The sequence below is a fragment of the Mauremys mutica genome, chromosome 12 (genome assembly GCF_020497125.1).
Source record: "Mauremys mutica isolate MM-2020 ecotype Southern chromosome 12, ASM2049712v1, whole genome shotgun sequence".
NCBI lineage: Eukaryota > Metazoa > Chordata > Testudines > Geoemydidae > Mauremys > Mauremys mutica.
In genome coordinates, this window is record NC_059083.1 from 70148165 (window position 1) to 70278358 (window position 130194).

The 130194-nt window shown below is 52.1% G+C and overlaps 2 protein-coding genes and 1 long non-coding RNA gene across 11 annotated transcripts; all 3 read left to right on the plus strand.

Annotated features, from left to right (window-relative positions):
* Window positions 1–439: 439 nt before the first annotated feature.
* Window positions 440–20811, plus strand: EPN3 (epsin 3). Of its 6 annotated transcripts, none has more exons than XM_044983061.1 (11): window positions 445–1082; window positions 1317–1378; window positions 6749–7457; window positions 8450–8568; window positions 13391–13474; window positions 13891–13998; window positions 14859–14943; window positions 15395–15709; window positions 17194–17304; window positions 18517–18747; window positions 19783–20811. In XM_044983061.1, exons 3-11 carry the CDS (start codon window positions 6869–6871, stop codon window positions 20097–20099), a joined length of 1959 nt encoding a protein of 652 aa, XP_044838996.1. In that variant the 5' UTR covers window positions 445–1082; window positions 1317–1378; window positions 6749–6868; the 3' UTR covers window positions 20100–20811. The 6 variants fall into 6 exon arrangements, with proteins under 6 accessions (XP_044839002.1, XP_044838996.1, XP_044838998.1 ...); XM_044983064.1 differs by having other exon boundaries at window positions 446–1082; window positions 13394–13474; XM_044983067.1 differs by lacking the exon at window positions 17194–17304 and having other exon boundaries at window positions 440–1082.
* Window positions 20812–30711: 9900 nt separating this feature from the next.
* On the plus strand, window positions 30712–64192 carry SPATA20 (spermatogenesis associated 20). 4 transcript variants are annotated; one of them, XM_044982206.1, is made up of 16 exons: window positions 30712–30861; window positions 33434–33571; window positions 34233–34297; window positions 35130–35284; window positions 35443–35586; window positions 36058–36259; window positions 36358–36488; window positions 36641–36745; window positions 39938–40012; window positions 40747–40959; window positions 41540–41732; window positions 43649–43817; window positions 46078–46286; window positions 47042–47241; window positions 51770–51850; window positions 63889–64192. In XM_044982206.1, the coding sequence occupies exons 1-16, from the start codon at window positions 30779–30781 to the stop codon at window positions 64057–64059; spliced, it is 2334 nt and encodes a 777-aa protein (XP_044838141.1). In that variant the 5' UTR covers window positions 30712–30778; the 3' UTR covers window positions 64060–64192. The 4 variants fall into 4 exon arrangements, with proteins under 4 accessions (XP_044838141.1, XP_044838143.1, XP_044838142.1 ...); XM_044982208.1 differs by lacking the exon at window positions 30712–30861 and adding an exon at window positions 33070–33192; XM_044982207.1 differs by lacking the exon at window positions 30712–30861 and adding an exon at window positions 33194–33231.
* A 3859-nt stretch (window positions 64193–68051) lies between these two features.
* On the plus strand, window positions 68052–119844 carry LOC123346294. Its single transcript, XR_006572966.1, has 4 exons — window positions 68052–68151; window positions 104554–104693; window positions 117466–117667; window positions 119628–119844. It is a non-coding gene; the product is annotated as an uncharacterized LOC123346294 (long non-coding RNA).
* The last annotated feature ends 10350 nt before the right edge of the window (window positions 119845–130194 follow it).

The window sequence follows — 130194 nt, forward strand, 5'->3', positions numbered from 1 at the left end:
AATTACTGATTACCCACAAGAATATCTCTGCACAGAAGAGGTATTCTTTATGAAGAAGATGTCAGGGATTTCTAATATTAAAAAAAAAAAAACCTGAAATCCTGTCAGTGATTAAAATAATAGGCCAAGGCTGGGGGAGAGTGTGGGTGGTGATATGACAGCAAGAGATCTGACTTATTCTTGAATGTCATTCAGTGCTTCACTCCCTGAGCCAGAGTCTGGTAGTTCTTCAGGGAAGGGCCACCACACTACAGCTGGAAGCCGAAAATCTCGCTCCCACAACCGAGGAGAGGCTGGGGGACACGCTGAGAGCGAAGAGCTGCTCCTTTGGGCGAAGCTGTTCCAAACTTAGAGCCTGTAGAATCTTAACAGATGCAACTGCAAAGGGGCCGGGATGATGCCATTGGGGGTGCATTGTGATCAGCCGGCAGAGTCCGGAGGAAGCTGCAGCTCTGGACTACAGTAGAAAAAAGTGACTGGCTGGAAGCCAAAAGGGACAGTGACTGAGCGTTTAAACATCCTCCACCCTCTGTACCCAGTCTGCATGTCTCAGCAAAGGGGTCCCTCCATCATTTCCCTCTTGCATACAGCGACTGAAGGGTTAAAGAGATCTGGGCCTCCTCTGCGAGCCCCCCAGGCTTCACAGGGGCATATCATTGCTGGGGCAATAAGAACTGGGAGCTTTTGTGACGTCTGTGGACCTGAAGGGGTTAATGAGAGCAGCCAATCCTGCCTGTGTCCTGCCAGAGCTGAGACAGACCTGCCCAGCCAGCTTAGCAACTTTCACACCGTGCGTGCAGTGCGCAAGGAGCAGAGCGATTTCTGACAGTCTCAGGGAATAACCACAGCGTAGCTCTCCCCATCCACCTCCGAGCACACGCTGCCTGGTCCCCGGGGGGAGCAGCGAGGAGGGGATCGAGCCCTTGCTGCATGGGCTGGATTTAGGAGCTCTGGGACTGAACCTGCACCAAGCCTGGACAGTCATCGGCAGGGCTGATCGGAGCCCCGTCTGCTGATCGCACTCTGCAGAGCGGGGGAGCTGCTCAGAGGCACAGTGACAAGAGAGGAAGCCAGTGCCAGAGGTAAGACTCCTTTCTCCCTGTGCATGGCTGAGCTGGGATGTCTGGGGACCATCGCCAGGGACAGGAGCTACCCTGGGAAGCAGGAAGGTGACTGGATAGCAGGGGAGGCAGGTTGGAGGAGGGTGGGGGTGGGGAGGAAGGTTCTGGACGCTGGAGTATCTCAGACTGCAGTGAAGCACATTTTGATTTTCATCACTAGTTTGGCAAAGCTGTAGGATTTTTTTTTCCCAACAGAGCTCGGGCAGCCCCCTGCAGGAAGGAAGTTTCTGAGATGAGGCTGCTTCAGGATGACTGAGGTAGGGCAAAGCCTCCCCTACTCCCCCCAACCTCCCCAGGGTACTGGATGGTGGCGACTGGGGGATGTTCACTCACTCGGGGTGCAGCGCCATATGGATAGAACAGCACAGGGGAGCCTTCCCAGGGTCAGGGGCTGGCTTGAAGTGTAGCCCCAGCTCCTAAACCCAACCCTTTCCCTTGGTGTCTCCTCCCCCACCCTCCCCGGTGTCGCACTGGTCATCTGAGCATTGTGGCCACTTCCACTCAGTACAACGGACTTCCCCGGGCTGGCTGGCCGACTTCAGCTCAGGCCTCCCCGTCCAGACACCTGCCCTGGGACGTCCCTTGGTCTCTTGAAGTGGTGGCGCCCCTCTGCCTGTGAAACACCCTCCACACAGGAGAAGGGCCTGGAGTTCCAGACATCTGGGAAGGGAAAAGAAGATCCCCGGGGATTATGTAATTCCCCCAAGCTATTGCAGATCTGAATGGAGGCATATGCAGCCGAGGGGGTAAGTGTGTGCTTTGCGTGTGCTTGCATGTAGTTACCTGAACATGTCAGGGTGGGCCCCTGTCTTTGATTTGATGCTGGGTAGGATTTTCCTTAGAACCTGAGTGTTTGGTTGGGCTCTTGGCAAGTTTCACCCTTGGTCTCACAGCCAGACTCCCTCCCTCCCTGTCTCTCGCTCTGTCTTTTCCTCCCTTTCTATCTTTGTCAGCTGTCAGAAGAGTCCAACCCCTTCCTAGTTCCTGTAACTTATCCCCCTCCCTCAGCACTGGGTACTTCCCTGTGAGCCTGGTGCCCAGTGAGGCGTACTGAGACGGGGCAGGCAATGGCCTTTTGGAACCTGGCTGCGGGTTTATTAGGAGCATCTCTGGCACAGGGGAAAGCAGCTACGGATGGGGCCTTTGCCGAAGGCTGACTCCTCGCACTGTTGTTCTGATGGCTGTTTGGATTTCACCTGCTTCTTCTCTTTGCTTTGGGCAACGTTCTCTCCAAGAGGGAGGGCCGTGCACATTGCTAAAGTTAACAAGGCTTTTCCCTTCTTTCTCTTCTCTTCCCCGTCTGTCTCTCCTTCTTCTCCCATCCTCATCTTGCTGACATCTTCCCTTTCCCTGTCTGTCACCCTGAGTCTTTCCCTCTGTTTCCTCATCTCTCTCACCTATCAGTCTGCTCCCCCCCCTCTACCCCAATCATTACTTGTCTCTCTTCCTCTCCCTTCCCTGCCTTTCTCTCCCTGTCTCCTCTTGCTCTGGTCTCTCTCTCGTTGCCTCCCGAGGCCCTTTCTTTTCCCCTTTGCTGGGATCACTAAAGCTCCCTGGTTGGTGGAGACCCTGCAATTTGGTTCAGTGCCGAGCCACTGTGTCCTTCTCCCCACCTGACTGCTTTTTGCTCAAGGTCACTGCAGTAATTCCATATGAGGCTGCCTGGTGCTGCCTTATCTACCACACGGTTTCTGTTTCACTCCCTTTATATTCCTGGGGATATTGTGTTCGATAAAACTCACTGCTTTTAACACCATTGGCAGGGCTCCAGGCACAAACACTCTGCCTCCTCCATGCTGCCACCCATGTCCAACTTTTATTTTTTCTCCTTCTTTCGTTCCTGTGTCTCTGGACATCATAAAAACTGAAAACTTTCTGGGAAGTTTTGCAAGCAGGTGAATAATTGCATGGACAGCTCACATTGCCGGCTGGAGACAATCCTGGTGCCAGTTGGCACATTGGGAATGTCCGGATCTGGGGCTTCTACTGAAGAGGGAACCTGCTGGGAGCTAGAAGGGAATGTCCCAAGCTGAGGCTTTGATACAAGGGAGAATTTAATCAGCAAAAGCCTAGTGTTCGCCAGCAGGGAAGGTGGAACTTCGTCAATAACCTTGTTGCAGTCAGAAGGGAAAATGCTGATCTTGATCCTGAAGGACTTAACTTGATCAGCTCAGTTGTTTTTAAGCAGTAAGGAGTGAATGTCTCCCCCCCACACCCCCGTCGGGTACTGCTGTCTCTGGTTGCAGTCATTTTACTGGCATTTAGCCGCACTAAGATCTAAAGACAGTAAGCGGGTTGAGCTGGGCTGCACTGTGAAAGGAAATCAATACAGGGAAATGTCTTGAAAGAAACTTCTTTAGTCCCATAGCCATCTCTGCGGATTCCTCTCTCTCTCTGCCTCAGTGAGTGTGATGCCTACACTGGCTGGGGGTGGGGTGGGTGGGTGGCCTGTTCTTCATCGATGGCCATGGGGTTAACCAGGCCATACCTAGGCAGAGGCAGGGCCTGTTCATCTGAGGTGTTCTGTAAGCAATTCTAGGACATGACTGGTTTAATGGAAGGTGGTGGGAGATGCGTGCTCTTCGTGGGTGTGATCACGTGAAGCTATTTTCAGCCCCGTCTCCATCATGGAGAAAATGAGGTTCCCTAATGGAGGTTATAGCTGAGTCACTCAGGAAGGGTAAGGATGAAAACAAGATGTAGCAACTGAATTCCAGGGAGCGGTCACCTCCCCACAGTTGCCTCTCAAGCCAGGAGGTGAGGACTGAAACCACTGTGTCGCTGCACTCTTGGGAGCGCAGGGTCAGGGACAAAGCCAGTCAGAGTGTGGAACTGGGAGAGGATCGCCAGCACAGGTCAGACTTGTGCCTCCTCCTTGGGGCAGTGCTGTGCGGTGATCTCCAAGCGTACGTTAGCTGGAGCACAAGAAGGGAAGCAGGGAAGTGAAGGGGCTGGGCTTAGAAAGCCAAGGTTGGCCTTGAGCACAAGCAATCCAAGAGGTCATTGGGGTAGCTCTGCAACTCATGGTTTGCCCTTCTCCCGAGGAAGGAGGAAACAACTCACAGGATCCTTACGCTCCCTCCATCACCAGAGAACTGGAGTGGGGGAAACTCCTGCCCTGATTGTTCCCCTCCCTTTAACCCGCAGGTTAAAACATCAGTGCCCTGTCCACACTGCAGCCGTCATCGTCACTACCGTTGGTGGAGAGTCATGGGTCCCAATTTCCTTTCTGTTGACACATCTTTGAAAACCTCATTGTAACATGCATCGTCTTTTCATCGCAACTGGGCTGAGGGTTACTTTCTACACATGCAAATCCTGTCCCTGGGACTCTGGAGGATGGCTTAGCTGCTCTGCACCGCTGTGTGTGTGTGTGTGGGGCTGGGGGAGGTGTGCGTGTGAGAGAGAGAGATACTTTGTGCTCATTTGAAAGAAAATTCAAAGTAAAATGTTCTCATCTTTCCGCACCCACCACCTCCACCCTCTATCAAATTAATTTCTCCCTCCACCCGCCTCTCTCCTGCTACCTCTGCTTGGATATAACATTAGCAGTCAGGTGGGCTGCAGCGTGGCAGGAACATGACAGAGACCCCGCACGGGGAATGCACTTGTTTAAAAAAGATCTTGTAGCGAGTGTCGTGCTCTTGAAAGGTGCTGCAGGCTTCTGTTCTATCTGCAGGACAGGCACAGTGGCAGCAGGAGGCCAGGTGGTCTGGTGGGCTGAGCCCAAGGCCAGCGCCAGAGCCTTGTGTGTTCTCATCTTGATCTGCCGCGTTGGCTTGCGGGGTGTCACTTGACCTCTGTGTCTCACTCATCCCTTCTGTCAACGGAGGAGGATCGCAGCCCTTCCCTGCTGCAGCCAGGACTAATTGAGTTAATGTGTGTGAAGTGCTCGAGGTTATTGTTACAGGAGAGGCAAGAGTAGTGCACATTTCCTGTACCAAATGACCCGAGCCTGTCTGGGAGAAGCCACCAGGGCAGCTGGACAGTAACCCAGTCTCCATGACCCAATCTGCATTCAGCTTCTCCGCTGAAACTGATAACAGTGGGGTCAGTTAGCACCGGGTGAGATGTGGACACCCAGGAACTGGACTGAAACCACCACACTTGTTTCTGATACACCACTAAATACTAAGTCCAGGCTTTATCTTCCTGTGCTTCAGGCAACAGGGGCTCTGTGAAATGCCTGTTCTCAGACCCTGAGGGGGAGCATTGCTTGGGGTATCCCACCTTCAGATTTACTGGCCCCCATCAGTGTCCATTCCAAGAATAAGGGGTTACCTCAATAATGCCGTGAGAGAAACTAGGAAAGAGAGGAAGAGGTGTGGTGACCCTGCCGGTCATTTCTCTACAGAGATGCAGGATGGAGATACACCCTGAACAAAATTCCTGCATCACACTGTAACTGAACCCAAAGTCTGGGGTGAAACCCTGGCTCTATTGAAGGCAATAGCAAAGCTCCTGTTGACTTCAGTGGAGCCATGATTTGGCCTCTGGTGCATAAAGAGTCTCTGAAAATCTCAGCATTCTCAAACCTCAACATTCTCAGGATCAGTTTGGCTTGCCTAAGCACTCCAGAGTTTGGGATGCTTACCCAAAATGGCTGGGTGCACGGAACTGGGTCAGAAATCTTGTCATCTCTAGCACCTTTGTTTCTGATAGGAAATATCATGAGAATAGGCTCTCTTGTGCATTGCAGCACCTGCTTCTCTTGCTGGGATCCAGAACCAGCTTACAAGCTCAGAGAATGGTCAGTTTGAGTGTGGGGGTAGAGGTTTGTTGGGGGGAAAGTTTCTTATTTTAGCCAAACTGATGCACTAATCCTCAGCCTTGAGCCAATTGTTCTCTAACAGGAGAAGGCCGTGGATAATTTCCAGGAGAAGACTCACAGTTCGACAAGTGACTGGGAAAACAACAGCAGGGGATTCCATATTTATTGCCTCTCAAAGAAGCTCATTTGCTGAGTTTACTTGTAAAAAGGTGGCTGGGATCTTAGTCACACTTGTTTTCTTTTCCTTCTGTGACATCAGCACCAGTATAAAAATCCCTGTTGACTAAAGGCAGATGCATCTGGAACTTAGTTAACAATTCTGATGATGCATAGAATCGACAGAATGGAATCCATTTCCCTCTCCCATAGTGTGTTTCCATTGAGAAAACAGTATACACCTATTTTTGCCACTATGTGAGGCTCAGTACATAGAGGAAGCAGATCTTTGGGGGAATAAGGTGCCATTTTTAGACAGCTACTTTTAGGAGCAGAACCACACGGTAAAATCTGATCCAACTATTTCTGTAGAATACAAGAGGAGATATCTGGAGAAACTATAAGGACTGACTATTTATTTTCTATATGATTTTTCCTTTGGATTCATCTCGATCAAATAAAAATTTAACTTGTTTGCCTTTAGCTGCAGTAAGTAGCAAGGTTAAGTCACAAAATACAAGGATGTTTGAAATAGAACTATTATAATTTTTCATGTTACATTTACTATGTCTTGATGATATGCATTAAAGGTGAAAATTACTGCAGGTGCTGCCAGAGAGCAACAGAAGTGCTTTGGGAATGCAAACTGGGTCCCTTTTTCACTGGTGATTGTATTTAACACTTTCTGTCTGTTTTCCAGATCAGCGTAAAACCTAGTGAGCTAGAGCTCTTTCACTGGTGAAGCTGGAACGGTGACTTTCCCACTGGGTCCCAGACTGTTTGTTTATTCCTCAGTTCTTCATTGCCCATTGTGGACTTTATGCAAGGTTCAGCCATGACTACCTCTGCCTTGCGCCGGCAGGTAAAAAACATTGTGCACAATTATTCGGAGGCAGAGATCAAGGTGCGTGAGGCGACCTCCAATGACTCCTGGGGTCCACCCAGCTCCCTGATGTCTGAGATTGCAGATCTGACCTTCAACACAGTGGCTTTCGCAGAGATCATGGGGATGATCTGGAGGCGGCTGAACGACAGTGGCAAGAATTGGCGCCATGTGTACAAGGCACTGACCCTGCTGGACTACCTCATCAAAACCGGATCGGAGAAGGTGGCCCATCAGTGCCGGGAGAACCTTTACACCATTCAGACTCTGAAAGACTTCCAGTACACAGACCGCGACGGCAAGGACCAAGGCATAAATGTGCGGGAGAAAGTCAAGCAGGTCACGGGTCTGCTGAAGGATGAGGAGAAGCTGAAGCAGGAAAGGGCTCATGCCCTGAAAACCAAAGAGCGCATGTCCACTGAGGGCACAGGCATCAGCAGCAGCCAGCAGCTCTCTTATGGCAGGCGGACATCGCAGTATGGAGAAGACTATGGCAGGCCGAGGGGGTCTCCATCATCATTTAATTGTAAGTGCTGCAGTGCTACAGACCGTGCGTGGTATGGAGAGCGTGGGTGTTTCTGACCCAAGGGAAGTGGATCACTGGGTGTCTGAAGTTCAGAAGGAACATTTTGGGTATTGCTCTTATCTATCTTGGCAGCCCTGTCCAGAACATTGTCTTTTAGGGCAGTGGCTCAAAACCCATATCAGTTACTTTCTAGCCACATCGCCAATAGTCTCCACTGTGAGGCAGACAGTTTTCTTTCTGTTTTAATATCATGGGGTAGGTGACCTTTGGTCTTCCTCTGGGCCACCCTCACGTGCAGCTGGCATTCTGGAGAGTAAAAGCTAAGGCTGTGACTCTACATCTCACAGTCTGAATTTCTCCCTGTCTTCAAGGCATTATTAATTAATGGGTAAACAAGGCACTCAGGACACAGAAGTGAAGGAAGCACCACACAGATGCAATCTTGAACACCGGGAGCTTGTTTAGGAGGTTGCAACTCTAAAATGTTTCTCTAGCTGCTGCTTCTTTTAATATTAGCCTCAACTACTTTCCGATAGTTTCCTATCCTCCCACCAAGCTGCCTGATTTGGTGGAGTCCCCCTGCCATTGTGTAGAGATTCTTGTGCTAGCAGGGTCCCTGCCGACAAACACAATTTTATTCCTAGCACACTGAGGGGTAATTGTTCCACTTGCATTCTGACCCCAATCCCCACTCTTCTCCTTAGTCAGGCCTGTGGTCGAACTCCAGCTCTTTAAAGGCAGACTGTCTCTCTGAGTGCTCTGTGATGTCCATGACATTAGGAGCAGCTTCCCAAGCATTTAGGGCAGTTGCTAAGTATGAAGGTCCTGTAGCTTGAGCTGGGTGGTGGGAATGAGGGGAGAGCAGAGAAGCCCGTCGAGGCGGGGAAGGTGGGTGATCATTGTGGACTGACGCCTGGAAACATCCCAACTCCAGAGATTCCGTTTTTCTTCCTCCTCCTTCAATCTGAACTCTTCCTCTTTTTTTATCTCAGCCTCTTCCTCGTCCCCTCAGCACACCTCAGACCTGGAACAGGCAAGACCCCAGACGACTGGAGAGGAGGAGCTGCAGTTACAGCTTGCACTAGCCATGAGTCGAGAGGAGGCTGAGAAGGTAATGTTTGCAGCCGCCTCCTGTGGGGGGAGGTGATTGCCTGCAATGTCACATGGCCCATCCAGGACTGCTGTGAGCAAATATTTCCAGCGGCTGGAGATGGGACGCATGCAGGGGAGGGCTCTGGGTCACTACAGAGAATTCTTTCTCAGGGATCTGGCTGATGGATCTTACTCACATGCTCAGGGTCTAACTGATTGCCTTATTTGGGGTCAGGATGGAATTTTCCCCCAGGTCAGAGTGGCAGAGACCCTGAATATTTTTTCCCTTCCTCTGCAGTGTGGGGCAAGGGTCACTTGCTGGTTTGAACTGGAGTAAATGTAACTGTATGAGACTGTAACTTAAAGTCTTTAAATCAAGTTTTGAGGACATCAGTAGCTCTGCCAGAGGTTATGGGTCTATTATAGGAATGGGTGGGTGAGGACCTGTGGCCTGCAATGTGCAGGACAGACTACATGAGCATGATGGTCCTTTCTGGCCTTAAAGTCTATGAGTCTATGGGATCGTGGTAGTAAGGCATGAGAGAGAGATTTCTAGGCTCTGTCAACCCCCATGCTAGTGTGCACAGTATTGTTTTCTCACTGGCTGCTCCATGCAGACACAGCACGTCAGCATCTCGTGGCATGATGAGGATTTATTGCACAGTTGTTGCCCATTTCATATCCTGTGCATACAAGTGAGACTATGACTTGGTGCGTGCACTGTACCAGTACATCTTAAATCAATTCCAAACGGTCTCAGAAAGATAGATGTGGTGCATCTAAATCCTTTCTTCTGTGTGGTTGCCTTGAAGATGAATGGTTCTTTTCCATGTGCCATCAGGTGGTTTCAAAGAAGGTAAATAGAGTCCAGTCTGGAGATGTGGAATCAGGACTCCCTACAGTTCATATATAATCCAGCTGCTCTAAATACATTGGGCGAAATTCTGATGATATTGAAGTTAATGGAGGTTTTGCCATTGACTTCAATGGGGCCCAGATTTCACCCATTGTCTTTCATGTATAAATTACGCTGATTCTATTACTTTAACCATGAAGGTTTTATGCTGATGTGCCCAGAATGATTCTGTTATTTCCTTGACAGATACCAGGGAGAACCTGTGTCCCCCGGGGAGAATGGGTTCTGTACCAGGAATTGCAAACATCCTGGAGAACTGGTCCGTGTACTTGTGACTTTAGCTGTGATTTGAATGCGGTTGTGCTAGTGTGTGTGCATCGGATCACTAAGTTCATTTCACATGACTGTGTTTAATTAAGTCACTCTGGATCATTTGAAATGAGGCTAGACAAAGGTCTGGAAGACATCGTAGAAAGCAAGTCTGCCTTGGCCAGGGGGAGTGGAGGGGAGGGTAGACAAGATAACTTAATGGGTCTTTCCCATCTCGCTGTTATATTCATCGTTTTAGAGTCAGCCCCAAAATCCCAGCCTAGAGCCTGTGTCCTTCATGTACTTTCCCCAGCTCTCTTATCAGCTGACCTGCTTCCCCCTTTCCAGGCAGAGACTGTTTGTTTACACACACACAGTTTGAGATTAACACCAACTGGCACTGCCTCTCTCTACCGATACTGATGATATTTGAGGAGGACAAAGCCACTGAGGGACACCACCACCCTTTGGGTGACACCTCTAGGGTCAGGACTTTCCTGCCTCACTGTAGTCTATATTTAAATGAAGCTTGGACCAAAATGTCTCTCAAACGCCTTCTCCTGGCTTAGCCTCTGGTGGTTGAGGTTGTCCCTGTGCCAGGATTGGCTCTAGGCCTTAGCATTCCTCTTTGTTCTGCAGCCACAAACAGGCCTGGTCTACACTGTGGGGGATCGATCTAAGATATGCAACTTCAGCTACGAGAATAGCGTAGCTGAAGTCGACGTATCCTCGATCTAATTAAAATTATGTACTTCGCATCCTCGCAGTGCTGGATCGACGGCCACAGCTCCCCCATCGACTTTGCTTCTGCCACTCGCACTGCTGGAGTTCAGCAGTCGACGGGAGAGCGAGCGGGGATCGATTTATCATATCTACACTACACGCAATAAATTGATCCCCGATAGATTGATCGCTACCCGCTGATCCGGCAGGTAGTGTAGACGTACCCACAGTTGCTGGGGGCCTGGCTAGTTATAGGATTGCTACCTACAAGGCCACCATCCCTGTTTCTGAGCAAAATAGTCACCATTTCCCACCCTTCCTTTCCTGGAAGCGCTTCGATGGACTCCAAAGAACTCGTGTCCCTATTTTTGTCCCAGAAATGTGGCTCTTTGTAGCTTCCCAGACCTTATCAGGGAAGCTGCTGTGGTTAGTGCTGAAGGAACGTTCTAGTCAAAGAGAAGCCCATTAGAGCCACCCATCTAGGCAGGCCAGGCACAACCGGGGAATGGGGGAGGCAAAGGGGACATTTCTCCCCCCCCCCCCCCGCCCAACAGTCTTCAAGGGGCCCCACATAATGGTCAGAAAGGCCAAAATATGTACAAATATGTACAAAGTTATCCAATGTTAAACAATGGAACAGCAGCAGACTGGTGAGTCTTCACCTTTTCACAGGTAACCGTTGACACATCAGCCAAGTTTTCCTTTTTAAACTCTTAAAACCCAAGAGTTTCCAGGGGTCTAACTAGCCCTCGGACTCCTGGAAGGTTATTTTGTTTCTAAAATAGTGACCTCCCAGAGTCCCAAACTACTTGCCCCACACTCCAAGTAATGGGACTCTAGAGCCACCCCCTGTGTCTAGGTCACACTGCTTCATGCAGAATAGCCCTCTTCCACTGTTCCTGGCTCCTCTAGCACTCCTGGGTTCTCACAGACCATCAGGCCTTGCTGAAGGATCCTGTAGGGATGTGAATTGTTGCGGCTGGTCGTTGTGGTCCCATCTGCATGTTTGACCTTTTAGTGGAGAAGGGCCCAAACTGTACATCCACCAAATCGACATTGTCAGCATGAAGGGACATGGTCAAAATGCAGCCTGGTCCTGCTCCCACTGATCCGTGGTATAATGGGGCCCGCAATGTGGTAGCGTTTTACACTGAAGACAAGATCTGAATATTTTCCAACATGCGATGTAGCAGTATTCACTGGGCTGTTTGTGTGCCTGTTGGATGAAGTTGGCACCCCTGCTGGTCCAGCAGTGAGTGATGAGATGGAAGGAGGGACGGAGTTTGTTGTAGCACATAAATCTGTTTAGTTTTATCATTGGGTGAGAGAAGAAACATGGTCCATAGTCGACTGGGAGTAAGGTCTTGGGTTGTCCTATGGGCTGTACCACTAATACGCTATAAAAGGGTGGCCAAACTGTGGCTCATGAGCCACATGCTGCTCTTTTACCGTCAAAGTGCCATTCGCGGAGCCCCCCCATGTCCCTCCCCCCATTCTCCGCCTACCAGACTGAGGAAGAGGGGGAAGCTCAGGACGTCTGTCTGCAGCAGGGTGGTGGGATAGGGGCTTCTGCCCAGTGGGGAGGCGGGGCTCAGGGCTTCAGCCCTGCGGGGCGCACCTGCCAGGGCTCAGGACTTCAGCAGGAGTGGGACTGAAGCCCCGAGCCCCGTCAGGAACCTACCGCAGGGCTGAAGCCTGGAGCCTTGGCAGGTGTGCCCTGGCTCTCGAACTTCTGAAGATGGTTGTATGCGGCTCAGGGGATCGGTAAATTTGGCCACCCCTGCACTATAAGATCTTTGCTTAACCTATCTGTACTTCAGTTTTCCCATCTGAAAAGTGGGGATAATGCTGTCATCACAAGGGGGTTGAGGATTAACGGGTAACACCTGTAGAGCTCTCTGATTCTCAGAAACAGCTATAGCAATGCTAGGAGCTGGTGTTATTCTTTATCAGTGTTATTAATGGAAGATCTGCTAATGATGTTCCCATGGAGATAAAAGAGCAGAAACATCCACTGAACTCCTGAGCAGTTTGCAAAGTGTTTAGCTTTTGCAAAGGCTGCCCTTGATATGCTCTGACCTCAGCAAGGGGAAGAAGTGTCACTGGGAAGCTGTACGGTTAGAGGCCTGACAAGCCAGGCAGCTAAAAGTCTAAACAAAAGTTATAACCACAAACACAATGCAAGATAGAATCTTATAGGGCACAGATGAGCCTGAAGTGGCAAGGTGTTTGTATGTCAAATAATAGCGGATACACAACATCTTACATTAATATACCACCTTTCATCCTGAAGGATCCCACAGTGCTTTACAAGGCAATGTCACTGAAGTGCAGCCACCTCTGAGGTGGAGTGCAGCAGCCAGCTTATGGCACCACAGTGGGAGGACTTAAGAAAAGTGCTATGGGATCTTTTATGTTCACGTAGTACAGATGGGATGTTGGTGTTAGGGCCTCACCTCAAAGTCTTTGCATAAGAAGCTACATATATATATCTAAAAAATGTGACGGGCGAAGTCAACTGTGCCAGGATTCAAACCTGTGGTTTCAAGGTGGTGGTGTTTCAACCCAGAAGCTTCTAAACCAGCCCCTCCAGCAATGGATTGACAGGCAGAGTGCTAGAAAAGTGGATGAACAGACAAACAAAACAGTGGGTGGGTGAATGGCTGGATGGAAAAGGAAAGAGAGACCGATTGATGAGTATATGGGGGAAAGATCAGACGGATTGGTGCATGGATGATGGATGGATGAAAGAATAGACATTAAGATCGGTGGTTGACTAAATGGAAGAAAGAGTAGCAACAGATGAATGGATAAATGGCTGAATAAAAAGACTTACTGTATAACAGGCAAGGGATTGAAAGAAAGATGGTTACAAGGAAAGGGATAATTTGGTAGCAAATACAGAGACCTAGGGTCAAAGAAGCAATTTCATTCAGTTCTCCTTCATTGGCAGCAGCCGCTTCCTCCAGTCACCAGCACAGATGAAGAATTGCAATTGCAGATAGCGCTCAGCCTGAGCAAAAAGGAGCATGAGAAGGTACCCCACACCCAGCAGATGAAAGGGCACTTTCCTCTTCTTGGATTCTAACTTCATGAGTTTCTAAACGGACCTTTGGAGTATTAAACATTGTGCAACTTTCTGCCTTGCTTGGTGTCTTCCAGGGAAGTGGTGTACCCCAGTCCTTCTGCTTCTGGTGCTTGCTTGGCTGTAAACTTACTTTCACTGCTCTTAAAGCTGTTTGCTGCACATTCCTAACAGTGGATTTCTCATGAAATGTGCAAATACATCAGTAAAATAAAACAAGGCTGCTGCTGGCTAATGCATTACAGTTTTGGGCACAGCAACCCCTGCCCTTGGTCTCTCTGCAGAGAGTCAGTGCACATCGGTGATCATTTATCCTGTGTCTTTACTGTTCACATCCCAGACATATGCACTGTCCATTTTGACTGCAGGAAGTGAGGGCATGCCAAGGAGAGAACTCACTGCTACAGAGAGCACTGGAAGAGACCCACATGGGTATCGAGGAGGAGGAAGAAGAGGATAAGTTGAAGAAGAGTCAGGTGAAAAGCTTTAGTTGGTGGTCTGGATGGCTGGGGAGATATATAATGGGGTACAGAACATTCCATCTCTTGATCTCTGGTTCAAATCTATCCTAGACTGGTAGTGAGCAAAGGGATTATTACTTGATGGCTGTTCAGTGGTGTATGTGACTTGATCTGGTGAACTCAGTGTAATTCTTCATGTCTGCATGATTTAAAAAAAAAAAGACTCTCCATAACAGTTCACACCTCATTAGCAGCCTAACCAGGGAAACTGAATTACCCCGGATTGTCTCTCCAGGATGGGCTTGAACGGCTGGGAGACACTTGCCCTGTTTCTGCTCTGCTGTATTTGTTTTGTGCATAAGTAGAAGAGTTCAGCTGGCCTTGCTGTCCCCCTGGCTTTGTGCATGAGCACTGCATTCACTTAAAGCTTTAGCTGGAATAGATTTTAAATGACATATTTCTTGACTACAGAGAGAAGCCAGATCAGACCATTCCTGCCCAGTTCTAAGATCTAAGGTTAGGTTGCTTCTCTGCAGGAAGTACAGACGCCCCCCGTGTTACACAAACCCGACTTACACAAATCCGCACTTATGGAAAAAGTTCCGTAAGCTAGAAATAGGGGTTTTTTGTTGGTTTGTTTTTTATTTTTTGCGTAATGGTCGGGTATACGTTTCCGACTTATGCAAAATTCGAGTTACGTGAGGGTTCTGGAATGGAATGCTTGCATAAGCGGGGAGCATCTGTATAGGGTGATGTCTGGGGTGACCTCGGAAAAACCCCTCTAGTAGCCCCTTTCACTCCAGGAGCAATATCGGACGAGGCCTTGCAGGTATCCCTGATCCTTAACTTGTTTCTTTTTCTCCTTACAATTCTAGTCCTCTATTGCGGAGCTGGCAGACATTTTTGGACCAGTGCCAGTAACTTCAACCCATGTTTCAGCTGACCCATGGGATATTCCAGGTGGGGGCAACTCTCAATCTGCTGATGCTTGGGAGAATGGCAGAACCTTCTCCCCTCCAGCTCTGTCCTTGTCCAATTCTGGGGAGCCTAACAGTAAGAATCTTTGCTTGTGTTCTCTCCGTCTGCCCTTTCCCCTTATCCTCTGCTCACTCACTGCATTCTCATAGCAGCTTTTAACCACACCCGGGCTATTGAACAGAAACGAGAAATGAAGGAAGAAGGGTGACAAATGGTAAACATGGGCAGATTACTAAATGTGTCCTGCCTTCTGGCCTCATTTTGCTTTATGCGTTTCTTTCCCGATTACCTGCTCTTTTCTTTTCTTTCTTTCTCCTGCTCCTCTCTAACCTGTTTGCCCCTTTGCCCCACCCCTGGCTGTGTTTCAGTTCTCTCTGCACTGCCTTTGAATGGTTCCCTGCCTGGGTTCCACAACTTCCTGTGTGTCTTTCAGGTCTAAAGTCCAATGTGGAACCAGCAGGAGCCTCTTGGGTCCCCTCTGCAGACCCCTGGGCTCCAATCCCTGCTGCTTCCGGGGATCCTCTAAACCAGATGGCAGCATCGGTCAACCAGACCTCCACAGGGCCTTGGGATCTTCCTCCCATAGTCTCCTCCTCCTCCTCTGACCCTTGGGAGAAGACCCCCCTCTCTTCAAGTCTGTCATCAGCAGATGCCTGGGTAAAGGCATCCCCACCTTCTAAAGCTTCTGCTGATGCTACATCTGCTGCTGATCCTTGGGGAGGTGTCGTTGACAATCCTCCCAGGGCAGGTAAGAGAAGCTCTTTTTTTTTTTTTGTCAGTTTCCATTGCTGCTTGAAGCTCGGGATTATTCTTCCTGACGTCCTCATGATACTTACCATCACATCCCTTCTTTTGGGATCCAGTTTCCTCTGATCCTCTAAAAAATCTCAGGCAATACCTGCGTCTTGTCTTTCCTTACCAGGGAATGTCTTTGATGGTCCACTTTGCCAGCTCCACTCTGATCCCCTCTCCCGAGGAGGAGATTGTAGCAGATTTTTTGCCTAAATCTTGAGCACACTGGGAGACCTCGACCCACTCTTAGCCATGACTATACACAAAAGAGAGTTGTAGTGAAAACGGTATAGCCCCCTGGGAGAAGAATAACAAAACCACAGATCAGGTCTGTCCAGTGTATGGTGAAAGCCCTTGCAACGCCCAAAGGGGAAACCCCCAGGAGGACAGTAGTGTGTGATGGAGGAATTTACATTAGTCCCACTGGGGGGAAAAAAAGCTACAAGAGTTGGACTACACAGTGTGATACCAGTGCTGGTAAGGCCCACATGGGGGAAACAGAGCCACAATGTGTAGAAGCACAAATTTGCAGACAAAGAATACTTGAGGGAACAAATTTCTTAGGGCTAGACTCTGATCTGAGTTACAGTGGTGCAAACTTGCAGTAACTCGGCTGAAATCAGAGGAGGAATGGATATTTAAAAGAAGCCAGATTCTGATCTTACTTACATTCATAGTGAAATGTCTCTGAATTTAAATGCATGTGAATGAAATCAGAGTCTGGCCCCTAGTGAATAACTTTTCCTTGCCTTAGTTACTAATTAATTATTGTTATTTATGTATTATTTGTATTGCCATTGTGCCTTGGAGCTACGGTACCAGGCCCCCCCCGTGCGAGGTGCTGTACAAAAACAACAAAAGATGGCCCCTGCCCAACTGAGCTCAGAGTTTAAGTATTTCTCAACAATGATTCTTTCCTTTAGAGAAAGGAATTCAGGTCACTGGCACTTCTTTGGGTTGCTAGCTTTTCTCGGTCTGTGCAGGCCTTAGGATAGAGCTGAAGGGTGCCGGGTTTCTGGAGTCATGGGGCGTGCCTGTCCCTGCAGGTCTGGGATTGGTCTGAACGCACCTTCCTGTTGCCCTCTGAGGCACTAACAGTCGGGGAAGCCTGCCGGGGTGCAGAGGATGGCATGCATGAAGCGGGCCCTCCCTTGCGTGCTTAGTTTCTCTGTCTCGTCCACTGGCATTGGTTGGTCAGTGGGTCACTGATTTGGACTCGGTGGCTCATTCATACAGGTAGCTTCAGGACTCACTGACCTATTTCATTCCTTTCTCCCTCTCTCTGGTGTTCTATGTTCTCCTTAACCCCTAACTCCCCATCTCTGCTTGTCTTGCCTCGTTTTTGTCCCTTTTAAAAATTGATTCCCTCTGTCCTTCCTCTGTTGTTTTCCTTCCCCTCGCTTCCCTTCTGGGTCTGTCTGTCTCCTTTCTTCCTCTCAGCTTCAGGTGATGTCACTTTTGACTTGTTTGCAAAACCGCCACAGCCGACAGAGCAGCTGGAACATGAGAGCTCACAGGCCCCATCCTCTGTCAAGCCTAACAGCCCCGTTGGTAAGAGAGTCTGAACAGATCAAGGGTGCTGGGGCCGGAAGGGTAAATAGTATCAGAGGGGTAGCCGTGTTAGTCTGGTTCTGTAGAAGCAGCAAAGAATCCTGTGGCACCTTATAGACTAACAGACGTTTTTCAGCATGAGCTTTCATGGGTGAATACCCACTTCTTCGGATGCAAGAAGAAGTGGGTATTCACCCACGAAAGCTCATGCTGCAAAACGTCTGTTAGTCTATAAGGTGCCACAGGATTCTTTGCTGCTTCAAGGGTAAATAGGGCATTGTGGAACAGGGGGGAAGTCGATGGGTGTGTCTGCAAGTGAGGGTGAGAGCTTCCTTGGGGCTCTGTGGGAGGGTGTATTTGTTTCATATTGTGGCATGCATCTGCGTGATTATAACTCACCATGGCATATGGCTACTGGCCCCAAAGTCTCTCACTGTCATAGCGTCGTACAATTTCATCTCTGTGTTAGACATCTGACGAAAGGGTTAACTATCCTAAAGTGTTTGCATATGGGCGAAGATGGAGTCCATGCAAGCTACTGTTTTTCCATTAGCTAGAAATACTTGGGAACAGCTGGGGCAAACTTCCATTGACATTTGTCTTCTGAGTCTGGCAACAATGCATGCTGCGACCTGCTGCTGAGCAGACAGAGGACGCAGCTTCTCGAAGCGGAGACTGCTACTTCTGAGCTAGACTCCCTGCAACAACTTTCAGTTTTAAGGAGAGTTTGTCCCAGACAGGGGCAGCTCTAGACATTTTGCCGCCCCAAGCACGGAGGGTCTGCTGGTCCCACGGCTTCGGCGGACCTCCTGCAGGCGTGCTTGCGGGAGGTCCGCTGAAGCCGCGGGACCAGCGGACCCTCCGCAGGCAAGCCACCAAAGGCACCTGCCTGCCGCCCTAGCGGCGACCGGCAGAGCGCCCCCCGCAGCTTGCCGCCCCAGGCACGCGCTTGGAGCGCTGGTGCCTGGAGCCGCCCCTGGTCCCAGATCAGAGAAGCGTTTGTGAAGGCAATCCAAGCATGTGCTTTGTGATTCTTCAAGACACAACAGTCAGCAGAGAGAGGCAACGTCACTTGGCTTATGGGGCATTCAGCCTGCAGGATGCACTGTTCTGCTTCTCTCTCATGTGACAGTCCACACTTCTGCTTGTTGTTCTCTTGACATTTATTATCCCATCTTTGTTATGCTATTAAGTCTCTGCTGTTTGTTCTAGATTTGGACCTGTTTGGCGACCCGATTCCCAGCACCAAGCAGAATGGAGTTAAGAACACAGATGTTTTTGATCTTGCGGGCTTAGGCGACTCTCTTACTGACTCCAACAAAGAGAGGAAAGATTGTAAAACTCCAGAGTCCTTTCTTGGCCCAACTGCCTCCTCCTTGGTGAATTTGGACTCCTTGGTAGTTGCCCCCGCAACCCTGAAGACTCATAATCCATTTTTGTCAGGTAGGTCATGGGGCACTGAAGGATGTTGTGCAGTTTCAGAGGGTATGTCTATGCTGCAGCGTAAGCCTAGGGTTCAAACTCAGGCTCAAGCCTAATCCCCATTCTGTCTACACACAAATTGCACTAACCCAGGGTCCCAGGACCCCACAGGGGTGAAGGGTCCGAGCCTGAGTCAACCCAGGACCCAGGGTTCAAGCCCTGTTGCTTTGCAGTGTAAATGCAGCCCCACTGAACTTGTGCTCTGGGAATCTGCAAAAAGTATCCCACAGCCCCATGGGCCAGCTTTCTTTGTCCAAGTTTGGTGGACAGTCAGATTTTCCCACACTGCACCACGAACAAAAGGCTAGAGCAGCCACATATTGGGAGGGTGCTAGGAAGTCTGAGATATGGGTGGTTGAACTTGGGCCTGCATAATGCAGTGTGGATGCCGGAGCCCCAGGTTCAGTAATTCCTGACATGGGGTTATAAATGAGTGTAGATGCTCAAGCCCTAAGTTAACAAACCCAGGGTCTATTAACTTGAGTTCTACTAACCCCAGGCTTATGTTGCAGTGTAGATGTACCCTGAGGCTCTTGGTGGGCTATGTAAGGATGACAGGTGGGACCTTCGGGTGGCTCATGAGCTGATGTGAATCAGAAGGCCACAAAAGGATGGTGTGCGGACCCATGGGAATGTTTTCACAATGACTTGGTTTAACATGCAGCACCTACAGTGACTGAGCTCTGCCCTTAGTGTCATAGTGAAAAACAAAACCACACTGAAGTTCTGATCCTGGCCAGGAAACAGAGGTCAGCCTGAAACTCATGACAGAGGCTTTGGTTTGAACTTAACTTCTCAAGCTATTTTTTTCAGTCTTCTGTCTGAATTTCTGGGGTTGAGTCAAAGCCTGAATGTTCCTGAATCATCAGTTTAGCAGTTGAATTTAATAGCAATATGTTTTGAGGCCAGTGACTAGCCTTGACCTTTAACCCTAGCCCCTAACTTCCTGTCTAGTAGACTGTATCCCTGATGATGCTGTGTACTTTCTCCTGACAGGTCTCAGTGCACCTTCTCCCACAAACCCATTCAGCACCAATGACCAGATCAAACCAACACTCAATCAGATGAGGACCAGCTCCCCAGTGCCAGGCATGGCCATGGGGATGACCATGAACTCCATGACCTACAGTGCTTCACTCCCTCTTCCGCTCAGCAGTGTCCCAATGACCCTCCCCGTCTCCATGAGTGCCTTCCCGCAGGCCGGAGCAGGGCCGTTTCCACAGCTACCCAGTAACCTGCCTCAGCCTTTGTTGCCACTGACTGGCTCTGCTCTTCCCCCTGCCTCACAGGGGGTGATGAACCCTTTCCTCTGAAGTCTCTGGATCTGTGTTACGTGTAGTCTTTCTTGTCCCGCGCCCAGCTATTATGGAAATCTTTGCATGTTCTCATGCAAAGGCCTTGTGGGCACAAGTTCATTAGTTGTGATGGAGGAAACCATTCACCCGAAACTCCTAACCCAACACCTGCCCAGGTCACAGAGACACAGTTAGCATGAATCTCCTTGCTTGAAGTGCTATAGAAGTACCTGCTCCAGTATGGTGGGTAAAGGATGGCTAGATCTGCCTCTGCCGGCAATAAGGACACTCTTGTCATCAGCTGGCATTCCCATGATCTGCAGAGTAGATGGAGGGTCCCTAAGAAAGGGCTTTAATTATCTAGGGCCCTCCATTCTCCGGCACGGTATGCTGTTACATAGAGAGCCCAGTAGGAAGCATCTTAACAGACGTTTTCGAGTCACCATAGATCTCTTAGAGATCATCGTGGGCCTGTCAGTGGGATAGAGGAATCCTTCTGTAATCTGCATGGAAGGTGCAATCACTTGCTGAGACTTGCAGCCCCAACGCTTGCTGGAGGTCAGGATGTTCCCAGGCACAGGAGGAGTACTCCTTAGAATCCCTTTCCTCTGCCAAGTATCAGAGGGGTAGCCCCGTTAGTCTGTATCCACAAAAGCAACGAGGAGTCCGGTGGCACCTTAAAGACTAACAGATTTATTTGGGCAAAAAAACCACTTCTTCAGATGCATGGAGTGAAAATTACAGATACAGGCATAAATATACTGACACATGAAGAGAAGGGAGTTACCTTACAAGTGGAGAACCAGTGTTGACTCACTCTCACAGACCTTGAGAGGTAGGCCAGCCCTTGCTTACAGACAGCCTCCCGACCTGAAACAAATACTCACCAGCAACTACGCACCACAGAAACACTAACTCAGGAACCAATCCCTGGAACAAACACCAGTGCCTACTCTGTCCCTATATCTACTCTAGCGACACCATCAGAGGACCCAACCACATGAGCCACATCATCAGGGGCTCATTCACCTGCACATCTACTAATGTGATATATGCCAGCACTGCCCCTCTGCCATGTACATTGCCCAGACTGGACAGTCTTTACGTAAAAGAATAAATGGACATAAATCAGCAATCAGGAATGGTAACATACAAAAGCCAGTAGGAGAACACTTCAATTTCCCTGGACATTCTAGAACAGATTGAAAAGTAGCCATCCTTCAACGAAAAAACTTCATAAAGAGAACCTGCAGAGCTACAATTCTTTTGCAAACTTAACACCATTAATTTGGGCTAGAATAGGGACATTGTAGTGGCTGGCTCATTACAAAAGCAATTTTCCCTCTCTTGGTATTGACACATTCATCAATTATTGGGAGTGGCCCATATCCACCCTGATTGAATTGGCCTTGTCAACACTGGTTCTCCTCTTGTGAGGTAACTCCCTTCTCTTCATGTGTCAGTATATTTCTGCCTGCATCTGTAATTTTCACTCCATGCATCTGAAGAAGTTTTTTTACCCCCAAAAGCTTATGCCCAGATAAATCTGTTAGTCTTTAAGTTGCCACTAGACTCCTCGTTGTTTCCTCTGCTATTCACCTGTATGTTTTTCCCCATGGACCTAGGGACGATTGAACTCTGATCCCAAGAATCCTCTTCCTCTCCTGCTGTCACCCATATGTTCCTCTGTTTGGATGCTAATGTTTGGGACCCTCTTCTCTGCCTGCCTTATCCAGATGTCTTCCTCCCCCACATCTGGGTGTCACTCTTGGGAACCCTGTTTCTCTGCTGCTGTCACCTGGATGTTACTCTGCTTGGGTGCTGGTCTTTGGAAACCTTTTCTGCTGATGCCGTCATCTGTACTGTTCTCCAGCGGGTGCTGACCTCTGGAATGCTGATCCTTTGTGGATGTTCCCCATGTGTTCATTGGCCTTGGTGCAGATCCTCACAGCCTGACCCCATCTCCCTTAAACTCAGCAAGAGACAAAATCCTTCTGAGACAACCCACACTGGCCTGGATAGCTTCAGCTACTGGATCCCAGTTCAGCCAGTCAAAGCCAGGACTGCTGTGCTGGGTGGGAAATACAGTGGAATGGGGGAGGAGGGGCTAATGACCTGGGATTGTAGGGTGGGGACAGGGTGAGGTTAATATCCAGCTGTGTCGTTACTTTGAGGACTCCATGCCAACTCCCTTAGACCCCGGTGCAGAGGGAGGGGATGACTCTGAGGCACTAACACAGCAGAGGGAGGGGTGACCGGACAAGGAAGGGGGAGTTGCCATGCAATTGTTAGCTCTTTAGTGCATACGGTTAACACTTCTCTAAAGCGGCAGCAGTAGCAGCACAGTAATGGAGACTTCGTGGCTATAACCGAACTTAGGAAAACATGAACTGACTATAAAACAATAAAACATTCTAGTGTATTTCGCTGTGGGGCTTCTGACTTCCAAGAAAATTGGTCTGGGCTTTACCCTTTATTTCCCTTCCTAAGTTTGAAGAAGGCTTTGCTTCCCCCTTTTGTGTCTTTTACTGTCTGCCCGTCACAGCAATGCCTGGCCTCTGGATCCAGACCCATCCCTATCTTGATAGCTGCCCTATCTCTGGCATTCACACTTGCCTTGCACCTTGGGTCATCATTTACACCATTGCCAAGTGGGTTTACAATGCTGCCATTCTGATTTGCCAGCATTTCTCACCCACTTCATGCTAGTGTAAATGCCACACGAAGGGCAGGGCAGTGGGGAATCAGGCCCGTTGACACTATGGTGATGGGAGCCATGCATGTGCCTGGATGGATTTATAAAGCATCTGTCACTGAGATGTTGGTTTCCTCCCAGAACTCCTGCATCTTGCTCCCCATATCTGGGATGAGAGTCTCTGCTGTGCCTCCAGGAGGCTTTCAGCCACTTTTGCACCCTCCCCATTCTGACCTGCTACAAGGGACAAAATGGTCCTTGGTGTAAATTAGAGCAGTTGGGGTTCCACCTTGGGCAGCCTCTGGGCTGCTGCAACCTAGACTCCCTGGTGCAATGAGCAACACCCCATGTTCCTGGGATATCCCCTGCACCAGGCCTGGGAAGGGAACCAGCGCGTAGAGATGCTTACAGTGGCTGTACCAGGGACATTTCTCCCCAGCCATTTGCAGGGCTGTTTCTGGCTCATGCATAGCAGTGCAGAGGCACATAGAGTCTGGAGCAGGGAGGAGAATCTCACTGCTGATCTTTTCTTTTACCAGAGCTGTGGGCTTTCTACTCCCCATTCCTGAGAAATGCCCTTCTGCTTCTCCCCTCCAGTTGTGAACATCCTCCTCCCACCCTGGAGCTCTCTCCAGCACGGCATTACTCCCAGTCTGCCTGACCTCTCAGCAGTGCTCAGCTGCTGCTTGCACCCCCCTGGAATCTTTTGCTAGGCCTTCTCGGTGAGTCTGAGAAGTTCCAGTGTCAAAGCAAAGGAGACTGCCTCTTTAAAAGAATGAGCCAGGGACTTGCTGCCTTGAGCTCTGAAGGACAAGAATTGTTTCTGACTGAGCCAGGCCTCTGCGAGGTCCTTACGAGGAGCATCCTGCTCACTGCTGGCCTGCAGATCCTCTGCTCGTGGAGCAGACAGGGGATTTCAGATCTGGCTTCGCTCGGGGTGTATTTCTGCCATTCGCTGTCTTGCCGAGCTACGTTCCCTTGGCAGCTCTTTGGAGATGGTTTGTTGTTTGCCTGCATGGGGGACGTGGGCATGTCAACTCCATCTATTCCGATGGAACAATAAACATGGCTAACAGCTGTCAGCTCACAGGCAGTCTCAGCTACAGCCGTCTGACCAGGCGGCCTTTACATTGAGCCAGAGAGGCCACCATGTACGGCCTGGAAGCAGGCCCAGACTGGGCTCCCCCATCTCGAAGGCAGTGATAGCGCGCGAGAGGGGCAAAAGCGACTGGGTAGCATGAGGGGCTGTTTAATGTCATCTAGATGGAAAGCACAATATTCCTTCCAAGACGAAATCAGATCCCACTTGTGTGTGTGACATTTCATGGGGTCCCCAGGCCCGAGTCACCTTGTCACCCCCTGCCTCCAGCTAGAGGGAATCCGCTCCCTAAGCCTGTCAGCCCCTCGACCACTCTCCTCCGGGTTACGCCAGCCGTGAGTTCGCCTTGCAGGTTAACAATACCTGCAGCCCAGTCCCTGAGATAGCTAGTCCCTACCACTGGCTACTCACAGAAATCCCACATCCCCTGCCCCAAAGGAGCAGTGTCTCTCAGTGAGCCAGTTTTACCTTACCACCCCCCACCCCCAACACACAGCCCTTGTAATAAAACAAAAGAAGGTTGATTTGCGGAAGGATAGCGATTCTCCTAGAAACAAGTGTGACGGATGGAAACAAATGGTTACAATACAAAACAAAATCACCGAACGCAAACTGGGTCTACACTTACTAACAGTTACCTTTCCTAGCTCATACATTAGGCTTTCCCCTCAAAGTTCAGGCTGTTGCAGGGCTGGCTAGCTGGCTTCCCGGGAACTAGTATCCAATCCAGCACGCTGCCCCCCACTCCCAATGTCTGCTCAGTGAATGGATCCAGAGGCCTTTCCCCACCCTGTGTTATACTGATACAGTCTTTTGTCTTTTTCCAGAGCCAGGCTGATCCCCCATCTGTTGTAATGTTCCTTTTTTTACCTCCAAGCGATTTTCATTGTTTGCGGTTGTCTCTGATGGTTTTTTATTGAAAGTCTTAGGGTGGAACAAGACTAGACAATTGAGCCTGGTATTACATCAGTGGCTAACCAGGGCAGGGAGACAACTCCCTCCTGCTTGAATGGGCTACCACTGAGATCCATTATCCCCTGGTGATCAACTTTTACTTCCAGTCCATAAAGCAGACGTTCAATATAGTTACCTTATAGGGTTGCCAACTTTCTAATTGCACAAAACCGAACCCCCTTGCCCTGCCCCACCCCTTCTCTGAGGCCCTGCCCCCACTCACTCCATCCCCCCTCCCTCCATCGCTCACTCTTCCCCACCCTCATTCACTTTCACTGGGCTTGGGCAGTGGGTTGGGGGGTGGAAGGGGCTGAGGGGTCCAGCTGGGGGTGCAGGCTCTGGGTGGGGCCAGAAATGAGGGGTTCAGGATGCAGGAGGGGGCTCTGGGCTGGGGTAGGAGGTTGGGGTGTAGGAGGGGGTGAGGGCTCTGACTGGGCGTGTGGGCTCTGGGGTGGGGCTGGGCCGGAGATGAGGGGTTTGGAATGCGGGAGGGGGGCTGCGGGCTGAGGGGAGGGCAGGGGTTTGGGGGTGCAGGAGGGGGTGCAGGCTCCGGGGTGGAGCTGGGGATGAGGGGTTTGGAGTGCAGGAGAGGGGCTCAGGACTAAGGCAGGGGGTTGGGGTGCAGGAGGGGGTGCTGGCTCTGGGGTGGGGCTGGGGATGAGAGGTTTGGAGTGTAGGAGGGGGCTCAGTGCTGGGACAGGGATTTGGGGTGCAGGAGGAGGTATGGGGTGCGGGCTCTGGGAGGGCATTAGGGTGCAGGAGGGACTCGAGCTGGAGCAGGGGATTGGGGTGCAGGATGGGTCTCCAACCTGGGGCATGGGGTTGGAGTATGGGAGGAGGTTCGGGGTTCAGGCTTCAGTCAGGCGGCGCTTACCTCAGGCAGTTCCTGGTTGGCGGCGCAGCGAGGCTAAGGCAGGCTCCCTGCCTGCCCTGGGTCTGCACGGCTCTTGGAAGCGGCCAGCATGTCCAGGTCCTAGGCACAGGGGTGGCCAGGGGGCTCCGCGCAAAGGCTTCTTCTAGGGCAGATTTGAACCAACACAGACCCTGACCTCCCTTGTTACCCAAGGCTGGAATGGGCCCTCCATGGCAGGGGGGCAGAGCACAGCAAGCGGTGGTGGACTGCTAACCATGAATGAACACAGATCCTGAAGTCTCCTCTCTTAAGGGGTCAAGATGGAGGGGTGAGGGGGAAAGCTGACATGGCTTCAGAGAAAAGAAGTCAGTGCAACAAGTTGTTATAGCTGATCTTTTAGTAACAATCAAGCCAAGACATAAAGCAAAAAAAAAAAAAAGCCATCCCGTGGGGAAGAAGTGAATGTCATATATTCTTCCAGCTCTCAAAGGGGCCTGCCTTTGCAGTCCTGAAATCTGCTTTGCATGTGGATCTTTTTTGCTGCAAAAGCTTTTCCTGTACGTTACATAACACCCCTCCCTCCCCACTTCAAAAGGCACAGCAGGAACAAAACAGAAACAATCTACCTGGGTTTAGCAGGTAATCAATTTAGTCAGGCTTCCTGTGCTCCGGGCCCTGCAGCTACATCGTACCTGTCAGACTCCAAGCATTTGGAAATTCAAATCAGCTCACCAAGGCGCTGACGCTGGGGTTTGGGGGAATGATCACTCATCTGGCAATTACCAAGCAACGCTGCTTGTTTCATACCTTCATGACAACAAATATTTAAGACCATCTTCTCTTCACATCCTGCAGCAAACAAACATGGACTCGGCGGGGGGGAGGGAAGCCAATCCATCGCAGCACTGAATCAACCCCCTTAGCAAAAATGTGCTTTGCCTCCCACAGTATCATTAATAAACGCCAGTAAAAGGACAGCATTGTGCTTTCGCAGGCGTCTTTTTTCTCCTCACCGCTGCACAAATAGGAAATCGATGCTCAAGAGCTAACAAGGCAGGGGGAGGTTAATGTGGCCCAGTCCTTCTCTTTGGTGTGAGTGGGCAAGGGGGTGTGCAGGTGTGCAGGTTACCCAGTGGCACGTAAAAGCAGATCAATGCCGAGCAGTTAATTGAATAGTAAGGCAGCTGCAGAAAGAGCCTGGAGTGGAGCAACCTCCTTGGTTCAGAAAAGCTGATACTGGCCAGGGAAAAAAGGCACAACAAACCCATCAAGCCTTGTTATTTTTCTAGGCGTGATGACAAGCGAGTGCTGGGCCTCCGTCCAGCGTGGAACTACAAATGACGAGGAACCAGCCACACGCAACTGGCATGTGATGTGATGTAGGGTGTGAAATGCTCTATACTGCTGCACTCCAGTTTCTGGCAGATTGTCCTCTCTCACGTCCTGGATGAATTTTATTAATATATCCTCATTTTTTCTCTGGGTGAAACACCAAATTATTGTAACTGAGGAGTAAGTGCAAATGGTTGGGAGCTGTTCTGCATGTGCATAATTCATGTTGCAGTCCATTATGAGCATCCAGAGGAGGCAAATACATATCTTGGGCCGTACTGTGAACTCATAGACAAGAACATAGTTCTCCATTGGTTTCCCAAAAGACCTTGGATTCCAGGGCATCCTGATCTGGATACCAAACCTAAGAGGGACTAGGTCAGACTGTTCATTGCTCCCTGGCCTTCAGGACAATGAAGGACTCATAAATAATAATACTTAGTATTTATTGAGTGGTTTTTCATCCATAGATCTCAAAGCACTGCACAAAGGTGGGTCACCATCATGATCCCCATTTTATAAATGAATCAGAGAAGTTAAGGGCCAGCTGTTTAAAGCTATTTAGGCACCTAAAGAGGCAGCTAGGCACCTTATGGGATTTTCAAAGGCACCTACATGCCTGACTCCCACTGATATCAAGTTATCTTGAGTTATCAACGCTCAGGTTACTTCTGTCGAGTTAGCTGAACTTGAGCGAGAGCAGCCATGCTACGACGGGGGATGGATCACTTGATTATCTGTTCTGTTCATTCCCTCTGAAGCACCTGGCACTACAGAAGACAGGATATTGGGCTAGATGGACCTTTGGTCTGACCCAGTATAACCATTCTTATTTCTTTTGAATTAACACTATGTCCCTGCTGGCGCTGCACTCGCTTATGTGAGTCATTAAGACTTCTGGGGTCATAGCCCACAGTTCTTTGGCCTGCAGAAAGCGGAGCCACTCTGTGGCTTCTTTCCCAGTGAACTGTGGGAGAAGTCATCTGTCCTCTCTGCGTACGGGGTGGGGTGGGGGTGGGAATTGTGGGAAGGCATTGGAGGACTAGTGGCACTTTAATGGAGCTAGTCAGCAACCACCCTAGAATGGTTGTGTTAGCGCTGACACGTAGGTGCTGGCTCCAGCTTTAGCCTATACCCGCGATGGGCCCATCCAACTTAGCTCAAATGCAGTGGTACCATTGCCTCAAGGGCTTCTGTGTGTTAAAGTGACGCAAATTAGGGGGCAACACTTGAGTTATAACAGGAGTTAACTTTGGAGTGAAGACAAGCTTGTGAGGGCTGTCCCATACCTCCAGTTGTGATGGCCTAGTCACGTTACTGGCACTACTGCACATGGGTGAGGGATTTGTGTGTGACTGGGAGTTGAGTTAACAGGAACAATCAAGCTACACCATGGGGTGATGCTGTAGTAGCACCAAGGCTTAAGGTCCTTTTGAAAATCCCCACTTCAGTTGTCTAAAACTAGAATCTGCTGCTCCACCAAGGAAGGAAACAGCAAAGGCAGAAGGGCTCACACAAGAGATCCATTAGAGTTCGCTGCCCACAGGAAAAGTAAAGAAATTACATAGACAAGGGCTACTCTGTTCTCTTCAGTCAAAATGTACCGTGTGGGTGAATATAAACTGATAGGGGCCGAATATTCACTCTGAAAGGAAACATCCTACGACACTGCAGCCTCCAGGACAAATGTATCCCTGGTGTTTAGCTCCATTGAGTTAATGGTTGTTCTCCATCTGATCAGACTACACTGGAGTTACACAAAGGATGAAATTGGCCTCCGTTGCTTATGGTAGATGATAAAACCACTTAGCCTTCTGCAGAAGGTTTCAGTCACTGGAATGCCACAGATCAAGAACAGGCTATTTTGAAGTGATCTGGCACAGACAGATCCTGATGATTTCAGAGTCACTAAGGAGGAGCAGGGGGAGTCGCCTACAGTCATTCTGACACGTTGGCCTAACCTGATCAAGCCGTGTTGAAGGATCAGTGGTGTTTTATGCGGCTTGTGCAGGAATGGGGAAATTGGCTCCACTCACATATGGGCAGGCAGCCATCTACACTGGGGGAGAGGGGGGGTAGCAGATGGTGGTGGTGGCAGCTCTTTTTGGCTACAACCACCAGCATAAGGGCACAGAGGCACTAGGGACTTGGGGAAGGATAGAGGAAAAGGGAAAAAAATCCTATTGGGGGATAATGTGGCCTTTTTTTCACCAGGAAAAAAGGTGTGTACTTACCTCGTGCTGGCTCACAAGAGGTAACTAACACGAGGTAAAATCCTAGGAAGACAAGGCAGTTGTAGTGTTAACACCATGTTAACACCAGTGATAAACCCATGCTCCCCCAGTGTTTACTTTGAGTTGCTAACATGTGAAAACTACACACTGCCTTGTCTTCTCTAGGTTTTCACCTGATGTTAGTTACTCCATGTTAGCTAGCATGTGATTAGGACACACCTTTTCCCCCACTCAGGTGAGGAGAGGTGGTGGCTAGAATAGACATTGTGGACTATCACCAACTCTCATGATTTTTATCATCTCATGATATTTGGCATTTTTCTGAAAGCCCCAGCTCCTGGAGTCACATGAATCTCAGCTTTCATTCTTAAAAAATGGATGCTTCTCTCTCTCATGGATACAGAGAAAAACTGGAAAATGTGACACCCCTCCTTAAAGGTTCAAAGCCCAGAAGGCGAATAAAGAGCCCCCAGTTTTATTATTGTTTTTAATCTCCTGGTTTGGGGAGCTCTGACTCATGCTTTTTGAATGCCTGGTGTTGGCAATACTGGCAGGGACTTTGACTGTGTGCAGTGCAGGATGATCACCGTTCCCTTATTTGATGCCTAATGTCCCAAGAGCGGTATCCAGTGTAGGCTTTGCTGTGCCCTGTATTCCAGCAGGGATGACCTAAGAATGGCAATTTATCTAGTGACCCATCACCTGTCACCCAGTCCCAGCTTGTAGCAGTCAGAGGTTTAGGGACACCCAGAGCATGGGGTTGTATCACTTTGACTATCAGCCTATGATGGACTTAACCTTCATGGACTTATCTAATTCTTTTTTGAACCCAAATATACTTTTGTCTTCACAACATCCCCTGGCAATGAGTTCCACAGGTTGACTTTGTGTTGCATGAAGTACTTCCTTTTGTTTGTTTTAAACCTGGTGCCTATTAATTTCACTGAGAGACCAGTTTCAGAGACAGGGGTGTTGGCATGTAGTCCTGTAACGGGGGATCTGACTCTTCCCGGGAGCAAAGGCGGGGGCCCTGGCCCAACCTGAATACAGGACTGCAAAGAGGGGCACAAATCCCAAAGCCTAGCAGGGTCTTGTGGGATTCAGGCCTGCAGCGGCCTCGGCCCAGGACTCAGACCCAGAGCCAGGGTTAGCCCCGTCCTGGGGACTCAGAAACAGTCACCCCCAGAGCCTGAGCCAGGGTCACCCCTGTCCTGGGGACTCAGCCCCAGTCACCCCCCAAGCCTGAGTCAGGGTCACCCCTGTCCTGGGGACTCAGCCCCAGTCACCCCCCAAGCCTGAGCCAGCGTCACCCCCGTCCTGGGGACTCAGAGCCAGGGCCACCCCCGGAGCGCGGGCAGGCGGAAGCCTTAGCCACGCCTCGGCTCCTCCTCCCCGGCGCAGCGCGCCTGTCCCGCCCCGTGGGCCCGGGGCTGTCCGGCCGCTCCTCTTGCTGGGCAGCCGCTGCCGCCCCCTGCCGGCCTCCCCTGCTCCCCGCAGCCCGAGCCCGGGAGTGGGTCGCTGGCGGCGGCCATGATCTCCGCCCCACTCCTCCGCCGCTGCTGCTGCCTGCTGTCCCGCCGGGCCGGGCCGAACCGAGCCGCCTGGACTCGCAGGTACCGGGGCCGAGCCCAGGGAACAGCCCGGTCGGAGCCGGTCCGGGAACCGGAGACACCGCTGACATGTCACAGCCCCACAGGAGCCCCGAGGGGAGCAGCCCTCCCGGGACTGAGCCAAGGGAAGGGGGTGGTTCTGTCAGCCCCAGGGGGATCCCCCAGGATTGGGGGAGGGAGGCTGCTCTGTCTGACCCTCATGGGATCCGCCCCCCGGTCTGGCGCTGTCCCAAGGGGGCGTGTGGTTCTCTGGCCCAGTGAGATGCCCTGGCTTGTCTTTGATCCAGCCCCGAAGAAAGGCGGGGAGAAGGTGTGGCTCTGTGTTTTGGTGGGTTGCTGCTGCTACTGACACTTGGCTGGTTCTGTCTGACCCACTCTCTGTCCAGGATACTGAGCCCAGGGAGATGTTGTCTGCCCCAGGCGGAGGAGCCCCTTGTCTGTTATTGGTATTGATCCATTGGGGGAAGTCATCTGTCCAGCCCGGCAGCCTCCTCTGTCTGTCCCTGACGCTGACAGTTTATGATCTCTTTGCTCCCCCTAGTCTGGCCCAGAGAGAATTTCTGCCACACCCAAGAGTGTTGTCCTGTCTGCTGCTGCTATTATGAGGCATGATTTGTATTCTGAATCTGGCAGCCCCTAGGAGGCCTGTCGTGTAAACGCTACACGTTAAGTGCATGACAAGAGACAACTGGGGGATTCAACAAACGGAATGGGTGGAGGTTATACAAGGTTCCTTATCTGTCCTACTGCCAGTCAAGAAAAATCACCAGCCCCAGTATAGCCCTATTCCCCTTGGCCACCCCTAGGACTGAGACGTTCCCTTCATCGCAGTATGAGAGTAAGTGTTCTCTACAGCTAGATCTGACCCAATATTGCTCCTGGGGGTGATGTGTTTGTTCAGCCTGCCACTGATCCCTGTTCAGATTGGTAATGACCAGGGAGAGATCAGCTGCCTGTCCCTGAATCTGAGCCCCATTCCTCCCTGTTAGGATGTTCGATGCCGTGCTGATGCCTGTACATCTGTCTGCTGCAGCATTGATTTTTTGTGGGTTGCAGTCTTTGGAGCTGATCCCAGAAGCTGTGTAATGTCAGGATCACTCCATACTAATCTCCCGGATAAGGGTCTACTCTACCTGTTTGTCTTCTCTTGGCCCAAGCTTTGTAGTCAACCTTCCCCTTCATTCCCTTCGCTCGCTCTTGTCTTTGCTCTGTCTCCCACATCCCCCCCCCCCTCCACCTGGAACCCCCTTCTGGACCTGCTCCACCCTGTCTCCATCCTCTCCTCCTCCTTCATGTCCCATTTTAGGAGTTACTCCATTCACAAGGCCCACCAGGTCCTTGGTCTCCTCCAAAATGATGGCAAGTGAGTGAGAAAAGATGAGCCCCACAAAAAGTGTGGGACCCAAGAGACAAGGTGACCCCACCCGGCTCACTGAATTACTTGTGTATGTTACTTCCTATCCTTTGTTGGCTTCAAGCCTATTTAGGTTGGGAACTCGGAGGAGAGACCTTGTCTCTGGATCAGTGTGAGGAACATCTGGCATGTTTTGGAGCTGTGTAAATGTAAAGTCTCTGTTGCTGGTCTCCTTGTGAAGTGAGTCAAGGCTGTGGCTGTGAGGCCTTTTAAGGTCTGTGGGTACAGTTAGGAGGTAAAAGGAGAGTTATTTTTTGGGGGGAGGGGTTCAGCACAGAGGATCCTGAGGGCTGAGTTTCCTTGGGGTGCTAGGAGGTTGTGTGTGTGGTCGGTCCAGGTTGGGACACTGGCTGGAGACTTTGGAGACCTGGGTTCAGTTGCCTACCCCCCCGTGTGTAACTTGGGGTGAGTCACTTTGCCTTTCTGTGCCTTGGTTCCCCAGCTGGAAGAGTGGGGAAGATAACTGTTCCCTACCTCGCAGGGGTGTTGTGAGGCACTCACATACTGTGGGAATGAGTACAGGTACCTGCGGCAGAATGAGGTGGCAGTTCTGAGCGTTATATAGGTGGATGGTCTGTGTTGGACTGAAAGGGAAGCGTTTTGGAGTGTGCTCAAAGGAGCAGCATACCTGTCGGGCTGGGGGCTGCAGGGAGAAGAGCCGGGTGTATGCTGAGCAGGTAGCCTTCTGGGGTATGGCTAAGGAGGTGGTGTTTGGCTGGAGGGAGAGGACACAGCCCTCCCCTGCTGCAGCTGTGCACTTAGGCTGTAGGAGCCGCTCTCAGCTGGGCTATGACACAGCTCCCGCATCACAATGGCAGCATTAACACTCCTTCCCCTGCCCACTGGGGGCGTGCTTGAGCTAGCTTTGTGCTGGCGGGGCCTAAGTCACCTCCACCCAGACCCCTGAGGTAACCCAAGAGGTTAGTGGCACAGCTCATGATTCCAGCCTTGGGTTTGCGGTGAGGAACCGGCAGCATTCCCAGATACAGACTGACCACGCTGCCGCAGCCAGCCCACCGGGGATCACTCCGGGCGGGTACAGGGACCTCAAGAAGCCTGGGCCACATGCTGATCCAGTCCTTAGCAGTTCTTGGGACTTTGGTGTCTTACTCGACTTCAGGGATGAGTGATGCTAACAAACCTTTGTGTTCCTTGTCACAGGACTGTGTTTCTGAGAGGGGGCCCGGCCATGGCCACAGGAGGGAAAAGCAGCCGACCTAGCATCCATCGTTACACCAACCGTCTGATTAACGAGAAGTCTCCCTACCTCCTCCAGCATGCCCACAATCCGGTGGACTGGTGAGAGAGAGCCTTCCCCTCTTCCCTTTCATTTTTACCAACAGTGACGCTGGGTAGGGTCCATGGGATCTGGGATGGGCGGCAGCACAGTTTAGATCAGTGGTGGGCACCGTATGGCCTGCGAGCCACAGGTTGCCCACCACTGGCTTAAATGTATAGCCAGCAGGGCCGGCTCCAGGGGTTTTGCCGCCCCAAGCAGCCAAAAAAAAAAAAAAAAAAGCCGCGATCGCGATCTGCGGCAATTCAGCAGGAGGTCCTTCGCTCCGAGCGGGAGTGAGGGACCCTCCGCCGAATCCCTGAAAGTGCCGCCCCACTCCCGAGTTGCCGCCCCAAGCACCTGCTTGATAAGCTGATAGCCAGAGTTTTCTATTAGGGACTTCTTTGTGTGTGTGTGTGGGGGGGGGGATCACCCTGATGCTATGGGGTTGTGTGTGTCACCCTGAGGCTATGGAGTTCTTCCCTTCGTGTCGTGTTTGCTCAGATTTGTGGGGCAGGAGGTGACCATGTGTTACAGGCCAGAGCCCTGAATAGGACTTGATTGTCCACAACGAGCACACTGATTGCCTCCCATCTTATAACAGGTCCTCAGCCAGTGTAAAATACATCATTATAAAACCCAGCAGCCCTCATGGCAGAAGCCCCTTTCTTTCTTTCCTCCCAGGTACCCATGGGGCCAGGAAGCCTTTGATAAAGCAAAGAAAGAAAACAAGCTGATATTTCTGTCAGGTAACCCAAGAGCAAATGCACTGAGCTTTCCCATGCATGGTTATGTAAATTACACCCTAGGCCAAGCCGGTGTGTGAATGGCATGGAGATTCTTTGAGACGATTGCCTGATAACCTTGTACTACTTATCAGCATGAGAGGATCAGATAGTTTTAGGGTTTGTCTACACAGAGGTTATTCCAGAATAAGATAGGATCTGAATTTAAATAACTATAGCTGTTCCTGAATACCATTTTGTGTGGACACTCTTAATCCAGAACAAGAGTGCTGTTTTCAGGTTTTGCTTAATCCACCTCCAAAATGGATTAAGCATGATCAATTCTGGTTAATTCCCACATATAGACTAGTCCTTAAATGGACACTAGTTTAAGTTGGGCAAAACTATGCTCTGAAGAGTCCCTAGCCACTGTTTGCCAGAAGCTGGGAATGGGCGACAGGGGACGGATCGCTTGATGATTCCCTGTTCTGTTCATTCCCTCTGAAGCACCAGGCGTTGGCCACTGTCGGAAGATGGGATACCTAAGCAAGATGGACCTTTGATGTGATCCATTATGGCCATTCTTATGTTATTATCCAGTAGGCTCCTTCTTGTTTACAAGAGTCTATGGGGCAAAATCATAGGGGTTAGAGATGGAAATGACACAGTGACCTAACCTGCATTCCCCAATGCAGACTCATTCCCTGCAGTTTACTCTGCAATCCGATTTGTAACTGTCCCATTCAATGGGGATCCCCTTGGGAGAGTATTCCACAGTGAATAGATTTCATCAGTAGGACATTTGTCCCAGTATTCAGCTTGGAACCTTTCTTTAATTGACAGTGTTTGTTTTCAGTCGGCTATTCCACCTGCCACTGGTGCCACGTGATGGAGCAGGAGTCCTTCAAGAACAAAGAGATCGGCAAGATTCTGAACGACAACTTTGTGTGCATAAAAGTGGATCGTGAAGAGAGGCCAGATGTGGATAAAGTTTACATGACCTTTGTGCAGGTGAGGAGGTGGGTCTGACGTGGGACAATGACAAGAAAGGGGAAATGCATGACAAGAGGTGTGGAGAGAACCTCTCCACCATCCCTGGGTTAGACACACACATTATGATACCAAGGGATGGCCGAGAGATGATCACTTATCCATGGTTTTTCTTGTAGGCTACCAGCAGTGGAGGGGGCTGGCCAATGAGTGTGTGGCTGACGCCTGACCTCAAACCCTTCATAGGTGGGACGTATTTCCCTCCTGAAGACGGAATTTACCAAGTCGGCTTTCGAACAGTGCTGCTCCGAATTGCCGATCAGGTATACATTTTTGCTGCCTGAGATTTTGTGGTAGGTTTTTGGGTCCTCATCAGAAAAATACAGCACAGAAACCTGGGACAGGGAAGTGGACTAGCCTTTGCTATTAGCACTTATTGTTTGATTTGGAGGGTTGATGGGGAAAATTGGATTTGGAGTTGGGATAGTGGGGACGTGTGTTTGGGGGACAAGCGAACTGGATGTGGGGAAAAGAGAGTGGCCAGTTAGTGAGAAAAAACACCGGCTGATGGACTCTGCATAGGGGAGAGGCACAGAGCTCTGGATGGGTTAGAGATTGATTAGAATTTATCTGGGGAGAGGAATCATTGGGTGCTGGACCAAAGAACTGGACTGGGGCCTGAAGACAGAATCTGGATTTGACTAACACAGGGAACCTCATCAAGAGGGGCAAAGGCCATGAACAGCTGATGGGGCAAGACTGACCTTCCGGCTCTTTCATGGTCTCCTTCCTAGTGGAAGCGGAACAAAAATGCCCTTTTGGAGAATAGCCAGAGGATTATGTCAGCGCTGCTGGCCAGGGCTGAGATCGGCATCAAAGGGGAAGATTCCCCCCCACCTTTTCCAGAGGTGATGGCCAGGTGTTTCCAGCAGCTGTCTGAATCATATGATGAGGAATACGGCGGCTTTTCAGAGTTTCCAAAGTTCCCCACGCCAGGTCAGTCCATTGACTCCTAGCTGAGCCATCGCAGCAGAAGGGAGCAGCGCGGGGCATGGAACTGACCTCAGGTGCGCGGCTTTGTTATTGTATTGCAGTCAATTTAAATTTCCTGTTCACATACTGGGCCCTACACCGGGCATCCCCTGACGGTGCACGGGCCTTGCAGATGGCGCTGCACACTCTCAAGATGATGGCCTATGGTGGGATTCATGATCACATTGGTCAGGTAAGGGGGGCTGGGTGTTAGATGGCCTGGAGCGATGGCTCGTGGGGGCATCTTGCTTGGGTAGCATGAAAGAAAACCCTGGCGGTATAATCGCATTGCTGACCAGGGGTGTGCTGGGCCCTGGTGCACGTGTACTGTTTCTGTCTCTGCAGGGATTCCACCGCTACTCCACCGACCAGAGATGGCACGTTCCTCACTTTGAGAAGATGCTGTATGATCAGGGGCAGCTAGCCGTGGCCTATGCCAGGGCGTTTCAGGTAGGCCCACTATAACTCTTAGCTCTAATGATAACTTAAAGCTCTGAATCAAGACTCAGAAGAATTGGCCCCTGAGCAGGGGCGGCTCTAGAAATTCCGCCGCCCCAAGCAGGGCGGCGCACCGCGCCGCTCGCGCCGCCCTTCCCCGGTCTCGCCCTGAGCAGAGGTCTGATCTCAGCAAGAAGCAGCTCATTTCGGACAGTCTAGACTGGAGAGTGTGCTTGCTGTGGGGAGGACTGGAAAACTTGCCAGCTGTCCTCTGGTGCCAAGAGAGAGACAGATACCATACGCATGGGTAGCCTCAGCCCGGTTCCATGTCCTGTCCCAAGACTCCTGCTCAGGTGAGGGGAGGCTGGGATGGAAAGGGGCTGTTGACAGGCTTGTCCCTGACAAAATGTCGGTGGTGATGGGGAGCAGCAGCAGTGCAGCGGGGAATCCCTGGTGAGAGGCTCCCCTGGCACTAGCCGGCTGTTTGGTTCCACAGGAGCGTGAGGAGAGCTGATAGGAGCGCCTAGGGCGGCAATGAGAGCACATTGCTGAGCAGATGGATTCACATGGCATTATCCGGGGCTGGGGATTTCCACAGGGGAAGGAGAACAAGAGCTGGCTTGCCAGAGCAAAGCCTGGTGACACGGGCTGCCTGAGGCAGAGGGAATTCCAACCAAGCCAGCAGGCAACGTCTTCCTGGCATCTTGGGACACACCCACCACCTTCCCCCTCCTGGCAGGCTCTGCCAACATCCTCTTCCCTGGCCCCATTCGCTGTCTCCCCACTGAGATCCCAGGCTTAGCCCCTGAGCTACCTAACCCTACCTGGTTAGAGTAACGCTGTGACTTTGTGAATGCCGCACTCAGGGGCCTCTGAGAGCTTTACAAAGCGGGGGAGGAGGGGGTGAGGAAGTAACACTGCCCCCATTTTACAGCTGGGGTAGCTAAGGCACAACAAGGTGAAGTGACTTGGCCAAGGTCACACATCAAGTCAGTGACAGAGCCAGGACTAGCCCCCAGACCTCTACCCCCAGGACAACTGGCTCCAGTGAAAAACTCCACCCGACCCTCTGGCGGTCCCTGTCCGTAGCACTGAGGGGAAGTTTGTCTGAGCTTTGTGCCGGCCAGGCACAGAAGCTGCTGCACAAGCACTGGCAGGATGAGAGGGAGCTCTGGGCCAGGCCGTTGACAGGCGCCGAAGGCAGTTGGGTGCCAGTTCATTTCAGTGATATTTGGGATCCCTGCTCCTTGTGGCTCTGGAGAATCCCAGCATGTTGCAGAGCAAGAGCAGCACTTGTGTCAAATTGGCAGCTAGTCGGCGTCCCGTCCCCAGCACTGGTACAGCACCGGCAAGGGCAGCGCATCCCTCCCCCGTGCAGCCCTGCCAACGTGCCCCAGCCCTCACCGGACACTGTCAGCAACGGGCATTGTTGTGATGGCAACATTGATCCACTAGCATCTCACCCAGGAACCGCGGACTCGTTCCCCACAGACCGCTGAGCGGAGAGCAGACGGGAAGAACTGGGTCCTCCCAGCCAGCCTGAGCCCTTCGCCTGTCCTCAGCCCTTTCCCACCGAAGACAAGCCGAGGGAATCTGGCAGCAGCTTCAGATACAGAAGCTCTGAATACAGAATACTTCAGATACAGAAGCTGCTCACTCTGAGACCCGACGGGGTTTCTTAGGGTGCCTCCCTACTCCACTCCTGTGTGTCAGGGTCCCTCCACCCTCCCCACATGTCTCAACAGTGTTTGAGAGTTAATCGGTCCCCTCTGAACTCCCGTTAGCGAACGCCTTCGGAAACGCTCACTTAGACGCTCCACCAGTGTGTGTCTCAGGGCACAATCACGGGTTGTTGATGCATGCTGGGGGAGTGTGTAGATCAGGATGTACACAGCTGTTAGCCACCTCAGGTTAACCGGCAATCAGTGAACTGGAGTTACAGCAGGGCCACAACCTCTAGTTTAGACATACGTGGGTGTCTCAGCATCTCCGCTCCGGTGTGTCAAGTTCCTCGCACCAGCCCCCCAGTGGCTCTCTGTCCCATCTCAACACTCTTTCCTTGGTCTTAACCCTTTCTCTGCCAGGCTCAGGCTCTTCCTTCTCTCTGCTGACAGGTTGGGGAGGGGAGCGTGTGGGAGAGGTGTGAACCCCTGGTCTCAGAGAGCCGGAGAACTGTACAGGGGTTGGCAGGGGGCAGAGAGCTGCAGCTGGGATGGGGAACTTCATGTTTGGGATGTGACCTAGGAAGGACCCCCTTGTGCTCCAACTCCTCTGCCAGGAGCACGGGGCAGGAAAGTCTCAGGACCATCGGAGTCATGCATTTGGGCTGCGGGCATGAAGGATGCCCCTGCATTCCTCATGCCCCCAACCTGCCTGGAGTGAGGAGCCCAGAGGAAGGTGCTGGCGTTAGCTTGGCTTCACGAGCTGCCTGCAGGTTGAGGCTCCTCTCCCCGTTACGCAGAGGGGGAAAAGGAAAGCTATCGAACCTGTGAGCCATCAGCCAAAAGCACGGCACAGGTGGGAAGATCCCTCAGCTGAGCATCCGTGTGGGACAGGGCAGAGGGTGGACACAGACCCCACTGGGAGCTCGGCTCCCCCGGCACGGGGATCCTGCTTCCCAGAGCAGCGGGTGTGAATCAGCAAGAGAGAGGCTGTGCGTGGCCACACCAGAGCAATACCGGGACTAAGTGTAGGGCCCAAGTATGATGGATCTGAGGACCCTTGTCACCTGTCGCCTGCAATGGAGGCAAATGAAATTACTGGCCCATCTGTTGTCTTGAGATCATCCCAGGAAATTCAGCTTGTCTGAAGCCGGGGACTCTGGCCATGCTCTGCCAGTCTCTGGCCAGACGGGATTCCTGCCTCACCCTGCTAGCCTCCAAAGGGTTTTGCTGCCAAGGTTTCAAACACAAGCAAGAGTGGAGCTTTGGGTGGGACGTTCTGAGCTTGACTTTGTGTAAGTGTCCAAAGGACGTCTGCTCTCAGCAACCCTGGTGTAGATCTGGGGAAACTCACAGACACCAGCAGATTTCCCTGGTGTGACGGCGACCCTCCAATCCAGTCCTGGGCGTGCAATCCTTGAACCAACAGATCTGCTGTTTCCTGCGTGAGCCTTTAAATCAGGAGCCCCTGCTCGATCTTGTTAGCGTCGCTGTTTCTCCCTTTGTTATCACTGGAATGGAATCCTCGTTGTGTCTTTAACAGATTTCTGGCGATGACTTCTTTGCAGATGTTGCTGCGGACGTTCTGCTCTATGTCTCCCGAGATCTGAGTGACAGGGTAAGTCAGCACCTTTGCACGGGTGCGGGAATCACTTGCCTCATTGCTGCCTTCACATCCGGCAGCTCCCGTGCTTCGCCAGCGATCAAAGTCACTGGCACGAGGGCAACCCGCTCCTCCACTCCCGGTGCCCAGGCTCCTTCGTGCCTGTGTATCCCCACCTCTGCTGGCTGCAACAGACTGGTCTATGCCAGTTCTGTCTCCTTCTGTCTTGTCCCCTGCAGCGCTTCCAGCTGTCTGGGACAGAGACAGGTCTATGCCTGACCTATGTAGGTGTTTCCATGATCCTCACGACTGTCCTACCTGAGCGCCTCACAATCAGTAATGGATTTTAGCCTCACAACACCCTGGTAGGGAAGGAAGTGCCATCCCCATTTTATGGAGGGGGAACGGAGGCACGGGGAGATTTAGGGATTTGCCCAAGGTCAGACAAGAAGCTGAGACACGAACAGAACCCAGATCTCTTGCATCCCCAGACCATACTGATATATCAGTACGCTGCACCTGGAGTATCCCCCTCTGCCCTGTTCCCTGCAGCGCCTTCTGCTGGCTGGGGTGGAAATTTCTCTATGTCTGATGTATCCCCCTCTGCCCTGTTCCCTGCAGCGCCACCCGTTGGCCGGGGTGATCCGTTACAGAGGCTTGATCGTACATCGCTAATGCATGTGTGGTGAGGGGGTGGCAGCTCTTACCAGCCGGCGTGTCTGTGTTAATGGTGCTGCTGGTCGTTTCAGGCTGGAGGATTCTACAGCGCAGAGGACGCAGACTCCTACCCGACAGCCAAGTCCAAAGAGAAGCGGGAGGGGGCGTTCTGCGTGTGGACGGCGGAGGAAATACGGCGCCTCCTTCCAGAGCCTGTGGAGGGGGCCTCAGAGAGGAAGACTGTGGCAGATGTGTTCATGCATCACTATGGGGTGAAGGAAGGTGGGAACGTGAGCCCAGCGAAGGTGAGCTGGGAGAGGGGGCCTCAGGCTATGGGGAGGGAAATGGAGGAGGGGAGGGGACACAGGAGACACTGGCCTCTGAACTGTGCGGACAGGCGTAGTGAAGGGAGAAGGATTCCAAAGTAACTGTATTGGCAGGGGGATTCTGCGAAGGTGTATGGAGATATCGGCAGTTAGCCAGACTGGGAGGGGATGATACGTGGCAACTGGGGGTACTGGGAGGAAGTGACTCTAGCAGCTGGGGATACTGGGAAGACACCATGTGGAAATATTGGCTGTTAGTCACACTGATAGCTGTGGTTATTGGGAGGAAGCCGCACTGGCGGCAGGGGATACTGGGGGAGGAGTGGTGCTGGCTGCTGGGGCCTGGGGAGGGAGGTACTGCTAGCTAGGGGTCCCTGGGGAGAGGCACCCTGGGGGTAGGACACAGTCACCTACTTGAGTTTGTGATGGGAGGCCGTCCTGGCTGTTCCTCCGTGTGAGAGGAAGTTTCCTGGAGAGGACGAGTGTAGGCCTGGCCAGTGGTGCAGCCTCATCTGGTTCCTGAGGTGAGAGGTGTGATGCTGCTGGCTCCTCGTTTCAGGACCCACACAAGGAGCTGAGGGGGCAGAACGTGCTGATTGTGCAGTATTCCCTGGAGCTGACGGCAGCCAGGTTCGGGCTGGGCCTGGAACAGCTCAAGACGACGCTGGCGAAGAGCAGAGAGCGTCTCTGCGAAGCCCGGGGTCACCGACCGCGCCCGCATCTGGACACCAAGATGCTGGCGTCCTGGAACGGTGAGAAGGGTCCCTCGGGCTCAGGGGAATCGCTGGGCATGAAAGGTGCGCACGACTCGCGGGGAGTCACGTGCAGCCAGTGCTGGGCTCGCGTCCCCAAATGCTCTGGCTACAGAAGCAGCCAAGAGGCCTTGTCTGAATCTCTGGAGCGTAACCACAGTCCAGGGCTGGATTACAGAATCTGGGGTCCTAGGCCCACCCCATGACATGGGACCTCCCTTGCCCCCCACTGCACTGGGGCACTGCCCCCACGACATGGCTCCATGCTTCACTCGGAGGGCTTGGGCAAGCTTACACCTCTCCGAGCTGTTGTTTCAGGCTGGGTGCAGACTCAGGCAAGCGTCAGCCACACTTGGGTCACATGGTCAAGCTTTTCTCCACAACCCTAAGGGCTAGGAGCTTACTTTTTTTTTTTTAAAATGAAAGCTGAGATTTGGCTGTTATCACGTGACTCCAGGAGCAGGGGCCTTGTGCTCTAACCCTGCGCTGCCATAGTCTCATCTGCCCAGGAGCGGGCAGCCCATCCAGACACTGAGATCAGCTGAGAGAGTGGTTTGAGGGAGGGCTCTTTGAATGAATTATCCCAGACACCAGGACAGCTCTGCCTCCTGGCCTGCCAGTCCCTGCAGGGGATGGTCCGGGGGCCTGCAGAGCCTTCCAGTGTGGGGGTGGGGAGGTATGTCAGGCTGCTGGGGCATCCTGGGCGCACACAGGTGACGGGCGATTGCTCGAGGGGTCCCTGCCTTGGTTACTTCACAGCCGAGAGCCGGCCCTGCCAAGACGTCCTGGGCTGGGCGCTCAGCAGCAGGGCGGCTCCATTCCAGGCAGGGCTACGGCTGGCCGGCCCTTTGTTCCCTTTCCTTCCCTCTAGCCCCCAGCCCGCCTTCCCAGCCCCTTGCATCCCCTCCCTGACTGTCCATGGCTTCCCCTCCACCCACCCCTCAGGCCCCTTCTCCTGCTGACGGTTCCTGCTGGGCTCTGCTCTCCGTCTGTTGGACTGTGACCTTCCTTCACCTCCGGGGCATCTCCAGCACCCTGGGTCAAGCTGAGAGGCCCCCCGGGAGCATGGGCAAGGTGCAGCCTCCCTCCTGGGAAGGCATCTGGCAGGACAGTGCCCCGCCTCTCCTGCAAGTCTGATGCAGGCATCGGCTTTGTTCCCAGGTGCTGCGGAGATACTCCCTCTCTGAGGCTCTCCGCCTCCCGGCCCTGGGTGTTTCTCTGCCAGTGGCAGGGTTATAACGGAGCAAACCCAGGGAGGGGGCACTCAGGACTGCTTGCCAAGACACTTCTCCCATTTGCCAGCAGGGGGCAGCAGAACCTTTCTCTGGTTTTCAGGGCAGCCGTTGTAGAGGCTCCTTAACGCATGTAAACTGTCAAAAGTGTCTGTGTGGCGCAGTGGGGCTGAGATGTCACGGGTTCAAGTCCCAGGCTAGGATCAGAGCCCATGGCCAGCACTGAGTGCTGGCTGGCATGGGGGTGGAGGGGCCAGGTGTCTGTGTATCGCTGGTACAAGCCCAGGGGTCCCATGGTAGGTAATAACCTCTGTCCTGACCGGCGTTCCCTCCCAATGAATCAGGCTGCGTGTGAGCTCTCCTGGAGTCAGAGGGCTGCTGTGCTTGTCTGTCGTGACCGCACGGCCTGGCTGGGGTACTGCAGGTGGGAGAGACTCCATATTCCACCAAAGGGGCATTTTGGAGCTTTTTTCCTGTCAGGTGCCACTCTGGTGAGACGTGATGTTCTCAGTGGCTTACGCTGGTTGTCAGGGGCTGTGGTCTGTCCTGCTTTCAGCCTAGCTTCGACCTCAGCAAAGCGAAGCGCCAGGCGGGCTCTTTAAACAAAGGAGTGGAGCTGGCTGGTCAGTAAACGGTCCTCGTTGCAGCCTGAGTGAGGCTCTGTTCTCTCTCTGACCCGTGCAGGCCTGATGATCTCGGGCTTCGCTCAGAGCGGGGCGATCCTCGGCAAGGAGGAGTACGTCAGCCGGGCCGGGCGGGCAGCTGACTTCCTGCGAGGCCACCTGTTCGATGTCAGCAGCGGCAGGCTGCTGCGGAGCTGCTACCGGGGCAAAGGCAGCTCGGTGGAGCAGAGGTGAGTGCGGGAGAAGTCGCTCAGCACGGCATTGGGTGGGAGGGGGTAACGGCACAGAACTAAGGAGGCCGATTGTCTGTCCAATCAGTCTGTCTGTCTCTTTAATTTGCCTCATCTGTTCTGCTGCATTTCAAAGGTGGCCATTGCTGTGCTGTCTGGGCTCCGGTTTCTATGAGGAGCAGGTTTTCTGCGTCCCTTTGAGTGTCCTCCACCCCGTTGACAGCCCCCAGCCTTCCCCTTGGGAGCCCTCATGCTGCCCAGCCTGCTGGCTGCCAAAGGGGTCGCCGTGACTACACGCCTCGTGGACTGCACTCACTGCCCTTCTGGCGCTCCCGCCCCGCTGCCAGGCTGGAGAGGGAGAGGCTGACGTTGGCTGGTGCTGCAGGACGTTGCCACTGGTCTAGCGGACTGGCCGGTCGGCTTCAGCCTTGGAACGAGAGAGCAGGGGAGAGACTGAGAAGCAGGGTCCCAGCCAGGCCACGCTGGCGTGGCAAGTCCAGACAACTCTGCACAGCTGGAGGGACCCTCTGTCCGGAGGTCTGTCTGGACCATTGTCCGTATGGCCATGCAGCCCTCTGCCTGTGGGTCCGTTCAGCTCTCAGTCCGCCTGCCCCCTCGGGGCTGGGCTTCTGCTCAGAGGGGCGGATGCTGCTACAGCCTGGGGCGGGTCTGTTTCCCGTGTCTGTGTTTGAGGTTAGCGTAATTCAGCTCAGGGTGGATGGGCTCCCAAGAGAGCTCAGAGGAATTAAGGTCAAATCCTCTCCTGGCTCTTTCTTATCTTTACCATTTGAAGACACCTTCTTCCCCTGCTGCCTGCAGAATGACAGCTGGGGCTGAGCACGGTAATCGAGATTGGACAGGATCGGTAACAAAGCTCCATTTATCAAGGGCCAGTGCTAGCTGCTCCCCAGAGGGAAACACTCAAAGGCCCTGCTCCAAACAGCTTCTGCTAAGCCCCCCCTACCCCGCTAGCCTCCCGCGCCGTGTGCCGTGCCTTTGACTACGTCTCCCTCTAGTGGCTGGCCCCTCTCAGCCTCCCACTGGTGGCGAAAGGTTCCAGTTTAGCTTATGCAGGAGGGGCGCGTGCTTTTGTGACAGACCATCCCATTGGCGACCCCTGCTGGCATCTAGGAGGCCTTGGTGTGTTTGTTACACCCCCCCCAACACATGGTGTAGACATACAGAGAGTGTAGGCAGGGGCAGGCCCAGACGTGAACACACACACACACACACGTGTGCCCATGCCTACGAGCACACCCACACACATCAGTGCATATGGTGCACACGCGTGCAAGGACCATGCACATCAGATACAGCTGCACAGACCCTCACGATGCACACGCAGGCCCCCTTGGAGTCCAGGCACAAGGGAGCTGCTGCACGCTCGGAGCTGCACAGCACCCCAGCGATGGGCACTTTCTTAATATTTGCCAGCAGCGCCGATGAAACAATGGGACAACTGTGACAACAGACGCCAGTAGCTCCACAATCTGGATGAACCCCCTTACCCCCCGCCCCTTCACTTCTTCCTTCCCTGCCACTGCGCTCTCCTGGGCAAACACAAATTAGGCGTGTGTCAACAGGGATGAAGACAGTTTGAATGGAAGGTTATTTGCCTGGCTAACGACTGGCTGCAGCGTGGGACAGGCTGCACATGTCTTTGTGGACCCTGTTGTTTGCCTGGCAGGGCTCCGGGCTTGGGGGCGGTTTGGAGTGCGAATGTGAGGCCAGAGAGATGGGTCCCTAACTGTGTTCCGTTCACCCTCCCCAGCACTGGGGCATCTGTTTTGGGAGACAGGGTCTGATCCTCAGCGGTGCTGAGCACCCTCCTTTCTCACTGAGTTCAGTGGGAATTGAGGGGCTCTGACCTGGTGAAGGCAGAGGATCCGGCCCTTTGTATCTGTTTCCATATCCGGGTTGGTACTTTACTAGTCATGTGGGAGATGGCTGGGGGCCATGTGCCGGCAAGAGGGTATCAGGTTACAAATAACGGGCCAGATCCAGCTGGTGTAAACTGGCTTAGCTCCAGTAAAGTCAGTCTGCACTAGCTGAGGATCTGGCCCAATATCCTTCAGGTCATAAGCTGACCACAGGCTGGGCTCAGGAAGACCCCCCCACTGCATGGGGCAGTGTTCCCCAGCGACGAGCCCCACGGGAGGAGGGGTCATCTGCCTTCCAGTATTTACAGGGACCACAGACCCATTCCGGTGTGGTGGATCTCACGTTTTTCTGTCCCTCCCTTCCCTGACTGTCTTTGCAGCGCTGTTCCCATTCAGGGCTTCCTGGAGGATTATGTCTTTGTGATCCAGGCGCTCTTTGACCTTTACGAGGCCTCGCTGAACCAGGGCTGGCTGGAGTGGGCCGTGCAGCTCCAGCGCAAACAAGACGAGCTCTTCTGGGACGCCAAAGGCTTTGCGTATTTCTCCAGCGAGGCCGGGGACTCCTCTCTGCTCCTCCGCTTGAAGGATGGTAAGTGCCCCGTGGAGCCGGGCTGGGCCCCCAGACTCAAGTTGAGAACGAGGAAGTCATGAGAACTCATCATAAGGTCATGCTGGGCACAGTGGTGTTTATGTGTAGGACCTACAAGAAGCTGGGCTGTCGTTTTCTTTAGTTGTAGTCGTCGTTTCATCAAGAAGCGGAGAGTGGGATACCCCAAAAGCAGCAGAGTGCCACCTCAGCAGTGCTTTGTCTGGTGGTGCCGGGCATTGGCTCACAATGGGGAGCTGATATGCAGAGCGTCGCGCTAGTCATTGCTTGGTTGCAGAGGTCCTTGCAGGCTAGCATGGGAATTCTCTATAGCTTTCCCAGCCTAGACAGTGACCGTCCCAGGAGCCTGGGTCTCCAGCGTGGCAGTGCAGGCCACTTCCCTGCTGCCGTGAGTTGCTGGGGGCCTTGGTAATGTCTTTTAACAAACAGCCCGGGTTTGACCTCTCCAGGGTGAAGTTGAAACAGGGCCCAGGGAAAGATTTCCCAGCCCCTGGATCTTTCATGCTTTGTCTGTGGCCTAGGTCTCAAGGCAGCAGCCTTCGCAGACATCTGCCCTGGGTGCATCTCAGAGCAGCAGCCCTGGAGAGGCTGAGCGGTGCCCGGCCCTGACACCCAGCACGCTGACAGGCTCCTTTGGCAACGTCCTGCTGGCATGCCAGGCAGCCGTATCCCCATGGCGAGTGCTGCGCCCGGGGGGCACTGGGTGGCTTGGCTGACAGGCTCTTGTCTCCCTGTAGATCAAGATGGCGTGGAGCCCAGCGCCAACTCCGTGGCCGTTGCTAACCTGCTCAGGGCAGCCTGTTACTCTGGCAATATGGAGTGGGTGGAGAAAGCTGGGCAGATCCTGGCTGCCTTCTCGGAGAGGCTGCTGAAGATCCCTGTGGCCCTGCCAGAGATGGCCCGAGCCACTGTGGCCTTTCACCGCACTCTCAAACAGGTAGGGAGTTTGGCCAGTGGATCTGTGTGGTCAGAGACTCACCTGCTGCTCCCCCGGCACATCCTGCTCGGTCCTAGCGTAGAGACCCCTCCCTCATATGTTGGGGGCGCCGGCGGATCTGAGAGAGGGGATGGCGGGTGTCTGTGCGAGTTTGCTCTTGCCCATAGGCACATGTCCTTGTGTCTGGGTGTGCATCTGGATTTGTGTGTGTGTGTATGCACGGTTGTGTGTATTTGTGCATATGTGTGCGCTTGGGTATCCATGGGCCTGTGTGTTTGGGCACGAACGCCTGCACATGTGTGCCTCTGTATCTGGTGGTTTTGCGGTGTGCGTTTGTGCATGTGCATGCCCGAGTGTTCCTGTGCACGTGTGTGTATTTGGGAGGGGAGATGCCGGAACGGAGATAGCCCTCTTTGGAGCGCTGTCCCAGTCCTGGTGTATGGCAGAGTCAGATGAAAGCGCTCCGGGTGGGTGGTGAGAACATGCCTGTCATCCTTGTCCTTAACCGGCTTTAGGATCGAATGCAGGTCATGGGCAGATCAGGGGCAGCGTCCCTCCCTCCTGCTTTCCCTTGCTTTAATTGTGTCTCTGTGCTGCTGAGTTGCTTTGTTCCACGCCAGCTCTTACAAGGGAGAATCCCGCAGTGCTGGGAAGTGACAGCACAAGGCAGAGGGGCTGAGCTCTGCCCGGACTTGGCTTGTGAAGGGCTGGCTGTGTGTCTGGGCCCATTGTTCCTGCCCTCTTCCAGGCGATTTCTGGGCACTGCTGCCCTGTGGAGTGGTTAGGATTCGGGAGGATGGCTGGGTTTGAAGCCCCGCTAGAGGAGTATTACCCATGCACTGTGCCGTCTGTCTGCAGATTCCAGAGCACCATACAAGCAGTTGTGAAATCCCACTGCTCCCACGCAAGGGACCACCATCCCCAGTCCACAGCAGGGGAACATTGAGTCCCAGAGTGGTGAAGTCACCACAAACCAGGAATCCTACCCTCTAAACACGAGCCAGGCTTCCTCTCTTCAGTTATGCAGCCTACGTACCGAGCCCCTCTGTGCAGACGGGTCCTTAGGCATCCCTCTCCACTCTGTCAGATCGCCACGGGTGAGGGAGGGCAGCGTCTGAATGGCTGGGGGCTTGTGCGAGAAGCTGTGCAGGCTTAGTCTGAATTGCTGGTGCCCTTCTTGCGCTGGGCCGGCTGGGTGGCGAGGCGGCCACTCCCCGGCGGAGGCACGTTGGTTTGTGGCTGGTGGCATGTGCCCTGGGGAAGGGATGGGGTTCTCTGCCTGGCAGCTCCTGTGGGGATATTAGGGTGTATAGGGCTGTAGGACATACCCTTGCATCCCGCAGAGAGCCCCCGGGGAGGGAGGGGAGAGAGAGCAGTGCCCTTCGGAGCCCCTAGCTGGCTGGAGCGTGTGTGCAGCCACTGGCCACGGCTTCCCCATTCGGGAACAGCTGGTGGCAATTCTGCTGTGTGTATCCCCAGGAGTCGGATTAGGCTGGTACCGTAAGTGACTGACATGGGGTGACTCTGAAATCGCCCCGTGACCATTCCATGAACTCCTGTGCTTCTCCACCTGTTTCTGGTTGGTTTGGTCCTTTGCAGGCTTTCTACTCTCTGCCTGCGGGCAGACTAGATGGGTGAGAGGGGTGGGGTGAGGCGGAGATGAATGAATCACAAGGATGAGCGAGCCCATAGCACGGGGATCCCAAAATGCTGCTTACCGCAGGGGAAGGAAAGGGTCATTTCCCCATCACTGACATGCAGCCACCTCTGGGGTACCACACGACAGCAGGGAGACAGCACTCAGCAGCACTACAAAGCAGTTTGGGACAGGAAGTGAAGAACAATTGAAACAGCATGAATCCAGTCACCGACTTAGATGCCTTCCTCTCGCCACAGTTCCTTGTGGCCCTCTGCTTTCTGATACGTAGGCCTCACCTAGACCTGCCCCTTGCCATGGCCAGTCTGATACCCCTTGGTCTCTGATACCCCCTTCCTGCCCTTCCCCTCCCCGGTCTGCCTCTCCCCTGGTTTCTGTCATACCCCCTGCCCGCCCCTCCCCTCCCCGGTCTGCCTCTCCCCCGGTTCTGTCATACCCCCGTCCCGCCCCTCCCCTCCCCTGGTCTGCCTCTCCCCCTGGTTCTGTCATACCCCCGTCCCGCCCCTCCCCGGTCTGCCTCTCCCCTGGTTCTGTCATACCCCCTGCCCACCACTCCCCTCCCCTGGTCTCTCTGATACCCTGCCCTCCCCTCACCCGTCCTCTCCCTGAGATCTCTGACAAGGGGCAGGGCAGACAGGTGGGCTAGCTAGGAAGCAGAAGACCCTGTGGTGGTGCTGAGGGCTGGGTGAGGGCTGAGCATTGCTATCCAGGACGTTCCTTCCAAAGGGCAGAGCAGGCTGCTGAGCTCTGATATGCTCGTGTCATGCCCCAGGTTAGTGTGCAGGAGACTCCTCCTTGCTGAGCAGGCTGAAAGCAGAGAGCGCATGCCTGTGTACACGGGCATCAAGTCAGTCTTGGCTGACCCCAGCCCCAGTCTGTCTGCCACCCCTGCTTGGCTCGTTTGTAATGCTTAGAAGAACCTGGGGCTGCTAATTCACTGTAGGGAGAGAGCCTTCTCCCGCAGCCGCAGGGTGGGAGCAGGGGGAGCCGGCGCTCGTGGGTCCACACTGACCCGGCAGCAAGCACACAGGAGAGGCGAGCAAAAGGCAGAGTCACTCGCTCCAGGGTATCCTGCCTTTCTTAATGACAGTGCCTTGGATTCCTGCCTGCTCTGTGCAGATGTAGTTCAATGCCCAGCCTTGGGCTACTTCCCCCAGTCAGCCTGTTCTTACTGGTTCCCTACCACAGCCCGCTCGCAGAGCTGGTTTAAGGCCCTTCAGGGCAGGAGCGGGGTTACTGCCCCACTACAGGCAGATGAAATTCAGTGTTGATAAATGCAGAGTAATGCACTTTGGAAAACATAATCCCAACTATCCATAGAAAATGATGGGGTCTAAATTAGCTGTTGCCACTCACAAAAGAGATCTTGGAGTCATTGTGGATAGTTCTCCGAAAACATCCACTCAGCGGGCAGGGCCGTCAGAAAAGCAAACAGAATGTTGGGAATCATTAGGACAGGGATAAATAATAAGACAGAAGATATCATGTTGCCTCTGTATAAATCCATGGTACGCCCACATCTTGAATATTGCATGCAGGTGTGGTTGCCCCATCTCAAAAAAGATATATTGGAATTGGAAAAGGTTCAGAAAAGGGCAACAAAAATGATTAGGGATATGGAACAGCTTCCATGTGAGGAGAGATTAATAAGTGGGATTTTTCAGCTTGGAAAAAGAGACAACTAAAGGGGATATGATAAAGGTCTTTAAAATCATGACTGGTGTGGAGAAAGTAAATAAGGAAGTGTTGTTTACTCCTTCTCATAACACAAGAACAAGGGGCCATCAAAAGAAGTTAATAGGCAGCAGGTTTAAAACAAACAAAAGGAAGTATTTCTTCACACAATGCACAGTCAACCGGTGGAACTCCTTGCCAGAGGATGTTGTGAAGGCAAAGACACTAACAGAGTTCAAAAAAGAACAAGATAAATTCATGGAGGATAGGTCCATCAATGGCTATTAGCCAGGATGGGCAGGGATGGTGTCCCTAGCGTCTGTTTGCCAGAACCTGGGAATGGGCGACAGGGGATGGATCACTTGATGATTACCTGTTCTGTTCATTTCCCTTGGAGCACCTGGCATTGGCCACTGTTGGTAGACAGGATACTGGGTTAGATGGACTTTTGGTCTGACCCAGTATGGCTGTTCTTATGTTATTTTCTCCCATCTCCATCTGGCCTGCACACCCTACCCCACCTTACGGTGTGATCCTGCCTGGCTAAGCCAAGCCAATGCTAGCATGTGGGAACCCAAGGTTCAGCTTTGAGCAGGGGGTTGGACTAGATGACCTCCTGAGGTCCCTTCCAACCCTGAGATTCTATGATTCTGTGTTGATGATTCAGTAGTGGATGCCGTCCCCTTGAGTCAATACTGAACCAGTGTCCCCACAGCCCCAGGCTAAGAGGCTCTTTGCTACTGAGGGTGCTGTCTGTCAGGTGAGACGTACAATGGGAGCCCTGATCTCTTGTGCTCAGTGATGCCCCCAGGGCTCTTTGTGGGTGGTGGCTCCAGTTTCCTGGCCAGATTCTATCTTGGAATTATATTCTGTGACCCAGATTCCTCCTGCAGGTTCAGTTGAACGAGATGTTTTTCGTGGCTGGCCCGAAATGTTTGCGGTAGCCTTGCTGAGTGATGTTAAACAGCTGCTTCGGTCCGCCCCCAAAGTGGCTGCATTTCAGTGGTGGGGGAAGCGATCCCTGAATAGTTTGTCTGTTGGTTCCTAGGCGAAGCGCTTTGGGATCCTGTGAGTGAGAGGGAAGAGCCAGTGGAGCAGATCTGCAGCTGGTGTAAACAGACTTGGGGAGCCAGCCTGACGTGGGTGGGCTTAACAGTCTGGTTCCATTTACCTTGGCATTCCTTTCTCTGCGGACAGGTTGTTATCTGCGGCGCCCCAGAAGGAGAAGATACTAAAGATCTGCTCCGCTGTGTCCACTCCGTCTTCGCTCCAAACAAGGTACCCTCTCCACAACCTGCCAGACAGCCTCCGGGCACACAGGCTGGTTCTGCTTCCCGCCTCTCTTCACACCTGGTGCTGGCTCTCTGCAGCCTGCTGGATTCCTGATGCTCTTTCTCCCCCACCCACTCTTCTCCCCCCTCCATCCCTGCCTCTCTTTTAAAGGGGTGCCCTACTTTCCCCACACTCCCTCCAGCTGCTGTGCCTTGTTTATCAGCTTGGGAGGCAGGGACCATGAATACCACTCCCCGGGCGCCTCTCCTGACACAGAGAAATGGCCGCAGAGGCTCTTTCTGTCAGCCCGTTCCCGGGAAATGAATTGTTACAATGCAGCGTGTGTGTTTACACGGGGCTCCCAGAGAGAGACACTTGTTCCAGGGCGGACGTACCCGGCCCGGCTGTCAGCACTGAATTGCACATGTATCTAGGTTACTGAACTCAGCAACACAACTTCGGCCTGGAAATGCAACATCTTCGCTCCCAGCCCAACGCCCTCAACTGGAACCCTGCAAACTCCCCCAGAAGCTCCTCTGATCCCTCAGTTCCTGTGCCAGGAACCCCCCTTTCCCCCGAGCCTAATGTCCTCTTCCAGCCATTCGAATCCCCAAACCTCCCTTAGATCCTCCCTCAGCCCCAGCCCCTGAGACCAAGATCCATGCATCCACTCTAAGGTCCAGGCATTCCCATGAGCCCAGTGCTGCCCCCGTTTTCCTCGCCCCCAAGTGCCCTGTGCTGTCCATGCTATGGGCTGAGGGCAGTCAGCTCTGCGCGGAGCAGTTGCCTTGGGCAGGGGGTTTGTCATTCACTCACATGTTGGCTGCAATCCCTTTAGATGTTAAACAAGCCCCTGGCGCGCGGCTGTTCCTTGCAGTTAGCAGTGACTGTATTTTAAGGCATTCCCCTGTGGAGGGTGAGCACGAGGTGTAACATCTTCCCATCGTTCACCTCCTGTTCTGCTCTCCCAGTGGAACGGAATTGATCCGTCACTCCTGATTAGGGCTGTGTGGCTCTGTCGGCCCCGGCGTGGCTGGGAAGGAGCACTGAGCACCCCGGCTGGGGGCTGGAGGAGCCGCAGCGTTGCTGCCTGGGGATGGGAGTGGAGCTGTCGGATTGCTATGGAAGAGGCAGAAATCCCTCCGAACAGCATGACAGCTGGACCCCGTGGCAGCTGTCACATTCAGCTGGCAGTGTCTCTGCCCCTTTGATTGACAGCTTGCTTACTTGGTAACATGTCAAGCTGAACGAAACAGGGCAGAAGAGAAGGGACGGGGTCAGTGCCAAAGGAGAAGAAAGTTTGTAGCTGTGAACAGCTGGACTGGGTTCATCTCTGACAGCAGCAGTTCAGAGCCCTAATGCCAGGAGTCACACGCCCTGCCGCACGCCGGAGCGCTAGTGCCAGGAGTCGCATGCCCAGCCACACGCCAGAGCACTAGTGCCAGGAGTCGCATGCCCAGCCACACGCCGGAGCACTAGTGCCAGGAGTCACACGCCCTGCTGCACGCCGGAGCACTAGTGCCAGGAGTCACACGCCCTGCTGCACGCCGGAGCACTAGTGCCAGGAGTCACACGCCCAACTGCACGCCAGAGCACTAGTGCCAGGAGTCACACGCCCAGCCGCACACTGGAGCACTAGTGCCAGGAGTCACACGCCCAGCCGCACACCGGAACACTACTGCCAGGAGTCACACGCTGGAGCACTAGTGCCAGGAGTCACACGCCCATCTGGATTCCAGAATGCTAGTGCCAGGAGTCGCATGCCCGGCCACATGCCGAAGTGCTAGTGCCAGGAGTCGCACACCAGAGCAGTAGTGCCAGGAGTTGCACGCCCAGCCCCACGCCGGTGCACTAGTGCCAGGTGTTGCACATCCAGTTGCATGCCTGAGCAGGAGTCACACGCCCAGCCGCACGCCAGAGCGTGCACAGGAGCACAGGAAGTGGGGAGGTGTAATGAAGGGAACGTGGCTCCTGGTTGCCCAGAGCCTGTTCTCCTGCTGGCTCCAGCATCTCTCTGGTGTTGGCTTCATGACAGGCTGTCTTGTCCCATGGCTCCAGTGTGCCCTGGGCCAGTCCTTGTTCTGCTTGCGGGGTCTCTTTCCGTTCCAGCTTTATTCCTCCCCCTCTCCCTTGGAAGGATTAAAGCCAGTGACCCACTTTGCCGGAATTGAACGTACTGTGTTGGCAGCGGGAGGCTGAGTCCTCTGGTGCCACTGTTAATAAATTACTCCCTGTTCAACAGCTGTGCCAGCCTTTGTTCTCTGCAACCTGAGCAGGTTCTGCAAGGGAGACTCGGACGACAAACCGACCGGGGAGCGCGAGCAAATCAAATGGCAAGGAAATTCACTTCCTTTCTAGCTGTTTAATTCAATTGCCTCCAACTGCAGCATGGAGCTTTGGAAGCCAAAGCCCAGCTGTTCAAGACATTCACTCCAGCACTGCGGAGATAGGTGAGGGAATATCTCTTGCTCCTCTTGGTACAGGGCGATGGAAGCTCCCTAAAAGTGGGAGGCCACCTGTGCCTGAACTATGGCCCCACCTGCCCTACCCCTGGCCCCAAGGCCCTGCCCCATGCCACCCCTTCCCTCTGAGGCCCAGCCTCCACGCCGCCCCTGCTCCCATGCCGCCTCTTCCCCCCAAGTCCCTGGCCCCCGCTCGCTCCTCTCCACCCGTTCCAGTGCCCCTGCCTCTGGGTTTGCCTTCCCCACAGTACCAGGCAGGAAAGAGCAGGAGGAACATTGGTCCCTTGAATGGGTTTCACGTCAGAGCCTGGACTTGTGGAGATAGTTAACATACCAAAGTGCGGGCTCCTTGGCAACCGCCCAAGCATTCCATGTTTGGCCTAGTCACTGGGGTTGTCAAAGGATTGTGGGCTGTGACCTCAAAGGATTGTGGGATTGGGAGCAGGGTAAGAAACCACAGCTGGTTTTTGGTTGATGAGTGGAGGAAGGTTGAGAATTTTTTGCCCAATTGTTTGTCGGCCACAACTATTAGTGCATGAAGAACCCAGCAGCCATCTCTGTTTTTAGGAGATTGGTTAGCAGAACCAGAGCAGGTGCCCTCCCCTGATCCTTTAACAACAGCTGTTGCTCTTGTGCTCCTGTTGATCTCCTGGGGCCTTCCCTTTTCCTGCCTTATAGAAAGGAGCCTGAGCAGGGTTGGATTTGGGTTATCCTCTTCGTGGTTCCATCCGACTCCGGTCCTGCCGATGGATATTGAATTAAACTACACGCTAGTGTTCTGTTGCATGGTTCCCATTTGGGTCCTAGTGACAATTGTGGCACTAAAAGGCTCCTTCCCTATCCCTCTAAATAAATGTTGCCTCTGACATGATGTGTTATTTCCCTGTTGTTGCATCACATCCCAGTCTCTAGAATCACTTTGCAGAATGCAGGAAGAAATAACTTGCTTTGGAGTCTTTCCATGTGTCTATAAAAGATTCCAGTAAAAAGAGCAGAGAAGCCCTGGAGACTGACTGACTGATAAACCGGAGATAAGGACAGCCTCAGCAGAGAGGGCTGTGCTTTGAAATGAACTTTCAGTGCTTTTTAGAACAGCAAGGTATGAGTTGCTAGTTCCTGAGCACAGCCAGTGAAGAGAACAATGGCATTGCTGAGATGCAAGCAGAGGAATGGGCAGCAGCCTTGTGTCACTCAGGATATAAACAGTGACATGTAGGAGAACACACAGGAAATGACAACAGCCTGTTGAACAGGAAGTGAACTGTGACATCATCAGGATGGGGTGCTGACTTGTCGATCACATCATTCGTAGCACTATGCAGAGGACGGAAACTCTTTCAGGAGGATTACAAGATTTTGAAATTTGGTTTAAGTTCTACTCAGAACAAAATGCAAAAATTTCAGAATTCTCCATGAAGAAAAGCTTCATTTCAGATCAGTCGAAACGTTTTGTTTCTATTTCTATTTGAATTTCATAATCTCTAATAAAATTAAAAATCAAAAAATTTTGAAGCAAAAAGTTATTCCTGGGTGGGTAAACAAAACTTTTTGTTTTGAGAACACTGAAACAGGATTCTTTGGTGTTGGCGGAACTTTTTTTCCCAGATTCTCCACAATGAAATTTCTATGAAATCAACATGATTTTGTGAAGTGTTTTGATTTTGATGGAACTTCATTTTCCAATGGAAAATGGTTCTGTCCAAGGTCTTCTGACTGCCAAGACTGGAACAGGATTCAAAAAAGAACTAGATAAGTTCATGGAGGATAGGTCCATCAATGGCTGTTAGCCAGCAAGGGCAGAGATGGTGTCCCTAGCGCAGGGGTCCCCAATGTGGTGCCCGTGGGCGCCATGGCACCCGCTGGGGCATCTATGTGCACCCGCCTACTGGCCGCCGGATAAGCAGACGCCAAAATGCCGCCGAGAAGCGGCAACGTCAAGAAGGGCTGCCGCCAAAATGCCGCCTCTTGATGACGCTGCTTTTTGGCGGCATTTCGGTGGCGACACTTCTCTGCGGCATTTAGGTGGCTGCTTGTCTGGCGGCCACAGTCCTCGGTCCGGCGCCCACCACACGGAAAAGGTTGGGGACCACTGCCCTAGCCTCTGTTTGCCAGAAGCTGGGAATGGGCGACAGGGGATGGATCACTTGATGATTCCCTGTTCTGTTCATTCCTCCTGAAGCACCTGGCATTGGCCACTGTCGGAAGACAGGATACTGGGCTAGATGGACCTTGGGTCTGACCCAGTCTGGCTATTTCTATTAGTTGGGGATGCAAGAGTGGCTCTTGTCAGTTTTCCATAGGCATGGGCCTAAACCAGAACCCTGGATTCCAACCTGCCTGAAGCTTGGGAAAATTTGGATCAGAACATCTCAAGTTACACAGACCAGGGTCCATGAAGGACTCTCCCAGTGCTGGTGTCTTCAGCAAGCAAGGTACCATGCCCTGCTCAGCCTATCTATAATGGACAGGATGTCAGAGGCCTGCACCCATCCTAGGTTGAAAGATCCTGTCTCGTCCACATGTAATTGACGCTGGCAAGGAGACAGAGCTGCTGCTGAACACAAGCACCTCCTGGATTGTCGTTGTAGGGCTTACCTGGTGCCATGCTGCCCCCTCACATTTTGGTAAAACGGGGCTGAAAGCAGAAGAATCGGAGCTGAAGTCTCTTGTGACTTGCTAGCTCGGGGCCGTGGCCAGAGCAGGAGCCAGGCACAGCGTCTCTTCTGCCACTGGAGGGAGAGAGGCAGCTCTGTCCTTGCTGCAGCTGAGAGGTTAAGTGCCGAGGAAACTCCAGGCAGGAGCCTGAAGAAAGATGCCTCCATGCTGCTGGGTCCCATGGATGTGACAGGGTTTGCTGCTGCTGGGGCTTTTGACACACTGTGCTGCTGAAAGGTGCCAGACTGTCAGCCCTAGGGCTGGCGTCCTCTGTGCCCAGAATCGAAGTGCAGGCAGCAGCATTCCAAGCTCCCCCATGCCATCCTGCCCATGTGCCTCTGGTGTGACCTGCAGAAACCCACCTCTGAGGACAAGAGAAATGCTGCTAACTCAGTCTCCATGGCCCCTGTGAGTCCCGGGTCACCACAGAAACTGGACTGAGATCATCAACTCATTTCCCAGCCACTTCCAGCCGGGGCTGGGTTCAGCAGAATGACTTGGCAGTGAAAGGCTCTGAGAGGTTTAATGATGGGATGTTACGCTGGCTGCAGGTTTCAGACTCAAGGGGCCTCTCTCTCCCCTGCCCACTGGAGGGGGACAGAGCGCCAGGTTACACTTGCACCTCAGGCCGTCTCTGGCCCCCATGCAAACGCTACCAAGGGGTGCAGTCCGTGCCCACTTCGCACCAGTGTCCGTGCCTGCCCAAGTGCAGGGCAAGGAGAACCAGCCCCAGGAGAGTTCCTGCAGGGAGGATTGAGCTAGTCCAGGGTACAGGCTTGCCGTGAAGTGGGAGCAGAGTCCCAGATTCATCCAGGGAGTGGGCTGGAGGGCTCCATTCTCCCCAGGGCAAGCAGGGAGCGTGAGCCCCGTGGAACCCCACTGGGGAGCATGGTCGAGTATGGGGAGGGCAAATCCAGAAGGGCTGGAACTGGGGCACCGCTGGCTGGGGGATTTCAGCGGGGCTTCTCCCTGGGATCCCTGGATGTGCTGGGCAGCGCTGCTGCCTCTCCTGCCTGCTTCCCGCCCTCTTTGTGCGGAGCCCGTTATGCGTCTTGGCAGTTAACTGGCACTTTTTCCCCATCTAAAGGAGAGGAGGGGCAAAGCCTTCCAGCCACACTGCTCAGTATTTGGACACGCTCAGACCCCAGGACCCCAGAGCAACTTTCCTGTCCAATGAGTCGCATGGCAGCCTGGGCCCAAACTGCCTTTTTCCCCCTCAGCAGGAGCGCTGCCAGCTTTTCTGGCGCCCTAGGTGGCAGAAGGTCCCGCCCCCAAAATGGCGCCCCTGACAGAGGCGGCAGAAGGTCCTGCCCCCAAAATACCGCCGACAACCGGGGCAGCCGAAGATCCGGCCGCCGCCCCCCAAATGTTAGTGCCGCGGTCGCCTAATGGATTGCGCTGGCCCTGCCCCTCAGGAGGCCGCTTGCCTGGAGCTCATCACAGGCGCCTCCGCCCTTTCCAGCCCCCTTCCCCCACTCTCCATTTCTCCACCCCTCTCTTGCTCTGGAGACGGCGGAGCTCTGGGGAGCAGCTGTGTCCGGAGTTTAAGAGACATCAGTGTGACGCCCCCGCTCACCCACCCATTGCTGGCAGGCTGCTGGGGGCTAGGCTCGGCTGCATTGATGTAATTAACTAGGTCGTTCCAGTAATTAATTCCTTGCAAACATCACAGCGAAATCCTTGCCCTAGTGAAAAAACAGCACCGAGATTGAGAGAGCTGGTGAATTTACATCGGCTACCAGTGTTGGGGGTCGGCGGGGGGACACCCGGGGCAAGGAAGCAGCCATTGCTCTGTGAGGAGGGTGTTCATTTAACCCTTTGCCGTGCTGAGCGGGGGTAGCAGGGACCCACGTCTGGAATCTCAGGCCTGTCATTTTATATGGTAACATTTCAGGGCAAGGTGCATGATAACCAGGGGTTAACAGCGATAGCATCCTTCATCCCATCTTTAGACCCTTCACCAACTGATGGAAGAAGTGGGGCCTGAAGGCTCACTTCTCCTCCCCTCCAAAGTGCAGCCCACTCTGGGGCAGAGCACGGCTTCTCTTTAGCAGCCTGGCGGCTTGGGAACAAGAAGTGAAGCAGAAACCTATACAACTTAGGCTATGGTTACACGAGAGAGTTTACAGCTTATCCCTCTTGGTTGTAGTGAGCTGGGAGTCATGCACCCTGTTCCTGACCTGCCGCCGATTCACTGTGACACTGGGCAGGTCATTTCCCTGCTTTGTGGCTGAGCTTCCCCCCCGGAGAATGTGGGTCCTTTACCCGCTGTGACGCTTGCTCTTAGAGTCACCCCCACTCCTGTAACACGCGTTGAGCTCAAAGGAAGCTGCGTCTGTGCAGTTCTTGCCGTTACTCTTCCAAGGGTCCCTGCATTCAGTAGGCCAGGGGGTCTCGGGCTGCCCCATGTGGTTGGGTGGCTAGTATTGTGCTCCCTGAAAGGGGTGGAGGAGCCCTTCATTGAAGTCTCCTCTGACTCTGAAGGTAGACTAGGCTTGTGGGGCTCTTGCTGATTGGCTAGAAGCGGGGAGTCCACCTTTTACCTGTGAGCTGCAGCCCTCCTTGCACTGACCCTCTGAGAACATGCCCTGGATTCGCCACTGCTCCGTGCCAGCAGGGGCTGGTGGACTGGGGAGGAAAGAGACCTTGGTGTTTTTCCTCCTAATCTTGCCCAGTGCTAGGGGCCGAGGGCAGTGTCCTGACGGTGGCAGGCAGATTTCAGTTACTGCCAGAGGCATGGCACGGGCCGGGGCCTGAGCCTGCTCCTGGGTTAATTCCCTGGCCTGCTAATGGCCTGCGGGGTAATTATGAAGGATTTCATTATCTCCTCTTCCACGGAGCGCGAGCGCACCAGCCCTGCTTTGTCCTGGCCCAGCCAGAGGACCTCAGGGAGGCTGCGAGAAAATGAATAATGAATATCAGATTGGATATGAATTGGTAATTAATCACTCCTGGAATTAATTCCAGACAAAGCCAGTGGGGCACTGGGGGGAGGCAGGAGGGGGGTGGGAGAGAAAGGATGCCCACCCTGCGCTGGAGCCAGAGACAGGGGAGGGGGCCCCGCCAGCCAGGGAGGGGGCAGCTAGCTCCAGGCCCCTGTGGAGGAGGTGGGAGCAGGCTGAATGGAAAGTGCCTGGGGAGAGAGAGATGGTCCGTAAGAGGGCAGCAGTGGCCGCTGTGTGATGAGGGGGCCTGCTGCCCAAATGGAGGGGAATGGGGCAGGACAGCTGTTGGGGTGAGAGAGGGAGTTTGGGCATGTCAGAGAGGACAGTGGGGGAGGCTAGCTGGGTCTGTGCAGAGCAGGCTGAGGCCTGGTGGGGAGGAGTCCGGGGCAAGCCCAGGGCTTTAGCAGAGGAGCTAGGAGAGGTGTGTGGGTCGCAGGGTTTGAGGCAGGCTCAGTGCGATGTGGGTGGGGCTGTGCTGGAGGGGTGCAGCGTGTGTCAGTGGGTGGGATTTTTGCCTGCCTCTGGCGTGCAAGGGGAGTTGGTAGGCGGTGGCTGGGGTGAGGAGCTGACGTGTGTTGTGTGGAAGCGCGAGTTGGGGTGATGTGTGCAGTGGTTGCTGCTCTAGGGTGTTGTATGTGAGTGCCGGGGAGCATTGGTATGATCTGTGCTGTGCCTGCTGCATTAGGGTGTGAGGGTTGTGTCAGTGGTTGTGTATATGTGTGTTTAAGAACAGATGTGATCCGTGATGGGGGTTGGGGTGTGCTATTGCTGGGGAGTGTGTGTGTGTTTAGGGGTTAGTGGTGGGATCGGTGTGATGGTTGTTGTGTGATGTGTACGGTTGTATTGGTGTGTGTCTGCGCTGAGGGGTGTGGGTATGATTTGTGTGGTGGTTGCCGGGTTAGAGCGGGAGGCGTGTGTTGGTGTCAGGTGTGTGTCTGCGCTCAGGGGTGTGGGTGTGATCTGTGTGGTGGTTGCTGGGTTAGGGTGGGAGGCGTGTGTTGGTGTCAGGTGTGTGTCTGCGCTCAAGGGTGTGGGTGTGATCTGTGTGGTGGTTGCTGGGTTAGGGTGGGAGGCGTGTGTTGGTATCAGGTGTGTGTCTGCGCTCAGGGGTGTGGGTGTGATCTGTGTGGTGGTTGCTGGGTTAGGGCGATAGGCGTGTGTTGGTGTCAGGAGTGTGTCTGTGCTGACTCCTGGGGTGCTGGGATGAGGTGCTTGCTGGGCAGACAGTGCAGGAACGCGGCCCTTTGCTGGCATCAGAGAACAGGCTGGCTGGGGAAAACATGCATCCTCCCGCCCCCTGGCAGCACGTGCTGGCCCACAGCAAATGAGCGGGTGAGTGACAGCAGAGCCAGGGCATTGCGTGAGAGCGCAGGCTCTGGTGGGGAAGGATGATCAGCATTTTGGCTTGAAAAGGGCCCAGGTACCATGTGAACCATGACGAAGGCTACGATTTTGTCATGGAGGTTGTGGAAGTCATGGAATCTGTGACTGCTAGAGACCTCCGTGACTTCAGCCCCCCACTGGTAGGCGCTGCAGGGTCCCCCGCCGCCCCTGATGGCTGGGAACTGTGCGGTACCCCTGCTGCCTGGAGCTGTGGGGGTACCCTGCAGCTCCCAGCAGCCACGGACGGGCAGCCAGGCAGTGGGAGGACGCCGCTGCTCTGAGCCTAGGTGGCAGGGGACCCTGGAGCTCCGAGCCCCCATGGGCAGTTGGGGGCCCCCGCAGCTCCCCATTTTGTCACGCATATTTCTATTGAAAGCCAGGGACAGGTCTTTATTGCCTGTGATCTGTCCATGACTTTTACTTAAAATATCCGTGACAAAGCCTTAGCTTGAGCCACGAGCCACCAGTGGCAGGGTTGTTGGACTGCTTGACAGCCTCCCGGTGTCATTGCATCCTGCACCAGCACTGCTCTGCCCCGGGCCCCCTGGCTTCGTCCCCCTCTGTCTGGCATGCTGGAAGATCTGTCTCCCTCTCTGGGCTCCATAGGTGGTGTCGTGGGAAAGGGAGTCAGTGCTGGACGTGCAGCCACTGGCCTGAGAGGGGGGCTCGGTTATTTAGCGTCTGCCCCACTTAGGAAATCGGCTCCTTGTCGAGTGTCGCAGGGATCTGAGGGGAGCGTTAACTCTCAGGCCGGCTTGGGTCTGTCGGCTCTGACTCCTGCCCGCAGGAAGCTGGCATGGCTTAAAAGAGATTAACGCTGTTTGAGCTCAATTAGAGAAGCGAGTTTGAAGCCTGCTGGGCAGCGGGGGTGTTGCCGCAGCGCTGTTGATCACAGTTTGTTCGTTGGGTAAACAGGACTTGGGTGGGTTTGCGGCAGAGTTAGTCACTGCCCCAGCACACGGCCCAGCACCACGATGGGCCCTGTGCGGCCGCTCCCAACCGGGAACTGACAGGGAGGGGTTGTGCAGCTACACATACGAATAAGCATTGAGCCCCCTGCCGGGCACCCCACCACCCCCTAGCGGTACCCCTCATTGCATGCCAGCGCTCCCTTGCACAATACCCCTCACTGCACACACAGCCCTGGGCGCTAGTGCCCCCTGCATGCCAACCCTGCCCAGGCACCCACACACAGAGCACACCGAGCCCCCAGGCGGTACCCCTCCCTGCACACCGAGCCCCCAGGCGGTACCCCTCCCTGCACACCGAGCCCTCAGGCGGTACCTCTCCCTGCACACCGAGCCCCCAGGCGGTACCCCTCCCTGCATGCCAACTCCCCTCCCTGCACACTGAGCCCTCAGGCGGTACCCCTCCCTGCACACCAAGCCCCCAGGCGGTACCCCTCACTGCATGCCAACTCCCATCACTGCACACTGAGCCTGCAGGCACCACCCCTCCCTGCACACTGAGCCCACAGGCAGTACCCCTCACTGCATGCCAGCTCCCATCACTGCACACTGAACCTCTCATGTGATACTCAGCAGTGCATGCCCAGCCCTCCTCAGGCCCTACCCATCACCACACCCTTCACCGAACGCTGAGCCCTTTCAATATACCGGCAGGGTGGCTTGAGTGGGAGTTGGCAGGGATCAGCACCTTCCAGGCTGGAGCCCTAAATTACCACAGATACAATGAGAGGAGAGTGACCTGCATTGAGGAGCTCTGGCCATATGCACCGATGCTCGCTCTGGTCAGGAGGGTGTCGTACGTTTGTGTTGCTAAGAGGGGAAAACGGGCATTTAGGCCTCAGGGGAGACATGCACAAGGGGAGGAGGGGTAGCAGGCTGGGTCAGGTAGGATATGCCATGTAGGGGGGGTGCAGGAAAGGGGGTAGAGCTAAAAATGGGGGCAGTTAGTGGTCCCACATTCTTCTGGCAGCATGGGTTGGTCTGTAGGGCCCAGGTCTCTGAAACAGAAGCATAGGACTGGAAGGGACCGCAAGAGTCATGTAGTCTAACCCCCTCCCAAGCTGCAGGCTTTGTTGTGTCTAAACCACCTGAGACAGGCGGCTCTCCAGCCTCCTTTTGAAAACCTCCAGTGAAGGCGTTTCCGTGACCTCCCTAGGCAGTCTGTGCCCTTGGCCTCCTGTTCTTACAGTTGGGAAGTTTTTCCTGAGATTTAATCTCAATCTGCTGTGCTGGAGTTTGAACCCATCGCCTCTTGTCCTGCCCCCTGTGGCAAGAGAGAACAATTTTTCTCCATCTTTTTGATGGCCGCCTTTCAAGTAGCTGGCATGTCCCCCCCATCTCCTCTCTTCCAAACTAAACATACCCAGTCCCTTCAGCCTTCGAAGAAGTCAGTAAATAGCAGCAGTGAAGGGTGTGGGGATGTGATCAAAGGGGCTGTGCTCAGTGAGACATACCCTAAGCTCTGTATCTGGTTCTCTTCGCCTTCTGTCCTCTCCTCTCCTAGCATGTATAGGCGCTAGGATGCAGTCAGCACTGGCACTTCCCGCGGTGGGCCAGGGGAGCTGACTGAGTCTTGACTGTGTTCTCCCTCTCACACCATCCCTGACCCTCTCCGTCTCTGTGTATCCCAGGTGCTGATGCTGGCGGACGGGGACAGCGCTGGATTCCTGTACCACCACTTGCCCTTCCTCTCCTCCCTGGAGAGGAAAGACGGAAAAGCCACTGCTTATCTCTGTGAAAACTTTGCCTGTTCCCTGCCCGTCACCTCCTCCCAGGAGCTGCGCAGGCTGCTGCTGCTGTGAGCTGTCACCCCGTGGCCTCGCCGTGCACCCTGCTGTCTTGGCAAAGGTGAAAGAAAATAGACTAACGAGAAAGTGGCGGCGACTGTGCACGGATGCAGCGCAGAACTCTGCAATAAAGTCACCTTTTGCCCAAGCCGCCTGCTGGATTGTTCTTAGTGAAACTGACAAGCAGTCCCAGCCATCCATCCCTGCTGGCTCCCCCCACCCATCCGTGAGCAGCTCTGTCTTCTGAGATGGTTTTAGCCCTTGTGTTTCTGTTGTAGCAGTGTCTTTCCTCCTCATCATCAGGAAGACTCACACGCCACAGTTCTCAAGAGCACTGCCCATTGGGGGCAGATTATGTTCCCGGCCTTCAAATCCCCAGGGACAGGTGCAGTCAGTTCTAATCTGAACCATGCAGTTGAGTCAAATATGAAGAGTCCACACGCAGTGGAATCTAATCATAACAGTGTCCAATCAGGTCGCTCCTTTTCTTATGTAGGTTTTGCAGCACCCCGGGAGGTGGCAGTGTCCCTGTTTATGGAAACTGAGGCACTGCGAGATTCATCTGCCCAGGTTACATAGGAAGAGCCCGGAATAGAACCCAGGAGTCCTGACTTCCCATCCCCCTACTTCAATGTTTCTCAACTGGTGGGTTGCGATCCCTGGGAGTGGAGTGGGTGTTGTGTAAGGCAATCCAGGGTGCTGGCGGGAGGAGGGGGCACTGGAAACTTTATTACAAATGAAAACAAAGAAAGTCTCACTCCCTGCACAGCCTCCCCTTTCAGTGTCAAGGATTCTCCGTCAGCCTCTCCAAACACACACGCACAAATCAATTAAACAGGCTTATTAGCACTGTTAGCATGAATACATTTTTACTCATACTTTGATCATAAATGCAAGGACGATCCCAACAATTTTTTACCTTAAATAAGGATCTGCCCTCTGAAAAGCCTGCGAAGCACTGCCCTCCTCTAGCCAGTGTCAAGGGCGATGCAGAGGAGTGTCTAGCTGTGAACAGTCGTGCGCAGCAGTGGCTAATTCCCGTGGGCCACAGGCAATGTGGTCTAATTCGGGGGTCCCTACACTTTTTTCCCTGTGGCCCACCTGTGCAGCTTCAATAGGCACTGCAGCCCGCTATTAACAACTGGGTCATTAGTAATTGTAATTATTACATACAGCTAAACTATAACACTGTAAATAAAGAATTCCCATGTTTCCTTTTCATTTTAATGTACACAGTTGTAAAGCTAGAAATCCCTAGCAATATGTACTCAAAGACAAGCTTGAAGGTCTTTGAAACCAAACAGTTCTAGTAAAGCTACACTTCAAAAAAACACACTGAGAGCAAAATGTGGTGTTCAAAGAGGGCAAACAATGTGGAACTGTACCATGTATAAAACTGAACAATAAGCAACACAACAATGTTAACAGAATTGTTAAAAAACAGTTATTTGTTGATTTTAAACTTTGAACCCTATATTGTGTTTTCAATATTTTTTAGTGTAAAATCTGATTTTAGTGATGTATAAGTAAAGACTGAACCGTACTCTCTACTAATTAGAAAAAAAATCAAATATTTTACATAAAAATATAAAATAATAGTTCTGCTATAACACACCAAGGTAACAGGTACTCAACCTGTCCGGTAAAAGAGAATCCAAACTTCAAGCATGCGTCATCGTATTTTCTTACCACTTCAGTTTTTTTTGGCTGGCCCATTTTGTGTCACTGTAGATGGTCCAGGACTTCCATCATCTTCTCCACCCGCGCATTCTTCTTGCTTCTGAAAAATAAATCCAGCCAGGTCAGATAGAAATACTGCTTGCCATTTTTTACAGTTGTAAGCGGCGGACTGTGTGGACATTGCTAGGTTATCTTGCAGTGAAATGCATCATTGTACTCATGAGAATTAAACTGGACATATTGCAGCTTGGGTTTTTATAAATAACTAAAGTTTTTTCTATATTCTGTCCAGCATATACAGCTCAAAACGTTTCCCTGCTATAGCTTTTACTCACATGAGTCACATGGAGTTAAAGATTTACTAAGAGCTTGACTGGAGAATACAGTTATGCTGGTGGACCATGTGGGACTGTGCTGCAACCCTCAGTTTGGGAACCCCGGGTCTAATTCGCTGTGTCATGGGGCATTTACTCATGTGCAGTGGGGTCTTTAAGAGTCAGTGGTGCAGCCTGCAGCGGCTGCTGGTTTTGGTCCAAGCAGATAGCTCCATTTCCCTCTTGCCACCAATGGGAACCAGCGTACGTATCTGGTTGGGGCTAATAGCATCCCTCAGTAAAACCCTGACTCCCCTGGGCTCAGAAAATTCAGCGTGGGTCACTTTAAACACATGCTCAAACCGTATAAGGTAGAAAATAGAAGCGTGGCTAATTGGGTACGTGGTGCCTGGGGCAGGAGCGGGCTGGGACACTGGCTCCCATTAAAAGCAAAGTCATTGTCAGGCCAGAGGAGATGTTTCCTTCAGTGCTGTGGAGGCTTCCTTGTGATCACGCCGGTGGTGCAGGCAGGCAGTTCATTCCCACCCCAAAGGCAGCTAGCAGAGCAGGCTGAGTGAGCAGACATGAAGCCAGGGAGGGTTCTTGGGGCAAGCCCTTCCCCTCTTGGGAGCTGCAGCTGTGTCGGGAAAGCCGGGGCTGAATTAGTCAGCACTCAGTCTTCCAGCTGTGGCACTGCTTGATCTCCCCTTTGTTTTTCCCTTCTCTGTAGCTCTCCCATTTGCTTTGTGTCTCCTACTCCTGTACCGGCTATATGCCTAATTATAGGAGCGATTTAGGGGCCTCCAATCGTCACCATGGAACAGGCTGTGGTGGAGGGATGCTACTCTAGTAATTAACCCTATTGGGCCTGACCTGCTACCTTTGTGCTAGCTGGTACCATAGGTACAGACACAGCCCAGTGATAGGGTTACTCATGGGAGCAAGGAACCCAACTAAGTGCAGCAGAATCAGGCCCACCGTAAGAGAATGAGGACCCGATACATTGGCTTGACCATCATCCTGTCAGCCCTGTTCTCGCCTGGGTGATACCAGACTCAGCTGCTTGCCCCGTGGACTCCCAGCTCAGCTCCTCAGGAGCATGTTCACCTATAACTGATGGCTGCACAGGAGGCAGAAAGGGGAGGGGGTGGGGGGCAGTGTGACATGGGAGAGAAGAGGCAATGACTCTGCTGGGAATGTGATGGATAGAGAGAGGTGCGGGGTCTCCGAACCCCGCTGCTGATCCTGGAAGGGAACTAGCGAATGACATTTCTGGACCCCATGGCAACAGCCTCACTCCCCGCCTAGCAGCTGTTTGCATTACATGCTGCAAACCTGGAGCTCAGCTGACCCTGGTGACTGAGCAATTTGCTTCGAGAAGTGCCAGTCAAAAGGAGATTAAAGCAGCCTGATGTGCCCCCACAAACTAACAGCCAGCAAGAGAGCCTGCAGCAGGTACCAGGCTGGGGGAACAGTGGGCAGTGCATCTAGTGTGGCTGCCGACTGGCCATTGCTACTGAAACTCTATTGCAATGAAACCAACATTTAGCACCTACAAACAGCTGCATAACACTTTACCTTTCCAAGGCGTGGATGGGGATGACACAGAGAAGCCAAGGCACAAAGAGGCCCAAATGGCTTCTCCCTGATCACACAGCAAAGCAGAATTGCTGAGTACCCATCCTGGGGTCAGTCTGTTAGTCCAAGGGTTTCACTCTGCAGACCTGTGTGTAGGAGATAGGCTGTTTTATTGACCTAGCTCCTCGCCACAGATCCCCTATGGGGCAGTTCTTGAAATGTTCCATTCTGTGAAGCACCAGGAGGGGCTGCTTGGACTATAACATCCATCCACTTGACTTTCAGTGCATTAGGCTGCCCCTCAGAGCCTTGAATCACCTAACTTCTAGGCATACTCCAACTTCCTAGAGAGACCTGGGAGGATTCATTATATGTGCCTATTTATTCCTCATTCTGATTGGTTGAAACCGTCCTATAAACACCAGGCTGTAGGTTATAAAAGCAGGCAACAGCTCACTGCTCCCTTTGCTCAGAAGCAGCGTTTTTGGAAGACAAGATGGTTGTCAGCCCTCAGAAGGAAGATTTACACAGTAGGGTGGGTGTTGTGCAGTGTAAAGGGGTCTCTTGTTGCCCCTCTCCTGGCTTTGTGAAATAGGGACAGCGGTCCTTTGGGATAGAAACATTGCCTTGCTCTTGAATCACAGTGAATGCTGGACTGAGGTTGAAATTCTAATAAGCCAACTTGCTTTCCCTGTCTTCTATTTACTGAGAATACACAGAGTTATACAGGTGAATGACATAAACAGGAGGCAACTGATGGATATTAACAGCGCTGTGTTACATGGGCAGTAGGAAGCGAAGCTGGGGTTTGGTGTAATAAGTCAGCGTGTATACAAGTAGCAGGCAGACATGCAGGTGAGCCAGTCCATATGCTATAGCAGAGGTTATTGGGTTCTGTAGTCTGCAGAATGTTATCATAGAGCAGAACTAATGCAGTTCTGTGTCATTGTTGTAGTTTCCTGCATGCTGTGCTATTGGGGAGGTAATAAGGAGGTCAGAGCTTGCTGTTTTAGTCTGCCTGAAACTATGCTATAGCTCAGTAATGCAATTGTATTGGAGTACTTGAGTCTCTTGGATGCTTTGCTGAGGGAGGGACAGTGGGGCCAGGTCTCAATGGAAAATGTTTTGGTTTTTTTCCCTATAGAAAATTTCAATGAAAATGGGGGGAGAAGGAATCATTTAATTGTTGCTTGGTTGGTTGTTTTTTTCAGAAAACTGCCTTTTTGACACACCCACAAAAAATAATCAAAACCCAAAAACTTTTGCTGAAAATGTTTGCTTTGATTATTTTTTGTGTGGGTGTATCACAAGTTTGAGTTTTCATTCAGAAATAGCACCATGCTGCTTTGAGAATTGCAGTCTGGGTGCCTCATGGCTCCATTTCTCTCTCCTGGCTGGGCCACATTGCCCATGGTGCACCACGGCCTCCCTTCTTGCTGAGCTGCTGCAGTGCATCATGGGAGTCCTGGCTGTGTTGCATCATGGAAGATGTAGTTCAGCTGGGGAGCATAGTACATAGAGGAGAAGCAGGTAAGGGGGAACATGAACTACAACTTCAATAAGACACAACTGTGGCATTTCTGAATCAAAGTTTTTCAGATTTTGGGTGTTTGGGGGTTTTTTTGATGAAAAGTTGAAAGTTCCATGGAAAACAGACACTGCTAGAGAAAAATTTATTTACTCAAAACCCCCAATTTTCCCATCACTAAAAGGTTTGACCAGCCCTAGGGGGTCTGATCTTGCTCCTGTTGAATGGGAAAACTTCCATAAACTCCAGTGCTGCAGAATCAATCCCTAGCAGAGGCAATGCAGTTGTGTCCCAGTGCTTGAGTCTCCCAGATGCTGTAGGTACCATGATGCAGTTCATGTGTCGGAGCAGATGGTTCCATGACATGGAGGAAGGAAGATACATGTTTCATCATCATGGCAGCCCTAGTTTCTGTGTTCATTTAAAGGCATTCATGTTATTTACTGCATGGAGATTAGAGAGAGAGTTTTTTTTTTAACAATCTCTTCTAGGCAGAATGGGGCATCTTTAATGACATGAGATTGCTTTAGTAGAATATAAACTTTGGTGCTCTCCCCTACCCCATTTCTGTTTGCAAACAGGGAAGCACAGTACTTTCAAAGTCTCTCTGATATTGTCAGGCTCCCTTTGAAATGCAGGCTGCTTCCTGCTTTCCTTTTCACCTCGACAAAAAGATGCTGTAATCTGGAAGCGTGAGTCGCAGGGGAAGCAAGAGTTTTGTACTGTACGTTGCCAATTGGTTGCGTGAAGAGCTTTCCAATGGAATATGCCAGGAATCAGGATTAACTGGCCAGGAGAAATGTCTTTGAAGTCAAGAAGGAATTTTGCACCTCATCTCGTGAGTACTTTTTACTGTCCTGGAAGAGGGAAAGAGAATAATAATAAAAAAAAGGTGAAATTGTTTTTGGGACTCTATCATAAGAATATAAAAACGGCCGTACTGGGTCAGACCAACGTTCCATCTAGCCCAGTATCCTGTCTTCCGACTGCGGTCAGTGCCAGATGGTTCAGAGGGAGTGAATAGGACAGGACAATTATCAAGTGATCCATGCCCTGTCATCCAGTCCCTATTTCTGGCAGTTAGAGGTGTAGGGACACCCAGTTGTGTCCCTGACCATCTTTGCTAATAGCCATTGATGGACCTATTCTCCATGAATTTATCTTATTTGTTTTTTAACCCAGTTATATGTTTGGCTTTCACAACATCCCCTTGCAGTGAGTTCCAGAGGTTGACTGTGTAGTCGTATACACAGGTTGTGTGAAGAAGGTACTTCCTTTTGTTTGGTTTCAACCTGCTGCCTATTAATTTCATCGCGTGACCCCCTGGTTCTTGTGTTATATGAAGGGGGTAAATAACAATTCCTCCTTCACTTTCTCCATACATTCATGACTTTATAAACCTCTATTAGATCCTCCCCTTAATTGTCTCTTTTCTAAGCTGAACAGTTCCAGTCTTTTTAATCTCTCCTTCTCTGGAAGCTGTTCCATACCCCTAATCATTTTTGTTGCCCTTCTCTGTACCTTTTCCAATTCTAATATATCTTTTTGGAGATGAGGTGACCAGAAATGCATGCACCATTCCAGGTGTGTCGTCATGCTATTTTCTGTTTTATTATCTATCCCTTTCCTAATGGCTCCTAATATTGTCCGCTTTTTTGACTGTTGCTGCGCATTGAGCAGATGTTATCAGAGAACTATCCACAATGACTCCAAGATCTTTCTTTCTTGAGTGGTAACAGCTTATTTAGATCCCCTCCTTTTGTATGTGTAGCGGGAATTGTTTCCCAATGTGCATTACTTTGCATTTATCGACACTGAATTTCATCTGCCATTTGGTTGCCCAGTTTTGTGAAATTCCTTTTGTCACGGAGTCCCCGGGCGATGCTCTGGAACTGCTCCCCACAAAGCCAGTCAGGACTTTGGGGAGCCTCCTCTCCCTCGGAGCAGACTGTCTTCAGGACAAGAAGCTCACGCGTCTTCACCTCCTGGGTCTCTCCTTGGAGCATTCAGCATATGCTCCTCCGTGTGCTTCCCACAGTGAGTCCACCCCGTTGGGGTCCTGGGGAAGCCAGAGGGTCCTACACGCACCCCCACTTCGCAGTCAGACGTGACTCTCAGCCAGCCAGTAAAACAGAGGTTTATTAGATGACAGGAACTCAGTCTAAAACAGAGCTTGTAGGTACAAAGAACCGGATCCCTCAGCCGGGTCCATCCTGGGGTCCCGTGAGCCAGACACCCCCATCTGCCCTCACTCCTAGTCCCCAGCTAGCTCCAAACTGTAACCCCCTCCAGCCCCTCCTTTCTGGCCTTTGTCTCTTTCCCCGGGCCAGGAGGTCACCTGATCTCTTTGTCTCCAACACCTTCAGTTGGCACCTTTGCAGAGGAGGGGCCCAGGCCATCAGTTGCTAGGAGACAGAGTGTTGGGCATTTATGTACACTGGCCCTTTGCTCTGCAGCAATCATACACCCTTATCCCACCACCTAGATACTTAAGAACTGCATAGGGGAAACTGAGGCACCCACACAGTATTCAGAGAAAACATTAAGAACATTCCCAGTTTGTCACACCTTTGTAACTCTTTGCACTCGGTTTTCACGTGTTGAGGCCAGGGCCTTTATGGTTCACTTACTCCAGGAGGTTAATGGTGGACCCTCTGGATTTGTGTGTGTGTTTTTCTCTTAACATTTAAATGTTTCCAGTGATTTGCTCTAGCCTGCACTGTCTTGTTGTTTTGAATCATTAGCATGTGGGGCCATGCAAAATGATTGCTCCCAGGAACTTCTGTTCCCATTGGACAGAAGGTCAAACCCTCCAACTTGGGGAAAGACCTGACTTTCACATCTGGCCCTTAGCTCTATCATGGGGTGACCCAGACCTTCGAATCTGAAAGCCCCCAAACTTCACAGCTGGCTCCTATGCGCCAAGATGACCTCCCTGATCTCACCTGAGTCCCCCCAAGCTTGGGCGGAGTTCAGGGCAAACACTGGATGCAAAGTTTGCCACTTGGGCTCCTCTCTAATTTACCTGACTTTCAAAAGCTATTACGGGAAAGGTCTTGAATCCCAAGCGTCTCCTTACAAAGGGAAGTTCATCAGGATGGCAGCATGACCAACTCTCATGATCATCACAAACCCTGAGATATTTGGTATTTTTCTCAAAGCCTAAGGTCCTGGAGTCTGGTGATTAGATGAGAATCTCTGCTTTCATGTAAAAAAGGTTTAGCCCTCATTGTTGTGGAGAAAAGCTGGAAAAGGTGACCTGAGTGACCCCTAGATGCCAAAGCCAGCAGGCCAGGAAAAAAAGCCCCCATTTGTTTATATTTTTAAGCCAATCTGATTTTTCAATACCTGGGTTTAGCAACAGTGGGACTGGGTGTCCACTTCTGGTTTCTCAGATCACGGAGGTTAGCGCTGGAAAAGACTCGTCAGGCAGGGATGCTGGAACAATTTGCATAGTGGGGGTGCTGAGAGCCATTGAACTAAACTGTAAACCCTGTATATAATGGAAACCACTTCAAGCCAGGGGTGTTGCAGCACCCCCTGCACCCATAGTTCCAGCACCTATGCTGTCAGGTTTGCTAATCCAGCCACTCTAGCTCCAGGCAAGAGCATTCCCTTCGGTATATTTACAAACACAAGGAAATGTCAATGCAGAAGGTGAACTGAACTCAACTTGAATTGGAAGGGTTGCAATACAAGGGCCCGGATGTTCACATGTTAATGTTTCTGGGGCAATGTTAACTTGGCCCCATTGTGTTCAGACAGATCCCAGAAACGTTGGTCGGTACACCACTGCTCTCTCTATGCACAGAATTAATGCCCCGGTGCCCAGCTCCAGCTCAGCGCCCCCTACCTGCCAACCCGGTGCAAACCAGAGTCAGTCAGGTGCCCTTCCACAACTGATCTGCCCCAGTGCGCATCCATTGTAGACAACACACTAGTGGCAATGGGGGAGAGTGCTGGGCATTCAGGATACCGTTCTGCCAATTGGTTGTTGAGAACCCTCTGATATGACCTACTGGCCAAACCAACTGAGTGTTTGGGGGTAGGGAGCAGAATCCTGGGGCTGGCTTTTCTCTCTGCAGGCTCTCAGCATGGTATAGTCCTTCCAACTTTGAGCAGCATCAGCACCTGACCCTGCCATCCCAAGGGTGTTTTGTGACGATGCCTGCCTGGAGCTGTTAGCTGGGAATGGAATAAATTCTCACCTCCAGGGCGGTGGCACCACTGGAGCCTGTCTGAGAGCGCTGCTCCCTTCTCCTTCGGCCCCCCCACCAGTCCCTGCTGCAGTGCAGAGCCTCTTATTTAAATTTTAATTGCTCATGCAGAGTTGAAAAGGAAGGAATGTAGGTTAAGACAGGAGACAATCCCCACTGCACCATGGCAAAACGCCTATTTAAAGGGCCAGGAGCTGAGTTGGGGAGGGTCTGTCATGCAAAAAGAGAACGGAGAGAAGACCAGAGTCTTCCCAGCACAGGCAGTGGATGGGAAAATCACAGAGACACCTGCTCAGTGAAGCTGAACATAAGTAAAACACCCTCCCCCCAAAATCGCAAATATCAATCTGCTTCAGCCCGTTCCTTTGGTCTCTGGGGATGCAGCCTCTTGCTGTAACACAACTGAAACTTTAAAAAGGCTTGGCTTCTTCCTGACAGATGAAGACATCAGCGTCAGCACCCGTAAGATTAATCCTTGAGCCAGACGCTACTGCAGGAACAGGGGGACTTTTCCCAGGCACAGTTGTTAAATTCACAGCCCTGAAATCCAGGGAGATCCCATAGGGAAGAGGTCTCAAACTTCATTGCGGTGCGACCCCCTTCTGACAACAAAGTTACTACACGACCCTTCGGGGGAGGGGGGCAGAGGGGCTGCAGCCCGAGCCCCACCGCCTCCAGTGTGGAGGGGGGGTCTGCAGCCCGGGCCCTGCTGCCCCTGGTGTGGAGGAGGTGGGTCTGCAGCCCGAGCCCCACCGCCTCCAGTGTGGAGTGGGGTCTGCAGCCCGGGCCCTGCCGCCCCAGAGTGGGGGTGGAGCTTGGGTTTCAGTTTCCGCCCCCCGGAACTACATCAAATCTAATGTTGGGCCTGGAGACCCCAATCCTCTGTTTGAGAACAGCGGCCATAGAGCATGGCAGTGCATGAAGGGGCACTCTTTGCATCACTAGAGCAGTAGGAATTCTCCAGGGCTTTGCAGCAAGAACAAACACACTGTGGGAGAAGGAGGTACACCCTGGTCACAGCTGTGAGGAGAGGTCCCCCGGGGCTCCATGAAGTGGTGCAGGCTGCAAGATGAGGCGGTGTTCCCCAGGCACTGCTGGGAGGAAGCTCGCGCCGCTGGAAGGGTAGCTGTTTTTCCACTGGGGCTTGGCAAGAGGTGTCAAACTGTCCTGTCATCAAATGCTCCTCTCCTGTCAGCGGCTGAATTCATGGAGCAACTGAGCCAATGACCCAAGAGACAGAGCAGCATAAGAAGCAAAAAGTTAAACTTTCCCCAAGAAGCTTCCTTCCTCATTACTGTTCCTGCCAGTAACTCACCAATTTCCTTGCAAATTACGTTGATTTGCTGAAACTGTTGTTTTCCACCCCTTGCTTGTCTGCACAATTACATTAAGGTTTTGTTGACAGCCCCAGTGCACAGACATGACAAGAAGCAGCGATGTGAAAAGTTTCTGCTCAGTGACTCCCATGCTGATCGTGTTCTGTGTTTAATGGGGCCTGTGGTGTCTCCTTCTGGGATGCGGGCTGCTGTGCCCAGGCTTCCGGCATACGGCGCTTGTGAGCTTTGGTGTTAATGAAGATGTCAGTGGGATAACTCGTGGCGTGTGGGGTCTGTGTTAAAGGGCAGGGTTGGGGGGACAGAGTGTAGATCTAACTCATCCTTGTTGCAGAGTGCCATCGCGGAATAACTAGCTTCAGAGTTTATCCTGAAGTACTTCCTCCCTCAAAATGCCTGTCGAAACTAAGGGGTGCCTTGCCTCTGTAAAGGATTGGTGGCCAGATTTTCAAAGGTATTTGGGCAGCTAAACAGGGGGTGACAGACCCAGAGGAGCAGGGGAAAGCTAAAGCCTCTGTCATGGAAAGATTGTCGGGGCTCCACCCATGCGTAAACTCCCTCATGCCCAGGCATGGGGTTCGAGGTGAGAGCAGGACCCAGAGTGGTTGCCATGGCACCCAGGATCAGGCCAAGGAGCAGGAAGTGGGCTGGAATGGGCCTGGCAGCAGAAAGGATGTTCCTGCCCAGCCTGGCATCTGCTGCCTCCCTCATCGTCCCCCACCCAGTCTCAGTAGCCCCCCCTCTATCCCTCTGCCCCCCCCGCCCATTCACTGGTAGCTCCCCCCAACTCACTTAAAGATGCAGATAAGTAACTCCCAGTGGGAGTTAGGCACCGAGGCACTTTTGAAAATCCCACTAGGCAACTGTCTCCATCTTTGGGCACCTAAATACCTTTAAAAATCTTCGCTGTCGTCCCTTATAAGTCAAGGTACAGTATTCTGCAGTGACTGCACGATAGTCTAGCACCGGGGTCGGCAGCCTTTCAGAAGTGCTGTGCCGAGTCTTCATTTATTCACTCTGATTTAAGATTTCGTGTGCCAGTCATACATTTTAACGTTTTTAGAAGGTCTCTTTCTATACGTCTATAATATAGAACTAAACTATTTTTGTATGTAAAGTAAGTAAGGTTTTTAAAATGTTTAAGAAGCTTCATTTAATATTAAATTAAAATGCAGAGCCCCCCGGACGGGTGGTCAGGATCTGGGCAGTGTGAGTGCCACTGAAAATCAGCTCGCGTGCCGCCTTCGGCACCCGTGCCACAGGTTGCCTCCCCCTGGTCTAGCAACACCACCGACACTTATAAAGTCAGAGACCTCTACTGCGATGTACCGGGCTATGTTTTAATAAGGGTGATCACTTGTGGGATTCTGAAGCCTTTTTTAATACAGGGGGAATTCTGTAGACTATTGTGGTGTTTTTTTAATAGTGGCATACTATAGTATATTGTATTTTTTTAATATCAGAGAAACATTATAGCATATTTACTAAAGGGGGAATTCTGTAGTCTTTCTTTCTCTCTCTCTCTCTCTGTCTCATAGTAAGGGTGGAATACTGAAGTATACTGGCTTCATTTTTGTGTCCTTCCAGCCTTCACCTGTCAATCACTCTCAGATCAATAGGTGCCCACTGCTGCTTGCACACTGAAATAAAGAACCAGGTCTGTCTTTTTGTCCATAAGAATGGTTCTCAGGCTGCTGTCAGTGGGGTCCTTCCTTGCTGGTGGTTTGCAAAGAACTGGCAGGTCACATGGTGCCAGTTCCTTTTCTTTGTTTCAAACTGCTACATGGTGTTAAAAGAAACTAAAACTGCGTTAGATAATCTCTCAATGTTACTTTTCCCTGCAAACAATCCTTGCCATCAATGCTGGAGTGTTATGGACTTGCAAACAGTTGGGGAGGAGACCGTGTTGTCAAGTGTCATGATTTTATTGTGAGTTTTATGATATTTTTGGTTTGTCTTAAAGCCCCAACTCCTGGAATCATGTGAATCTAAGTTTTCCTACTCAGCTTTTATCTTAAAAACAAAAAAGTTACTAGCTCCCCTGATTTTAGAGAAAAACTTGAAAACGTTCCCCCGGTGCACCCTTGTACTCAAAAACCCAGAAGGCAAAGAAAAAGAACCCCAAATGTATTGTTATTTTTAAAATCTCGTGACTTTTAAGCCAACGCAATGATTTTTGAATGATTGAGGTGGGTGATAGGGAGGTGATCTGTACAGTTACAAATGTCAGGGCAGATGCTCCATGCATCATGGCTGGGAGAGGAGGGGAGCCCAAGACCATCCCTCTATTTAGTTGTGAGCCATGGCGAGGCACGTGGGATAAGAAGCTAAGTAGAACAGGGATTTCCCGCCTTGACCCCCTGCCCCACCAACCCCAAGTATTCAGACAAACAGTTTTTTACAAAATAATACTCAGTGGAGCCATCCTGGCCAAGTGTGCACTGATTCCAACAGGCCCATCTGTTCTCCTCGCCCAGGGCAGCCAGCCGTGGCCATGGAGAATTCAGAATGAGATTTCATGTGAATCAAGGCCTCACATTGAGGATGGCCACCTAGGCCAGATGCATTATAACCAAGTGCAGCCATAACACTGAGGGGAGTGTGTGAGAGGAGCTGGGAGGCCACAGGCCCTATAAACAAAGGCCTGGCACTCACAGGCAGGTCTCAGAGGGGCTCCAAGGCCAGAGGCCACGTAAGTGAGGACCTAGCACTGTGGTGAGGGTTCATGAGAGGCTGGTGCTTGAAGGGTCACTGTTAGGCATGGGGCTGAGCTTGCCACGGCTGGTATGAGGAGGCTGCTAGTGCCCACGGTGTGCATGTCAGAGAAGCCGAGCTGGCTCCCGGGAGGCAATTATCCTGAAGAAGGGTCTCCACAACCCTTCACAAACGGAGGCCTCCTCACTTAGTCGGCTGTCTGCTAATGAGCCCCCGGGGGAAGGCTGCCATCCTGCCCCCATTAGCATAAATGTCAGAGCACAGCAAGTGCAGAGACAGAGAGATCAATGCAAACCAGGAGACCTGAATGGTGAAGCTATTGTGTGACCTGCTCACTGCAGCTGCGGGGGAGGTGCGGGCGGGAAGGGAGGGGTGGGTCGTCTTCTCCTGCTGCACCTGCTACACAGTTCTACCAAGGGAGGCCCAAAGGCCTGTCTGTCGTGCAAGGTACGACCTGGCCCAGTGCCTGCTAACTCGAGGCCATACCACATGGACATTGTGACCCACTTTGGGCTGGGGAAGGGGTTTGGTTATGCACAGATTCTACTGCAGAGGCCCAGACTGTGGGGGAGGGAGGGGAAAGCTGAGCTGGGGAAGGACGTGCAGGGAAGGCTGAGACACGAGAATGGGGAGGGCAAGGGATGTAGCGGGATCCTTGAGTTGTAGGCAGAGGGGAGCAGTTGTCCTTGTCTGGGGTGGATAAATGCTGTCTGCACAGTAATCCAGCACATAACGGTCAGCTGAGCCATGAAGCGCTATGGAGTGGAGGGGGAGATAGCTTGGCGTCCATGTGATGGGGCATGTGGCATGCTGGACACGCTTCCTTCTCTTATGCCTTCCTCCACCTTCCTTCATCTGCCCTGGCCAGGGTGAGCAGCACGGTTCGCACAGGCTGAGCTAGATCCCAGCCTTGCTATGCCATCTGGCCTCTGCAGTGACACCTGTCCATCTGCCGGCTGCAGTCCCTGCCCCATGTGTCCAGGTCACCTCCACAGCTGAGCCCCACCGTGCCCCAGGCACCCCTTGCTGGGAGCGACCGCAGAGCGGAATGGACAGTGGTGCAGCTGGAACGTGAGGATCCACAGAAAGGGTGAGATCCTGCAGAGCTGAGACTTCCCATTGCTCCCGGAGGCCCAGGTGCCCTGCAGGCCAGGTCCCGCAGCTGCTGTTGAGTGGGCCCCCTCAGCCCGGCTGTTGGGGGTAAATGTTGCTGAGAGGTTTTTACAGCCGCTCAGGGAGAGGTAACTCACGTTGCGGTGAGAGGAGAGTGTCGTCCCCACTCCCCTTAGCTGAGCTCCCATGTAGGAGCCACAGAGGGAGGAGGGATGGCATCTTGGTGTGCATATGGGGGGATTGGTCCCACACACCTGCTCTCCTCCAATGATTCCCCCCATTGCCCTATGGACCATGCAGAGGAGGGGTGGAGATTCCCTCAGATGGGCATAGCAGATCCCCCTCTCCTCTGTCCAGCCACGCCAGGCCCATTCCCTGCATCCCCCAGCGGCAGAGCCAGAGCAGCCATGCTGCTGACCTGGCCTTTCAGGCTGCACTAATGAGACTTTCCCTTTAATACCCAAATTAATATTCCATGGCAAAGCCGGCATTGTGTGATCGGCAGCTGTTTCTGGAGCGCTGAGCTTTTATCTCCGGTTGTATTGATGTTACATCAATGTGAGACGGGGGCTTTGAAATCTGTTTGTTGTTTGCAATGGCGGAGCCGCAGGGGAGAGCCCACAAAGCAGGAGAGCGGGAAGCAGGCTGCTGGTGAGACACAGCGAGGAGTGGGGGGGGGCGTAAATGTGGGGTAAGCCTTATTGGGTGACTACATAGGTGAATGCATTGGGGATGGCAGCTAGATGCCACTAGCAATCCAGCTATCTCTATGGCCTGCGTCGTCAGAACATCTGAGCGCTTCACCAGTCACCAATGGATCTGGCCGCACAGCACCCCAGGGAAGTAGGGGCCCCACTTGACAGGTGAGGCTCAGGGTGGGTTAAGTGACTTGCTCAGCATTGCAGAGGATGGGGAAGGAATTGAACCCAGGTCTGCTGTGACCTTGGTCCATAGATTTGAAGGCCAGAAGGGATCATGTAGTCGGACTCCTGTGTAACCTAGGCCCAAGAATTCCACCCACTCGCTGCTGCATCCCTTCCACCAGCCCAGCTGTCCTACGCTGCAGCTAGGGACTGGGGGAGTTCATGGGGTTCATTCCGAGCCCGCTCAGCCCTGCAGCATGTGGGGCAGTTTGACTTGAACTCAGTTGTCCCTGGGCTCCTGGTTCCTCTGAGGAGAGAGTGTGAGAAGAGGAGCAGAGATGGAGAAAAATCAGATAATAAAACAAAGCTGAGAGGGAAACGAACCCTGAGAGACTGAGAGGGGCAGTCTGAGCCCATCAGGGCCGGGGTCAGGCCATGTCTTGTTTTAGTCAGGCCTGGAAAGCCCCAGCATGTTTTTGGATGTGCTCACTCCTCCAGCGGTGGGGGCGGATGGTTCTTCTGTCTCTAATGAAGACCACAGCGGAGCTTTGTCTGGAAGCTCTCTCCCCCACCCCTTCATTTTTTGTTGCCATTTTGGGTGTGTGTACATCTGCGACTGATCCCTCGCTCCCCCGCCTTGTCCCTGGTGCAGTCACTCCCATCTGTGCGAAGTGGGTGTGTCCATATCCCTGGCAGTTCACTCCCGGGTTGCACTTGCTTTGCACAGATGCACAAGGTGCACGGCAAGGCAGAGTCTGCCTCGGGTTGGGCAGGGCAATACACAAGAAACCCACTTCACCACCAGTCTTACCAACCCGCCCTTGCTAGAGTAGCCACAGCGGGGTTCTCCTACTGGCCTACATCAACTTGCATTAGCTACCCTTAAAACTTCCTCTCTTATCTGTGACACTGCTGTTCAGGCTAAATGGCCTATTCTCTTCCCCCGCATCCCCACTCCGGTACATGGAGACCATTTACGGGCTGCAGGGGGCCAGAGGAGATTTTTCCCCCCCGGGCCGGAGCTGTGCAAAGCTGCTTATAATGCAGACTCCATCCCTGCAGGCCGCCTTTTGCTCAGATGCATGTGGTCCTAACGTATGATGTCAAATCACATCCAGAATCCTGGACTCATCAGGCCCTCTGCTGGGGCGGGAGCAGGGGCGAGTGATTTCCTCAGCAACATCTCGCTTTTAGTGGGCTCTTCTCTGCTCTCTACACCGCAGGCTTGCATTAGATGTCAGACAACAGGACTAAACAGCCTGGCAGTGCTGAGCAAGACTCCCCAGCTGCAGGGTGAGGGTGGAAGTTGGAGTGCAATGGAGCAGATTTCTCTGTTGACTCTTCCTTTGCGTCGGACACCCATGTGCTGTTGATCCCAGCCCTGCTGCTTCGACGCCTGCCCCTTTCATTTTTCATCCAGGCTGTCGGGCTTTCCTACAAGGCTCCCTTGGGAGCTGGAAGTTCTCTGCATCGAGGGAGGGACATGCTGTAAAACTGTGCCCGTCCCTGCTCTCGTGCCGTGTTTGCCATCTCGGATGCTGCCTAATGGGTGATACCAGCCATTAACAGGGCTGCTTATTTTGCAAACAATTATTTTCTATGATTTTACAATCATGTAGTGCATTAGGCCCTGGAACAGCATGTTAATTTGCATGCTTCCCTGGTGTATTGTGGGAGAGAGCGATACTGCTTCCAAACCAGCTTGTGCTGCTATTCATTGGACCGCTGATCGGCTTTTGATGCTTTAATTAACTCTGTTAATGGACCTTCGTGGCTGTGATTAAAGGGTTACCAGAACTTAGAGCTGTGCTGCTAAACGAGCCCCTCTGTTGAGTCCAACAATGCAAGCTACGTGCTATGGGTCCAATTTAGCCCTGGTGTAAGCAGGAGGAACTCCGCTAACTCGGCTGGAGTCACCACCACTTACACCAGGGATGGATTTAGTCCTGTTTCTCAATAGCTTTGAAGATCGATATATTTACCACGCCTTCCACGTCAGAGAGGCTTCGCTTTCAAGGCCCTTCACAGCCTGCCTCTGCCTTGCCTGTCATCTCTCCTATGCTGTTGAGATGTTGGCCTTCCTCCACTCTTTCCGTGATGCTAGCCTTCATCGCCGACTTGCTCAGCTTTCAAATAAACATCTCTGTGCTCTGTCTCAGGCTGGCCTGGGGGAGAGCCCCATAAATAGTCCAAAGCCACCTGTCGCCTTTCAAATCCCTCCTTAAAACGCTCCTTTACCGCGACGCCCACAGAAAACCTGACACCGGTTCAGCAGCTGCTGTGCTGAGACCATGACCCATTTGACAATGGATATTGTCTCATTGCTTCCTTGTGCCGTTCCCCTCGGTCTGGTTGGATCTGCCTGTTGTCTCTTCTCTGCTCCCTGTCTGGAGTGGGGACCATCGACGTTCTGTGTTTGTACAGCCCTGAGCACATTGTGATGCTGGCCCATGGCTGGGGCTCCTAGGTGCGACTGTGATACAAATCATACATAATGCACATTCATCCTTGGTGTAATTCCACCGGTCAGTGGCGTCAGCCTAGGCTTACATCGTGCTCACTGTGCCTGGAGCCCTAGGCAGAGGTGTGCTCTCAGGCCATGATCTCTCCCATCTGGGATTACAAATCTGACTGGCTATCTGGGGGCACTTTTTGAGCTCAGTTGTTTAATGTTTTGGCTTTATTCCTGCCCTACATTTGCATTCACTTTTCACCAACATTTGCACCCGCAAGCTCTACTAGCTCCTCTGTTTGTGCAAAGGACATTTTCAGCTCAGGACATCAACCACTTGAAAGCACCTTTTACATAAGAATGGCCGTACTAGGTCAGACCAAAGGTCTATCTAGCCCAGTATCCTGTCTGCCAACAGTGGCCAATACCAGGTGCCCCAGAGGGAGTGAACCTAACAGGTAATGATCAAGTGATCTCTCTTCTGCCATCCATCACCACCCTCTGGCAAACAGAGGCTAGAGACACCATTCCTTACCCATCCTGGCTAATAGCCATTAATGGACTTAACCTCCATGAATGTATCCAGTTCTCTTTTAAACCCTGTTATAGTCCTAGTCTTCACAACCTCCTCAGGCAAGGAGTTCCACAAGTTGACTGTGCGCTGTGGGAAGAAGAACTTCCTTTTATTTGTTTTAAACCTGCTGCCCATTAATTTCATTTGGTGGCCCCAGTTCTTATATTATGGGAACAAGTAAATAACTTTTCCTTATTCACTTTCTCCACATCACTCATGATTTCAATCCACTTTCCCCAATACTTATTGCCAGAGCGCTGCCCAGTGAGAAGACCATATGATTCCCATTCTAATGGGCAATGGTCTAGTGGGCGGGGCACTAAACAGGGACTCAGGAGGCCTGGGTTCTATTGGCTCTGCCACTGGCCTACTGGGTGGTCTTGGGCAAATCGCTGCACCTCTGTGTACCTCTGGTTTCCCATCTGTAAAACGACACTTGGCTTGATTGTAAAGAGCTTGGAGACCTGCTGACGAAAAGTGCTGTGTAAGAGCTAAGTATTATTATTATTGTATTATTTGTTATATGCCCCTATTCACAGCTACACAGTATGGCTCAGATTGTGGAAGGTGAATAAAGTAGGAGAGAAGCTTTGTGAAAAATATTACTGAATAATTTCAGATGGCCATTTTCACAGATTTATTTGCTATCTGCTTGCAACCAATCAGAAGTGGCAGTCATCAGCTAGAACGTGTCACGAATTATTGCTGATGATTTATTATTATTATTTATATTCGAGTGGTGCCCGCAATGTGCAATGCAGAGAGAAAACATGGTCTATGCCCCGAAGAACTTACAAAAGAAGGGCTATATTTACAATTGTCCAGCGCCCATAAGCGGGGCCAGATTTTTCAAAAAAGCTCTGCACCCAATATGCCACCATGGGGCTGAGCAAGTTGAAAACCTGGCCATTTATTTCAGTTCCTGCCTGGGCACTGAGATCTCTTGAAAAGTAGGCCCTGTGACCCTGATCTTGCAACTTGATGAAATCTGAGTGGGCACAGAGGTTTGCCCACGTGTATTTGATTGCGGGATCAAGGATCAGAAGAACAAACAGATGCGGCTGGGGATGGGGAGAAAACCCCAAGCAATGTGGCTGCGTGTTGGTAGTTTTATATATGTATATATAAATGTTATATAAACCATTCATTGATTAACTCCAACTGCTCTTCTCCTGGGCCGCTGTTGGCTGGCTGATTTCATGTAGGCATGGCAATAGACCTGGATCTTAAGGATATATTTGAATGAGGAATGGGCTTCCAGACCAAAGTGCCCTTTGCAGGGGATGGTATGGCAGGGAGCTTGTAGATAGCTGTAGGAGAAGTGGACAAATGACTCGGTGTAAATGACAGAGCCCCACGAGGCAGGGGATGAGGGTGGATAAGCAGGGCCAGGCAGAGCAGCCTAGGGCCGTTGCTGTGCTTGGATGGGTTAGCTTCACTTGATTGATGAAAAGCTGCAGGGTGAAATGACTTGCTCAGGACACAAGATGAGGTTGTTCCTTTCTATAACTCTGCTCATTGCAAATATTATGCCTAGTGAAGTCTCTGGGGTGTCATTAGGATCTTTAAACTGGTGGGTTTTGTAGTGCTTTGAATCATAATTTTCAGTGTGCACGGAATTGGCTCCCACAGGGTGAAGATTGCATTCCATGATTTAGTGAGGATGGTCCCTGCCCCTCGAGCCCTCTGGCTGTCAGCTGCAGGGCATCAGTCTCCCCTGGGAACTGGTTAGAGGAAAGCCATTTCCATGAGACATGGAGGAGTCCCCTTCTGTCTCCTTGCCACGGCTAGACCCTCTGCTTGTGGCCAGCGGTGCTGAGTGTACAGATTGCTGCTTTGTGTTCCCGCCAATGCCAGGATTAACCCCTCTTCCCCCCCCCACCCCTCCCAATACCATTATTCTGGACAGGAAAGAGCCAGACTGGCTCAGTATGCAGTCAGCTTGATTCAGCCTCAAACACAAGTAGCTGCCTGCCACACACAGGAGCCCAGAATCCACTTAGCAATGGTGAGTCCTCCTGACTCTTTTTAAAAGCCCCCATTCCCTGCCTCGGATAGTGGAAAAGGGGGCAGTGAGCTGGGGAGTGTTTTGGTTGAGATTATTCCTGTGTAATAGCCTTGATACTGTGCAGTCCAAGAGAGGCCGGTCTAGTGGTCTGGGCTCTATTCCTGGCTCGGCCACAGACTCTGCATGTCACGTCACCTCCATGCGTCAGTTTCACCCTCTCTAGCATGGTGATAATCTACATTTGGCTCAGAGAGAGAACTGACTTGTTACCAAGCCCTGCTATAACTCCAGGGCTGTTTTTTGCCTCGTGGTAGAGCACTTTGTGCCTATACGGGGCTATCTACGTGCTAGTGTAACCCAGTAGCCAGGGTGTGTTGTGGGTCCCTAACCCACAGAGGGTGTGGGTCTGTCTCAGTTCTCGGCTAGAGAGACTGGATCTTTAATTCAAGATGTAGAGAGACTTGTGTTTCTAGCTCTGAAGGGCCCCACTTCAACCCAAGATGGCGGCTGTCATGTGAGCGGAGGCTCATCCAGGATTCAGACTACATTAGGCCCCAGATGCTTGGGCTTCCTCCGCCCAGAGGTGTGTAACCCACTGATCAGTGTGGTGGGTTATACAAACCCCTCCCTGGCCCACCGGGTTAAAAGATCATACTGGGCCCAGGTAGCCCCCCCCTCCAGGACTGCCGAGTACGCTACGACTGGAGTAGTGGGTTAGAAGGGAGCTCAGGTAAAGGGGAGGTGGACGTGCTGCAGCAGAGGGGAACCCTTCTATGGGAAGCTGGACAGGAGGTGGAGCCTGAGGAGAGACCACAGAGCAGATATGGCACCAGGCAGAGCCTTCTCCAATCACCACCTCCTTTGAGACCAGCAGGTCTTGCAGGGCTCTGCTCCTTTGGACCCCTCGTTTCTTTCTGAGTGACTGTCTGTTTGGGCTATAGGGGCGATGCCCCAAACTGAAGGGCTTTATAGGTAGGAAGTGGCTCAGGGAAGCGAACTTGCTGCAGGGACGACTCTGCTGGTGTCACCTCCCACAGGGCCCTGGGTTGGGACCAGATGCAGAGGGAGGGCCCAGGTCTCCCTACCTCATGCCCATAAGGGTGAGGCCCAGATGTGGGTGGAAAGTTGAAGAGTCCTGGCCTAAGATCAGGAACAGGCACCTCTACTGCCCTGACCGAGGCAAAGGACCAGAAGTTGGGTGTGCTAGGCACTAGGCCTCCCGGGCCTCTGAGCTCTCTATCACATCCCGTCTGTGTCTGATCCACAGAGGGTGTACAACTCCCAGCTACAGAGCCTGGCTTTTCCACCTGTCTCGCTCTGGAGAGTATCGGTTAATCCTCAGTGTCGACCAGGATGGCAGCTGTCACACCATTATGATTTCGCCCAAAGATCTCCAAGTGCTTTACACGCAGTCATTAGTTTATCCTCACAGAATCTGGTCCCCACCCCGGCCCTCCTGAGGTGGATGACAGCCAACATCCCTGTTTCAGAGATGAGGAAACTGAGGCACAGAGCTTGTGCCGTGAGTTAGTGATAGAGTCAAGACCAGAACCCAATAATGTCAAGCCTGAGCAATGATTGCAGCGAGCCAAAGTTTTAAAAAACCTCCAACCTCCCAGCTTATTAAAAGCCATGAAAAAGTGAGAGTGGGGTGGATCATCCTGGCTCCGTCTGAGGTGAACTGTGATGCCGCAGACAACCGAATGCATTAGCAGGAGCCGTTAGGAACAGCAGTGGCACATTCAGTGTAACACATTCTAATACAACTCTCCCTGGTGCGGGGAGCAGGGGAACCATTAAGAGACATGCGAACATGCTCTTCCCTTCTAACCCGGTCTGTGTCAGTTTGCCTAGCTGTGCAGAAAGTGGCAAGCACGGGGGACTGTTTGCTGGCGCTGTGTGAGGAAGCGGCAATAATCATCAGCCAGGCAAAGAGAGAGAACGTGGTCAGGACTGGAGAGCGGGAAGCCAGGGCCAAGCAGTTTAATGAGCTGGAATTCCTTCTCTCCGCTTCCTTTACTTCCCGCACCACTTAGTAGTAGTCTTTATATTCCAGTAGTGCTTGGAGGGCACAGCTGAGATCCGGGTCCCATTGCAATAGGCCCTGTACAAACCCACCGTATCTGGGCCCTGAAGAGTTTACAATCCAAATAGACAAAGCAGACAACGAGAGGGAAGGGAAACAGGCAAAGTACTTTGCCAGTGGTCACGCAGCACAGCATTGGCAGAGTTGGGAACTGAACTAAGGTTTTCCGGCTCCCAGGCTGATGCGTTATCCACTAGGACATGTTGCTTCTTGTTCCCTTCCACTTGCATTTGTTCCCCTTTCTCCCTCTTTCATCTCCCCTCCCCTTTCGCCTCTCCCTGTCACCCAGTAAGAGTTTAGCCGGTTCATTGACTGTAGCATACGTTCATTGATCCTTAAGGGACAATGGCTGGCTGGCATTTATCGAGAAGCCCAGGCTGGCGAGTTCCTCGTGGCTACAGGGGCGACTGGCCAGAGAGCTCCGGAAGGCTTGTGTTGTGCCTCGAAAGTGGCATTGGAACAACTGTGATGCGGGTTAGATGTGAGCCATGATGCCATGTGACTGGGATGTTCCTGTGGTGTTGCTGGAGATTTGTGCCGGCGATCAGTGTATTGATGGAGGGGAGAAGCAACGACTAGCTAATGCCGCTAATGGTGGAGAGCGGAGATGTTTACTGTGTGCGTTTTGCTGTGGCAGGACATTTCAAGGTGTTGCAGTGCTGGTTTGATTGCTTCAGCCCCCGGATTGTATGTCAGGCACAGGAACTTGTGACCTGGCAGGCTTTAAATATGTACATTGGTGGGGAGATGGAGCAGTGTCGCTCCATGGAGCACCGAATTGTGACACGAGAAACTTGGGGTTTGTTCCTGGCTCTGCCACTGGCCTGCTGGGTAACCTTGGGCAAGTGACTTCACCCATCTGTGCCTCAGCTTCCTCAGCTGTAAAATGGGGATCATGACACTGACCTTCTTTGTAAAGTGCTTTGAGATCCACAGCTGAAGAGTTGTTGTTCTGCTTCCCTGTGCCCTCAATATTCTGATACAGTAGGATCTGGGCCCACTGTATTAGGCATTGTACACACACAGCTATAGATAATGGGCAGGAGAGGAAACAGAGGCACAAAGAGGGGCAGTGGTGGGGAAACTGAGGTAGATGGGAGGGGGAATGGGGACATCAGCCCTCCGTCTCTGGTGTCAGCTGGGCGGGGGGGCCTGCTCCAGCGCATTAGTGATAACAAGCCGCTGGTGGCTAGCAGGGCCACGGGCAGCCCTGCAGATAGCAGAGTGACAGTGGCACGTCCACTAACTCACTGAGGCAGTGAGAGCCCTGCCTCTTGACCTGACACTTGGTGGTTCCCAGGGCTGGTCTCCTGTGGTTTTTCTTTTTTTGCAGGCACAGGTCGATGCTTTTAACCAGTTTTAATACTTAAGGTCTCCATCTCCTGAGCAGGAGCTTCCCGGCAATCTCATTAATTTATCAGGGGACTGGCAGCTTTGGCTGCCACTCAATGGAAAGAAAAACAACGGCTTAAGGCATCCAGCAAGTTGTTAGTTCCACAAGAGGACAGCAAGGGGTGGGTCAAGTCCTGACAACCAGAGAAGAAGGGAGCAGGGTGGGAGGTGGCCGTGGGCTGAAGAGGAGCTGGGCCCTTGTGGGAGCAGCCACCCAGTAGACACTTGGCTATTACGTAGCTATTAATCCCCTTTAAACAGGTTTTTGGTGTTTACCAACTACGAGTAACTACCACATTGAATCCAGATTAAACGCACCATTTAGAGACTTCCTAGCAGTGCTGCTGAGTTATGCTGGGGGGAGAGGGGGACGTTGGTGTATGCGGGAGGACAGGGACGGGGGAAGAGTGAGGTGGAAGGAGTGCAGGGTGCTGAGCGTCTCTGAGAGGGAGCTAAGAGGGGGTGGACGTCCCTCCATGGTGCTGGGCGCCTGCCAGGAGCAGAATGCAAGGGAGGAGTTGGGGGAGGGGGTGAAGAGAAGGGATGGAGAGAGAAGGAGAAAGGAAAAGGGATGGAAGGATGTGAGGACGGGGAGGAGGGATGGAATGGACGAGAACTGGGAGGGAAGGTGATAAACAGGAGTGTGGGGGTGGTGACTGGCAGTGCCATGTCTGCAGCTCTGTGCCATCCATGGGAACAGCTCTGGCCTTCATGTCCCACATGAATTATTGCTCTGGGAAGGTTTCTCCTGCTCTCTGAGGCGAATGGTGCTCGATCCATGGTGCAGGTGACAGGACAGGTGGGCTGAGTTCAATCGCGTGCACCAGGAGGCGGGCAGAGGGCGGGGTTGGAGCCTGAGCGGGATCCACGCGTGGCATTATTTTAGGGCTGTGGGCGACTCAGCACCTTCCCTCTCGCAGTGCCCAGTGCCACTCCCAGTTGGCTTTCCAGCACCGGGAGCTGTGGGACACAAGTGCGGGTGGCTGCTGGACTGGACTGCTAGGCGAGAGACCAGTTGCTCCGCCAGGCTCTGAGGGAAGCCTATTCCAGAGCACCAGCAAATAGCCAAGCCAAGCACATGGGGCTAAGCAGCTAGGCAAGGACCAGAGAGCTGCCAGTGGTGGAGGAGTCCCCCTGGAGAACAAGGGGCTCTTTGCCGATGGGAGAGAGTGGGGAGAACTAGGCAGAATGACAGACCCTTGAGTCACTGCAGCTGGAGAAACCCCAGGCTTCAATGCCTGGTGGGGGAAAGCCTGCCAGGAGGGGGAGCGTGGCATCAGCCCTGCTTGGGAGCCCAGAGGCAGGCCCAGAAGCCGTCAGGAAGGCAGCGTGATCGTGGTACCCATGTGCTGGGGTGGTCCAAGAAATCTGGGCAAATCTTGCTGGGCTGGCTCCTATGAAGCCCCCGCTGTGAGGGAAAGATGATGTCCGCTGGTGCCAGCGGTGTGAAGGCACTTGGAGCCAATCGCCACTCTGGCCCATTGAGAGAAGTGTGGGGCCCTGGCACATCATGTTTGCTGGGGCCTCACCCCTTCCCATTTCGCTTTATGTACGCAGATGTCACAGAAGTTGGTGGGGGCCCTGAGCTTGGGACCCTGGTACAATTATCCCCCTTTCTCTCCTGTGCTCAGCCCAGCCCCTGCATTCACGGGGAGTGGGGGAAGGGCAGGGAAGCAATAAAGCCATGCGGGGGTGGAGGAGGGAGAGGGCGGTTGCGTGAACGCCGCTAGCTTGTGATTTTTGTCCATCTCAATCAACCACACAATCCATTTCTCACAGCGCTGGAGATGAAAAGGCCGCAGTGAGCGGAGGGAGTAGCAGGTGCGACCCTTGTTACTCTGAAGGCCAATTCTCTCCCTACCTGTGACAGCGCCGGTGGAGAATGCGGTTTGCCACAAATGCCTCCGACAGGCCAATCTTCTGAGATGTCACATCCTGAAGGATTCAGGGAAGGCGGCTGGTGGCTTTGTTCCAAGCTCAGGTGTGTGCCAAGGGGGCCGCAGGGAGCCGAGCGGTTTCATTCTCTTAGCCGCTATTATGGGCCGGTAAATTAAACAAGCCAGTGGCAGAGAACAAACAGCAGTGAAGTCTCCCAGGAAGACTCTTGTTAAAGGCTCCCTTTTATTTAAGGATCTGAAAGACTCCGAGGTGTGTGGTTGAGACTGGCAGCTTGGGAGGGGGGAAGGGATGCTACACTCAATACCAAGCCTTCGCTCCTGCCGCGTTCTAGATTTTAAATCGAAAAGGGTTAACTCTATAGGTGCTGGCCTGGCCTATTGTGCGGTGGGACGGTATTTCAATTGCAGTGCTGCTGGAATGACGGCACTGCAGATGGGGCATAGGACGTGGGGCACCAATGCAGAGGTGAGGATGCCTCCGGTGCCTTATCCATTAGGCAGCACTGAAATGGTTAAATGTGTCACGGCTGCTTAGTTCCTAGTTCTGCTTTCATTGAAATCCAGGGCAAAACTCCCACTGAGTTCAGAGAAAGCAGCATCAGGGCTCAAATTTGTGAATTTCCTGGGCCGGATCCCCAGCTGCTGTCAACTGGACAAGTTCTGTCCAAGTCAATGGAGCTGCACTGATTTCGTCCAGCTGGGATCCGGGCCCCTGGCTTTAGGAGACACTTAATGGACCAGATTCTTAATTGTATTTCAGCCCCTTTGCATGGCCAGAGAGAATCTCAGCCATCGTTTCTTTGCAAGGGGATTTCAGTGGTTTGATGTATGGCAGGAGTTTTTAAAAACTCCCTGTGTCGTCCTTCCTCTAACACACTTTGTGCTTCGCTCCTTTCATCTGAGAATCTCAAAGCACTTCACACACGATTAGCTAAGCTGCACTGCAAGGCAGGCAAGTGCATTTCTGCTGCTTTGGGGTTCTACAGCTCCTGCCAACGAAGGATCTCCCAGCTCTTTATAGACATTAATCCATCTCCCAGCCACCCTGCATAGCAGGGGTCGGGACTATCCCCATATTACACATGGTGGAGGAGAGCAATGAAATGATTTGCCACGGCCAGTTGTTCAGCAAGGATTAGGGTGTTTCACCAGACAAGTGATCCGTCCCCTTTATTTTAGGGGGGTTAGTTTGGATTAATGGATTGAGGCTGAGAATCAGGAAAACTTTCCTAACAGGGAGAGGGTTATTGAAGGATTTTGTGCCCCATCACCATGGCATCTGAGCCCTTCACCAGCTTCAGTGTACCTATGGGAAGCACCATTGTCCCCATTTTACAGATGGGAAATTGAGGGACTAACGGCCAGATGTTCAAAGGTATTTAGGCACTGAAAGGCGCAGCTTGGTGTCTAACTCCTGTTTAACAATCCCACGAGGCACCTATCTGCATCTTTAGCACCTAAATCCCTTTAACAATCTGGCCCTGAATGACTTGTCCAAGACCGCAGAGCGAGGCTGTAGCAGAGCAGGAGACTCTCCCAAGTCCCGGGCTAGCACTAACCCCTGGGCCATCCTTCCCCAGGAATATTCTTACCATTCCCCTCTGGAACGGTGGCACAGAGAGATGCAGTGACTAGCCCTGGGTCACGGCCCAGTGGAGAAGCAGACCCAGATCTAACAGTCCAATATCTTAATCTCAAGGCTGTCCTTCCTCAGCTATTAAAGTGTGAAGTAGTGTCTCCAAGAGAGAGATGGGAACCCCGTTCCAGGGCTACAGAGCACAACCTAGAGCACAGTCCTACACGGTCACCGAGCTGGACCTGACAAGGCCCGCTCCATCTCACACGTCTGTTATTCTATGGTTAGTCCCCTGTCGTTCAGGGCATTTCCCCACCTGCCGGGTGCATCCCCCCACAATAGCAGTCATTTCCACCGACGACAGCCCCTCCTTTCCTGGACCATGCTCCAGGAGTGTCTCTCCACTGAGCCATGGGGCTACATTTGCTGACGGTTTGGGCTCATGCCACTGCACCCTTGACAACAGGTGCGAGTGGAATTGATGCCTGCTTGGGCACCTTCAGAAGATGGCACAAATGGTGCTAAAATCTGCACTAGATAGGAAAGAGAGTGTTGGGGATGTGGCCTGTAACCCATACCCATGTGGTGCTCTCAGAAGCAGACTGGGTCATGAGTGAGGTGCAAATACTTTGAAACTGCTGGTCTATGTCTGAGGCTGAAAGACATCTAGCCCCAGCTACTCTGCCTGGCCCCATTAAACCAGCCAGGGACAATATGAGAGACACGCAGCAGCACCTAGTTCCCATTGTGGCTGATTTCAGAGACAAGGAAGAAGGGTCCAGGACCAAAGGCCCAATGGACCTCATAAAGCCTCAGTTATCGCCACAACAGCATTTAGAGGCGGCTCGTTCATGTCTTGCAAAGCCCCAAATGTTGGCTAACTGCTCAGTCCAAAGGACAAGTGTGCTAACGCGGAAACTGCTATGTGTTGTGCTTGTGCGTGCCTGAAAAAGGGGTCAGACCAGGTGAAAAAGAGCTAATTTTTGGTGCCTCCACTACTCAGCAAAGCCACCGCAAGGAATCAGTTATGCCTGGTGCAGTGAATTGCACTGAGATTGGTGCAATTCTTATCACACCTGATTTCCCCTGCATTTAAGGACCAGCACGTGATTTGCTAAGATTTTGAACCTTCACTTTCCTTCTGAAAACTCAACACTGCATTCTGGGCTTCCTCCCCTCTGAGCCTGCAAGTGCCCCAGCAGTCATACGCTTCTGCAAATCTAGGCCACCCAATAACTGGTTCGCAGCAAATTACCGACAGACTAATAGCGGCTAATTTAGTGGGAGTTCCAGAGGCTGGTCAAATCAATCGATTGAGGCAAAATATATGAGGGAAATCAATAGCTTTCCAGAAGTAAAAAGATGTATTGTGTAATTAGCCAATGTGGTGAAGACTGTTTCAAGGTGAGGCGAGTGAATCCTCAGCTGCCCCTAAGGTGCAGGCAGGGTCCATGTCAAAGTGGAGCTGGCCAGCCATAGCAGCAGACAAGCACGGCTTCTTTGTGCATGGGAAAGGTGGAAGAACCTTGACTCAATGGTCAGTTCCTGGCCCTCTAGCCTTGAGGGCTGCTGGGCAGAGAGCTTCAGAGTGGGGGAAAGGTGATGAAATGTCCCCTGGGTGTGTCTGCACTTGCCAGGGTGATAGCTAGGAAATCAGAGATGCAATTAATCATAAAGCCTCTTTTAAGTGTCAGCTCAGAGAGGCTGGTGGTTGGATTGTATGCTGAGAACCTTGCACTTCACAGGAGGCTTCTAGGGAAGGAGTCCCCAGTCACATGCATCTCTCTGGAGAGGGAAGGACGTGATCCTGAATAGCAAATCTGCAGAGGAAGGTGGGAGAGGCAAGCACTTGCTAGTTCCAGGTTACCTGCAGATGCACTTACTGGAGGTGAAAGTGTGGCCTAGAGGCAGACGAGAGCAGTTTATCTGGCGTTAGGGTAAGTGTGGATGCTTTTTACCGTCTGTATTATTGCTAGAAATTGTCTGTAACAAAGGTATAAAGGCTTGATGTAATTGTTTACCAGTTGAGAGACCTGTCCGGGACTGGGGTGACCCTGTGTCCTATGGCACTCTCTCCCTCCATTGTAATTACTGGAGAAATAATAAAGTATTTGATTTTGCTGCACCCAAACAAAAAGTGAGAACTAAGTTTTTCTCCGACACTCCGTTCAGAGTACTTAGCACAGATTGCTGCCTTTACATTCATTTCCTTGGCTGATGGCTTAAATAGTGGCCCTGCTGATTTTTCTCCTTCGGTTTGACATTATCCCATAGGCATGAGGAGTTAGAAAATAGCAATAAATTAAAGGGCTGGTTAGTATGCCCCTTACCCTTGCAACTGCTCATGGGTAATCCCACCCTGATTATAACCGGGGAGCAGCTCTTGATGGCACGCTATGATTTTACAGCCTGATACAAGGGTCAGGGAGATTGTCCCCAGGCCTCAGGTAACTGAAACAAATGGTGGAAATTCAGGAAGCGGTGGCAGCAAAAGCAATTATAAACAGGCCTTTTGTAACCCCCACCCCTTCGTCTGCATGCTCTGTGTTCTGGGGCGCTGGGAGGGCCTGGCTGTGAGCTGGGGCTTGATACACCGGTTACTGACTGTGGTATCCAGTCATCACTCAGACCCCGGTCCTCAAAGATATTTAGGGGTCCTTAGATGCCTATTTATTTTTGAGTATCTGGGCCTCAGAGCTTAAGGTGCTTGGGAGAGATTGCTCACAGAATCCCACCCAGACTCTCTATCTGGGAAGCTCAGCCCTTAAAGATACAGTCTCCAGTATCCCCAGTACAAGATACTAGACTTGACTGAATATAGCAAATCCTTTTCTCTTGTTCATCGTCATCAAGTGAACACACCGTGGCCAAGAGGACTGTGGATTTGCTGGGAGCGCTGCTCATTAGGAGCTTGATCTGAAGCTCTTTGGGCTCCCATTGTCTTCAATGTGCTGTGGACCAGGCCTAAATGGCTTGACGGTCAAGTACTTAAACAGTTTTACTTTCTGTGGGACTGACCCTGCTCCCATGGAAGCCAATGGGAGTTTGGCTGTTGACGTGAGGCGCTCGGAGACTTCGGTGATGAGCACTGTATAGGAACCTATCCAGACCAAAATAGCCTTCCAGGGAGCATTAGCATTGTGAGGAGCCAATGAACATGCAATGCTGGATTTTCCTCCAGGCTGGGGATGGAACAGCACCACCGAACCATGGCACAGCAGCTGACTCCTCCAGCCAGGAAGTCCCCCGGCCCCCGTGTTGCTTCTGCTCCTGGAACACCCCCATGTCAGCATTTCTAGTGGGGATGATAATACCCAGATTTCCCATCATGCTTCCTGTTCGGGTCAAAAACCCAGCTCCAAGGAGCAAGTTGTGTGTAAATAGAAAATAGCGGCGGGGGGGAGGGGTGTGGAATTCAAGGAGCCGGCCTCATCCCTGGTATATAGTTAAGGGATGGATTCAGCTTGAGACTGTTGGCTTTTCTCTGTAAAGCCCTGTGTGTTGCAGTTCCTATGATCTCCTTGGCTGCCTGTCTCCTTGCATTTGAACCCAACCGGCGAGATCAGTTGGGCCACTCGCAATGTCAGCCCCGCGCTCTGTGTGGCTGGGGCAGGATGTTTTCAGGGTGAAGGTTCTTCCTTCTAGGATTCGGTTTCCCCCCTGCACCCTGCCCCTTCCAGTCCTGACTCAGTCCAAGTGGACTGACCTCAGACCTACCTGTTTATCCAGGCTGCTGCTTGACCTGGGCTAGGGAGGGGGCTGAGTGTCTGCTGGTGCCTGGGGAGCGTCTGTGTTGCAGGCAGTGTTGTTCTAAGGCACGGTCACATATAGGAGCTGACAGCAAATTGTACGTGGGCCCAGAAGCACATCTCACCAATTGGAAAGCTAGTCAGTGAGGTTCTTCAAACTTTTCTGAAGGGCGGCAAAGGTTCCCGGTTCCCGTTGGCATCTCAGGGTGGTTGAGTTGGGTCAGTTACTGGATCTGGACCAGTCTGACTTTCCTTGACACTGGATTTTTAGCTGGTGTAAATCAGCAAAGCTCCATCGCCTTCAGTGATCTCTACGTTCCCTGTGCAGCTAGTGAAGTTTTCCTCTCCTTCTTCCCTTCTCCTCCCGCTCCCCCGCCAATCCCTTCTGGCAGGGGAGAGTGGCTAGAGACAGGGTCCTTTTTCATTGCTGACAGCCCATGAATATTCATGGGGGAATATTAAAAATGTCTGCCATATCTAGAATTAGTCATGGGGCCCTGGATAGATCCAGGATGCTTATTACAGTGGCACTGATGTCACCCACCTGTTCTGCTGTCATATACCAGGTCGCGTGGAGCTGCGGCCAAGGCGTGATTGAAGTGCTGGCCCTCATTACTCATTATGAGCGGCTCTGGCTCATCCAGCCAAGCAGGGCTGGCTCCATCCCTCTACCTGTGTGTTCTCACACACCCTAGCCAAAGTGCCGTGGCCGTCGGGAACTGTTTGCAACTCTAGGTAGAGACATCTGGACCTAAATGCATCCCCTCAAATTAAGCAGCATCTTCTCGAAACACAAGGACGCCTCTCTACGTAGAAGGGCCCAATGCTTTTGCCTCTGATTTTGCAGCCCAACGTGTCCATAACTTGTGTCTATTTTGTTCCCGCAAAATTCACAAGAAAGCGCTTTGCTCAAGGTTGCCTAGTCAGAGATCCTGAGGCAGGGTCCCCAGGTAAAGCTACCTCACATGTGACATTACAGGGCAAATGGAGAAGCAGCTTTATTTCAATCAGACGCCGACACAGAGAAAGTCCTGCCACCCAGCTCCATAAAACCAGGAGTGGGGAATTGCCATCCTCACACACAGGACCTCTAGTGAGACCTCCTCCCCTTGCTTAACGGCACAGCCTGAATCTCAGTACGTCGTACCTTAATCTGGCTGGCAAGGAGTCACCCTCTTGGTCTTGCTTAGGAGACCATTATAAGTGGGCGAGCCAGGAAAAAGCACTTGGGAGTCCTGATTCCCAGTCTCTTGCTCTAACCCCTAGGTTACACTCCCTCCAACAGCTGGGAATAGAACCTAAGAGTCCCAGCTCCACGTACGCTGCTCCGCCAACTAGACAATGTTGCCTCTTCCCATGCCACGCACCTTCCCTTGCCTCCCCAGAAGGGATCTGGCAGATGGTTAGTGCTGCCCTGGGGTGGGATGTGGCATGGTTTCACTGCTGGTCTGAGCCCAGCAGAAATTCACCCTTTCCCTTTGTTCCCTGTGAGGTAGGGACACCTACCTTTCTCCTTCGAGTTCTGGTTAAGTAGAAGAAAATCCTCGAATGAGCTGGGAGGTGGGGCTGTACAAACGCAGACCCCAAATAGCCCAGGATTCCTATCTGCATCCTGAACAATGATCAGGTCCCAGCTCTCCAGGGGTGGGGGGCTCCCCTCTGACACTTCCTGCTGTCAGTGAGGTCACCAGCATTTCCTCCGTGCTGTTTTTGGGGGGGATATTGTTAGTCATGTGAGATTTCCACCATGTGGCGTTAACGTCGCATGGGAATGGCTTGTGCAACCTTGGTGTAGCTAAATTGACCCCTGATTTGTCCCGTAGCCTGAATCCTGGACGTAACCCCAAACATAATCTGGATCTCAGCGTCGCTCCCTCGCTCCGAGCCTCATTATTTCTACTGATTCTAATCTATGTAGAACTCTTCCCTGAGGACCAGAGTCTGATCTCATACACAGCAGACGTATGCTGGTGTAACTCCACTGACTTCAGTGGAGATCTTGCAGGTTTACACCGACAGCGGGATCCCTACATCCGTCTCCCATCGCGTCTCTCGCCATCTCTTCTCTTCTATCTTCTGTCGACTAGATTTATATTCTAAAACCCACAACTCGGTTGCTGAGAAGTGAATGTAGCCAATAGCTAGTTAGTGCATGTCCATGCAATGCTATTGTCCTGCTGCAAAGCTCTCCATCCTGCCAGCAGAAGGAACACAAGTGAGCTGACAGATCTGCTTCCCCAGGCTGCCGTGACATTGACGGTGGTTTTAATAAGCTTGGAAGTGCGTGAGCCCGGCGCAGGCATGTTGTCTCAGGCTTTATGAGGAAGGCAGACAAAAAAAGTAAATCAGTGTTTGCCGAAAGGGAAAAAAAAGGACAAAACTCTTAAGAGAGGAAAGAGGAAAAAAATATTGTCGAGCTTCTGAGAGGGTGGTAGGCACAGCAGAGTGAGAAACAAAATTTAATTTAAAAGGAGAGACGTGCTAGACAGAGTCTCTTTCCCTTCCAGAAACTCAGACAGAACGGAACAAATCCACGCACTGCAGCTAATGGAGCCCAGCACACCAGGCCTGAGTCTCAGATACTCCATGCCTGCATCTGGGGCAAGGAGGGGAGGAAAAGGAGGATTTAAGCCACCTGTGATTGTGCAGGGACCTGCTTGGTCCCAGGTGTAAGTTAGAGCAGCCCCAAGGACTGGTCTAACTCTTGCTCCATTTCCAATGGTCTCCAAAGGCCCCGGGGTGGCAGAGAGTAACCAGAATGAAGTGCACTTCATTGCCCCCTTTTGATGCTCCCCCCCCCCATCCACTTCCTGTGCTACGGAGTTGGTATAGGGCAGCGGTTCTCAAACTGTGGGTCGCGAGCCCATTTTCATGGGGTTGCCAGGGCTGGTGTTAGACTTGCTGGGGCCTGGGGCCAAAGCCTGAGGGCTTCAGCTCTGGGCCCCACCCTTTCCCTTCTCCCAGGGTGGTGGGACTCAGGCTTTGGCTTCACTGCCTGGGGCAGTGGGACTCAGATGGTCTCAGGCTGTGGTCCCCCCTCTTGGGGTCGTGTACTAATATTTGTCATCAGAAGGGGGTCACGGGGCAATGGCATTTGAGAACCGCTGGCTTTGGTAGCTATAGGCCAGGTGGTAACATCTGTGCTCCAAGAAGCTCGGCTTCACGCTGCTCCTGTGGTTCAATCCTGGTCTGGGGTGCAGGGTGAGGCTGTGGCATGCTGGGTGCCCTGCCATGCTGTCCTTCAGATGAAGCATTAAGCTGAGGCCCCTCGTGCGTGTTCCTGGTTGCCCAGTTGATATGGCAGGTTGCAAATGGAGTACGGGATAACCACAGAGACCTGGCTAGCACTTGCTCTTGGTGCAAATGGATCCTAATCTCCCAGGTGGGATGTCAGCGACTGCTGAGCACTTAGGCCAGAAAAGGGCTCCGTACCCACAAATGAGGCCGGACTTTCAAAGTGCTCAGCCTGCCATGGGCCCCCCAGTGTGCTGAGTTCTCTGGAAGAGCCAGCAACTTATTTTGGGGCTGTCTCAGGCTGTCTGGCCCCTTCAGGGGAGTCAGGCTCAGCTTGGCCTGTGACGCAGCAATTATCCCCCAGCTTAATTGCAGTGATTGGACACAGCTGGGAATGGGTGAGGCGGTAGTTGAAGTTTGTATTTTCATACGGGGTTTGTCTGGGAGCTCCAGGCAGGAGCCTGGGGAGCCCCCTGCCCTGACAGAAGGGTGAACCTGTAGGGGTGATGGTGCCTGAGAAGAATACAGGTACATAGTGGGGCCAGGAGACAGGCCTGCTGCTTGGCTGAGGGAGGAGGAAGCCCAGGGAAGAAGCCGAGGGGAACCGGAATAGCCAGGCCTTGCCTGCTCGCTCCAAGATTCCTGTGCAGAGAAGGGAGCCTGGGTTGCCCTGCTGGCCCACTGAACGCAGCGGTGTGAAGACCGTGGAGACCAAGGGTGAAAGTATTAGCAGGTCTGGACTGGATCGAAGACTTGATGGGAGGCCACTGGATTCTTGTTTGTTTGACTCTGTTACCCCGGCAGGGGGGAGGCTTTAAAGTGACCTGGTTGGAGGGATGAGTCATGACAAGAGGCACCACAACAGGGCTGGAGCAGCTGTCGGCAGGGGGTGCTAGACAAGGAGATCCCGCAATGCCCCACCATGAGGGGAGCACTGGTGGTGAGTCCACTCCGCTACAGGCTCCTAAATGGGAAATGAGCTCTTGGGAAAATCTGGCCCTTGATGGCTCCTGGGCTTGCCCTGCTGGTGGCAAACACATTGTTTTGTGAACTGCTGAGAGGCATCTCCTAGGATGACTGACTAGTGCAGTGCAAAGCCACGGGGGAGGAACCTTAGGGTCCGATCAATGGGAAAACTCTCATTGGCTTCAGAAGGCTTTGGACCGAGCTCTAAATCCTTTGTCATGGCAGGCCCTAGGCATCCCAGGCCAGACACAGAATGTGCAGGGAAAATCGGAGCCCCAAGACCGTCCATAGCACTAAGAACATAGCCCTGGCCCTCCTAAAAAGCCTTCTCATGTGGGCTGTCTTTGGGGTTTTCTTTGCATCGCAGACCAGCTTGCTGTCTGAACAATTGATTTTGAATCATGCGCTTGTGGACTCTTTTAGCTACAGTGTCTCTAAGGAGAGCAGCACCCAGCGCTGATGAGCTGCAATTTCCGACCTCTTCTTACTTGAACACAACCACACGGCTTCATTCCACAATAGATTAATGATCAGCATGTTCCTGGGCTGAAGATTTGTTTAACATACTTCAGCCTGGTGTGAACTGTCACAGTTGAATAATTAACCTCTAGCGACAGAAGCCCAGAATGGAAATCCTGACATTATGATTAATGATCTAGTTTGTTATGGTAATGTCTAGGGACCAGCCGAGAATGGGGCCTCGTGGCTAGGGCCCTACCAAATTCACGGTCCATTTTGGTCAATTGCACAGTCATCGGATTTTAAGAATCATAAATTTCACAGTTTCAGAGATTTAAATCTGAAATGCCCTGGTATTGTAACCGTGGGGGGTCCCAGACCAAAACAGAGTCGTGGGGTGGGGGGTGTCGCAAGGATAGGGAGGTTGTGGTATTGCCACCCTTATGTCTGTGCTGCTGCCTTCAGAGCTGGGCGACTGGGGGGAAGCTGCTGGTCAGGCTCTGAGATCTGAAGGTAGCGCCAGGAGCAGTGCAGAAGTAAGGTTGGCAATGCCCTACCATGCCACCCTCACTTCTGCACTGCTGCTGGCGGCAGCGCTGCCTTCAGAGCTGGGCTCTCGGCCAGCAGCCACCGCTCTGCAGCTGCCCAGCTCTGTGAAATCTGCTCTCCCCTACAATCGCCAGATTTCACAGGGAGATCAGATTTCACGGTCTGTGTTGCGTTTTACACAGCCGTGAATTTGGTAGGGCCCTACTCGTGGTGCAAGGCACTGGACTGACACAGAGTAGCAGATGGTCCCTGCCCTGAAAAACTACAATCTATATAGATCAGACCGACACGGGCAGGGGTGGGGGGAAGGGTAGAACACACCCTTGGCTGCAGACTTGGTAGCGTTAACAGATGAGTAGAGAACCGGTTGGGATAGAATAAGCAACAATCCAAACTCTTGCCCCAAACTCCAAAAATTTGACAACTTTTTATCTCCCTCATGATTAGAGCGGGATAGAATTGGTGGTGACGGGGAATGGCTTTTTTTCTCAAACACAAATTTTTGCAGAAAATCTCTGCGTCTTTCAAAATGTTCTATTTTCTGTTTGAAAAAATGAATGTTTCAGTTTTCAAAAAACGTTTTCAGGGTTTTTTGCGGGGTGGGGTGGGAGGTTGCTAACTGCAAAATGGAAAATTTCTGTGCATTTTTGTAATGAAATATTTTTCTTTCAAAAATGTTCATGGAAAACACCATTTTCTAACCAGCTCTAATAATTTTTTCCCAAGGTTGTGGCCTTAAGTCAGGCAGAGAAGTGATGAAATGCTGTAAGTGAGCACCTTCTGCTAAGGCTTCCAGGCTAGCCGCAGACTTTCTGCCACTTAACCTTTTTGGGACAAACAGGCATAAGTGTAACCCAGTCCCTCAGTGTGGCACTGTCACCCTCTAGTGGTGACTGGGCCATGCATAGCGGTTGAGGAGTACAGCTGAGCAGGAACCAGAATTTTGGTCCCTTGGAAACTTTTACTTTTCCAAGTTGTTTTTCATTCCAAACTAGAACAAAAAGTTGGAAATAAGAAATTTTCTGCAGGATGGAAATGTTTAAAAACTCAATTTTTGTAAGAATAAAATGGAATTTTTTAAAAATTTCTGGGTAGGTAAGCTGGCTCTCCAGATGCCTGGATGCCTTGCTTAGCTGGAGAGCTGGCCAGTGCGGGGAGCCAGGCAGTCCACCTGGCAAATGGTCTTGGAACCTTTCAATTCTTCCAAATTAGCATTTTCAGATGGAACATTTTTGACCAGCTCTATTGATGAACCAGCTTGGCTACCAGAGCTGGCTCTTTAGCTCAGGCAGTAGAGTGGTATGCTTTAAGATCCATGGATCTCAGGTTTTATTCCCCACTGCCAATGACCTGCACAGTGTTCCATATCCAACCCAAAGATGAATTCTGCTCTTAGGTGGAGCCAACATCTGGGGTATCCCCTAATTTCAATGGACTTTTAACTCCAGTGACTATAGTAAAGCCACTAGCAATAGACACTTGTTCTCTTTTCCTCTCTCGTGCACAGATATCTTAAAACAGCACTGACTCTTTCAAATCCCCACACAGCACGGCCTTTCCTCCTTTGCTGGAAGTTTCATGTTTCAAATTCCCTTGTCCTTCAAACACTCAATGCACGCTAGGTTCACAGTGGCAGGGAGCGTTAGGCAACTGATGAGGTGCTGTTTGGTAATCAGAGGTGATAGTGTTTTCCACAGCTTGTAGCTAAAGATAAGTGTCTTTCTCTACACTGTGACCCAAGCTGTCTGCAAAGGACAGGACAAAGATCTGGCGTGGCCAGGAGTGTGTCTTCATCTCTGTCTGTATAGCTAGATTAGGTAGACTCTGTAAATACGAATACAAGCAGGCAGTTACTGTGATCACCCGGCATCTGGTTCCCAATTCAGTAAGGTGTCTAACACAAAGCATGGGAGATGTCCCATTGGGATTACACATGTGCTTAAAGCAGGGGTGGGCAAACTTTTTGGCCTGAGGGCCACATCTGTGTGGGGAAATTGTATGCAGGCCCATGAATGTAAGGCTGGGGCAGGGGGTTGGGGTGCGGGAGGGAGTGCAGGGTGTAAGAGGGGGTGTGGTGTGCAGGAAGGGGCACAGGGCAAGAGATTGGGGCAGAGGAGGGGGCTCAGGGCAGGGGGTTGGGGTGCAGGAGGAGTGCGGGGTGCAGCAGGGGACTCAGAACAGGGGGTTGGGGTGCAGGAGGGGTGTGGCAGGGGGTTGGAGTGCAGGCAGGAGGCTCAGGGCAGGGGGTTGGGGTGCAGGAGGAGTGCGGGGTTCAGCAGGGGGCTCAGGACAGGGGGTTGGGGTGCAGGCAGGGGGCTCAGGGCAGGGGGTTGGGGTGCAGGAGGAGTGCGGGGTGCAGCAGGGGGCTCAGGGCAGGGGGTTGGGGTGCAGGAGGGGTGTGGCAGGGGGTTGGGGTGCAGGCAGGAGGCTCAGAACAGGGGGTTGGGGTGCAGGAGGGGTGTGGCAGGGGGTTGGGGTGCAGGCAGGAGGCTCAGGGCAGGGGGTTGGGGTGCAGGAGGGGTGTGGCAGGGGGTTGGAGATCAGGCAGGAGGCTCAGGGCAGGGGGTTGGGGTGCAGGAGGAGTGTGGGGTTCAGCAGGGGACTCAGGACGGGGTTGGGGTGCAGGAGGGGTGTGGCAAGGGGTTGGGGTGCAGGAGGGCTGTGGCAAGGGGATGGGGTGCAGGCAGGAGGGGTGTGGCAGGGGGTTGGGGTGCAGGCAGGAGGCTCAGGGCAGGGGGTTGGGGTGCAGGAGGGGTGTGGCAGGGGGTTGGGGTGCAGGCAGGGGGCTCAGGGCAGGGGGTTGAGGTGCAGGAGGGGTGTGGCAGGGGGTTGGGGTGCAGGCAGGGGGCTCAGGGCAGGGGGTTGGGGTGCAGGAGGGGTGTGGCAGGGGGTTGGGGTGCAGGCAGGAGGCTCAGGGCAGGGGGTTGGGGTGTGGGCTCCGGCCTGGCACCGCTTACCTTGAGCAGCAACAGGGTGGCAGCGGCGCACAGCAGGGCTAAGGCAGGCTCCCTGCCTGCCCTGGCCCTGCGCCGCTCCCGGAAGTGGCCGGCACCACATCCCTGCGGCCCCTGGGGGACGGAGGGGCAGAGGGCTCCACACGCTGCCCTTACCGGCAGGTACCTCCCCCGAAGGTCCCATTGGCCGCAGTTCCCTGTTCCCGGCCAATAGGAGCTGCGGGGGCGGGGGAAGTGTCTGCAGTGCGCGTGGAGCTCTCTCCCCCACTCCCCATCCCCCCAGGGCTGCAGGGACTGGATGCCAGCTGCTTCCAGGAGCAGCCCGGGGCCTGCGGCGCCATGGGGGTGGCAGTCCTGCGGGACAGATCCAAAGCCCTGATGGGCCGGATCCAGCCCATGGGCCGTAGTTTGCCCACCCTGGCTTAAAGTTAGGGATGTGCTGATGTACCTTGCTGGACTGGGGCCATAATATCAGCCTAAATTCTTACTTTATATGCATAGGCCATATAATAATAATAATTAATTAATAATACTTCTCTATAGTGCCTTTCCAATGAGGGTCTCAAAGCATTTTACCAACCTTAATTAATAAGACGAAACCCTCCCATAGAGCCTATTCCTGCTCTCATTGAAGTCAAATGTGAAACTTCCACTGACTCTGCCGGTGGCAGGCCCAGCCTTCAAACTATAAGGAGGATGCAGACTGGCCAGTACGCCCAAGCTAAGGTGTCTCAACACCCATTAGAACCCAGCTTTTGTCCCCAGCCCTCGGTGGAACCAGCTCATCGTCAGCGTTTGGGCAGAATTACTGGGTCCTGAGCAGGGTTTGGTGGAATCAGACAGGAGTTGAGAGGAAGGGGTGAAATCTGACTAGGCTGGAGCAGTCTGCTGGTTCTGGAGAGAAGTGGACGTACTGAACAGGGCTGGTTAAAAATGATTTTTTTCCGCACGCAAAAATGTTTTAAAATATTTCCTCTCTTTTTTTATTTTATTTTTATTTTCTGGGTAAGAAAATATATTGATTCAAAATGCTGTGACCAGCCTTTGTTTGAGTAGCTGAAAAATTCCCCGTTTGTGCGGGATGCTTTTTCAGAGAAAGCATGTGGGGCAGGTCCAGAGCTGATGCATCGGCTTGGTGGGATTTTTCCTAGGTCCAGGCTGAAGTGGGTGTGTGTGTGTGTTGTATCGCATTTGCTGTGGCAGTCTCTAGCAGGAATACACGTTACCTTTCTCTTCCTCCGTGTGACTTTTTTTCCCCTTCCAACTCCAGGTAGAATAATTACTCAAAAAACAGACAGAAGAAGAAACAACAACCTGTCTCCGAGGCCTGGACTTACCCAGATATGCAGCACAGTGCGTATGAGAACCAATCCGCAGGGCCACGCCAGTGTCTGGGAGAACTCACTCCTGGTGAGTTAAAATCCATCCTGTAAAATGGAGAACTTCTCTGACTGTATCCACACTGACTCCTTTCTCCACTTCCCATCCTATTCCCTCCTTCCATACCAACCAGATCCTTGCCTGAATAGCTGAATACCATAAGCCCAACCCCAAACAAGCCTCCACTCCCTCTCCCGACCCCCACCAACCGGCAGGCCATACCCAAACAAGCCCCCTCCTTTGGGTGGTGGTCCACTGGAGGAATGGGCTTATGGGTCCACACACTATTTATTGGGCTTGGCCTAGGTTGCCTGGGCCAATCTGATAAATTCTGGAGCTTTTCCGAGGCTGGGGGTGGAGTGGGGAAGGGGCCAGGAGAGCTGTGAGAGTTGAAGGTGGTAGCTAGTTCGACTGAGATAGACCTCAGCCAAGGTCAAGGTATGTGTCTGCGTTGGGCATGGATTTATCGGCACCTAAAAATTAAGATGAGGGCTCAGCTCAGGAGCTGGACTGAGGTTTGGACTGGTCCCTCTTTCTCTAGTCCAACCCTTCTGGCTCTGTGCTGAACCGATTTCACTGAGGTGGGCCAGAAGCTCTCCGGAGACCCAGGAGACAATTTATCTCCTGTTTCTGGCCAAGCTGCAGACGGAGTCTCCAGACAGCCTCTTATATAAGGCATCAATATTTAAAGAGGAAAAATGTTTCCTCTTGGAGTAGTAAAGCCACTTTATAAAAATTATGTGTGTTCTGGTCAGGGCCCCTGGGAGAAGGGTTCACCAGCTGCAGAGACGCACGATTCCAGGTGAATTGTTGGGGCAAAGCACTGGCATGGCTCAGTCTGGTTTTTCCTGGCAGCACAGCGATTTGTGACAGCCATCGGGCCGTTAGATGCTCCTGAATGTGGGCTGCAGGGGGCGCTGTTAGCTGCCTTTGTACCTGCTGGAAGGGGGCAGGAGCTGTTCTGCTACAGGAGCATGAGACGAGACACAGAGGATCAGTCTCTATTCCCCAAGCACCATCCATCATTCCCACAGCGTGCAAACTCCTGAGACGGGTTCATCTTCTTTCTGCATTGTGTGAATCCCAGGGTTAAGGCCCTGATTCAGGAAAGCTTGTGTGGCAGTGCGTTCCTGAATCAGGGCCTTTGTGTTTCATGGCACTCCTAAGGCAAGGTACTGCAATGGGGTTGTTCTCCCCAAGTGCTTTGGCTTACTTTGCACAAGAGCGAGACGGGCGGGTGGGAGAGCTCCAGTTTGCTCAAATTCCATTCTGGGAACTAACATTCCCTCCCCACTTTCTCCTGGATCCACTATCCTCCTTCATTTTCTGTCTCAGGCCATCACACAGTGTGACTGTGCAGCTCCCAAACAGCTGCTGTGTTGCACCCCAGAGGTGGCTGCATTTCAGTGACGTGGTTGCTTTGGGATTCATTAAGAGAAAAGGTGCTGTATAAATATTCTCTCTTCTTCTCATTCCCTTCTCACTTCTCCACACCCTCCCCCACCTTCTCTCTTTCTCCCCCTTTGCTCATCTTTCTCCCTCTCCTTCCCCGCTCCAGCCAGTGATTCCTCAAGATGCACCTGGTCACACCCAGCCTCCCTCTGAGGGTATGGGGTAAGGTTGGCCTCCTCTGTGCTGAGGTGCTCCCCGAGTGTGCATGCTGCTCAGGGGAGGAGCGCTGGCTTTGCACCGGACCTGGCATAGCTGGAGTCAGCTCCCAGAAGCCAGGATGCAGTGTGAAGACTGGGGGCGGGGAGGTGACCAGCTCTCTTAACACTGCAATTTTCTAAGGGGGCCTGGTAATAACTCCTCATGGCACATCGCAAACAAGGGGTGAGGAATGCCTTAATTGGGACCGTCCCATGGGTGTCAGGTCCTCTGCACTGCTTGCTGTCTTGCATTAGCTCCGTGTTCTGCAGCTGCTCCTACTATTTGTTTGTCTTAGCTGCAAGTCCTCTCTTAAAGCTGTGAGGTCACTTGGAGGTCAGTCGCAGCTGAAGAGCTTATGCTGCCAGTGCAGCTGTATCCCAGGAGGCAGGCACAGGTGGCCTGGGCACTACCAAATAACTCTCTACCTTCCACTAGCATCTCTCATCTGAGTGCCTCAAAAAGCCCCATGCAAACATTAAGGACTTCAACCACAATGCCCTCTGGGAGCTGGGTCAGAGCATCACCCCCATTTTACAGATGGGGAAACTGAGGCATTTATAAGTTTATATTGAGGCTCCTGCTTATACAAGAAGCCAGTGGTAGAAGTGGGACTAGAACCCTGGAGTTCTGCCGTCTAGCCAGGGCCACTATCCAAACGCTACCCCTTTCACTGGCAGGGCCTTCAGCCTGGAGCTCCAAATGTCCTGACCTGTCCCAGCCCGTTGCACCATCCTTTGGGCTCTGATCCACGGGCTGTGCATGCAGGATAGCCACGAGAGGGGCGTGCTTAGAGACAAGGTTAAGGGATTCCAGTCACGAGCCTCCGCAAAGCTGTCATTTAAATTTAAGTTACATTCCAGGGGTTTTGTCCCCCTGTATTGCTGTTTTCTTCCATAAATTGTACATTATAATCTGTCAGCAAAACATGTCTCTTTCTGCCAGGCAGCCACCCATCTAAAGCCATCCAGGCGCTTTGCCGGACAGTCTGTCCTGGCTCCCTTGCTTTGCAGAAAGGTGTCGGCCTCTCGGTGTTAGAATGTGTTTCAGATTGTACGAACTGGAGCCAAGGCAGCGTCTCAGCTCACACGGAGCAGAGGCTTTTCCACTCAGCAGCTTGGCAGCTTCTGCTAGTGGCTAACATGGCATGGCATGGGGAGAGCGAAGAAGAGACCTGCTCAGACCTGTCCCAGGCTGGTGTTTTCCTAGCTCCGCTCGATGCACCGGGTGCGGGATAGAGACGGGGAGAGCGAGAGATCTGTTGGAGTTAAGGCAGAGAGTGACTGGGGTGAATGAGCCCGAGAGAAAGGGGAAGACAGGACAGAAGAGGAGATGGAGAGGAAGTGTAGGAGAGAGCCAGGGTGTTTAAAGGGATAGAAAGAGGAGACAGGCAGATGGATGCAGATGGGCAGAGAGGCAGATGAGAACGGTGCTGACTGTGAAAGAAAAGCCCCGTGGGCCAGGAAGGCTGGGGGCTGGAGGTGGGCAGAGCTGCCTGGAGAAGCAGACAACTCCTGCCAAAAAACCATTAGCTTGTTGGTGAGTTGAACAGACGACTTGTCACACTCCGGAGTGGATCTGTGACCTTCCCCCCTGGGCTGTCATTGCCCCGAGTGTGGATTGCTCGTGTGGGAGAGATGACAGAGGCAGAAACCACTGGACAGCAAACCCCAGAGGGAATCGCTTTCTTCTAGCACTGAACAAGGAACTTTATCTGAATGAGGGAAATGGTGTTCGCCCCAGACCTATGCATTCTCTGCTTCATTGTAGAGCTTCCACCAAGAGGCTTTCCCAGATCCCCCTTGCCTGGTTTCCTGCCATAGATTTAAAGAAATGGCCCAGGCATCCTCATGTCTTACCCCCTCCCTCTTCCCTGTACTAACAGTCTTTAACAAGAATAAATATTTATTTAACATCCACATCCGGTATCTTCTGGTCTTGGCAGGTTGATTCATTGGAATTATCAGCCCCCAAGCTGTAGACTCCTGCTCAGTCGGCTTAGAGCAGCAGCATCGCCCTTCATTCAGCCCGCGAAGCTGCTACCAGAGTGATGTGGCAATTCAGCTGTTTGGAATTAGCTGGATATTGTCCTGAGCACCTTGGATCAGCTTGAACTATGCAGGGTCTTGGCGGCGTGGCTATGTCCAGGGACAAGAGTTGGGCTTGTTCAGTATGTGTCCTCATCCAGTACTGGGTCTCCTGGTTTCAGAAGGGATAAGCTATGGATGCATTCCAATAATTGAAGGGGGGAACAAACCTGACACCTGTAAGGTCTGATGTGTCGCAGCCTCCCTTCTTTCCTATAGGGCCATGCAGGACAAAGGGCGGTATATTGTCCTGAACCGTCCACCCGTCAGTCAATGAGCTGGGTGTAGGCTCTGGTGACGGAGTGGAGAGAGGGCTGGAGTAGAGAGGAGGCCTTGGGAGTGCGAGTATACTACTACTTATCAGTGTCACTTCTGGACCGATGCGGCGACCTGGCCCTGAACGACCAGCTGCTGATTATCCGCTGATGTGAAACAGATGTTCTGGTGGCTTTCCGGTCACAAAAGGGAAGTCGGATGATGTCCAGCAAAGAGCAGGCTCAGGCTGGTGGGCGGGTTGGTCACAGAGGATGGGGCTGGTAGGGGATGGCTGGAGCAGGTGGCTGGCTGTAAGGGGCCGGGAATGGCTGGAGTGGGCCAGTTGTGGTTGTAGGGAGAAGCCTGTTTCTCAGATTAATGCCAATTGAGCCTACTTTGTCGTGAGCACCTTGACCTGACAGCTCGTGTTTGTCCCAGCTCCCACTGCCACTTGTGATTAAACAACAAACTGGGTCTGATGTATTCCAAACCCTGTGCTTTTAATAATCACCAGGTGGAAGATGCAGGGATGTGCGCTCCTGCCTTCCAAGCCATCAGGAGGGAGGGTCTGGCTCACCTAGCCCTCAGCCTTAGAAGAGCGGACACCCTGTCCGAACAGTGACCTCCAGCTGGGCTGCTGAGACCCCTCTGCCCTAAGGATTGGGCAGGGACCCTGCCGAATTATGACTCCCCCCCGCTTCCTTTCCCTGTCAGTTGACTCTCCAGTTGCTGCTAAAGGCAGATACCAGGCTCCAGGGCCCCAGTGGGGGTTTGGAGGTGAAAAATCTCCACGGACAGCAAATGAAAGTTCCCCTTAGAGTAGCACAGGCTTTGAGGTTTGTGCTGGAGAAAATCCATCTCGGAAGTGGCTGTTTTCTCCCTCCTGCTCCGCTCTCTTTCTCTCTATCTCTGTCCTTTTGCTTGAATCTCCCTCATCAGACTTTAATGATGTTCCCAGTTACTGCCACTAATGAAGGACCATGACTTTCACTAACCGGCCAGCCGAGATGGATTCTTCATGATTGACTAGATAGCCCGAGAGGGGCTGCATGACAGCTCTCCTCCCAGGAGCTTTAAACAAATGCTCTTGTCTCTAATCGAGTTCCTTCCAGGATTAATGAAGCCCCGAGATCACTTTTATCTGCTGGAACAAGATGGAGCTGCTTCCAGAATCAAAGTCCCACAGTGAGCAATGCAATGGCTGATTCGGGAAAGCACAGAGCTGGGGCTGGGGAAAATAAAAGCAGGAGCATGTGGGGAGGGACGGGAGGAGCAGGGGGTTGGCTGCCCCTTTTAAAATCCAGGGGGGGTATCCCACACCCAGCACTGAGGGACCGTTGCCCTCCATCTGACACGGATTTTTGTTTATCTTGCCAAGGACAAAGCAGGGAATAGAAAGAGGACAGAGTGCATGAGATAGCTCAGTGCCTAGCCCAGCCAGCAGGAGGCGCTGCAGGGAAGGGGCAGATGGGGTTGCATGTGAGATGGAGCAGTCTTCACTCAGGCCAGCATTGCAGAGCTGCCTGGTGATAGGCAGAGGCTGAGGGTCTGCTGCAGGAGAGGGATGTAGTTTTGTTTATTCTGCATGACTTCCTGCCTCCTTTCACCACCCTTCCACCTCCCATGGGGTGGGAGCGTTGCACACATGAGACCCGCTGGCCAGCTCCTCTCCCTCCGCCAGTGCAATGAGAAGCCCTTCCCACTCTGCCCCACACCTCTGGCCAGGGCAGTGAGCTGAGCGCCAGTCGCCGAGAGCCCAGGGGTTAAGTGGAACCAGGAATGATTCCCCCACTTGACGCTCAGCTCCTCACCCTGGCCATGGGTGACAGCAACGAGGGGAGGAGAGGGGTGGCCTAGTGAACCAGCATACACTGGCCTGAGCAGGTGCTGGAGGGCTGGGAGATTAGAGAGCCCTGTGGCATGTGGGAGTCTCAGTATGTCTGGCAGAAGCAGTGGCACAGACAGGGATAGACCAGCCTCTGCAATGCAGGAGACAGTCATCTCTTTCCCAGCCAGCAGAGGGCAGTGCAGGGAACGGGATGGAAGGAGCCAGCGCCATTGCACCCAGTCCAGATGTGGAGTCAGATGCAATTGAACAATAGAAGGGCGTGGGGCTGTTGGTGGGTCCTTGGAGGAGGGGCATACGTGTATTTGCAAACTGCCCATGTTTGCTGGGCCATCTGGCTGGAACTGATGACAGCCGAGTCTCGGACCCGCCCCCTGGGTTTGCCTTGTGGTGGGGTTATTGAGTGGCCACTGCCCCATGCCCCGGCAGAGGGGAGGCTTGCGTGACTGGCCCTGGGTATGAAAAGAATGGCAGCGAGTGAGGCGCTGGCTAAGTCACTGCAGTGCGTTGGCTCCACTGCATCAAAGTATTTAGATAGAAATCTCAAAGCTGGAATGTAAATTGGAAGCAGATTTGGGCTCAGGGGCTCGATGCAGATGTTAAAGGTATCTCGGGTGCATAAAACAGAGAGAAGGGCATGAACCAATGGGCCTCTCCCTCCCCACAGCTAACACATACCCGGGCACAGCCGAGATTGAGGGCTGAACTATCTGAGGTGTGGCTCTTGCCTGCAGTCCATTCCCAGCCCCCTAGGTCTGTGTTCACGTGAGAGGGGTGGGGAAGGGTGCGGGACCTGGTGAAATGCTTGGAAGGGTTTTGGTGTGTGATTGGCTAGCTGGGAGCTGTGCATATTCACATGTGTGTGCTGGGAGTGTGCAATGAAGGGCATGTGCACCAGGCACCTGTGTGAGGGTGCCTGGGTGCTACATGTGGGTGGCACATGTGTGCAATGATGCCCTGATAGAATATGTGCACAAGGGTCCCTAAAGAGTATGTGAGGGTGGGATTTGCGCACAAGGTGTGAGTGTTTGGGTGGCACGTATGTGTGTATGTGCAGGGTGCCTGTCTGAACACCCAGGTGGCAGATGTGAACATGGTGTAGGTATGAGCACCTGGGTTGTGTGTGTGTGTGTGTGTGAGCACACAGGATGCCTGCCTGAGTGCCCAGGCGTGATGTACACATGGTGCATGTGCTCAGGTGTCCAATGGGGCTAGGCTTTGCTTTGCTTCCCCAGGAAAGCACCTCCTGTCTGGCGCTGTGCAGTTCGGATGTGGGGTTTCTCTCTGGACACTGCCTAATGCTTTGCCTTCCCCTCCATTCACTGAGGACTCTCAAGCGATTTCAGGCTACTCAGCTGCCCTGGAAAGGATGGTAGCATAGCTGTGTTCATGGCACAGAGGTCCAGCACTGGCCAGCCACCCTCAAGGGGCTGATGGATGGGGAGGGGCGGGGGGTTTCCCACCAGCTCTGCCACAGCGCCAGAGAGGTGCAGAGCTGGGAGCCCAGCGGGGCTGGGGCGAGGGCTGCTGGTTCGGTCACAGCTGGAGGGTGCGGGGGTGTTTCTTTTAGTCCCTTTGCTCTGACTCCAGAGACGCACAACTGCACAGACTGTTTATTCAGAGCCCTGTTTCTATGGCAATGTTCCATTGTGTGTGAGCTGACAGTGCGAGCCCTCGGTGGAGCCTCCTGGGGCGGGAAGGAAAAGCCTCCTGCTCATTGAGATGCACCTGACAGCATTGCAGGGCTGAGGGGAATCCTCTCTGCACAGGCCGGGAAGCAGGGAACCCCAGGCCTAGCGTGGCAGGGGAGCAGCAGAGCTGGAAAAGCCCTTTGAGCCTATGGAGTCTGTCTGCTCGCTGGCAGGGGTGGCCTGGTCTCCCCTGGCCGAAGCCATGGCAGAGGTTACACAGATACCACCCTTGATCTTAGCCTGAATGGGAACCACTGAAGTAGCCTCGTCCTGGGCCAGTACGGCCCCCAGCTTGTTCACGGTGATTATTACAAGCATCTCTCCCAGAGCAAATAATGATTGAATTAAAAACCCAGTCCCCGCGGCCCCCTAAGAGCTCAGCCTATCTGTCAGCAGCTGTCTGGGATGGCGGAGGGGAGGGGAGGGCTGTTATGTAAGATCTTGGCAACACGTGAACTCCCCTCTCCAGCACCAGCCGCTTTGCTTTCCCGAGAGCTGTGCTTGCCTGGCTGCCCTGTCCCAGCCCTGGCCGGCCCGGGCCAGTGGGACAGCGGAGCGGCCCCTCCCTCCCACTGGGACAAGGCCAGGTTTGCCCCGTGGGACTGTGAGGGAAGGTCTAGGGGATCGTAGGGGCAATGGGGAAGGCCTGGGAGGCGCTCTGCTAACAGCGGGAGAGGAAGGGCCGGGGGCTCTTGAAGGGCAGGAGGGGGGACCAGGAGGGGAAGGTCCTGGGGATGGATCCCAGTGGAGCTTTCCCAAGGACGGCAAGGGGAGCTGTCAGAGGCTTGCGAGGTGGAGGGGAAGGCTGCCCTGCCCGGTCACCTGGGCTTCAGTACAAACCAGAGGCTGGTTATTGGGGTGTCTCCTCAGGTTAGGGTGACCAGATGTCCTGATTTTATTGGGACAGGCCTGATTTTGGGGGGCTTTTTCTTATATAGGCTCCTATTGCCCCCCACCCCCATCCCGATTTTTCGAACTTGCTGTCTGGTCACCCTATCTCAGGTGCATGGTTCAGCATAGCCCTTGGTATCACGTGACAACTGCCCCCCAATTCCTCACCTCTCGGGGCAGCGGCTCTCTGATACTGCACCCCTGCATGTGGGCTAGGGTAGCCAGCTTGGTAATATTTAAAAACCGGACACTCCAGCAGGAGTGCCAGAACCCCCCTGCCCTGCCTCCCCCCCACCCCCCCACGAGGCCCTGCTCCCCGCCTCTTCCCCCGAGGCTCAGTCCCCATCCACTCCTCTTTCCCCCTTCTCCCCCTCGCTCGCTGCTTTTCCCCTCCAACCTCTCCCTCTCTGGGTCAGGAGGGACTTGCCTGCTTTGCCGGGGCTGGGAGCTGCAGCCACTCAACGCAGGTAGGACGTGGCCCTGGCTGAGAAACATGGCTACCCACATGCTCGTAACGGACCCTGTGCATCCAGGCCCAGCTACCAGATTGCTCAATGGCTCCAGCCCCAGAACCCTGGTTGGCTAGTGCTCATTCTCTCTGCAGCATATAGACTATCCTTCCTGCGCCTTCCCACCCACCAGAGGCTTGGCACCATCCAGCCCCCCTTGCCAGAGCTCCTTCCTTCCCTGCTGTGTTTGTCAAGTCCTTGGCATTCTCACTAGGCTATGCCCCTGCAGCCTTCAGCACTGTGGAAAAATTGGAAAGAGTCCAGCGGAGGGCAACAAAAATTATTAGGAGGCTGGAGCACATGACTTATGAGGACAGGCTGAGGGAACTGGGATTATTTAGTCTTCAGAAGAGAGGAATAAGGGGGGATTTGATAGCTGCTTTCAACTGCCTGAAAGGGGGTTCCAAAGAGGATGGATCTAGACGGTTCTCAGTGGTACCAGATGACAGAACAAGGAGTAATGGTCTCAAGTTGCAGTGGGGGAGGTTTAGGTTGGATATTGGGAAAAACTTTTTCACTAGGAGGGTGGTGAGGCACTGGAATGGGTTACCTAGGGAGGTGGTGGAATCTCCTTCCTAAAAGGTGGTGAAGCACTGGAATGGGTTATCTAGGGAGGTGGTGAAGCACTGGAATGGGTTACCTAGGGAGGTGGTGGAATCTCCTTCCTTAGAGGTTTTTAAGGTCAGGCTTGGCAAAGCCCTGGCTGGGATGATTTAGTTGGGAATTGGTCCTGCTTTGAGCAGGGGGTTGGACTAGATACCTCCTGAGGTCCCTTCCAACCCTTATAATTCTATGATTCTCTGATTGATGTGGTACTGTGGGAGGGTGAAGACTGCGTGGGTCACAAAGTGGGGCTGGAGAGGGATGGAGCCCCATGTGTCTTTCTTTATTGAGGGTCCCACAGATGCTAGCGTCCTCTCCCCCAGCCCCTCGGGATTGTTTCTTAGCAGAACGATGAAGGGGAAGGAGCAGACAGCAATGTGGCTGTTCCCTGGGAGGTGACTAATGAGCTGATGTAGCCTGTAGTTCCCAAATATAATTTACTCTGCAATTACTGCCTACTCCCTGCAAGGTGAGTGCCTGGGCGCGATGGGGGTCGCATGGGCCTGCCTGGGGCAGGGGTGCATTTAAAAGCGATAGAACAAGCTGAGCTCAAGAAATGGATTCCCCATCCCTGTGTTGGGGGCCGTTGCTTTGGGCACCAAAGCCCTGAGTTATGAGCAGCAGGCCCGTGGGGAGCGTGCGGGGGCAAATATGGAGGGAATTGTGCCTCCAGGCTCAGGGTTCTCTAGCCTCTGGGGAATCTGGAGCGAGCAGTAAGAATCTCAGCCGCTCTCTGCAGGAAATCTGTACTGGGCTGGGTATTAGAGAGGCGTTTTCTGAGCTGTGGCCGACGCCAGCCTTCTAACAGCCTGTCCTGTAATGATGTGCCTGCAGATTGACTGCTGATAGCACATACAAGGATTGAAGCAGGGTGGCGGTGTATGTGGGGGAATGGACATGCATGTATGTGCTCCAGGGTGTGTTTGTGTCCGGGAGCCTGTGTGCAAATGTGCATGGGATGGGGGTGTGTGTGGGTAGAGGGCTCTAGTTTAGCATCCTATTTCCTCACCTCATGTCTGCAGCCCTGTCCCACCAGACCCACTTCAGCCCCCTAATCCCAACCTTCACAGCCCCAGGCTGGGCCCATTTGCAGGGCCGCACCGTCTCAGGGTTTAGCACTTCCAAGCCTTATGCTGAGTTCCATTCCCTGCTCTGCTGTGGGGGAGCAGGATGGAAATGGGGCTAATGCAGTTTCATCCTTCTGAGCGGGTGGGGGAACAACCCAAGCCCCACCCTTGTGATTGTAACAGCCCAGCTAGAAATCCGTTTTTCCTTGCTCCAACCTATGGTAATTTGCTGAGTCCTCCCTGAATCAGCCCGTCTCAGGGCCTGTGAGCTGCAGCTGGAGACAGGGAATGGCTGCATGTAGCGCTAGATAAGAGCTGGGCTTTAGCAGGTGAGCAGAGGGTTGCCAGCCCTCCAGGATTGTCCTGGAGTCTCCAGGAATTAAAGAGTAATCTTTGATTAAAGATTATATCATGTGAGGAAACCTCTGTCACACAACTATCTAGACACATTGGCTGGGATTCACGTGTCCTGTCCAGTGGTAGATTACTCACTGTTTTTTCTGTGCTGCTGGGGCCAGGGGGCCGCCTCCTCTCCCCGGTTGACAGAGGCTATGTCTACCCTGGCAATACTGGGAAGTTTCCCACCATGCACTGCCACCAGTGCAGTATCTCCCCTAGCGGTAGCAGTGGCTGGAGCACTAGTGTAGACCAGATTCAGGTAAATCTCTGTGTCATCTAAAGCTCCTCTGACAGTTCTAGAGAAGACCAGGGCCAGCTTTAGCACGGGTTCATGGGTTTCATTGCGACCACAGAATTCAGGAAACCAAGGGGACAAAAACAGGCAACACGCATTTCTGTAGGCCATCTGTCAGGGATCGTCTAGATATACTTGGTTCTACCTAGTGAGCTTTCCAGGGTGAGCTCTCGGGGTCCTTTCCAGCCCTACATTTCTATGACTCTGTGATGAATTCTGGTAGTATTTGGTGCTTTGGAGGTAGGAAAGGGGAGTCGTGCTTCAGATGCAGGGGAGTTGTGTTGTCTACCTGTGCTCTGTTTGAGCAGGCTTTCCCCATGTGGACAGAACCTTATCTTAAAGCTTTGCTGCTGCCCTGTGGAGAACCTTCTGCTTAGAGTGAGTGCACCGAACCAATCCCTCGTGCAACTCCAGTTACGACCCGTAAGGAGCTCAGTGGAGTTCCAGCAGGGATGCTGTGATAAATGAGTGGGGGGGGGGGAGATAGCTCCTTTTTATGGACACCCACCCAGCCAGTTAGCTACAAAATCCCTGTTAGTAGCTGTTCTCCACTTGCTTTACCTGTAAAGGGTTTTTTAAAAAAAGCCCCTCAGTAAAAGGAAGGGAGTGGGCATCTGACCAAACGAGCCAATGGGAGGGCTAGATCTTTTTTAAATTGGGAAAGAACTTTCCCCTTGTCTGTCTGTAGTTGTTCTCCAGAGTGAGAGGACAGAGCAAAAACAGGGCTGAAGCTATGCTGTAAAAAGCTGTGAACCAGGTATGAAAATCACCAGATCATACCTAAAAACTACTCAGTTTGAACCCCCAGAGATGTAAGTAGATCAGGAAATGTCTAGAAAGATCTGATTAAGTTTCTCTTTTATTTCTGTAAGGCTTGTGGACTCCTCTGTGCTAACCCCCAAACATTTTGCTTGTAACTTTTAAGCTGGACCTCAGGAAAACCATTCTTGATGTTTAATTGTTATATTTACTTTTTTTAAATCTAGCAATAGCCTAAGTTCCAGATGTCTTTTCTTTTTGTTTTTTTAATAAAATTTACCTTTTTTTAAGAACAGGATTGGGTCTTTTGTGTCCTAAGAGGTTTGTGCATATGTTGTTTAATTAGCTGGTGGCAACAGTTGATTTCCTTTGTTTTCTTTCTCAGCTCTTCCCTGGATGGGGGGAGTGAAGGGCTTGAGGGTACCCCATAGGGAGGAATTCCCAAGTGTGCCTTCCTGGGCTGAGGGTTTTTTTTGCACTTGGGTGGTGGCAGCATCTACTGATCCAAGGTCAGAGAAAAGCTGTAACCGTGGGAGTTTAATACCAGCCTGGAGTGGCCAGTATTAATTTTTAGAATCCTTGTGGGCTCCCACCTTCTGCACTCGAAGTGCCAGAGTGGGGAATCAGCCTTGACAGATGTTTTGGGCCCAGTGTTTTCTGCTTCATGTCTGTCTCTCTCTTTCCCTGGAGTTTTTATTACTAGGCTCTTTCGTGTTAAAAATAAACACAAACCAGACGTTTTTTTTCTTTGAGGTTTCTCTGCTTGTTCCCCACCTGGCATCACAAATGTTGGTGTGCTCATGGTGATCTCTGTGGACTGATCGTGGAAGATTGTGACTGCACGTGAGGAATAAGCAAGAGCGGCAGGAAGCCCAGGGGCGACTCAGGAAACAAGGATCCTGTTCTCCTGCAGATGTCCCTCATCAGAGGGAACAGACCAGCAGGAGAAGCGGAGGTGAGAAGGACTCCCCACTTGTCATATGGTGGGAAACTCTCCAGAAATGTCAATCTTTGCCCATCTCATGTAGTTCTGTTCATGCCAGCAGATTTCATTGTCTCTACGGCTTTTCTCAGGGTCGTCTCAAGTTGAGAAACCAGCTATTAAAAGAATGCTTTTCTATATACAAACAAAAAAACCATAACAAGCTGCTCAGGCAAACAACCCACAACTCCTAGAAGGCTCTTTCCATAGCTTTCTCCCAGTCCCCTCTCCCCTGCCCCCGTCTCTATCTCTCTGTCTCTCTCACTGCTGTCCATCACCATCATAACTGAGCTTCTGTGTAAAATCAATAGCAATAGTGAAGACCCTAGTGGGCTTCATGGAATCTCTGGCCCTCTGTTTGAGATAGGGTTGGAAAAGAAGGGGGTGGCATGACAGGAAGAAGGCTGCCCTTTATACAGTTGGCTGGGTCCCAGCCCAAAAGCCACATACACCTCCCTTCAAAAAATATTAATAGACCTGATTGCAAACAGCAATATTTGTCCCCGGGGCAAATTCCAATATTTCAACATTTGTTTTCATTGTGCCTCAGAATGGGGAAAAAAGGAAATATCAGCATTTTTTGCAGAATGAAATATTCCAAAAAAAATGTCCATTAGCAAATGTCAAAATGATAAACTGTGACATTTTCAATATCAACAAGAGATTTCACTTGTAAATTAATTATTTTGTCTTGAATCAGCATTTTGACTGTAAAGGGGGACATTTAAAATGGTGTCAATTTGCAATGAACACTTTTGTTTTGAATCCAAATGTTTTGTTTCATTTGGAAACGTTGAACTGAAACAAAATCTTTTGTTTTGATTTTCCTCAATCAAAATTTTAAAAAAATCATCAAAATTGACATTTTCCCATGGAAAATTTTGACAGACTCACATATTTTTATTGAAACATGTTTCATGCAAAAAAATATTGACCAGATCAAATTTTTAAACAACCTGAATCACACCAAGGATGCACTGTATCGGTTACTCTTGTAGCTTAACAAGCACATTATTCCAGTACAGATGATCTGCCGCTTTTCCAAGAGCAGATGAATTGTCACAGCATGCCAGAGCAGCACTCTCCCTTGTCAACAGAATGTCTTTCCCCAAAAGCATGAGCAGGTCATTAAACAAGCTTCAGTTGGCTAAAACCTAAACCAGAACCGATCTGGATTAAGAATTGGCATTTTGATAGGCTCCAATTCCATTGCAGGATCTGGAGACCTGAAATTACCTTGGGAAAAATTTACACCCATTTCTCTTGACCCAAATCGGACTTTTATGGGTCTTGCATGTTTGGGACCTTGATCAACCAGAATGTTTTCAGCCTAATCTGGACATGTGCATCCTTGCTATTTGGCATCCTGGTTTGTACGTGTCTAGTTGGTGTCCCAGGTACCATGACCGCTATCTGTTTGGGTTTTCACCCACTGCTTGCTTCCCATTGGAGAGGAAGGGGCTAGGAGAGCAGTGGAAATGGCCCGCTTGCCTCTGGGGCATCATTACACTTAGAAGTGACTCCTACCAATGACTAAAGACTGACACTGCTGGGCACTGAAGGACGTTTCCTCCAGTTTTCACACCAGAAAAGTTGGTGCCCGGGATGTTGGATTTTGAGTCAAAGAAGGGGAAAAATTGAGGAGGACATCTGGCTTCCATGTAGTGTATGGAAAATGCACCAGTGGGATAACAGAACCTGTCCACAGTTGGATCTTAAACCTAGGACCAGGTCTCATGTCACTGCTGAGTGGGTGTCTCCTAGACCTTCCACAGCAAATGGGGAGTGGAGACCAAAGACTCAGGTAGGGTAAACTGATGTGACTCCACTGAAGCCAATGGATCAACTCCAGTTTACACCAGCCTAGGCTCTTGCTAAAATCTGTGCTGTCTCTATGCCCTTTCCTTAGTGTTTCCATTGCCTCTCGCTACAGGGACAACCACAGACAAATGTACCACGGCTCTGCTCTGAAGGTGTCTTGCACTTAATTATTTCTAATTGGCCTGTCACTGAAGAATGAAGGCAACTCCGACAATGTTATCTGACAGGTGCCACTTCATTGTTCTCCCCAAGTTTATTATTTCCCCCCCCCAGGATTGTGCATGGTGAAGTTCAGATTGCTCCCCTTCATTTGTTGCCGTTTATCTATAATTTAGGATGGTTTTTAGTTATATTATAATTGAGTTTCATGTGTCACAGCGTGTCTCAAACAGAAAACATAAATATTTAACAGGCTCCACTGGTAATAAAGATTCGCATTTGCCTCACTTTGGCTCCCAACGCATGAATATTCTGCACCATGCTCCGTGGGTATTAACTTCATTCAGATTTATCTCCTGTTATGCAATGTGATGTTTATGACAGATCGGAAATCAGATTTTTTTTTTAAAACCGCAACAGTTAATGCCATTCTGGGTAGGAAAGCCACTGAAAACAGAGCTGCTGGGACCACCGGCGTGTTGTCGAATGCAGCTCAGGTTTAAGCAGCTTGGTGCAGGCAGCCTCTGGCACCTTGTCTACACTAGCCCTCCTACTGGTTTAGCTCCAGCAATGGTAGGAAACCTGAGGGGGAAAGCAATGGGACAAGTTGAGACGAGGTCTCTAAGTAACACCCTCTTCTAAAGTGGAGAACCTACAAGCCTCAGCTGCACTTAATTAGCTCCCAGCCACAGTATCTCTCTGAGCTGCCTCTGAATCCTGGCTGAGACCCTTGGAAGTTGGCTGGTCTCAGCAGGGGATACCACTGAAGCGAAGCGTGTCAGGGCTCTGGAGTCCTCTCCAGGGGTGCCAGAACTTTGGTGCATCCTGCCACAGACCTCCAGGGAGAGAAGGAAACATGGGCCATGTTCCTGACTGGCAAGAAAAGTGCTCAGAGGGTGGGTGAGAGTGCTGTGGGAGAAGCAATAGACTACAAAGAAACAATACAGCATAGCAGGCCAGGCCAAGGCTTAGGCTGACCATTAAAATAGCCCTGCCTCAGGTGAGCAGGAATAGATCATGCCACAGATAAACTTTGCACTGTGCTTCGTTCCTAACAGGGAGGGAGGGAGGCTGCTCCTAGCACCCTGGAAATATGGGCAGAGGTGGGGCCTGCAGCTGGCAAATGCTGACCGGCAAAGTCTGGCACCAACCAAGCGAGGCAAGATTTCCTATCTCCTCTTTGTCGAAAGGGCAAGAGCACGCTGGGGGCACCGGACAGGTCCCTGCCACTGGACTGCATTCAAAACAATAGCTGTCATCAGCCAGCCAGGGTGATGGGGGGCGGGATTGTAGAATGGGTTTGTTGTAGCCGGGCTGCAGCTGTTTGAACAAGCTGAAGCCTTGAGAGCCCATTGCCATGTAACTCAGCTAGCAAAGGTTTAGGATTGTCCAAAATGGATGAGACTAGAGCAAAGTCCACCACCTTGCTGTCTCTGACATGCTTTCTTCTGGCCGTGCTTTCCCACTCGCCTAGCAAGGCTCCAACAGCCGACGTCGGGTAGTCGCTGATGTGTAGTAATTGGTGTGACCCCCGTTAACACCAGCAGGGGATCTGCCCCATTGACTTCAGTGGAGCTACTCCAGCTTTCACCAGCAGGGGATCTGCCCCATTGACTTCAGTGGCGCTATGCTGATTTACATCATCTGATGATCTAACCGTAGCTTTGAGTCCAGGATGTGGAGTATGGCTGGGACCTCACAGTGGTGTGCTTGGTGAGAAGTTAACAGAACACAAGGTGGTGTGTGTGAGCATGAACACACACACACACACACACACCACTTTTCAGCCTTGCTCATGTTCACTGACAAATTATTCTGAACCACTCAGCTGAGTCCCTCTGCCCGATGTGCTGCCGTAAAGATGAAGCTGAAGACTCAGGCCTGGACAACAGGGATAGCCAAGTAGTGAAGGTAAGACAATGGCATATTAAACTGTGACTAGCGAATGACAAATGACAGGGCGAAATCTCAAAATCATATGTCATTTGCGGTTGTTTTGCTTGTATCTCTGCACGGAAGTGCTCAGACCACTACATGGTGGTTGTGTGTTTGGGTGGTTGCTTCCTTCCACCTTTTCAGCAGCAACTTGAGTTAGTAATGACAAGAAAATCCAATTCCAGCTGTTTCCACCAAAAGCAGGAAATGGAACAGGGGAGTGGTAGAGAACTCCAGCATCCCAAGTTGCCCTACGACTTTCTTAAGTAAACGCTCCCACAGGTGAAGTTAACCAACTCCTTCCCAGTAAGGAATCCTCGTGATCTGCCCACCATAATCGCTGGTTACCAGCTAACAGAGCTGGAAAAACCAAAGCCACATTCGACATCTGCAGCTCACAAGCTGCTGAATGGCACATGACAAGGCGGGGGAGGGAAATTGTGTCTCAATGGACAATCGGATAGATCTACATTTCATTGTAGGTATGGTGGAAAAAATTAAGCAAGAGGCAGCATATAATTTGAGAACAGTAATAGGCCCGAGGAACAGCCTAATGTCTCTGAAAAGGGTGAACAAAGCAAGACATAAAAAGATCTGTTTTTTCTAAAGATGGCCATCACCATGGTATCTAGATGCCATAGAGCCCTAAGAGGAATTCTCAGCAATGTTTAAACTCAAGTACTCCGAATAGGTGATCAAGACAGCTCACTGGGACCTCTTGGTCTAGGGTTTCTAAGGCAGCTCATAGAGCCAGGGGTACCAATGAAAAGATGCTGAGCTTTGCTGGCCAGGAGAAATCCAGACAATCTGAGTTCCGTGGCCCAATCCGACCTCTGCCTGCCACCGATCACATTCCTCGTCTTGTTGTAAATAAGTCATGAGCTGCTCAGGAACAGCCTTTCCAGGGCCCTTCGCCAGGAGTGACGAGACAGACCCTGGGATGGAAATTAGCAAAATCGTCAAGTGAGAAAGTTGGCTTTTCCAAGGCAGGAATAACAACTGCTGTCTCAAAGGGCAGTTGGACCGGCCCCAGGAGTCAAAGAGAAGCTTATGTTTGCATAATGATTGATCCAATAGAGTCAGCAAACTCTTTTATGAGACATTCAAGGCAGGAGTCCAAAGAACAGGTGGCAGGTGGTTGAGCACATCTGCTGAAACACTGACACATTCAAATAAAACGATGGAAAAAGAGAAGAAGAACTCAGAACAAAAGGCAGCTTCTCCATCAGCCAGCGGGGGGCTCCCGTTTGCGCAGCTGATGCAACAGGCACCTGACTTTTGATCCCGTCCAGTGTCTCCTACAGGCTGAGCCTATTTGTGAAATGCAGGTGGATCAATGGGCAGCTTAACTGTGCGAATTGGCGCGGCACAACTGGCCAGGTGCATTGGAGCTCATTTTATTTTGCCCTTCCAATGAAGCAACGTGGGTGCCACTGCTGGAGGCAGGATACAAGACTTGATGGACTGGCTGGATTTGATCTGTTATGGCAAATCCTATGTTCTGTTCTCTCCTGCAGATTTCAGTGCCTATTTCTTTGCCCAGGTTGTAAGCGTTACCAGAATTTGGCCTGCTCTCGGCTCCAGAGCAGCTAGAGCAGTGGTTCTCAACCTATTTACCATTGTAGGCTGCACCCACTACTACTTGTATGGTCCTGAGGATGTCACATGGGCCACAGCTCTGTGCTGATTGGACCGCAAGTGACTGGGGGCCGCAGGTTGAGAACCAATGAGCTAGAGCAATGGCCAACTGCTCTCTAGTGAAGTCCATTTTCTGCTGAACTACAGTCTGGACTGTCTCCCATTTAGCTGCTGCACTGAGGGGAGAACAGGCAAGGGCTTAGGGCTGAATAAAATGTTAAAAGCCTGGAAAAGAGTCATTAGCATCTTACGGCTGAGAAACTAGGCGGCTATACTCAAACGCCCGGCGTTTTCTATAATCAGACACGTTTTGCTTCTGCAAAGAGAGAAAAGAACCGGAAGTTAAATAGTTCCCCCCTCAGTTTCAGTTCTGCTGTACCAGGAGCATCTGTAGATCTAGAGCCATCGCACTGAGCCAGGGAGAGATCAGGGACAAGGGTGGGAGAACCACACCATAAGCAGCTGTCAGTGCTTGTGATGTCTGATCTGGCACATATGGTAAATACAACCAGAAGCTAATGTGGGGGGTTAATTGGACCACTGGATCAATATCAAACATTTCTAGTGATTGCCCCAGGCTTGCTCATAGACTGGAATGAAGCCTAGTTTGATGCAGCAGCTCCTCAAGCTCCAGATACTGTGCAGCCTATGATGTTTTCTGAGGTGCCCCAACCTATCTGCTGAAGGTTCTCCAGGTGCAGATATATCAGAAATCAGGGATACCTATAAAAAAAAGTGCCACCCAGAACCAACTGGACCAGGTTTGCCATTGGATGAGGCTACCCGGACCTGTTTTGTTTTTATTACCAGACAAAGCTCTGTGGAACACCCTGTTCTTGACCCACAGACCTATTGACAGGGCTCTACACACCTGACAACTAGCCAGTGCTGGCTGCTCTGACGGTCATTTACTCAGTGTGCTGTGAGGATACACAATCAGCTTTCTGGTCTCATAGCCCCACCTCCTAGAAGTGTGCATTAGTCAAATCCTCAGCTGGAGTAAATTGGCGTAGCGCCGGTGAACTTTGCCATGTCTGGGGGGCCTCTTGCAGCTGGTTTCAGGGGGTGGAGCCTGTTCAGGTTTCTCTGGATTCTAGGCATGGAATTCCTTCTTGCTCCATGTGGGTCTGGAGCCAATCAATTCCCTCACAGGTGTTTTAAGTTTCCTGTATGTTGGTTCCAGGTGATCTCATGTGGTTTGGGGATTTGAAATCCTACTCCAGGTGCTTCTATTTTTCCCTTTTTACCATCTAGAGAGTCCAGAGGGATTCACATCCAGGAAAGAAAAGGCTCTGAGTCAAAGCAGAGTCCAAGGTTTGGCTGAACCTCTTCACGTCTTCCTCTCAATTTCCTCCGAGACTGAACCAGACAAAACAAACGGCCCTGGGAAGGGGGGACTCCCTGTTCCACTGGAATCCTTGGGCAGGGGGTTGTGTTTCCAAATTCCTGGCTGGATCTGCACTCCAGATCCATTCCCTCCTGCAGGGGAAAGTGTCACGTTTCCACAGACGTTACCAAATACTTTTGTTACCTTTAAAAAAACCAGCGGAATGTGACCATTACAGGAGAGCAAGAACAGCTCTTCTAGGGGCTTATAGGCTTCCTGCCTCTGGTGCATAGCAGGGAGGTGCAAGTGCCCTATTTTCTCGTTCGGCAGCTGGGGCTTTTAGTGAGCAGCTTTGCTTTGAGAAGGGAAATAACGGAGCTGGAATGCTGATCCCTTCTCTTTGCCACCCAGAACCTATGACCCCCGTGAGATGCATCCCGAGCAATTATCAGTAGCATCACGCTCCTGGGCAGGGCTGACGGGTAACCTAGGGTGGAACCTCCAATGACCATTCCCTTTAGAGTTGGATACAGGGCTGGTGAATCCATCGGCTGTTGCACAGTCTATTGCCGGTAGGAGTGAGGAGCTGCCAAGTGGGGGTTAGTGACAGAAAAACGCCCAGACCTCTCTGCACAGCTGCGATTTTCAGCATCCCTTTTTGCTTCTGCTTCACTGTATTACGAGCCGCGTGGAGACGTGCCGACAGACTTACTATTGTGGAGTAAACTCCGCCCTGTGAAGAGCACTAGCACCAGGGCTATGCACCACATCAACCCCACCGAGGCCCTCCTGCTGGCTCTCTGCTCAGGGGGGAATTTCATCCTCTCTACGTCCCCATATAGAGCCAGGAGGCCGCCCGTCCCTTCCAACCCATGTGCAGGCAATTTAAGCTTCCTCTTCTTCAGCCTTTTGCTGCCACATATTTCTATAGAAGAACCCTGATTCTGGCCCCTTATTGATGGAATCACCTCTACAAAGGCAAAATAAAGATACTACATAGTATTATTTGTACTGAGGTAGAGTCTAGAGACCCCAGTCAGGGCTCAGGGCCCCATTGTGCCAGGTGTGGGACATTACTGGTCCCTGTCCCAGAGTTTCCAAACAAAGGAAAATCTGCCATTTCAGTTACTTAGTTCAGTTACTCACTGAAAGCATCTCCCCGACATGTTAATTCTCTTTCAGCCCCTCCCTGCCTGTCTAGCCTAAATCCACTGTTAGACACACTTCTGACTCTGCACTGAGCACCATTTAAGCATTCGCTTTTGTATTTCTAGTCAAAGCTGTAACCACTGCCGCCAGCTCCACTGTGTCATGAGTCTGCACACTATAAACACTGAAGGAAAAGTTGTTCCTGTATTTCCAAGGGAATTCGTTAAGGTGATTACGATTCACGCTTTGGGAGAAACAGGGCTGGGTTGTGCGATTCAGCTGAACGATGTCGACGCAGCTCAAAATCTCAGGGCAAACGGGTGCATCGGCACCTCGGCTTCTGGAAAACAGACCTTTGAGTCATGAATCGTTGGAGCAAGGGAGCAAGCCAGAAACTAAACACAAACGCATGTCTCAATAGCCGACCTGATGGCATGTGGACTGTTTGCCTTTAATGCAGAGTCACCGTCCGTTCACCCCTCATCTCCTTTACAGATACACCCTCTTTCTTTCTCACACGCATGTGCGCGCACACATTTTTCTCACGTACATACTTTCTCTCTCTCTTACACACACACATACAGACATATATATGCAAGTTTTCTCAGGATTGGTTCATATCTAAGCCAGGCTGAAGTGAAAAGTGTCCCCTTGGTTCTGAGATATCATAAAGCCGTAGCAAGCTGCTGAAAACTCAAAGTGCTGTTTTAATTATGTGCAATGAGAAAAAGCATTTTGAAGCTTGGAAGGAGGCTAATGACAGGATTGCCAGGATATTTTCAGTGGCAGAAGCCCAGGCTCCAGCTGAATGTGTGTTTAAAAGGCAAAATGTCAGGTTTGTCTATAAAATAATAACTAATAACCTATATACAATGACATCACTGTCCACCTCAGTGCTGGGGCGGTGATTTAGAGGCACTTTGCCTGTGTGAAATGAGAACATCTGCTCTCTGCTGGAAAGAGAAGGAAGATCTTCTCATCAGCATTAAATTTAAATGAGCCATCCCTCATTTGCATATTTCTGTGGTGCTCTATTTCTGTAAAAGGGTAACTTGGGATTGAATATGTCGACCGAGGTGCAGGATGCAGGTTCTCCTTCACTGGGTTTTTAAAAACAATCAAATAAGACTTAGAAGAATCCATCCATTCAGATAAGTTTCTTCCAGCCCCCACCACCTAGCAAAGGTCTGCCTATCTCTATGTGACCCCATCACAATATGAGCACCTCCCAAACATCACTATATTTATCTTCCCATCAGCCCTGGATGGGGTGGGGGAAGTGCTGGTCCCCTCATTTTATAGATGAGGGTGCAGCAAGGTGAGGGGACCTGCTTAGGGTCCCACAGAGAATCTACAGCAGCAGAGGCAGGATTTGAACCCAGCTCTCCTGAGGCCCAGGCCAGTGCCATCCTTCCCATTGGAATTGTTCCAGTGTGGGAACAAAGTAACTCCACCAAAGATTCAGTGGACCAATTTTTTCTCTCTGTTACACCTGTGGAACCCCATTATATGTGTCGCTGGGAACAGTACTGGGTCACTTTTTGCAGAACCCAGAGTGAATGTCCCGTCCATAATCCTCTCTTTAATGAGGAGAGGAGGAACCTCGCTCTCAAGCAGGATTGATGTCCATTGGGAACAGCATGGGTGAGGCCCAAGACTGACGACCATTGAGATCGACCCCTGTTCTTTCCCTAGGTGAGGCTCCTTTCTGGTCATGCCCAAGAGATGGCACCGGAGCAGCCAGCATTTCTCCCCAGCTCTGAACATAGAAGCACGAGGCAACTCAGGAAAAGAAGGTTTGATCCTGCACCTGAGAAATCCCATTGACTTCAAAGAATTTGCCATGTGGTTTAAGGACTACTTGTGTCAGCAAGGCCTGACGATTCAGTCTCTTAGGCTTAGATCCTCAGAAGGTATTTAGGCACCTGATACTCAAAATCAATGGGAATTAGGCACCTAAATACCTCTGAGGATCTGGAGCTTAGGGCTCAATCGTCCTAAGTGTGGCAATCTGCCTTCCAGCTTCCCCTTGCTCCAAGGGGGAAGAACCCTGCCCCAGGTCTGTATCCAGTGCAGGACACTTCCCCTGGCACATTGGTCTAGCAACACTATCCAGCATGTTGGGGTCATGGAGCCAAGGCTCCATCCGCTCCTTGCCACATCCCACCCAGTCCCTGGGGAAGCATGGACATATCAGTCCAATGCAGGCTGCTCTCCTGGGAGCACTGCAACAGCATAAGCTTGGGTGTCCAGCCCAAGGAAGACAGACTCCTTGACTCCCTTGTGCAGCCGCAGCCTGGCTGTCCATGGGAGATTAACCGAATGGGGAAAAGGGCATCGAAAGGGTGCTGTGACTAGTGACTGAGGATATTTGAGAGAACTTGGAACCCAGACAAAAATTTCCCCATGTAAACCTCAGCGCTCAGCCTTGTGCAGGTGTCTGGCCATTTGATTGGCCCTTGGGAGGGAAATGTAAACAGAGCTGGAGCGAGTCGTGGGTGGTTTTCTTTTTTTTTCTGCGCCTGACGCTTTCTGTGAATTAGAAATGGTTTTAAAATCCAAATGAGGCCAGAGAGAGAGTGTGAAGGAGGGCACCGCCATCAACACAGCTGACATCATGATATTTAAATCTAGGCCCCAGGGCACGGGGGAGGGGGTAGGATGGGGAAAGAGGGAGAGGAAGAAAAATACAGGGAGGCAGAGCCTGGAGGTGTTGGCTTGTGTGAGAATGTGCAAGTACAGACCTGTCCCTGCCTGCCAAAGCCTCTGCAAGTGTGAAGACGCCTCTGTATGTTGAGCAGACACAAGAGCTAGATTCATCCCTGCGCAGATGCCAAGGCAGACACAGAGAGGAGGAGGCATCTTGGGCCTCTCCCTTAAGCAGGGGCTGCAGGGACCGTGTCTGCTTCTGGCCCAGGCTCTCACGACTGCCCTAAGCTATACTGCTGCACCAATGGCCCTGGCTGCATCTCCTCCTACCCCAGTCCTGCCTCTGTCTTCCCCAGACTGCCCACTGATCTCACAGCTGTGGTAGTAGCAGTGCAGAACTGGTGCCTGGGCATGGGGTCATCCTCTTCTGGGGGCTTTCCCCCTCCCTGTGTTGCCCCTTTGCACCACCCTAGCTGCATGTAGGAGCAGCAGGGCCACAATGACTAGATCCTGCACCGTCTACTTGCTGGGCATGTATCAGTAGGGGTGTGAGTCTTTAGCTGGGGTCTCCGCCGAGCCCTTTCCCTCCCTTCCCCAGCTCAGAGCCATCTTCCGAGCTCCGACTCTGCAATTTGCAAATAGAGTTCAACGTGGTCCACATTATTTTTAATTATATTTTACTTTAAAAGGCCATTAATTACAAAGATTTCCCAGAAGAGACCTTAAAAAAAACCCTTCCACATCAAGGGCTGTCTCAGCGAGCCTGAAAAATGAATAATTATCGAGCAGTATTCAAACAGCTAGAGTTGGTGCTCAAGCAAAAACTGGGGCTGATAAAGATGAACAGCACTTACCAGCAGCCTGCAGCGGCTGGAGAGACAGTGCCTGGGGTGCTGGGTGCGTCGTTTCTTTGAGACAAGGGAATGCACCTAGGCCCCCGTTCAGCAAAGCAATTACACGTGTGCTGAATTCCCATTGATTTCAATGGGACTTAATGCTGAATGGAGATAGACTTAAACACGTGGTTACTGTTAAACATGTGCCCAAGCTCTTTGCTAATTGATGCCCTAGTGATTAGAGTTTGGGGTCTGGGAGTCAGAACATCTAAGTCCAAATTCACCCCTAAACCCTTGACGGAGCTACCCCCGGGAGGAATAAGGTTTCTAGATACTATTCCTGCCTCTGCTACTGACTTGAAATAAGACTTTAGACAAATCACTTAACAGTTTCCCTATCTGTACAATGGGCATAATAATTCCTCCAGCACAGGGGCTTCATGAAAGTGCTCTGGGGTTCTCATATAAAGACGCCAGAGGAGGGCACGAGATTGGTATTTTTAGATCTCCAGAGACCATTTTTCTCCCTCTCTTCCAGAATCTCTTCCCTATTTCTGGGTAGGGGAGATGGGGAATCCGTCTCTGTTGTATTAACCAGCCGGGGGCCGAGCCCTCTGTTCTCATGGACTCACTAACATCGGCTCTACACTGATTCATCACGTTTCTGTGAATTCCTACGAGACAGACTTGAGCTTTGCCAGTGGCGCTTCCTTTCTCTTTCTAGATGTGATCCTTCTCCTATGGAAGTTCCCCACCCGTCTCCTCCCACACCCCACTGTACCCTTTCTCCTCACTGTCCCATCACCGGGTCTGGCTGCATTTGTGGGTCCTCTGGCCCTGGCTGCAGCTTGGATTTCCTCGAGAGGATGTGAATAGTTACCTCTTATATCCCTTATTAGTGACATGCACTCACTTAACATTCATTTATTTTAATACCATTCAGCTCATTTATTTTAAGTGAGAGAACTGGAGGGTGAAATCTGCTG

Coding starts and splice junctions, on each gene's coding strand:
- SPATA20 (XM_044982206.1), top strand. CDS start 30,779: ATGATCTCCGCCCCACTCCTCCGCCGCTGCTGCTGCCTGCTGTCCCGC. Junction 36,489..36,640: donor TTCATGATCACATTGGTCAG/GTAAGGGGGGCT, acceptor CTGTCTCTGCAG/GGATTCCACCGCTACTCCAC. Junction 40,013..40,746: donor CCCGAGATCTGAGTGACAGG/GTAAGTCAGCAC, acceptor TGGTCGTTTCAG/GCTGGAGGATTCTACAGCGC.
- EPN3 (XM_044983061.1), top strand. CDS start 6,869: ATGCAAGGTTCAGCCATGACTACCTCTGCCTTGCGCCGGCAGGTAAAA. Junction 13,999..14,858: donor ATAAGTTGAAGAAGAGTCAG/GTGAAAAGCTTT, acceptor TTACAATTCTAG/TCCTCTATTGCGGAGCTGGC. Junction 15,710..17,193: donor TGACAATCCTCCCAGGGCAG/GTAAGAGAAGCT, acceptor TCTTCCTCTCAG/CTTCAGGTGATGTCACTTTT.